Source organism: Phascolarctos cinereus, unplaced genomic scaffold (genome assembly GCF_003287225.1).
Source record: "Phascolarctos cinereus isolate Bilbo 61053 unplaced genomic scaffold, phaCin_HiC Scaffold_3;HRSCAF=262, whole genome shotgun sequence".
Taxonomy (NCBI): domain Eukaryota; kingdom Metazoa; phylum Chordata; class Mammalia; order Diprotodontia; family Phascolarctidae; genus Phascolarctos; species Phascolarctos cinereus.
Genome location: NW_027555736.1, coordinates 173,397,660 through 173,502,655, shown reverse-complemented (window position 1 = coordinate 173,502,655; position 104,996 = coordinate 173,397,660). Strand labels below are relative to the sequence as shown.

General features: G+C 43.4%; 3 protein-coding genes and 2 long non-coding RNA genes across 7 annotated transcripts; 3 read left to right on the top strand and 2 right to left on the bottom strand.

Moving 5' to 3' along the window:
• The first annotated feature begins 4,161 nt into the window (after positions 1 to 4,161).
• Positions 4,162 to 65,273, top strand: ARHGEF40 (Rho guanine nucleotide exchange factor 40). The gene is given in 27 exon segments (XM_078151300.1): positions 4,162 to 4,269; positions 4,887 to 5,012; positions 8,143 to 8,547; positions 43,062 to 43,259; positions 43,823 to 44,744; positions 44,747 to 45,070; positions 45,202 to 45,369; positions 45,552 to 45,672; positions 46,096 to 46,192; positions 46,279 to 46,330; positions 46,333 to 46,358; positions 46,481 to 46,597; positions 47,854 to 47,949; positions 48,111 to 48,226; positions 48,460 to 48,586; positions 54,481 to 54,603; positions 54,730 to 54,873; positions 58,102 to 58,712; positions 58,918 to 59,152; positions 59,591 to 59,677; positions 60,486 to 60,701; positions 61,617 to 61,787; positions 62,471 to 62,648; positions 62,796 to 62,900; positions 63,131 to 63,274; positions 63,811 to 63,941; positions 64,559 to 65,273. Coding segments are annotated over 26 exon segments (5,022 nt in total). The 5' UTR covers positions 4,162 to 4,269; positions 4,887 to 4,946; the 3' UTR covers positions 64,601 to 65,273.
• On the bottom strand, positions 13,481 to 40,038 carry LOC144456323 (uncharacterized). 2 transcript variants are annotated; one of them, XR_013485383.1, is made up of 3 exons: positions 39,469 to 40,038; positions 34,247 to 34,370; positions 13,481 to 13,583 (listed from the first exon to the last, which is right to left on the bottom strand). It is a non-coding gene; the product is annotated as an uncharacterized LOC144456323 (long non-coding RNA). The 2 variants fall into 2 exon arrangements; XR_013485382.1 differs by lacking the exon at positions 34,247 to 34,370 and adding an exon at positions 17,453 to 17,718.
• A 745-nt stretch (positions 65,274 to 66,018) lies between the features above and the next one.
• On the bottom strand, positions 66,019 to 74,461 carry ZNF219 (zinc finger protein 219). The gene is given in 7 exon segments (XM_078151301.1): positions 66,019 to 67,076; positions 67,421 to 67,552; positions 67,842 to 68,160; positions 68,162 to 68,806; positions 68,809 to 69,270; positions 69,572 to 69,657; positions 74,375 to 74,461. Coding segments are annotated over 6 exon segments (2,178 nt in total). The 5' UTR covers positions 69,578 to 69,657; positions 74,375 to 74,461; the 3' UTR covers positions 66,019 to 66,462.
• LOC110219305 (uncharacterized) lies at positions 68,684 to 71,822 on the top strand. Its single transcript, XR_002327578.2, has 2 exons — positions 68,684 to 68,790; positions 70,440 to 71,822. It is a non-coding gene; the product is annotated as an uncharacterized LOC110219305 (long non-coding RNA).
• A 2,477-nt stretch (positions 74,462 to 76,938) lies between the features above and the next one.
• On the top strand, positions 76,939 to 81,220 carry TMEM253 (transmembrane protein 253). 2 transcript variants are annotated; one of them, XM_078151302.1, is made up of 7 exons: positions 76,939 to 77,047; positions 77,496 to 77,606; positions 77,693 to 77,749; positions 77,992 to 78,102; positions 78,220 to 78,366; positions 78,657 to 78,684; positions 80,147 to 81,220. In XM_078151302.1, exons 1-7 carry the CDS (start codon positions 76,940 to 76,942, stop codon positions 80,209 to 80,211), a joined length of 627 nt encoding a protein of 208 aa, XP_078007428.1. In that variant the 5' UTR covers position 76,939; the 3' UTR covers positions 80,212 to 81,220. The 2 variants fall into 2 exon arrangements, with proteins under 2 accessions (XP_078007428.1, XP_020858111.1); XM_021002452.2 differs by lacking the exon at positions 80,147 to 81,220 and having other exon boundaries at positions 78,657 to 79,915.
• The last annotated feature ends 23,776 nt before the right edge of the window (positions 81,221 to 104,996 follow it).

Sequence of the window (104,996 nt, the reverse complement as noted above, 5' to 3'; positions counted from 1 at the left end):
ATTTTCTTCAGTAAGCTTTTGGACTTCCTTTTCCATCTGGCCAATTTTGCTTTTTAGGGCATTTTTCTCCTCATTGGCTTTTTGGACCTCTTTTGCCATTTGGGTTAGGCTATTTTTTAAGGTGTTATTTTCTTCAGTATTTTTTTGGGTCTCCTTTAGCATCACTCTCAGTTTTTCCTCTACTTCTCTAACTTGCTTCTCAAAATCGTTTTTGAGCTCTTCCATGGCCTGGGACCAATTCATATTTTTCTTGGAGGCTTTGGATGTAGGGGCTTTGACTTTGTTGTCTTCTTCTGGTTGTATATTTTGATCTTCTTTTTCACCAAAGTAAGATAATATAGTCTGACTCTTTTTGCCTGCTTGCTCATGATCCCGCCAATTACTTGAGTTTTAAACTCTTTGTTAAGGTACGAATCTGCTTCCAATGTGGAGAATGTACTGTCCCAAGCTTCGGGGGGTTTGTACAGCTGTTTTCAGAGATACTTGTAGGGACCTGTAAATTTTCAGTTCTTCCAAGGTGGTATGATAAGGGGCAAGGTGTTTACTCCTTTCCTGGCCTGCGACTACAAGTACTCCTTTCTGTCCTGTAACTGTGAGGAGGGGTTCCTCTCCACAGCCACTACAAGCTCCACCAAGCCAGCGTCCTCCTCACCCAGCACCGCGCCCAGAACTGTGCCCAGATCCAAACAGGGCAAAGCAAGAGATTCCTGCCTCAGCACTGGCAAAGAGATCCCTGCAATCCCTCTCTGATCAGCCACTGGATTCCCCCTCAGTCTGTGGGCTGGAAGCTCGGGAAGCAGCTGCCCCCCCACAGGGCCACGCTCTTGGGGAATGGAGCTGAAACCCCGCCTTCCTTTCTCAGGCACCAACAGAAACAGACTTTTCCCACCGACCTTCTAATTTGTCTTTGGCATTGGTGGATTGAGGAGTCTGGAAACCTCCACAGCTGCCCGAGATTCAGTCCTCTGAGGCCTGCTCCAGGTTTGCTGCAGCCTGCGCGCCCACGCTGCGCCTGTGCTGCACTGCTGCTGCGCTCCCAGCCCGGCGATACACCTTTCTGATCAATCATCCAGGTTGTCTTGGGCTGGAAATTTGTTCCACTCTGTCTTTTTGTGGGTTCTGCTGCTTCAGAATTTGTTTAGAGCCATTTTTATGAGTATTTGGAGGGGTTTGGGGGAGAGCTCAAGCAAGTCCCTGCTTTCACTCCGCCATCTTGGCTCCGCCTCCTAAGTGGTTCGATTTTCTGGCACGGTGCTGATAGGCTGTCAAGGTTCCACAGTCATACAACAACGAAGTCAACCCAATGCCTCGGAGGACTTTCAGTGCATGCAGCCTGATACCTGCAAAGAAGTATAAAAGCCTGACTCTGCCCTCAGGAACTCAGTCTATGGACAAGACCACAGGCAAATAGCTATGTACAAACATGCTACATACAAGATAAATAGGAAATAATCAACAGACAGAAGACTCTAGAATTAAGAGGGGTTGGGAAAGGTTTCCTGCGAAAGGTAGGATTTGAAGGGCATCCAGGGAGGCCAGGAGGTAGAGATGAGGAAGGAGAGCATTCCAGGTATGGAAGACAGCCAGGGAAAATGCTAGGAGCCCTATTTCTACACTTCTGTTCTCAAACATCCCTATCAACCTTAATGCCCAGTTCAATTAATCAAATACTTATGAAGCCCCTATTGTGCCCAGATCATTGTGCTCGTTACAAGGAAAGATTCAAAGAAAAGTAAGTCACTGTGTTTATCTTTATGAAGTCTAGTAGAAGAATAGTACACACACACACAGGCACACACACACACATATGTACATATACAAAATAAAACATGCCAAGTATATGAAAAAGGGGAAAGCAAAATGCTGGGTAAAGTATGTGAAAGATCCAGCCCTGAAACTTAGAACTGGATGATTACATTAACTTCCTACATCTCTCATCCTTCTTTGGAACCAGGATACCTTTGCTTTTGTCTTTAGGATTTTTATTTATCACTATTGTTTAAATTTTCATTAATCCCTAACCTCCAACTTAAGCAGTCTGGCCTCTTGATTCAAGCCAAATTGGCCCCCTGGCCTCTGAGAGCTGCCAAACTTTATTCCTAATTATCTTTATTCCTCTTCCTTTGCTGCTGCCATGTAACCAGGGTACCCAGATCTGGTATCCACCTCTTTCTTTTCCTATCACCTGTCCCCCACCCCCATATTCTATACCACAGGAATGAGTTTTCTAGGACTTATTTACAAAGGAAAAGAGAAGAGACATATAAGATGCAGATGTTTCTCCTTTCCACAGAAACCCCTGCTTTACACTGGCCCTAGGGAATGAAAGGGAAGTGGATGAGTAGGCAATGTCCATGCTGCCTCTCAGCCATTCTTTCAGTCGAGTTGTTGAAGTTTGAAATCTCAGGGGCAGCTAGGTGGTGCAGTGGATAGAGCACCAGCCCTGAAGTCAGGAGGACCTGAGTTCAAATGTGACCTCAGACCAAACACTTGACACTTACTAGCTGTGTGACCCTGGGCAAGTCACTTAACCCCAGATTGCCTCACCAAAAAAGCAAAAAAAAAAAATGAAGTTTGAATTCTCTTGGGGGTCTAGGGAGCCAGGAATACCCCTCATTCCAGAGAAGCATGTATAAGTAGCTAAACAGAGAGGTCTCTTGGTTTGGGCAGGCCACCCTGGTCTCTTGTTCCTCAGGAAAATTTAAGTTACTTATTAGGGAAAATATTTGAGGGGGAAAAAGTATCAGATATGGAAAGGTAGAGGCATTTCCAGGAAAGAATGGTCCTCCATCAGAGGCTCAAGTACTTTCTCCCTCCTCTGCTTTGCCAACGCTTAAAGAGCTGTGGCAACTTGTACTGAGAGGCAGTGAAAAACATTTAAGTCTGGGGACATATTTTCTTCTTTCTAGGGAAGTCTCACCCTGGCAAGGCCTCTGGATTTCAAAAGTACCCCCATCTTTACTCACAATACTTTCAACCTAGTCCTCCCACTAAAAATCCAGGATCTAGGCCTTGAGGAAACTGGTGGGAGCAAAAAGGGAAAGACAAGGTACCTAAAATAAGTATAAGATATGCCCAGAAAGACCCTCCATTAGGGACATGAGCAACATCTTCTACCACCTGTCTACCTGCCCACCCAAAGGCCCTCCTTTCCAAAGGCTGGTCATGGACGAAGAGAGGGGAAGCTCTGGTCCCCAGGAAGAAAGAAGTGTTGTGAGGTAGACCTTACACACTAAGGAGACAAAATTCTCTGGGTCAGAGCTGAGTCTCTTTTTCTACCTGCCAGTTCTTGGGGCCCATCAGCCAGCCTAAGCCCCATGAACTCAGTCTGCTTCCCCAGAGGACTTCTCCCACCTATACTCTCAGCATCTTGTTGCCAGTTCTACCAAGCCTCAGTTCCATATCCCCACTCCAATACCAGGCTCTGCCCATGATCCACTAACAGACCCTCCCCCTGCCTTTTTCCTTAGAAGAAGATGATCTCTGGTCACTTGTCAACTTGCCCTGGGGCGAATTTCCCTTCTCTGGACAATTGCTCATTCTGAAGCCAGGGTGGGGAGCCTGTGGCCTTGAGGGTGGGGAACAAACCCCCTATTTTACCTTGTCTTCTTTATATTCTCTCCTTTCCTCCTCTAAAAGAAAGAATTAGGTCTACTTACCAAAACCAATCTTTCCACTTATACCCTAGACTCTTGTTTCCTCATACATCCTCCAGAAAATAGTTCCATCAATCATCCCCTCTCTTGAATCCTTGGTCTCTTTTTCACTGTTTTTTGTCCTATTTACAAAAATTCTCAGGTCTCTCCTATTCTAAAAATATTCTCCCCTTGGTCTGTATACCATCAAGCTTTACTCCTCTCTCCTTCACTTCCCCAAAATTAGCTGCTTATCACAGTGCCTAGCACTTAATAAATGCTTGGTGTTTTCTTCCTCTCCTTCCCCCTCATAGGAGATGTCCAGTCTTAGAGGGAAGTAGCTGACAGGGTTAGCTATTGCTTTAAAATTTGTTTCTATGTTAATATAGCCAAGCCGATGCTTAAACTTTGAGCCAGTCCCAAAGTGTCGGGCTGGTGAATGTAGGGGGGCCCCTAGCCAAGGGAAATCCGTGCTTTCCGTTTACAGGATGATTCCAAATCACTCCACCCTTTTCATTGCCACTTCCTGCCTCTGCCTTGTCCTGCTCTGCAGTCAGATGTTAGTTCCTTAGAACATCTCAGCCTCAAGACCAGCTGGATCTGTTCCCTGCTAGAGCCAGGACTAGAGGACTAGGTAAGGCAAGACACTTCTGGGGCTGGGTCAGTACTGAGCCGAAGAGAGGGAAGGATTGGGAGAAGGACTGGATGGGAAAAATTAAGAGCTCAGGGGAATGAAGAACAGTAAAGGAATGGGGATGGAGAGAAACATTGAGGGGATGGCGTATTGGTACCTGGGCAAAACTGAGAGCCGGGCAAACCTGTGAAGGAGACATGACCCCTTTACTCCTTCAGGTTACTGACCTGCTGCAGTCTCCTTCTTCCTCCTTCCACCTCAGGATTAATTACCTTAGACTTCATTCTGTTTTCTAATTGCTTTCCCTTATACTATCTCTTCTCTCTCCCACTGCTCTGGACACTTCTCTTCTGCTGCCACTCAGACTTTCTACAGCCTTCTCTTTCCCTACCTATTCCAGGGTTTTTCCTTCAAGTGAGGGTCCAGGTCTCCTAGGTGACAGTATGATAATTTAATAAACGGATCTGCCCAAGTTGAGGTATTGATGAGTGTGAATCTAGTAATGCCCTAAGTGACAGATGCTGATGGTTGGGAGATGGGGAGGTGGGAGGAAGGGATGGAGGAGAGGGAGACAGTTTACAGCATGTCTCCTTCCATTTCCTTTTCTCCTTCTTCAGAAAGCCATTTCATAGAGATAATCGTTGCCTCTGAAGAGGGGTCAGGGAGTACTGTGGTTCATGATGGTGTTCCCTGGAAATGAGAGGTTATCACTTTGCTTTGGAGAAGATAACTTGGTGAATTGGGTGAGCATCTCTTTCATTTCTATGAAATTAACTTCTTTCATCTTTGTTTCTTCTCTCACAGAATGTGAAACTTTTGTCTAGAAACCTTTCTTTCCATTGGGTAGATGAGCTCCTCCCAATGGTTCTTGCACGTCCTCCTGAAACCTGAAACTTGGCCCCGTGGATCTACTGGGAGGATGGGAAGAAGATTCCTCATTCTAATCTAATACTCATCACCCTGTTATTCTCTGGGCCTCAATATCTGTATCTGTAAAAAAAAAAAAAGGGAGTTGTAATACATGATCCCTAAGTTTCCTTTCAGCTTACATTCTGTAGTTAGAGTTCTGCCTCTCACCTTGGCCTTGCAGCTGCTGGAGTCTCCCCTATGGGTCAAAGAGAATTGGGAATAGATGTAGAAGAGGGTCCATTCAGAGATGCTTCTACAGGCTAGGAGGTATCTCTAGTACTCCAAAGTACTGATATGGATTGACCTTGGAATTCCATCAACCCAATCATAGAAGTAGAAGATATCCTGGAAGGGTTCTTGGAGATCGCCTTGTCCAAATTAGTTATCTTATAGATGAGGAGAGAAAACACCAAAGAAGTGATTGGACCTGCCCAAATTCACACTGACAATAAATAGCAAGTCACCATTCATACCCAGGCTGTCTGACTCAAGAATGCTTTCCCTCCTATTATAGCTGCCTCACTTTACTTGCTTTTTATCATTTGCCATCATCATTTCTCCTTATGACTATGATTGCTTAGCCTGGCCACTGGTCATTCTGACCTCCAACATGTCCTGAGCAACTTTGGCCACCCTTATACCCTCATACAAAACCTCATAAACTCACACCTACGCTTTATGTCCCAATGGCTCTCATATACACAGATATGTATGCCCTCATCTCATAAACCCCAGAGCTATACTTTATGGCTCTCCATCTATCCCAAATATTGCTTCTCTTTCTTCTCCATCATGCCCCAGAAAGTTCATTATTGGGATAACCTCATCATCCTGTAACATCTCACCAGCCTTGGTACTTCACCTCATCATTATCCTCTGTCTGTAAGATCGCAAATTCCATTTAATCAAAGACATAAAAATAAATGACAAGATTCCTCTGTACATAGATTGGTAAAAGAGAGAGGAAATACATGCAGAGAATATGTAGCTGTCATCTTCCCTGCTTCCTTCGTGGGAACCTCCTCTAGAATCTCCCTTTTCATCTTTGCTCTGGGTAATTAAATCAGCACTTTCATTGCTACTAGAAAGAGTGTAATAGTAATTGTCATATGGCTCTACTCAGAACTCTTGTGACTCTCTAGCCCAAAACTCCCTTTTCTGGCCACAATTTTCCTGTATATGTTGTCTCCCTCTATTAAGGTCCCTGAAGTCAGCTATTGTTTCACTTCTGTATATGTGTATCTAGAACCTAGCACAGTACCTGCCACATAGGAGATATTTAACAATAAACAAAGGCACTAAAATAATTGTAATTCATTCAATATTCACATGTATAGGACTGTAGAATTATATATTTAGACTGAAAGGAAAGTTAGAAGCTATTTAATTCAACCTTATCATTTAACAGATGAGGAAACTATGTCTTAAAGAGCTTAAGTGATTGCCCCAAGGTCACTCAGGTAGAAAATGACAAAGACAGGATTTGGACCTAAGTCATTGAATCCATACCCAGCGTTCTTTTCCCTGGACCATTCTGCCTCTAGGGACCACATCACTAGGGTACATATAAGAATAGTCACACAGAGGAAATGTGTGGTCAGTACAACTCACCAGGCTGAGATGCAGATGCCCTTCGGTGATGTCATTGAGTGAGATGGGGTCCTTTGTGACTGTTCTCTCAGCTGAAGTTTTCTTTGTTGTTCTCTAGCAAATGTCACCACTGACATTCTCTGCTACTGTCTGCTGATCTTTAGTTACCATGAAAAGTCATCAGATACTCTGGTGCTATCGATTGGATTGCACATACCATAAAGTCTATCCCTTGGGGAGAGAGGATTTACTTCTTACAGGGATTGCATCTGAAATACTTTAGTCACATTCTACAAGGCAACCAGCAAAAGCCAGAAGTTCTCAAAACTTAGACAGCTTGTGCTTTGAACTACATTTCTCTGGCTACTGCTGATTTCTCAGAATAAATTCTTATCTGAGTTATGGTCTAAAATTCACTTTAAATTCTATCATATCCCTGAGTAACTAGCCTGTGTACCCTTCAAATCATCTAAGAGATTCCATTTAACAAAATTTTAAAGGAGCTAGGTGAGACTGTTGTAAGGAAATTTCTTCCTATCTCCTCCCTAATAATGCTTCTTGCTAACATGCAAAGAATGCAGGAGCAAAACTGAAAAGTCCCACGTGTGGCCTTCTAGGTCCTTGGATGCAGCCTTTTGATTGAGTCCAAGTTTTACAGGACAAATCTTTTTATTAAGGGGATTTGTTCTGTGAAGTTTGGATTCAGTCAAAGGGCTGCACTTAAGGACCTAGAAGGCCACGTGGTCTTGAGGCCGCAGACTCCTCACCCCTGGGATAGAGCAAGCAGCCTTTGCCCTACTTCCCATAATAACCAAAACTGCTGTGCTCCCTCTAGATTAGTGATTCTTAACCTTTTTTCTGTCATTTGTTGAAGCCTATGAACATACTCTAAGAAAAGTGTTTTTAAATGAATAAAATAAAATACATAGGATTACAAAAGAAACCAATTATATTGGAATATAGTTTTCTTTTTTCTTCTTTTTTTATTAATTTATTTTGGAATATAGTTTTTTAAAAACAATTAAGAACCTTTCCTATAGATAGATAGGTTTTCCCTTCCTCCCTCTTACTTTAGTCAAATCCTATCATTCCTCATTTCATCTCTTACTGAGACCAATCACCTCTATCAGCCCCTTTCTACTTCACAGAGTTAGTAAATACTACAACTCACTTTCCTGGTTCCTCTGTTTCTATAGTGAACTGACTGCCTTTTGAATTGTCATCAGTCTGTGGAGAGAGGTATGTATATATGTATAAATGTATGTATGTGTGTGTGTGTGTCCATATGGGCTATGCAGCAGCTATGTACTATTATGTGCTAGCAACTCATTGAATATGAATTCTCAGTTACCAGCATGTTATTCTTCCTCATAGCTATCAATGAGAGATTCCAGCCCATTGCTTGCTGCATCTTCAATGAGGGAGCAGAAGTTTTGGCAGGAGCACTACAATGAAAGGAGCAGTATTCAAGAGATCCAGAAACAAATGAGGCAGATCAACTTAGGCAAAAAGAAATGCAAACCCGTCAATACTGTCATTCACGGCCAAAAGGGCAAGATTGAGAATATCTGCACCAATCCCAACAGCAAAAATGTTCCTTGCAAAAATGGGTGAGACAATTGCTTTAAGGGCCCGAACCCATACTCTGCCACCATCTGTCATGAGACGGGAAACTCAAAACCCGGTAAATGCCGCTACCATTGTACCAAGAAAGAACCAGTCAAAGTCACCATGGCCTGTGAGAATGGGAAGCCTGTCCACTTTGACCGCATCCAAAAGGTCAGTCCAATGATAAACTGTGATTTTTCTGAAAAAGCTCTTATGAAAGATTATCTGTTCCTCCAGTGATAGAAGCAATATCTGTTAGGTAGGCTAGGCTCATTTATTTTCCTTAAAAGGCATTATTAAAACCCTCCTCAAAACTTAATCAGCCCTTGATTTAGCAACTCTGGTGGCTCAAGAACAAAAGGCAGGCCAGAAGGAGGCAGGAGTTGTCTTCCTCCCTCAAGCTATCCTGGAGTGCCAGCCCATGCTAGCAATCTAAGGTCCAGGAAGCTGTGCCCAACCAGATCAATGCTGTGTCCTTTCTGAGTATACTTTCTGTGCTATGGCTAAGTCAACCTTTTGTTAACTATTGGATAGTCTCCAAATGTCTCCTTTTGTTCCAATTCCCACCCTAGCACCAGACAGGCCTGAATCAGGCTGAACCTACACCACTTAAGAGGAAGCATAAATGAGTTGGAAGTACAGTGACTGGATAAAGATGCGGTATCTAACAAAGTACCAGGCTGCCTGTGAGTAACACAAATTTATAGAGATATCTAGAAGGCCCCCATTCCAAGTCTTGGGGTAATTACAGTTCCACCTTTGTAGGGATTAGGAAGATTGCCGGGTGATCACTCCCTCACTCTTCTATATAGCTTCAAGATAATATTGAGCTTGGACTTATATCTATCACATATCAGATATTTACAGACTAAGAGTTTAATTATTTTAGGGCAGTTCAGGACAAAAGACAAATTTCCTGGTTTATCTGGAGGGTGGGTATGAGCAGAAAAAGTAATTCTGCCCCAGACTTGGAAGGTAACAGTAACTTAATCTCAGTTTGGCTCCTTTCCCACCAAACATTACACAAAAGACAGTCACAAACAGCAAACAAATATATTTATCAAAGCAGGCCATAAAACAGTCATTGCAAAATCCATACAGATTAGATTAGGTGATAGAATATATGAGTAAAGAGGTTCTGTGACACAAGAGAGAAAGTGTTACCCAAGCAGTCCACACTTAGTTATCTCTAAGGTTGCAGGTGCTGGGAATCAAGGGACACATTGGAGTTCCGACTCTTCCCAACATGTTTCTGGCTATGGAGGGTGCTTACTCAAAGTCCATTCCTTGTCTCTCCTCTCCCCATTTCTCTTTCTGTCCCTTGCTTCTGCTTCTTTTCACCTAGGCTATCCTTCAGTGGAAATCTGCCAGGGGGTTGGTGTACAAATGTAGTCAATAATAGATCTGAGATTCAAAGCAAGGTCTTCTGGCCTTATATCCAATGTTCTTTCCATTACCCCTTGTTTTGAGACTGTGGTGAGAATTGGGTTTATGTAATATAATAGATTTGAGCAGAAAGGGAATGAACTAATTAGGGTTTGAGCACAGCAGATCTCTGGACCTGGTGTTGTGTGTGGTCCCTATACTAGCGAAGGACATGGGCCAAGTATGGCCTGGGGGACTTCAGGTAAAGGTTAAATTAGGAAGCAAAATGACCATTAAGTCTAGAATTGGATAATTTTCTCTTATTTGTATAACCCATATTTGAAACAGGTTTTTTCCAGGTTTCATTTGCACAATATTCCCATCCTCAGGGTGCCGAAGTGATAGAAAGTATGGGCTTATGTAGCCTCATGGTAGCCAGGTAAAGTTAGCAGTCAAAAAGAGTGTCCGATGTCCTGCTATGCGTGGATATTTTAAAAACAATCAACTGCTTTCTGGAAGGTGTTTGCAGCGAAGTACAGGGAGAATGAGCTTACGTTGTGGTACAAGATGGGGGTCACTCTGCTTGTTAAATAGGGGACTTCCTCTCCTTCCTCTGAGAAGTCCCTTAGTTGGAGGTCTGAACTTTCAAAATGCTCTGTCAGGTGTTTCTGCATGGTTACAAAATGAGTCAGAATATACTCAGAAATGCACATGAAGAGAACATGCTCAAGACCAAATATGGATGGTGAAATTTCACCACAATGAAATTGATCCAGTGAACTGGGTAATGGGAGAAGCACAGGATGATGTCAGAAACATTAAAGAAACACTGTGGTAAGCACCAAACTCCAGGTTCACCTAGTTTTCAGCTAGGAAGCAGCTGACACAATGACACAATGGGGGTTACCATCCATCATATGGTAGAATTGTTTCCCCTCTTTGTGATTTTGATATTGGGTGGATTTCTAATAGTTCTAAAAGCAGCCTCTAGGCATGCCTGTTTCCTCATCTAAAACCAGATTAAGAAGAAACAGCTACAACCAGTAATGAAAAGAGATTTTGGACTTTTATTGGAGTAGTTTAACACTAGTCAGGAGTTTCAACGATGTATATTGTATTGTTAATTGTCCATTAAAGAATGATAGAACAGTAGTAAATGACTATAGTAATCTACAGTTTAATAAACACCAAGACTCCAGCTTCTGGGATAAGAACTCACTATCTGACAAAACCTGCTAGGAAAACTGGAATATAGTATAGCAGAAACTAGGCATAGACCAATATCCCACACCCTATACCAAGATAAGGTCAAAATGGAATGGGTACATGATTTAGACATAAAGGGTGATACCATAAGCAAATTACCTGTCAGACCTATGGAGAAGGGAAGAGTTTATGACCAAACAAGAGGCAGAGAACATTATTAAATGCAAAATGGATAATTTTGATTACATCAAATTTTTAAAAATTTTGCATGAACAAAACCAATGTAACCAAAATTAGAAGGAAAACAGAAAGCTGGAAAATAATCTTTACAGCAAGTGTCTCTGATAAAGACCTCATTTCTCAAATATATGGAGAACTAAATCAAATTTATAAGAATACAAGTCATTTCCCAATTGATAAATGGTCAAAGAATATAAACAGACAGCTTTTAGATGATGAGATTAAAGTTATCTATTTTGAAAAAATAGATAATTTTAAAAATAACTTTTAAAAAATCTATTTTTAAAAAATGCTCTAAATCACTTTTAATTAGAGAAATACAAATTAAAACAACTCTGATGTCCCACTGCATACCCATTAGATTGGCTAATATGACAGAAAAGGAAAATGATAGATGTTGGAGAAGATGTGGGAAAATGAGAGGAGTAATGCATTGTTGGTGGAGTTGTGAACTGATCCAAACATTGTGGAAAGCAATTTGGAACTACACCCAAAGGGCTATAAAATTAGCACTTCTAGGGCTATCTCCCAAAGAGATCATAAAAAAGGGAAAAGTACCCACATGAACAAAAATATTTATAGCAGCCCTTTTCTGGAGGCAAAGAACTAGAAATTGTGGGGATGCCCATCATCTGGGGAATGGCTGAACAAGTTGTGGCAAAAGAATATAATAAAATATTATTGTTCTGTAAAAAATGATGAGCAGGCAGATTTCAGAAAAACCTGGAAAGACTGACATAAACTGATGCTGAGTAAGTAAGCAGAACCAGGATAACATTGTACACAGTAATAACAACATTGTGCGATGATCAACTATGATAGACTTAGCTCTTCTCGGCAATACAATGATTCAAGACAATTCCAAAAGACTCGTGATGGAAAACGCTGTTCACATCCAAAGAAAGAACTATGGAGTCTGAAAGCATACTAATTTTACTTTTTTTGTTTTTTTTTCCTTGTGGTTTTTGCTTTTTATTCTGATTCTTCTTTCACAACATGACTAATATGGAAATAAGTTTAACATGATTGTATATGTATAACCTATATCAGACTGCTTGCTGTCTTGGGGAGGATGGAGAGAAGGGAGAGAGGAAGAAAAATTTGGAGCTCAAAATCTTACAAAAATGAATGTTGAAATTTTACATGTAATTGAAAAAATAATATTAAGTACAAAAAAAATGATGGAGAAAGACCATTCCATTCCACATCATTCATGGAGAGAGAGGAATAGTGTCCTGGAACAGGTCACGGCTGGGATCCATGGAAAGGTTCAAGGAAAAATCATAGATGATTTGTAAACTTGAAGGGGGAAAAGTTATATTTTTTATTTTGACTATCCTCTAGCTGAAAATTAGCCTTTCCTTCAAGTATTTAAAAACATTTTGAGGAGTCTACAGGCTTCACTAGATTGTTAAAGGGGCCTGCAATACCAAACAAGGCTAAGGACTCCTGCCCTAAAGTCACAGAACCTACATGCAAATTCCATCTTTAATGTTTCCCACACCCCTGTGACCTTGAGGGGGAAAAAAGGCAACTTCTCAGGGCCTTAAGTTCCTCATCTGGAAAATGAATCTACTTGACTTAGGTGACCTCTGAGGTCCCTTCCAGGTCTGCATCTATGATCCCATGAGTAGAGAATAGGGAAAATAACTTTTATCAATGAACGTCAAGTAAAGTATTAATAATGCAGCTTCCTCCCACGCTGTTGTGCTATCACCAGTCAAAAATATGACCACTAGACCCAGAAGGACCTCAACTAGGAGAATGACTACTGGGTTAATGGGAAGAGAGGGATTCCAGGAATTTGGGAAATGAGCAAATGCTACAGAAGAAACAAGCAGAATGAGACCTGAAGCAGAAGGGTAAAGGAGTAGGAGGGGCAGAATCACCTTGGAGAGTGGAAGTAACATGTGGTGGGGGCCTAATCCAGATGCACAGGAAGCAGCAGATCCCTTTGGGGGTCATTAGGTTGGGGGGGACTACGGGCCACCACAAAACGTGCTTTGGTAACAGTGCCTCGGAAGCGGTAGCTGGCATTCTTCCAGGTGAGAATGCGTTTGGTCATGTCAATCGCTGTTGAGCTCTTATGACAGTTGCGATCTCTGCCATTCTTACAGGTAATAGCAGGGAGCTGGCAAACATTGATGATATTCTGGATCTCATCATGCAGAAAGTCATTTTTGTATTTGCAAAAGTCAAGGTGTTTATTGACACGTTCTGCCATCTCTTTATCACAATAGACATTGGGATTGGAGGAACTGTCCTTGGGGAACCACCAGTGCTGCATCCTGAACCACTGAAACCTAGCGAAACCAGGGGAATCATTTCAGTGGCTAGGATCATGGCTGCTGCCTACAGCACAGGAACAGCAGAACTGGAGCCATCTCTCTGATTAGCTGGAAAAGAAAAAGAGATGGAGAGCATGAGAACAGAGCAAACAGGAGAAATGCAGTCATTCTTCAAACAGCTTGATCCCCTCCTGTGACTCCCAAGTCACGCCATTACTTCCACTTACCTCAGCATCTGCAGTTAGTGAATAACACTCATTGAGCATTCACTACACAGAGAACCATACTAGGCACCACAAATGAGGTGAGGAGGAGGAATAGAAAAGAAATAGAAGATTGATCCTAGATTTAGAGCTGAAAAGGACCTTAGAGGCCATTGAATCCAAGGTTCTCGTTTTACAGATGAAAGGAAGGAGAAGGCAACAAGTGTTTTTTAAGTACCTACTACTGTACCAAGCATTTTCTACAGATATCTCATTTCATCCTTCCAACCACCTTGCCAGGCAAGTGCTATTATGACCCCCACTTTACAGTTGAAGAAACTGAGACAGACAAGTTAAGTGACACTACTAAGTGTCTGAGGTCATATTTGAACAGAGCCAGAATTCAAACATATATCCTCTCATTCCAAATCCACTTTCCTCCTTCCCTCCAGGGTTATAAAGAAATAATTCCGAAGAAGGAAGCCAACACTTGAAACCAGAGCCCAGACTCAGTAATGCTTGGGGACTTTTCTCTATTACTATGCAAGCTTGCATCCTGTTACTGCTAGGGTGGCAACTTCTCTCTGCCTTTTCATGATAGCAGCCTTTGACTGGCCTCCAAGGGAGTCTGAATCCATACCCCTTCCAGATTCTTCCTGCCTCAGCATAGCTATTCCCTGTCTTCATTTGAAGCAGATTGTTTCATTCTGTTTTGCTTTGCTTTGCCCAGTTTTTCCAAAAATAGACTTTGCTACTAGGAAGGGAATTATGGTTTTCATGTCAATCAATATGATATGTGTAACGAATATACTAATAACTTAGACTTGTCAGAATTGCCTCTTCTGGCTTGCGATGCAGCTCGAAACGCTCAATCAAACCTTGACAATGCTCTCACAATCATTGCATTCTTGTGCTTGTGTACCTTAAGTGAAATGAATCAAAGAACCTGTTGCAGTCACAAACCTCTGGTCCTGGGATCCACCAAGTAACAGCCCAAGGACCTGAAGCAATGTTGTTCCCACAGAACTTCAGGACCCCTACCTACCTCAGTGATTGCGGGACTTGTGGGCTTGTTGTGGGAAACGATTGCTTGTAACGTCCCTTCTTCCTTCCCTTCCCACACGTGATTTATGTATAAAACCTCTGTCTTCACTTCAGCAAGGTAGAAGGCCGATCAGGAAAATTCCTGATTTGCAAATCCATTCCTCATAATGAAACTAACTAATTAAACAGCTATCTGATTACTGGCACTTTATGTCTGGCCTGCAGTTTCGTCATTCTCAGGTTAGAGACTGGCTCAGTAAAATCCTGTTAACACTACCAACTAGGAAAAAAAAAGTATAAAACAGAATAAATTCACAGATTGCAAAGCTGAGGCATCCCAGCACCAAGAAACCTTAGCCAAAAGCCGTTCTATTCTGGTCCTAGGAGCTGACAGCTTCCAGACTAAGCAGCCTCTTTTCCTAACTAACTAGAATGCCACAGTGCTAGATGTCATGCTTCTTACAAGGAGGGAGGGTCAAGGCATGACTACCAGCAGGACATCCAACTCCTTCTTCCTTCCACCTCCAAAAACAGTGTCCCTTTTCACCTTTCTTGCAAAGTTTTGGTATCAGTGTGTTCCTGGGACCATCAGTCCTCTGCCTCCTCTGCTTAGAAGTAAGAATTATGTGCCTTTCCTTGCCCTCCTGGATTCCTTATTCTTTCCTAAAAACTTACCACTCAAACCCACCTTACAAATATATGGTATCACATAAATACAGTAGAAATACATGCTAAAGTAAGAACATATATTTTCCATTAAAGAGTAAAGGAAGCAGCATTTCATTCTTACCCTCAAGAATCTTATTTCTCTAGCTGACAAGACAGATTCTACACCCAAGACAGAGGTCAGAAGACTTATAAAGCATGCCCATCCATGGTTATAATCCAAATCAAATACCTAAGTGATAAGGGAGTGTACTGTAGAAGAGTAATCAGTGTGGGGAAGCAATCAAGGAAAAGTCTCCTGAAAAATGAGTTTTTGGCAGGATTCTATCACATAATTCTATCCTGCCTTATTCCCTTCTTAATCTCTAACCAGCATCTCCATTCAGAAATATTTCCCTTACTAACCTGGAAGGTTCCCTGCTCTCTCCCTTTTTTCTGCTATGGCCTTAACTCACTCTTCCTAGTGCCATTTTATCTACCTTAAGCTCAACTCTTAGTCCCCAACAAAGTCAAGCCTTGACTCCCCAGTGTGTGTTCTCACCCAGGCCTTGGACTGTGGCTCTGGTAGACAACAGCTCCAAATGATTCCTAAGGTTTAGAAGATGCTTGGGTCTTTTCTGACCCTGTGAATGTCTGTTTTATAGCTCAACTAAACCTGGAAGGGAGGCAGGCAGTTGGGAGTGGCCAGGGTTGGATAGGAACAAAATAATTTCCCAATCACATGGAGCAAAACAATGAATTGGATTTCAGATGCATGTGTTACCCTGTGGGTGATAGGAACAGGAGCCCCAGGGTCATATTTAGGACTGGGTGGCTGAGGAAATAAGTTAATACGCTGATAGGAACCCTCACTTTGACTTGGTAATGAAGAAAGATGAAAGAAAACCATTCCTCTCTCTCTTTTCTTGGCCAGGGCTATATTGAATGTTAGTAAGATGGGAATCAGAAAGAAGACATGACTTCAGTTCTGGGCATTTCTCTATTTAGCCTGCCGTATCTATGCCCTTTTCTGTGCTTCTGTCATGAGAGCTCCTTGCATCTCATCACACTTTTGTCTTAAGACTGTATCCCAGCAAGAGCCTTTTTGTCAGTCCAACTCTCTAGAGAAACTGAGTCTGAGTGGTGGTGTTTTGGTCCAACTTAACATTATTTATTCAATAAGTATATATTGAGTATTTACTATGTGTTCCAACATTGCCCTAAGTTCTATGGGAGAATACAGAGAAATATAAAGCAGGGACGTGAAAAGTTGAACAAAAAGCATTCTGCTTAAAGACAATGTGATTATAGGAAGAATGCTTTAGCAAGTCTGGCTTTATACCTTGAATTCATAACTACTTTTTTATAGATGTTAAATTTATGCTGTTGCTCATGTATCTAGTTTGCTCAGTTTTCATTGGTTCTCAGTATAGTCCCTGTGTGTCTTCTCATCTGCCATCTCCTATCAGTTATATTCAGTCCTTTGTACTGTCAGGGTAATCATATATTTAACCCCATGGCTGAAGAGCCAGTGCCAATGTTTTTCTAACCAAACCCAATGACTACAAATTCAAAGCAAAGGGATATGTTGAGTCAGAATAATAGACAGCACTATGGAATTAAATCAGGCATTACCATTCTAGACACACACAAATGACTTCCATCCATTTCTCCACCCAGGTCACCTGGGATGCACTTGTCTTACTCATGATTAACCTCTTGCTGGGTCCCCCAAAACAGTTGGGTACAGAGGGTAGAAAAGGGGAATATATCCAAGACTTGTAGCAGGTGCTAGGGAAATGTGTGCTGCCTATTAGTGTGGTGATTCTTCTCTGACCTCTTTCTCCCAGAGCAAGAGTAGCTACATATCCCCCCTTGGGTTCTGGAAGCATCCCTAAGGGATCAGCTTGAGTACCTGTTCCAATGATGTCCTTCCACTGCTAGGGCCAGTGATCAAGACCCCAGTTCCATTTAATCAATTACCATCAGTTGGCCTTTACAAAGGAATATTTACTTCCAAGGGCAAGAACAGAGGAACAAACATTTTCCCTTAATACCTCAGAGGCACACTCTCCTCTATACTACCTCAGTCTTTCGGAAAAGTGGGATCAGACAATACGGTTTCTGCAGAGCTCTGCTCACGAAGTTCATGTTCAAATGCAGCATCACTGCTGGATGAGTCTCTCTCTCAAACACTTGCGGGCTGAGTCTCCAAGGCCACTCTTTGAGGCGTCTGTTCTGGGCTGACTATGATCCACCTGGTGTGGATTTAACTCCCAGACTCTGAGTGGCTTGCTCTCCTGGCATCTCAGAGTTCCTGAGATCATAATCATCTCCAATTTCTCCTTCACCTACAATGAAAGAACAAATGCTGAGCCAGGGAACCAAGGCCCTTTATTCATTGGCTATATTCTGGCCTTGGATAGAGCGGCCTCTGCCCCCACCAAACTGCCTCTTTTCTCTCACTGGATGCCATAAGGCAAGAAGTCAATGGGAGGAGAAGGGGTAAGGTTGACTAGTGCTTTTGGAAGGCACCTCACCCCAATTCCAGCTACACAAACATAGCCAATCAAAGAGGCTCCTATTCATCACATTATCAAATCAGAAACAGCTACAGAATGTCTTTGCACGTTCCAAAGTCTCATCAAAGTACTTTCATTACATGTCATCATGACTCACCCAGAAGCAGGCTCCCCAGCCTCTTTGTCATAGAATTGTATCAGCATCACAATGTACATGCTCATTAGTACTGGGCTTATTGGCCAGTTCCCAGTTGTACTTTTTTTTTCTTTTTGAGGCAATTGAGGTTAAGTGACTTGCCCAGGATCACACAGCTAGCAAGTGTCAAGTGTTTGGTCTGAGGCCGAATTTGAACTCAGGTCCTCCTGACTCCAGGGCCAGCGTTCTATCCACTGCTCTTACTGGCTCTTCATGTTGGCTCAGTCCCTCATTCCACTAGCCTGCCCCACCAACTCCACCATCCTGGCTTCCTCTCAGCTGGCTTCTTATGTAGCAGCAGCACAGAGATTGTGGAGACTCATTCCAGCAAAAGCCAATAATAACAATAGCTAACATTTATATAGCACATACTGTACAACAGACACTGTGCTAAGTGTTTTACAATTGTTATCTCATTTGATCCTCACAACAATCCTGAGAGGTAGGTACTATGATTATCTCCATTTTAGAGATGAGATAACTGAGGCAAACATGGATTGTGACTTGCCCAGGGTCAGGACGACTTGACCAGCTAGAGAATTGATCTTTTAGCATAATCTCTTTCCTGTCTCTAACCATCCCCTCTGTAAGCAGCACTCTTCTCCACAAGATTTCTGTCATGTTTGAAAACGGAATGAATTGAAAACTGCTGGTCTTATACACAGGCTACTGCCACAAACTAGCTGTGTGTCTATGTGCAAGTTGTGAAGCCCAGGATTGCACCAGCTCTTTTTAGCAGTCACATTGGCTTATCCTGAGCTTATATGTAGCTTAGAAATGAATCTTCACTTCCCTTCCTGGCTTCTACAACTGGTACTCACATTATTCACATAATTATACTGGTTGTCTTTATTTATCCTTTCCAGATTCTTGACATAGGACTTATCATTGACTCGGGTGCCAAGTTTTGTCAATTCTACCTCCACAGTATCATTTGCATGTGTCCCCTTATCTTCACTTACAAACAAAAAGATAAAAACAAAAACAAAAAAACCAACAACAACTATAGTCCATATGCTCATCACAAGCCTCATAATGTCTCCCTTCCTTCAGCCTTTACCCTTTCTAATCCATCCTACAAAGGTGCCAAAGAGATTTTCCTAAAATCTACGTCTAACCATGTCACTCCACTACTCAAGAAACTTCAGTGATTGATTCACTATTGCCTTGAGGATAAAGTACAAACTCCTCTATTTGACATTTTAAAGTCTTTACCAACACAATCGCAACCTACCTTCTATGTATTATGTGACTAATACATAATTTCCCTTCATCTACTACTACCTTCTACCCAAAATGGCTTACTTGCTTATCTCCATACCTGTTGTCCCATCCCCTATCTCTGTATCTCTATACAAGCTGTCCCAAAGATTGGCCTCTATATTTTTGGAACCCCTCTTTTTATGATCCAGATAAAATGTCCCAAGAGGTCTTTCCTGAATCAGTTGTCAGTGCTTCCCCTGAATGTTTTCTATGTATTTTATTTCCATTTATCTGTGTGCCTGTTGCTTTTCTACAATAGAACAATAGGTTCCTGGAGGGCAGGAATTGCTTTTTGTTTTTTTGGGGGGGGTTTGCTTTTTATTTCCCTAGTTATCCAGCTAGGTGGATAGGGTGCTGGGCCTGAAGTCAGGAAGACTCATCTTGAGTTCAGATCTGACCTCAAACATTTTCTACCTGTGTGACCCTAGGCAAGTCACTTAACCCTGTTTGCCTCAGTTTCTCATCTGTAAAATGATCTAGAGAAGGAAATGGAAAATTACTCCAGCATCTCTGCCAAGAACACCACAAATAAGGTCATGAAGAGTTAGATGTGACTAAGCAACAAGCTACCCTAATTATGACATCCCAAGACAAATCTAATTTATGTTACTGCAACATTTTCCTGTGAGTCATCCCATTCTAGACACTAGAACACCAGTAACACTTACTAGTCATGTGATCTTAGATAAGTCATATAAGAGTTGAGCCTCAGTTTCCTAACCTATTCAATGGGTATATGCTTGAATTACCTACCTTACAGAGTTGTTGTGAGGATCAAGTAAAACAATATATGAAAAGTGCTTCATGAACCTTGAAGTGCTATATTAGCCAATCAATACATCAATCTATAACTATTTATTAAGCTCCTACTATATGCTGGGCACTGTGCTGGGTAGATACAAAAGGCAAAAGCTAAATAGTTCCTGCCTTCATTGAGCTTATAGTCAAGAAGACCACTTGTATATGTATATATAGTGTGTATGTATGTATGTGTACATACATAATGCACATATATATTAACTGTGGCCTTTAAAAAGTTCAAGAAACATAATTTCTGGGTATTTTAATCACTTTATTAATAATGCCACCATTTTAATAAAAAGATGTTCATTTGGCCATTTCTCTCTTAGACCAAAGACCATAATGGTGGCAGGCTCATAGCTTATAAACCCTTTGGAAGAGGAGTGTTGCCAAAGGTGGCAATCAATTCTGATTAGTTAATAATTAACGAAAGAGTGAATATTACAATGAGGGACTGAACCTATTCAAATGAACTTTGATTATATCATTGACTTCTAAGTTACCTCAAGTCTTGGTCAATCTATTCAAAGAATTTATCCCCCACCTAACCCTGGGCAGAAGGGAGCTTCACCTTAGATTAGAAGTCTGATCTAGTTGGGTAGCAATATCCAGAATAAAGAGAATGTTAAAAGAGAATGTTACTAGATCATTTTTTAAATTGCCTTTACTTTAGAAGTGCTCAAGTCTTTCAGAGATTCAGATATATATTTACATTGACATGTATCCAAACCATTTCCAGTAAGTCTGTTGATCTGATTTCCCTTTTTGTTTTCTTTGATTATCAGCCCCCTAACATTTTATCTGCCATGTTAGCACTTCTCTGCATCTATTCCTAGAACTGGGCAATAAATGACAGAGTTGTTCTGGAAAACCTAGTGAATCCACATCTAGACCAGCAGATTTCAGTTAGATGAAGCTACTCCCTCACCCAGAAATCCGTGGGAAATGATGAGTCTCACTCAACTCAACTTTTTCCCTATGGTCAGGAAGGGAAGACTGTGAGGCAGCAGGAGACCTGGAAAAAGGGCAGTCATATCCTGAAATTGATGGAGCAAAGTGGTCCAAAGTGGAAAGTCTTGGGTATTGCTAACTGTTCTAGTAAATGGGCACAAATATAGTGGACTAAGAGAAGGGAGCCTAAGGGAAGATCATCTCTGGGGTTATCTAAGGGGAACACACATTCTTCACCATCACCACCACCCATCTCCTAAAATGAAGACCACATTAACCTTTTCACTACTGAATTACATTTTATTTCTACAATGTTCACTCTTGTCTTCATCAAGGATTTTCAAAGTAAGTATGTAGCATGATGTAGTTTTATGCTTTATTCATAAGTGTTCCATACCTCGAGTAATATACATATCACCTTCCAGATATTTCTTTAAAAGATAATAGAGAGGGCGGAGCCAAGATGGCAAAGTAAAGGCAAGAACTTGCCTGAGCTCTCCCCCAATCCCCTCCAAATACCTTTTAAAAATTACTCTACACGAATTCTACAGCAGCAGAACCCACAAAAAGACAGAATAAAACACATTTCCAGCCCAAGACAACTTGAAAGATGGGCAGGAAAGGTCTGTTGCACCAGGGTGAGAGAGGAGCACAGTCCAGCTCAGGCCACACCAGCATAGTCACAGCCCCAGAACACTAGGAGCAGGCCTTGGGAATGACTGAATCAGCAGCGGCAGCAGCTGCTTCCAGAGCTCTCAGCCCGCAGATGGCAAAGGGTCGGACAACTGGTCAGAAGGAGATTGCAGGGGTCTCTTTGCTGGTACGGGGGCAGGACTCTGTTGCTTTGCCCATACTCGGATCCAGATCCTGGGTGGCAGTTCCAGGGTGAGGAGGAACACTAGCACACCAAAGCTCGCAGCCACAGTGGACAGGGCAGAAAAGAGTGCTTGTGGTCACTCACAAATCAGAGCACAGGTCAGGAGGGCAATAAACATCTCTCCTTAGATCGTACCACCTTGGAAGAACTGAAAACTTACAGGTCCCGAGAAGTATCTCTGAAAAATAGCTGCACAAAGCCCCTGAAGCTTGGGCCCCCCACCCCAGAAGCAGAACCCCACTTTACCAAGGAGTTAAAAGGCAAGTAAGAGGCTAGGAAAATGAGCAAAAAGCAGAAAAAAGCTCTGACCATAAAAAATTATTATGGTGACAAGGAAGATCAAAACACACACTCAGAAGACAACAAAGTCAAAACTCCTACACTCAAAGCCTTCAAGAAAAATACGAATTGGTCTCAGGTCATAGAAGAGCTCAAAAAGGATTTTGAAAATCAAGTAAGAGGGGGAGGGGACAAATTAGGAAGAGAAATGAGAATAATGCAAGAAAATCATGAAAAATGAGTCAACAGCTTGCTAAAGGAGACACAAAAAAATTCTGAAGAAAATAACACCTTAAAAAACAGAGTAGGCCGAGTGGTAAAAAGAGGTCCAAACAGCCAATGAAGAGAAGAATGCTTTAAGAAGCAGAATTGGCCAAATCAAAAAGGAGGTCCAAAAGCTCACTGAAGAAAATAACTCCTTAAAAATTAGAATGGAGTAAATGGAAGCTAATGACTTTATGAGAAATCAAGAAACAATAAAACAAAACTAAAAGAATGAAGACATAGAAGGTAATATGAAACATCTCACTGGAAAAACAACTGACCTAGAAAATAGATCCAGGAAAGATAATTTTAAAATTATTGGACTACCTGAAAGCCACGATCAAAAAAAGAGCCTAGACATCATCTTTGAAGAAATTATCAAGCAAAACTGCCCTGATATTCTGGAACCAGAAGGTAAAATAGAAATTGAAAGAATCCACAGATCACCTCCTGAAAGAGATCCCAAAATGAAAACTCCTAGCAATATTATAGCCAAATTCCAGAGTTCCCAAGGTCAAGGAGAAAATACTGCAAGAACCAGAAAGAAAAAATTCAAGTATGGTGGAGCCACAGTCAGGATAACACAAGATTTAGCAGCTTCTGCATTAAAGGACCAGAAGGCTTGGAATATGATATTCCAGAGGACAAAGGAGCTGGGATTACAACCAAGAATCACCTACCCAGTAAAAGTGAGTATAACCCTTCAAGGAAAAAATGGATATTAAATGAGATAGAAGACTTTCAAGCATTCTTGATGAAAAGACCAGAATCAAATAGAAAATTTGAATTTCAAATACAAGACTCAAGAGAAACATAAAAAGGTAAACAGGAAAGAGAAATCATAAGGAATTTAATAAGTTCAAACTGTTTACATTCCTATATGGGAAGATGATATTTGTAACTCATAAGATCTTTCTCATTATTAAGGTAGTTAGAAGGAGTATATACAGACAGAAAGCACAGGTGTGAGTTGAGTGTGAAGGGATGATATTTAATGAATAAAATCAAGGAGTGAGAGAGGAATGTACTAGAAGAAAGAGTAAATTATTGCACATAAAAAGAGGCAAGAAAAAACTTTTATAGTTGAGAGGAAGAGGGGGGAGGTGAGAGGGAGGGAGAGTGAACCTTACTCTCATCAGAATTAGCTCAAAGAGGGAATAACATACACATGCAACTGAGTCTAGAAATCTCTTATTCTACAGGAAAGTAGGAGGGGAAGGGGATAAGAGAATGGGGGGTGACAGAAGGGAGGGCAGATTGGTAGAGGCAATACTCAGAAGCAAAACACTTTTGAGGAGGGACAGGGTGAAAGGAGAGAGAGAATAAAATAAACAGGGGGAGTAGGATGGAGGGAAATATAATTAGCAATAGTAACTGTGAAAAAACATTTGAAGCAAGTTTCTCTGATAAAGTCCTCATTTCTCAAGTAAATAGAGAACTAAGTCAAATTTATAAAAATAAGAGCTATTCCCCAATTGATAAATGATCAAAAGATAAGATAAGTTTTCAGATGAAGTAATCAAAGCTATCTAGAGTCATATGAAAAAATACTCTAACTCACTATTAATTGGAGAAATGCAAATTAAAACAATTCTGAAGTACTACCTCATAACTATTAGACTGGCTAATAGGACAGAAAAGGTAAATGACAAATGTTGGAGGGGATGTGGGAAAAATGAGACATTAATGCACTGTTGGTGGAGCTATGAATTAATTCAACCATTTTGTAGAGCAATTTGGATCTATGCCCAAATGGCTACAAAACCATGCATACCCTTTGACCTAGGAATACCACTACTAAGTTTGTATCTCCAAAAGGAAAGGGACCTATATGTACAAAAATATTTGTAGCAGCTCTTTTGGGGGGCAAAAAATTAGAAATTGAGGGGATGTCCATCAATTGGGGAATGGCTGAACAAGTTGTGACATATGATTATAATGGAATACTATTGTACTATAACAAATGATGAGCAGGTGGACTTCAGAAAAACCTGGAAAGATTTGTATGGACTGATGCTGAGTGAAGTGAGCAGAACTAGGAGAACATTGTATACAGTAACAGTCACATTGTGTGATGACTAACACTGACAGATGTAGCCCTTCTCAGCAATGCGAGGATCTAAGACATCTCCAAAGGTCTTATGATGGAAAATGCTATCCACATCCAGAAAAAGAACAATGGAGTTTGAATGCAGATCAAAGCATACTATTTGCTCTTTTTTTTTTTCAACTTTTGTTTTGCTTCTTCTATCTTATGGTTCCTCCTATTGGTTCTAATTCTTTACAACATGACTAATATGAAAAATTTTGACAATTGTCTTTTCACATAACTGGGGAAAAATAAAATATTAAATAAAAGCTAAAAAAAATGTAATAGAGAAAAAATAAGGTATAGTGAATAGAAGGCCAATTGGGAAGAAGGATCCAAATTCTGTCTCTGACATGCTTTAGCTATTTGTCCATAAGCAAACCCCCTAACTTCTAAGTGTCCCAGGCAGCTCTCGATGATGATCATTTAGAGACAAGTTAGATCCAAGGAAGGGAAGGAAATTCCCATACTGATAAAGTTCTAGAACTGCATATACTTATATGTGTGTATGCACAGAAACATACACCTACACAGACACACACAACAAAAACAACAACAAGAAGAGGAGGAGGAGGAAGAGGACCTGGGTAATTATGACCCAATAATTTTTTTTAATATAGTTGGCAAATTGTTTTATAAATTATCCTGGACAAACCAGAAGACAGGGAAATGTGTGAACATTATCCATCTTGAACAAGCTGATTTCAGAAGGAGACAATGAACAGATAGATCATTGTATAACTCTCCATTTCTTAGCACAACAAATATCTCTATGCCTTTATTTTGGGGGGGGCAGAGGTGCTCCAACAGCACCTTTTGACTTGATCAATAAAAAGGGGAGCTGGTCGGGATGAGTTGGCATTATGATTATGATTATTTTAAGAGCGGGCACATAGTAGGTGCTATATAAGTACTAGCTATTAAATTGTTATTAATATTTATATTGTAATTACAGTCAACAAAAAGAGACTCACAAATATTACAAGACATCAATTCTTCCTGCTTCAGAATCTGGCAGAAGAGTAGAAAGGGCAGAAGGTATTTAATACAGTAGTAAGCTATTACAACAAAAGTTAGAATATGATAGGTACAAAGGAATCTTCTATTAGAGTTTAATATGAAGGAAGGAGAGATAGTTTCTAATTGTGGTGGCTATGGGGAATGGAATTAGGGAAGACTTTATGAATAAGGCAGATTTCCAGCTGAGTCTTGAAAGAAGAGAAGTGTTGCAACAGGTAGAGTTAAGGAGAGAAGGAGTCCATTCTAGGCATGGGAGATGGCTTTCAAAAATAGAGGGAGGTGGAGTGGAACCAAAATGGTGGAGTAGCAGAAGTATAACAAACTCTCCACCTCAAGGAAAAACAGACTTCAAACAGATCTAGAAAATGCATCAGAATGAATCATGATTAGGAAATGCAAGAAAAAAAAAAGTGTGTCATTTTTCCAGCTCAGGTCAGCATAGGTAGACAGACAGATAGACACTAGGAAAGGTGCCTAGCCAGGAGCACACCGTGGGAATACTCCAGTGCAAGAGAGGCTATATACCAGGTGAAGTGAAGGTCTCAGATCCTACACAGAGGGACTTAAACTCATGCACAGTGCAGGAACAAATGTCGTGCTGCTCATGACCCAGTTCTAAGTCACAGAGCTGACTTAGGAGGCAACCTGTCCCAAGCAGTCATTTCAACAAGAGGAATAGTTGCAGACCCTACGTTGTGCACCAAGAGGAGAAAGTTCAGGAGCAAGCAGCTACTATATAACTTGGACCCCAAAAGTAGAAGAATCTCAGTTCCAACCTCCAGCCCAATCTGAAGCCTACAGAGAAATAACCAGGACAGGAATTCCAAACCAAAGGGAAGCCTAAAGTTCTATCATTATGAATCAGCAGAGTTTTCCAGCTGGCTAACAGTGGCAGAGTCCCGCAGCAGTCTACTAGAACTCTAAACGGGGTATGTCCACAGGCCTATTGCTCAGACTCAAGTCAGGAATTTGCAGAACTCAAACCAGGGGATCATCAACTAGATTTTGCCCTAGACAAAACCACGTTGGGAGCTTTGAAAACCTGCAGGACTCCAGCCTGAGCTATCCTTGAGATCCTGCAACAACACAACACTCAACACCCCCCAAGAAAGCAATAGCAATACCAGCCAGACATTCCCTCCTGAAGTATGCAGAACCTAGCCCTTATGTAAAGTCCAAAGTCAGAAAGTAGGCAGGAAGAATGAGCAAACAAAAAAGAATCACACTATAAAAAGCTATTACAGTGACAAGGACCCTCAAGACACAAACCTAGATGAGAATGACTCCAAAACCTCTCTAAGCAAGTTGTGTATTTAACTAGAATTCCTAGAAACTAGGAGACAAGAATTTTGAAAAAAAGAGTTTAAAATTTTTTTATCAATGAAGTGAGAGTAGTGGAAGAAAAAAAGTTAAAAAAAAGAAATGTCAGCTAAGGAAGAAAAAAATTAGAAAAAGAATAAGCATCTTGGCACAAGAGTTACAGATAACAAACTTGTTCAAATAACAAACTATCTAATGAAACAAATAGAAATTAATGACTCTATAAGAAAATAAATATTAAAACAATGTAAAAGACTGAAAAAAATAGAGGAAAATATGAGGTATCTCATAGCAAAAACAATTGACCTGGCAAACAGATCAAGAAAACAAAAAGTAAGAATAATTGGACTACCTGAAAGCAATGATCAAAATAAAAAGTCTTGACATCATATTTCAAGAAACCATAAAAAAAAAACTGCCCAGATCTCTTAGAACCAGCAAAAATCCACTTAGGACTTAGAAACAGAAAGAATCCATTTGGTTACTTCCTACAGAAACCCCACTAAAACTCCCAGGAACATTATAGTCAAAATCCAGAGCTTCCACATCACAGAAAAAATATTGCAATCAGTCAGAAAGAAAGAATTCAAATACTGAGGAGCTACAGTCAAGATAACGTACAATTTAACGGCCACCACCACAAAATAGCAGAAAGTTTAGAACATTATATTCCAGAAGGCAAAAGATGATTAAGAATATGATTAATTTGATTAAGAATAATTTACCCTCCAAAAAACTAAGTATAATCATATAAGGGAATGAAATATAGTACATTCAAGCATTCTATAAAAAGGCCAGCGCTGCATTCACAAGTACAGAGTAGTAAAGAGAAACATAAAAAAGTAAACATAAACAAACAATCATAAGAGAATAGACAAGGATAAACTGCTTACATTCTACACAGATGATATCTGTGTTCCCTCTGAACTCTACTATCATCAGAGGTCACGGGTCACAGAGGTATTCTAATTAGATGGAAGGACCGTGACTGGTTCTATTATGTCCTGATGATCTTAAAAGAAGAGAGGAGAAAAGGAATACGCTAGGGAAAAAAAGGGAGAGAAAGATTAGGGAAAAATATCTCACATAATCATATACAAGTAGACATCTATACAAACAAGAAGGAAGGAGTGGAAGCAGCTGGTCAAAGGAAGGAAGAGTATACATATACATACATATTTAAGTACCAAAACACATTTCACTCCCCAAGAAAATAAGAAAGAAAGGGAAAAGGGAGGAGGAAGAATTAGAAAGAGGGTAGATTAAGGGAGGAATTAGTCCTAGGCAGAGTTTTGCTGATTGAAAAAAACTAAAAAAGATTTTTTTTAAATAAAGGGAGATGGAGCTTCCTGCCCAGAAGGCCGCCTCAGCAGAAGGCAGGCTAACCAACTCCCATCTATATAGGTCAGCAAAATCCTGAAGTTCACACTAAACCACATAATGATCAAGAAATACAATGAGAACTTACAGTAAGTTGCAACTTATACCCCATAACTGTACAAGAATTCATCCAAAAGCCTACAGGCCATAGTATATGGGAACCTTCCAGCAAAGCGTGTCAACATGATCAGAAACAGGACACATATGGCCTACAAGATATGTCTAGAGACAAAAAAATATGGAGGGTTCCCCTGAGGAAGCCTCAAGGTGGTCAGAAAGCTCCAGAGTAATCAAAAAGCAGGGCAGCTAGGTGACATAGTAGATAGAGCACTGGCCCTGGAGTCAGGAGGACCTGAGTTCAAATCCAGCCTCAGACACATGATACTCACTAGCTGTGTGACCCTGGGCAAGTCACTTAACCCCAATTGCCTCACCAAAAAAGCAAAAAACAAAAAAAGAGTAATCAAAAAGTTCCAGGGTGGAGAACTTAGAAAGCCTGAGGGACAGTAGTAACTGACAAACACCATGGGTGCCATTCAAATCAAGACAGCCTAGACCTGGGGGTCTGAGGTCCTTAACACTCTGGAGATCTCTGAGGATCTAACATAGAGGCCTAACCACGAGAGACAGAGGTCACCACAAGAACTCAGGTAACCCTGGAATAAAATCAAGCTACCTAAAACCAACCCACCCAAAAGTGTAGCAAAGGGTGGAAACTGACCCTGGCATAAAGCCTCAATCCAACCACCACAGCATAATTGGCCAGGCCAGAAGCCCAGTTTATCTTGACTTTCTTCTACTGAAGAGAGGCAGCCCCAGATAGGTAAAAAGAAGAGGAAATTAGGCCTTTATTAAACCAATTGGCAGGAGTGAGAGACCCCATTCAAGGTGCCAGAAGGCAAATAGTTGCACCCAAAGCCTACCAATGAAAGCCCTCTGTTCAATTCAACAAGCATTTATTAAGCACTCACTGTGTGCAAGGCACTATACTAGAGGCTGCAAGTACAAAGGGAAAAACACAATAGACTTGGCCTTCAAATAGCTCACAGTCTGGCAGAGAGTCTGTTTAATAGGACAACATTTGCCCAGCTAAGTAAATACAAAAGCAATAAAAGTAATTTCAAAAGAAAGAGAGTGCAAATAGCTAAGGATATTAGGAAAGGCCATGCTTAGGTGGCAGCACCTGAGCTGTGCTTTGAAGGGAGCTAGGGATTCTGTAGCAGAGCTGAAGAGGGATAGCAGAGCTTATGCTAAAGCCAGGTAGTGTTAAATTTTCAGGATGAACATTCATCACTTTGGAAGCTGGTGAATGCTTCATTTATTATAGCAACATTTAACAAGATTTATTGGCCTTGTTTATTGTCTAGACTTAAGAAAGTGATGGGAAAAAAATGTTAATAGTGCAGATTAAATTTAGAAGTGAATGAAAAGTTGAATGCACCTTTTTTTAAGGGCTTATTGTTAAGCATTTACCAGCACACCCATGAAGATGGCAGACCACTTGTGCATATAGAATGTCATAGCTGTAGAATGTGAAGATGGAGGGTACTTAAGTCAAGGGAAGATTCTAGCTCTGGTGAGGAATAGATTCCACTGGGCCCAAATGGTTACTGAGGTATAGTGGGAGAATTGTTCCAGGAGTGTTCAAAGGAATAACCCTCTTGAACAACTTGCCTGGAGAGCTTCCATGTTTAGAAATGTTGGATGTTGGTATGCTTAAACCTCAAATCTTTTTCAAGGACATCAGAGGAACATGAGTAACAGTCTAGGAGTGACTCACCACTTTACCCAATATGCCACAGACCTAGCCAATATGGAATGAGAAACTTTATGGTACCTAAAGTCTTGTGGGAGAAATATTTCTCAGTCTCTGGCTTCCCTGCCAGGATCCAGTATGATCAATGTTGAGACTTTGAAAGAAAATGACTTGGTGAAGTATTCAATCTGGTAGGAATTACAAAATATAAAACTACACCGAACCACCTCCAAGAAGATCTCAAATATGACATTTCTATTACATGCCAGGTAAGAATTCTGCTACATTTTGGCTTATTCTCTCTAGGATGGAGGAGATTTAGAGATTTAGAATTAATTTGTCACATAATTAAAAAGAATTGTAGAGAAATCTACCACCCAGCTATGAATTCAAAAGGAAAGAAAGCTGAGAGGAACAAAGAGCAATATGATGTTTGAGTTTACAGTCAGGAATTCTAGCTAGGAGATAAGAGTCCTGCTATACTCTTGATGTCACTGGAAACACAAGAAAGCTGATCAATGGAGAGTCACACCTTATGAAGGAATTGAGAGAACAAGAACTCCACCCAACCATAAAATAACTTTGGGAAATAAGCTAGAGTTATAATTCTGATGAAGGTGAGGCTGAATCTATGTACAGCATTAGGGAATGTCAAATGCCTTGACCTACAGGAAACAACTACACTCTCAAGGAAACAGAGGCTACATGGCACTTCCCCACCTAAGGGCATCAGATAGCCTTCTGTTCTCCTTGGACCCAGATCTTAGGCTACGGGCTAGTAGGTAACTTGTCTCCCATAAATAATAAAAAGACAAAACATTCACAACTGGCCATCAGTTACAACATAAACTCCCAGACTATATGAATGAGAAGTTAGGTAAGGTAAGGTATGGCACACCAAGGAAAATGAGTAAGGATGTCATCCATATAGTCTACAGGTACCTCTGGCACAACCCATCATCCTGAAGTCTAGGAAGGATAGCAAGCAAATGAAGGAGTGTATGTGAAGTATACTTTATCTGAATGTATTATTCATGAACATTACATATTGTATATAATTGTATATAATGGCCTAGATGCAAGTATGTCCAAGGAAAACAAATAGTTTGTATGAATGTTGTAGAGAATCTGGAATAATTTACAGACAATGGGATCAGGAGGTTATCTGTCCTCTTTTCGCATCAGAGGGATGGCAGGATTGGACAGAGCATTCACAGAGCTGACATTTCTGCTTCTGACTACACATGCCTAACTGAGGGAACACGGCCCTTTGAGATGAGATGAAGTGAGTGTCCTTATTGGCTACAGAACAGGAAGAGCTGATGACTTAGTGGATATTTTAAAATGAGTAATCATGCCCTCAGTGCACTTTTCTGTTCTTTATATAAATCACATTGGGATTGCCTTAAGTTATATCCTGTAAGGAGTGGAGAATAAGGCAAAGTTTCCTATCTTGTACTCCACTCAGGAAATAATTTGTCTTATGCCCTGTCCTGACCATCACGTGACCATGAACACATGGCCACTAAAGTACAAGCCCCTTGCTAGGCAAGTCTATGCCTAAGTCTTGCACTGTTTCTCTTATGTTTGTTCTTTCCCAGTCTTAAGTGAAAGATTCTTTTTCCTCAAACAGACATATCCAAGCTTAGAGGTAGGTAACCTTGTAAGTTGGAGAGGTCTGGAGATACTGAGTCCTTTCTATCACAGCTAATTAGAGTCAAGAACAAGAGTCCTCAGCAATTACTCTAGTGCTCTTGAAGAAGATGACCACGGGGGGCAGCTAGGTGGCACGGTGGATAGAGCTCTGGCCCCAGAGTCAGAAGGACCTGAGTTCAAATTCGATCTCAGACCAGACATTTGACACTTACTAGCTGTGTAACCCTGGGCAAGTCACTTAACCCCAAATGCCTTGCCAAAAAAATTTAACTTAATTTAAAAAAAAAGATGACCACCAACAAGAAGATAGGGCCAAGACTTGCCCATTTAATCAGAAGACATGGACCAAGAGTTGTTTGAACAGTGCAGAACTGAGATAAAATGTAATAAATGCCTATTCAACAATTCTGAAACTGCTTTATGCCCTGATGAGGTTGAAATATCAGCTTCTCAGGAGAGTGTCACTATAGTTATGAGTTACTAAATCATGTTTTAAGTCTTTCTTTCAATGCTCATATGTCCTTTTGTGTCTCACCACAGTCCTTTGTGAACCCTGTATAGTATTTCTTTTGTATGTCAAGAGTAAATAACTGTTCTACACCTGATTCATACAGGCATTATACATTGAGAACTTTTTTACTTACTGTTTTGGGGAAGCCTACACATGATCCCAAATCTAAGTTTTAAATAAATCTTGCCCAGATCAACAGGATGGGGGAATATAATAAACCAAGAGTATGTGATAGGGAGGTCAGACCCTTCTCATTAGGCCAGCTTCCCCCAAGAATCCATATCATTATCATATCCATATCATTTGCAAGATTCAAGAGCACAGAGGAACCTCTTAATGGAGAAGGAAAGGGGCAAAGTGCTAAAAACCCTGGGGCCCAAAAGTGGTTCTTATTGTTAGAGAAAAATTGAAAGACTCTATGAAGAACTGCTGACTTACATAATGATGATAGGGTGAATATGTCACTGACGCATGAGAAATGAGAGAAAAAGGAGGGGGGGTAGAAGAAGACACATTCCACACCATCCCACTCCTAGAATTTAAGAACTCCCCACATGTAATATAGGGTATCATTGTATGGCTTGAAGGGAGGCAGAACAGACATCTCTAGCCTCTTCTCCCTCAATCTTTCTTGAAGGAAGACTTTAATTCCTGCCAGGAGGAGAAGCAGAAGACTGGGGTCTGGTCTCCTCAGAGGGACAGGGTAGCAGGCTAGAATTATATCTGTTTACTCTCTTACATATTATTAGTCTAGGGAATATGGTTTTCAGGTTCAAGATAAACTTCTGATCACTGCATATTAATAGAGGTAAGACCCCAGCTTTATGTCCAAGGTTCAACTTCCTTCCTACCAAATACTAATTCCACAATGAACATACATAGCTAATAGCAAAGAAACTCATTTATCCAAGTTAATGGCAAAACAGAAATCAGAAAAAGTATATATATGAGAATTTATGCCAGACAATACGGAGTGGAGGAGCTCTTCCATTGGTAGCAAGGTAACTCAGCTCAACCAAGAAAGAGTCCCTACTATGCCCAAAGGGCTATAAAAATGTGTATACCCTTTGACCCAGCAATAGCACTTCTAGGGCTGTATCCCAAAAAGATCATAGAAATGAGTAAAGGACCCGCATGTACAAAAATATTTATAGCAGCTCTTTCTGTGGTGGCAAAGAATTGGAAATTGAGGGGATGCCCATCAGTCGGGGAATGGCTGAACAAGTTGTGGTATATGAATGTAATGGAATACTATTGTGCTATAAGAAATGATGAGCAGGGAGACTTCAGAAAAACCTGGAAAGACTCATATGGACCGATGCTGAGTGAAGTGAGCAGAACCAGGAGAATGTTGTACACAGTAATAGCCACATTGTGCAATGACTAACATTAGCAGATGTAGCCCTTCTCAGCAATGCAAGGATCCAAGACATCTCTAAAGGTCTCATGATGGAAAATGCTATCCACATCCAAAGAAAGAACTATGGAGCTAGAATTCAGATCAAAGCATACTATTCGCTATTTTTTTTCTTCTGTTGTGTTTTGTTTCTTCTTTCTGGTGGTTCCTCCTATTGGTTCTAATTCTTACAACATGACTAACGTGAAAATATGTTTAATAAGAATGTATATGTATAGCCTATATCAAGATTGCAAGCCATCTTGGGAAGGGATGGGGGAGGGCGGGCGAGAAAAATTTTAAACTCAGAAGCTCATGGAAGTGATTGTTGATAAATCAAAATAAATTTTAAATAAGAAAGAGTCCCAGACCTTACCCAAAGGGGAAATTCCCCCAAAGTCTCTAGCATATGGGTGGGTAACCTGCGGCCTTGAGGCCACATATGGCCTTCTAGGTCCTCGAGTGCAGCCCTTTGACTGAATCTAAAACTTCACAGAACAAATCCTCCTTTGTTCTGTAAAACTTGGACTCAGTCAAAAGGCCACACCCAAGGATCTAGAAGGCTATATGTGACCTCCAGGCTACAGCTTTCCCATACCTGCTAGTGTAACAAACTGAGGATAAGGATATGATGGAGACTGCTAGCTCTTCTCATGTTGGCTTCTTCCCAGAATCTTTTCCTTCAGCAATCTCAAGTGGGGTTCATATCTTCTCTCTTGAAGCTGGAAGCCAGAAGAACCTGAAGTGAATGTACAGCTTGAAGAGTCTGGTGTTCTCTTCTCTCCTGACCAACTCTGCCCTGCCCCTCATGCTGGCATGGAGCATTGATCTCCACCAATGAGAGAGAATCTTTGGGACCTGAGTCAGAACATATTTGTCCTTATTCAATAGAAAAATGAGAAAAATGAGTCATGATAGGACCTGAAGGGAAGACCACTCACCAGAGAATTCACCAGCACTAAGTAAACGATTAAAGATTAACATACATTTTGAGAATTAATGACTATTCATTATAGGACTTCTTTTTTCCTCCATACTGTGAATTGTGGACTTACCAGTTGGAAGTTGGCCTCAGTACCTTCCTGGGTGGGGTCTATGAGCCCAGAGGATAGGAAAATTCTCCAAAGTGTACCTGGGTCTTCAAGTCATGAGAATCTTTGACACGCGACTTTTGCAGCTAGGTTGCTGACCACAGGATTCCTACCCATTCCCTGCCACTGTTCCTAGCTTTATCTGGAAGCATCTCTGAACCTCAAGGGTACTTGGCATGGTGGGAATAGTGGAAGAATGATAGGAGTCGGAAAGGCTAATGGAAAGGGGTGTGAGTATTTTTCCCTAGCTTCAAAAGACTCAATGGGAAGTGTTGACAGTATAGGAGCAAAATCCCTGAGCCCAGATGGTGAAGAGGTAAATGGAAGTCATTCTAATTCAGATAACAGTGAAAGCCAGTAGCTCTAGTTGAGAAAAAAATGAGTCAGGGGGTCTTCTTAGCCACATAAGGGGCCCTTTTGTTGGCAAAGTGTAGCCGTGGGCCCAACAAGGTTTATAGATGCAAAAAGAGCAGTGGCAAAGCAGTCCTGGGGCACGCTGCCTTACATGTTTTCCCTTTACTTCGAATCGGCCTTTGAGACAATTCATTCCTCACCATGTGAAGAAATGGAGGGACTTAGCTACTGAGCACTGAAGGGCAAGGGCAGCTGACTGCCAGGAAGATTAATACCAACCAACTGTGGAGAATCAGATCTGCCGGTAGTGCCACTGAGAGAGATTTCCTAGCAGCTCTTCAGGCATAGGACCAGAGACAGCTGCAGCCATCAAGCGGGATTTCCCAGACCACAGAGACAGGGTTGCTGGACCCCAGTAGCAACCAGAGCAGCCCAGCAGGAAGCAGTATAGTCTAGACTGGCTAGTGAGCCAGGAATCCTCACTCCTCGGTGGCATTTATATTCACCAGCCCTGAGAAAGGGGTCCCTTCCTCAATCCCTTCCATGACCCGTGGAAGCAGAGGGGACAAAACTGTTACCCCAGATGACCCAAAGACATGGGACGGTGTTTAGGGAAAAGTTTTAGAGGAGACTGAGCAAAGCACTTACAAGTGCTTTGCTTGACACTTTAGGATTTGGGGGGAGGTGTTAAAGGTGAAGGAGGGGTTTTAGTTTTTAGTTTTTTGGTTTTTTATAAATTCAGAGACATTTTAAAAATTAAAATAATTTTTAAAATTAATTTTATTTTACTATGTTTAACAATCCTTGTTGCCACAGAAAAGTTCATTGCCTGAACTTGAGCATTACTGAGGGACAGAATTAGTTTTTAAAAAATAATAATAAATTCAGGGTTAATTGTAAAAATTAACAAGGAAGTGTCTTTTGTGAATGTGTCATGGTTGTGAGCAAGACTGAGCCAAAGGATGGGCTAGCACGCCACCTGGTGAGAAAAATTATGAATTACTCTCTCCTTCTACTTAATGGTAAAGGAACACCTTACCTTTCTGAACAAAGTGGGATAACAGAGGGGTATGGAATGCATTCATTATTGCCGCACCTCACGTGTCACCTAGGATAGCCACCAAAAGGACACAAAGCCTGCACCAATTTCATGCTATCACATGGCTTATATTGATGCCTTCTGTTTCATTTCCATGAGGTCCTTAACCTCCCTTGTAATAACTTAGTTTTTTAGGTACAGCAAAAACAAAATAGCATATTGACAGTGTCTAACAACATATGCCTCATTTCCTACTCCAATGAAAGAAGGAAGGCATATTTTCTCTCTCGTCTTTGGGGCCGAGCTTAGCCATTATAATCATATGGTTTTCCATTTTGTTTTATTTTGCTTTCCATTTCCCCTGTTAAAATCATTGTGCGTAGTTTTCTTGGTTCTACTTATTTCATTTTATATGTTAGTCTGCTTATTGAGTTTTTTGAAGTTCTTCATATTTGTAATTTCTTATGCTTCAGTAACATTCCATTCCATTTATTTATGTACCACAGTCTGTCCATTTTCTAGTCAATGGGCACCTATTTTGTTTCTAGTTCTTTGCTACCACACAGAGTGCCATATGGAATATTTTGGATGGGACTTCTTTTTGTCTTTGACTTGTTTGGGTTATACACCTAGCAGTGAAATACTGGGTCAAAGGGCATGGATATTTTAGTCGCATTTTTTAGCATAATTACGAATTGTTTTGCAAAGTTGTTGGAACACCAACAGTTTGATCAGAGTTCATAAAGTCTTTCAAGGTCATTTTTCTTCAGTGTTATTATCGTATAAATTGTTCTCCTGGTTCTGTCCACTTCACTCTGCATCACTTCATACAAGTCTTCCCAGATCTTTTCTCTAAACATCCCTTTCATCTTTTACCATAAATTGTTCAACTTTTCCTTAACTGATGGGTAAACCCTTTGTTTCTAGGTCTTTGCAATAATGAAAAAAGATGCTATAAATATTTTTGTAAGTATGGGTCCTTTTCCTCATCCTTTGATCTCTTTGGAGGTAAAGGCCTGATAATGATTTCATTGGGCCAACGGGTATGTATATACACTTTAATAGCTTTGGGGCATGGCTCCAAATTGCTTTCCAGAATAGCTGGGCCTATCTATACCTTTAACAATGTATATCTGTTGTTTGTCAACCTTCCCAGCTATTGTCATTTTCCTTTTTTTTCCCCCATTTCTTACAGTCTGTTGAGTGTGAAGGAGAAATTTTGAGCTACTTTAATTTGCATTTTTTCTAATTATTAATAACTTGGAGGATTTTTCATATGGTTGTTGATAGCTTGGGTTTCTTCCCTTGAAAACTTCCTATTCATATTCTTTGACCAACTACATATTGGGGAGCAGTTGTTGTTCTTAGGCATTTTAACCAGTTTTTATGTATCTTGGAAATGAAATATTTAAGAGATAAACTTGCATCAAAGATTTTTTTTTCCTCCAGGTAATGATTTCCTTACTAATTTTAACTGCTTTTATTTTATTTATTCAAAATATTTTTATTTTATGTAGTTGAAATTGTCTATTTTATCTTCTCTATTCCTTGTTTGTTAATTAAATTATCCCCTATCCATAGCTGTGAAAGATATTTTCTTCCTTGCTCTTCTAATTAGTTTATGACATAACCTTTATATCTCAGTCATGTATTTATTTCAAGCTTTTCTTGGTATATAATTTCAATATTTGATTTCTCCTGTGATAGAATACAAGATAGAAACCCTTCAGGGCAGGATCTGTTTCATTTCCGATTTTGTACTCTCTACTTTGGCACAGAGTATAGCACTGAGAAGGTACTTAATACAATTTATTGAGTTGGGCATTGCAGGAAACTTAAAGGAACTAGGTGGGAGAGGAGTCTATCTCAGAGTACAGACACTTACAGAGGCAGGCAAGCTAATAGGTGGTGAAGTATAGTCTATTTTAAAGATACATGAAGGAAATTAATATGAGATAAGGCTAGATTTAGATTAGAAATAAGTAAGATTTCTCAAAGCATTGTGGTAAGACAGTGGCATTACTAAAATGGCCACCAGGGGGCAGCAAGATATTTCTTTCCTGCGCACTCTTGGCAGTCTGTGGGATGTGTTGGAGGCCTTTGCATCTCCTGGCATTAGAGGATGGCTGACCATCAGAAGATCCAAAGATTATTGGAAAGGAATCTAAATCCTATCAGGAGTCAGTTATTGTAGGGGAACCTAAGGATTCTGCCTCTACATTCATCCTACAGAGTACAAAGGAAAAAGCTATTTTTTTCCTCTAAGATAAAATAACTGTCCCTATGACTACTTCTCCTATGGGAAATAGGGACCAGGATCTCTGAAACCTAGCATTTGAGGTACCTAGGTTCTATATGTGCTTGTTCTATACAGTGAAAAGGAAAAGGGTAGATACTTCTGCCCCTTTATCCACAGCCGGAGGGAGAAGTCCAGGGAGTAAACCAAGGGAGGGGATGAGGGAATTCCCCTACCTCTAGTAACTACAGGAATCTGGAACTGGTTTATTAGGTCAGAGAGCAGCATAACTTCCAGCCCTGGGCCTCAGCCCCAGGGAAGCCTCTATGTCTCTCTCCCTCTCCCATGCCCCTCCTCTTTAAAACTTGGAACCCAGCAGAAGAACCATTCACAGAGATCTGCCTTCTTCCTGAACAGATGAGAGGATGATATGGTCAATGCTTCCCTAAGTGTGTCCATCAGGCAACATACACTGGGTCGTCCTAACAGTGGCTTTCTCATCCCACCCCCACCCCCAGTCCCTCACCTTATAAAGAGAGCAGCTGGATGAAAGGATGAGGATGATGTGCCACAGATGGGTTGATGACAAAACATGCTTTAGCTTTTTCCTTCTTCTCCCCCCCCAACCCCAAACCACATCTGGACTGCCCTTGTAGATATCAGATATCTGCTAAATCCCCAATTTCCCTCCCCTCCACCATCATAAAACATTTAGTCTGGAAGAGGCCCTTCAGCCCAAGACTGGAAATCAGAAAGACATCCAAAGGAGGGGAAAATTTGGCCCAGGGTAGAATTTCAAGATAGAATGTTTCCTACTTCCTGCCTCCTCTTGAAATAAGCAAGGAGTATGCAAAGCCCTAAGAATTCTCTACCAGCTCCTTCCTCTCTGAGCTTCATTGAGCCCTGACTGATGGCCCCTCTGGGCAAAGAACCAAAATGAGGTGGAGGAAAGTAAGGTGAATAATGAATAGAGTCAGCTTTAGAAGAATTAGAAGTGACTACAGAAGAAACCTTGAACTAGAGTCCCCAGCCCCCCTTAACCACAGTCCCCTATCCCAGCCCTTTAGCCCTCCCTTCTCCCCTGATCCACACCCACGCACCTCGTCATTCTCGGACACAGGAACCTTATTGTCCAAGCTGTGCTGCCAGAGGCCTGAGCATGGTGGGCGAGAGAGAAGGGGGATGGGGGAGCTGGAATTGTCCGGACAGTGGCTGTCGAGTCTCCTAATTTCCCTCTGCCCATCTCCACGAGATATTCAGTTGATGAGAAGAGAGGGAGGCCCTTTAAGCCCAAGTTTGGACATTAGAAATCGAGATCCAAATGAGGGAGGAACATGGCCCAGGGTAGAGTTTCGAGATAGGCAGTCTCCAGCCCCGAGCCTGCCCGGAGAAGAGGGATCGGGAAAGATTCACCCCAAGTCCCAGAAAGATTCATTTGAGGGCCAGATCCCAGACAGATCTCGAGGGACGAAGACCAGTCAGCAGGCAAAGAGGGGATTCCCTGGGAGAGTCTGGCTGTCCGATGGGTCAAGGTCCTGAGTAAATTATTTGGGGTCTGGGATGGATAAGGATCTAGGGTACGTGAGTGGATGTTCTGGGTGGATGGGTGGGGTGAGGGTGGAGTGTCCCAAGGAGTTGTACAACTCCCGTTAGACTAAGTCGCGGAGAAGAAGTCTGGGGAGCTGGGGGGAGGTGGGGGGTGTGCGCTTAGGGGCGGGGCGGCCGTCTCGGTCCCCCCTGGTGGAGCCCCGCGGCCTGGGAGCCAGAGCCCGGGCTTAGCTTCTGCTACTGCCGCCGGGGCCGGAGCTGTCCCCCAGCCAGACGAAGTGAGAGCCGCCGGAGGGAGGGAAGCGGTGCGCCCCAGCCCCGCCTGGACGCAGCCGCGTACTGGGGCCCTGGCGCCCCTGAGCCATGGTGAGTCCTACACCTCAGCCTAAACCCTTTCCCTCTTCCAGCTCTTTGCCTCTGGCCCCCACCCCCTCCTCTGGGCCTCTGGATCTCCAGCCCCAGCCCCACCGCCTCCTCTGACTACCCTTGATGTCGCTTCTACTTTGACTCTAGTTCCCCATCTCGGAAAAGAACGGTCTTTCCTTCCCTCTCCTTTCTGTCTCTCTCTCTGTCTCTGGGTCTGGAGTTGCTTGGCTCTCCCTGTGGGTTCCCTTCCCTCCATTTAGCCCCCTCACTCCTCTTATTCTTTATCCCTTTATCTGGACTTTGCCACCCCACCCCCATCCTCCTTTCTTCAACGCTCAAATTTGTGCTTTCCGTATGCCTTGCCTTCTCTTCCTTTCCTTTCTTACTCTGTTCTCCTTGCCTCTGACTTACCCTACTTGCGCAGCGCCCCTTCCCTTCCCTTCCCAATTACCCCGCTTATCCCACCCAGGGCCCCTGGGAGCAGGTCCTGGCAATGGCCCTGGAAGGGGTCGGCCAGGCCATGAGAACGGACCTGCCTGCAATCACCATTTTCCATCTCAGTCCCCGGTCCTGTGAGGGGAGGCCCACCCATCCGGTCCCAAGAGGACCAGTCACAGCTGTAGCTGGGGCAGGGGCATGGAAGAGTAAACAGAGTAGAAGAGATGCAGAGGAACTAAGACTGCAGGGAGTACTAATCCAGGTGGCATACCTGAGAGAGGAAGGAAGCATCACCTGGGGAAGCTCACACAGCCCTTTGTTCCACACCTCTAATTGCTCTTATCATTTAAGATTGTATATTATAGTTCTGTGTCCTTAGGTCAATTCTCTCTCCAAAAGTGAAAGCTCCAAGAGGAGAGATTGTATCTGATTTAAACTTTGTATTTATCCTAATATGTTGTATGGGGCTGTGCACACTGTAGGGGATTGATACCGTTGGTGAGTTGAACGGCATAGGGAGAAAGGGACACTGCCAGGGGAGTTCCTACTGCAGTGGCAAGGGTGACACTGCCTTGAGGGAAACTCACTCCCAGAGTTCACACTGCAGGGAAGATGAAGGCATTTGGAGAAGTGAGGCAGGTAAACACTACAGGGGAGAAGAAGTGCTCAATGGTCACTGCCCCTTGGAGAACTCACCGAAGGAATACTTTCAGAAGGAGACCTCAGTGCTGAGAGAAACAAGGCACTACCAGGGGGAGCTCCTACTGCAGGAATGGGGGAAGGGTATTGCCAGAAGGAGAGTGAACTTCAGGGAAGAAGGGGGGTACTGCCATTGGGGTAGCTCCCACTCCACAAAGGAAGGGCATAAACTGTCCAGGAGGGAAGAAGGAAGCCATGCCAGGGGTTATTGACTCAGTCACTCTAGTCTCCTCTCTTGTCCCAGCCCTGTCGCTTCCCTCTCAAACCCTCCCAAACTCTCCACTCCCAGTCCCCTCTCTTCAGACTGCTCCTCCCCCCTCTCTCTGCTGCTGCTTCCTGTGGCTGGGACTCTCACACAGCCATGAGCTCACCGCCCCTAATGGGTTGCAGCTGCCTCCCTGCCTGGGCTTCTGCTCCCCCCTCCCCTCCTGGCCTCTGAGCCTATGGCCCACTTGGCCCCACCCCCACCCCGCTCCCAACTACTACCCCCCCTTCCCTTACACACACCTATTCATTCTGCTAGGCACTGGGGTTTAGTTCTTCCACATGCCTGCCTCAATAGGTGCCTCTCTTTGTCAGGTCTAGGTATCCTTCCTCTGTTCCTAAGCCATCTGTTAGTATGTAAATGCCAAAAATCTGTGATGCCTCTTTCCTCTGGACTAGGGTTATTTGGGGATTGGAGGAGCATTTCAATCACACTGAAAACTCTTGCTCCATTTCACACACACACACACACACACACACACACACACACACACACACACACACTTTTTTTAAACATTAAATCAGATTACTTAGAACTTCAGGAAAGGAAAATGTGTGTGAGAAGAGCTGCTAAGGGTACCTGGAATCAGAGTTGTCCATGATGTCACAGGTGTGTGGAGAAGATTGAGGGGCATAGGTCAAGAAGGAGGGATGGTTTAGGGAAGGGGCTATGGCTAGGAGAAGAAAGGGATTCAGTCAGCTGATGCTTAAAGGTCATCAGGCTCAACTCATGAGCATCCTATACACACTCATACAAGGTAAAGCCCTTTCCTGATTTCCTTTCCCTCATACCCCTTTTGTGACCTCTTTCTCCCTACAAAATGACCCCTAAATGTTCATTTTAACCTGATTTCACCTGCCTAAAATGTGTTTCATTTGTTTTTGGCTAGGCAATGGGGCTAAGTGACTTGCCCAGGGTCACTCAGCTGGTAAGCATCAAGTGTCTGAGGTCACATTTGAACTCAGGTCCTCCTAATTCCAGGGCCAGTGTTCTATCTACTACGCCACCTATCTGCCCCAATGTGTTTCATTTGTGGAGGAGGTGGGGGACTGGTACAAAGCATAATTTGTCCTGGTTTACACCCCTTCACTGATAGGCACTGAAGTACTTACTTAAGCTATTTCTGCCACATCATTCTCTCCCCTGACCAGCCACTGCCTAGCTCTTAGAGCTATTGTTCTGATTTCCTTGTATTCTAGCAAAAAAGTCTGACCAGACAAATCTGCTCCTTCAATGTGAAGAACCAACAGAGAGGCCTGTGAATAGATCATCCACCTCCCCCAGGCATCTTTACCTTCCCCCAGTTCTACCTAGTGTCCTCTGATCTCTAGCTCTGTCCCCCTGCCATCTCCTCTGATTTCCCCTTTCTTCTTCCAGGAACCAGAGCCAGTAGAAGATTGTGTGCAGAGCACCCTGGCTGCACTGTATCCACCTTTTGAAGCAACTGCACCCACACTGCTGGGCCAGGTATTCCAGGTAGTAGAGCGTACCTACCGAGAAGATGCACTGCGCTATGCCCTGGATTTCTTGGTGCCCGCTAAACACCTTCTTGCCCGGGTCCAACAGGAGGCCTGTGTGAGTTACTAGCCTGCCTGCATGCATGCATGCCTACTCTCTGGGCCCTAAACTGACTGCCTCATTGCCTCATCCCAGGGAGCAGCCCCTACAGAATGAACTCCTAGACACCCCCCAGAAAAACTGATCTCCCCTTCAGAGACATCAACCCCTTCAGAGTCTGACTCCCCAAAGAGAGCAACTAGCTGTCTTTCTTCATCTATATAGTGAGGAGGTTGGACTATGTGGTCTCAGAGTTTCTCTCCAAGGCTAACATTCTGTGATTGTTATACTAGCCATCTCTATGAACCCTCACTATTGACCTTGCCCCCATGCATAAAGTAACTACTTAACATGACTGTCCTGAATACTGAACAAACAGTACTCTCACTGGCTACCTTGCCATAGCGAATTCCCCATCTAAGGCTCGGTGTACATTTTGAGTAATGGCCAACCAAGGGACATGGACTGCCCTTCTCCTGACTGTCCTTACCCTGTCTGTCCCTGTTCTCATGCACTCTGCCTCCACAGCCTGCTGACCAGGCTTGGGGCCCCTTGACCTCCAGCTCCCCCTCTCTCTCCAGGCCCAGTACAGCGGCTTCCTCTTTCTTCACGAGGGCTGGCCACTCTGTCTGCACGAGCAGGTAGTAGTACAACTGGCTGCACTGCCCTGGCAGCTGCTTCGCCCTGGAGACTTCTACCTACAAGTAGTGCCCTCGGTGGCCCGAGCCCCTCACCTGGCACTCAAGTGCCTAGCCCCAGGGGGTGGACGGGTGCAGGAGCTTCCAGTAGCCACAGAAGCCTGTGCCTACCTTTTCACTCCTGAGTGGCTGCAGGGCATCAACAAAGACCGTCCAGCAGGGCGCCTCACTACATGCCTCCTGGCATCACCCACAGGTGTCCAGCGGTTGCCTTGGGCTGAACTCATCTGCCCACGCTTTGTGCACAAAGGCAGTCTCATGGTAGGACAGCGCCCAGTTTCTCTGCCCCCAGAGCTTCCCCCAGGAGCCCCTGGGCTCTCTAGCCCCCCACTGCCTGAGGAGGCCCTGGGCACTCGAAGCCCTGGGGATGGGCACAATGCCCCTGCAGAAGCCCCCGAGGGCGAGTATGTGGAGCTGTTAGAGGTGACTCTACCAGTCCGAGGGTGTCCAGGGGATGCAGCCAGCTCCCCTGGCCTCTCCAGGACTCAAACTGTACCTGCCAGGAAAAGTGCAGGAGGGAAGGGCCGACACAGAAGACACCGGGCATGGCTGCACCAGAAGGGAACGGTGCCCCGGGGTCAAGATGGGACTCGGCCCCCTGGAGAGGGGAGCAGCACTGGAATGAATACTGGCTCTCCCCCACGTGCCGAATCCCCTCAAGAAGAAGGAATACTTGATACTCCTGAGCTCCCAGCTGAGGCACTGGGAGGGGAGGCTGGTCTTTTCCCTCTAAGACCAAATGAAGGTGGGGATGGGCCAGGCCAGGGGGATGAGGGACTGGCTGGGACACCTCGGAAATTAGGCAAAGGAACAGAAGGAAGAAGCGTGGGGGAGGCAGAGGAACCACTGGGCAGGGAGCAGAAAGTGTACCATCAAGCCCCAGGAGCAAAGAAGAGACCAGTTACCCCGAGGCTCTCACTAGTCAGGCCCACCCAAATAAGAAAGAGTCCTCAGGAGTCAACCTGGTACAAGATGAAGAACCTGAATGTACAGGAAAGACTGAGTCAGAGCTGGACACGGAGCCAGAGCAAGTCAAGGAAAGGGAGCCCATTCCCTCTTCTGCCTATGAGTCCGCAGAGGAGGGAACAGGAAAAGCAGAGCCAAAAGGGCAGAGCATGGCTGCTGCAGAAGGTAAGAGTACCTGGAGGCCAGTGGGGAGCAAAGGTGGGAGGGATCTCAGCAGTAGAGAAAGGAATATGGTAGTGGTCTCAATCTGGGGAGCAGCCTCTAATCCAGACCTCAGTCCAACCTGTCCTCATTAGTATCCACAGACCCAGAGGACCTCCCATCTAGCCCCCTAATACTACCATCTGAAGCTGGAAAGAAGGACAAGGAAGGCAGTAGCCCTGAAGGGTGTGCCCCAACTTTGGTTGATGATGATTCCAATATGACTTGGGATTTGATGGCATCTGGATTTTTCATGCTGACTGGTGAGTGTTTGGAGTGGAGGAATAGGAAAGGATAACAAACAGAAAGTGGGAGGAGGGAAAAGAGTGAGGGAAAAGGAGGCCACGTTGCTGGGGAGAGCCAAGGGATGTAAAGACTGATCACACCTTCTCCGAAATCAGGCTATCATCCCTGACCCCTTTTCATAGTCACCTCATGTCCATAGGTGGGGTGGACCAGAGTGGCCGGGCCTTGTTGACCATCACTCCACCATACCCTTCTATTGAGCCTCCACCCACACAAGCAGAGATGAGCACCGTTCTTTGTTACCTTCATTCACTGCTCAGGTAAATGTGGGCCAACTGCTGACCTCCTTGAGTCCTTAAGATGATGACCTCATGACTTCTGGGACAATGACATATTCCCACCCCACATCCTCAACCCACTAACTTTTAGCTCGATGACCCTTCTGAATTCTGAGGACTCTGACATTATATATAGGACACTGATTAAATTTTCCTATACTTTGGCTTCTTCACCATAGGGACTATGAACACTGACCTCCCCAGAGTCTCAAGAAACTTGACTCCATGATCTTCAAGACACTTTCTCCTAGAGACAAATTTTCCACCTCAGATACTAGTTATTTACATTCTGTCTCCCTTACCTACAAGGAATTGACTGTTTCCCGTGGACTAAAATCAGAGCCTCAGACTCCACTGTGCTCTAACCTCAAGATGGGACTTTATTAACCTTCCCTTCCCACACAGGTCTGACCTGAAGATGTTGGGGTTGTCTGTCCTTCTAGACCTCCGGTGTACTCCCTTTCTTCCCCCAGGACTAATTCCTGTTCTAAATGACCTTCAGGTACCCATTCTAGACCTACAATTCCACTGTGCCCTTCCTATACTCCCTGACACCCAGAGTTTGACCTGATCCACCTCTCCCCTTAGGATTCCAAAGAACACCCTGTGATACAGCGACTGATGATTTTAACTGAGAATGAGCCCACATTGAGCTCAGTGATCTTCAGGTATGGTCTATTAAAGCCCTATCCATGGGTCAAAGAGAAGAGAGAGGGCTAAGTCCCACACTGGCTTACTTGGTTGGCTATGAATCTGGCCAGAACTCCACCTGATCCCAACATTTCCACAGGGTGCTGAGTTGCTATCAGAGAGTGACCTAAAAACTGTGGCCAAGCCCGAAGAGCTACAGAAAGACCTAGGAGGTCACAGGGACCTTTCTCCACGGCGCTGGACAGAAACTCATCAGGTGAGGTTGCCTTTCCCCCCTACCTCAGCCAAAGAAAGGCACTATAATCATAAGCCCGTGGCCAGGAAATCCACATTGGGTGCAGCCTGAAGTAGAGGGCCAGATCCAAGCCTGGCCACAAGACTGTAAAAGATGGTACTTTCAATTCAATTCAATTCAACAGTATTTATTGACCACTTACCTAAGGTGTTTCAAGGGAATCTAAAGCTCCTGAAACAATCAAGTATGTTATAGTAGAAGGAGAATTGGAGTTGGAGTCAGATAACCCAGATTCAGGTCCTGGCTCTGACACTACCAAGCTACAGAACCCTAAGCAAGTTACTTGATCTCTCTAAATATCAGTTTCTTCAACCGTAAAATGAGGATAACATTTGCATGACCTGCTTTACAAAGTTGTTATGATAAAAGTGCTTTGTGAACCCTTAACAGCTATATCAGTATGAGCTGTTATCATTCAAAAAGGTTACAGTATTGGGGAGGATGAAATATATGTACCTAAAAACAATTAGAGAATGATACAAAATAGTACAAAAAAGTCCTCTGTTAAATAACAAGTTCCAAAAAGTATGAAGGGAAGGAGGCAGTATGGGAAAGTGAAAGGAGATAGAGTGGTTTCTACTCTAGGCTCTGTCACTGCCTAGGTAGGTGAGTCACTTCTCCTGTCTGGATGCCAGTTTCCTGGTGAGCGGGAACTACTAATCTACTATCTCTTAGACCCCTCCCATTATCCAATATTTCTATATTTCTATGACTCTTAGTGATGCAAATGGTTAAGCAATGATCTACACTAACAGTTAAAAAATGGAGTGTACCCTACAATTATTAGGGAGGACCCCCCCCTTAGCAGTTGTAAGATTTGATCTGGGCCTTGAAAGATGGGTAGGATTTGAGTGGCTAGAAAGGAAGAGTATTCTAGGTGAAAGGACTACATGAGCAAAGTCCTAGACTGAGGAAGCTTGTATTTGATATCTTGCTCTACCATTGACTAGCTATGTGACCTTGGACAAATTATTTCACCTCTTTGGGCCTCAGTTTCCTCATATATAAAAACAAATCTGGCTAAGACTCTATAAGCTTTCCTCTAGTTTTGATATTCTGATGTTCAGATCCCCCCTGTGGGAGTTAGGAGAGGGTGTCTCTTGGGGTTGGGCTACCCTATGTTAGCATTTGGGTTCTTCATCACAAATGCCTTCTGTCTGCAATGTCTCTATACCTTCTGTGCTCTGTGTGTGTGTGTGTGTGTGTGTATTTTCTAGGAAGTAGCAAGACTGTCCCAGTTGTGCCATGATGTTCTATGCTCTGTACGGGAAGCCATTGAGGAGCTCGAAGGGGCTGTGGAGCTTGAGGGAGAGGTACAGACTGGGTGAAAAGAGGAAGGGAGACAGGCAAGAAATCCCAAGGCAGAAGAATGGATGGGACCCCTTAGCACAGGGGAGAAGGGAAGCTTGTGGGACTGGGGTGGAAAAGAATGGGGGTTGGGCTGGTATTCTTTCAGGGGTCCCACTCTCTGCAGGTGGAGGTGGGAACTCCAGAGCCCCTGCGGAAGGTGCTAGCAGATCCCCGGCTGGCAGAACTGCAGAGGGATGGAGGAGCCATTCTCATGAGGCTTCGTATAGCCCACAGCAGCAGGTGAGAGAAAAGACCTAAGCAGACTAGAGAACTGAGGAAAGGAATGGAATTGATTGAGGATTACAAAAGGTAGAAGATAAATTGGCAGAAGGGCTGCCAGAGGTGGCAGTTATAGCCCTATGAAGTGGACCCCATGGGGTCCTAAATGAATGGGGCTAAGGAAGTATGTATGGGTCAAAGCTAGAGTCTGGCCAAGGGTAGTCTATTCCTCACATTCCCACCTTTACTCTCAGGTTGGAGGGCCCAGGCCCTGCCATTCTGTACCAGGAAGTGGATGAAGCAATTCACCAACTTGTTCGCCTGTCCAACCTCTACCTACAGCGACAGGACAATCATCGACGTCAACACAAGCTCCTCCAGGTGAGCTAGAGTCCTCATATCTCCAACCACCCCTAGCTCTTGACACTGATATGAAACCTCCAGTTAATCGAGACTTTGCCTTTGGCCCCCAGGACTTTTCACTTTTCCTCACTTTTGAAATCCCCTTGATAATTGAAACTCAGCTCAAGGCCCTGAGCCTCCTGGGCCTTGAGTGCACTTGGTTTCCTAAGTCCTGAGATCTGCCTGGCCAAAGCTTGTTCCCCTTCTTCTGCTGCTGACCCTTTTTGGAGACTCCTGATTCTATCAATCAATTCGCAAGGATCATTAAGAACCTATTATGGGCCAAGCACCAGGCTATCTTCTAGGGTTATAAAAACAAAAATGAAACCATCCCTGCCTTCAAGGAGTTTACATTCTGTAGGAAGCAACATGTATAAAAATGAACTAGACTAGATGGCAGCTAAAGAGCCCTTCCAGTTCTAAGTATATATAAAACATATATGAAATAAAGACAAGGTAAACACAAAGAAATTTCAAAGAGGAGGTACTAATAACCCGGAGAATCAGCAAAGGCCAAATTATTTAAGAGCTTTGAACAAGTTAGGTTTGCTCAGAGCTGAAGAGGAGGAGGAGGGAGTGCATGAAAGGCATAGGTGATTGTCTATGAAAAGGCAAGTGGACAGGGAACATGATATTTTGTTGTGAGGGTCAGCAAATAGGTCAATTTGACTGGACTACAGAGTGCACAAAGAGGAGTCGTGTGTAATGAGTCTAGAAAGGTAGCTTGAGATCATATTGTGAAAGGCTTTAAATGCTGAACAGAAGAGTTTCTAGTTGAACCTAGAGAAGGGGTTCTTAACCTGGGGTCCACTGACCTCCCCCAACGAAGGGATCTAATGGATAGATGGATGTCTGTGAACTTGGATGGGGAAAAAAATATATTTACAGTTACTCCTTCCACATTGAGGGGGTTAGGGGCACAGCACCCCCCCACACACCCCATAATCTGGAAAATCAACATAAAATTTTTTGGCCCTCCCTTCATACCAGAGAAGAAGTCTGAATTTTTTTCTTTTTCTTTTATTCAGTGTTTACAGTACCTTATTGTAAAATTTGGGTCGATATTATACAACACTATACATATATTTTATGTATTTCTGAATTTCTAAACTTTTTCTGTGTGATCTGTTGGCCTTTACATGTTGTCTGGAGCTTCCACAAAACTCCCAAAAAATTCCTATTTAATTTCTTATGCCAACCCAAGATATATCGAAACCACTACTGGGGAAAGACATAATGTGGAAGGGATAACTATATAATTTCACTATCCTCTGAATGAAATTTATTATTTCCTTCAATTATGAACATTGGCAACAAAGCATAATAATGTCGGGCTTCATTAAATTGCTAAAGGGGTCCATGACCAAAAAGAAGTTTAAGAAACTCTGTCCTAGAGGCAATGGAGAGTTTCTGAGGAGTGACATGGTCAGACATGTGCTTTAAGAATATCCTAGGACGCGTTTCCCTCTTATTCAATACCTCTAGTCGAGATATACTTCAGACAAGAGTAGTTCACTTTTTAGGGTTTATTTCCAAGACAAAAGAGAATGTGTGTGTATGTGTGTATGTATATATTGTATATATGTATGTATATGTACATGTGTATATGTGTGTGCATGTGCATATGCGCCCATATATATAGATACATATATGTATATAGAAATATATATATATCCAAATCTAATACAACGCGTTATAGAATTATACATAAAAGAAATCTATACATTCCCAGACTGGGATACACTTAAGTTTTCTATGCTAAGTCTTGTCCAAAATTTCCCAGGCTGAGAATGAGCCATGTTCCTCTTTGGTTGGGAGACTCATGACACGGCAGCCAGACCCTTCATGATTCTATGTGAGAATGTCATGTTCTATCCCAGAACACCCCCATTCTGACTTTGGGATGTGCCACCTGGACCTCATGGTCCAGCATTTCTCACCAATTTCTGAGTAAACCTGTTTGAACTTGATTAAATGTCAGGTTCTTCATGGGACAGCTACGCAGTACAGTGGTGGACTGGGAGTCAGGAAGACCTAAATTCAAATCTGGCTTCAGATGTTTACTAGATGTGTGGCCCTGGGCAAGTTACTTAACCTCAGTCTCATCTATAAAGGGAGGATAAAAATAGCCCCCACCTCCCAGGACTGTTGTGAGGATAAAATGAGACAATATTTATAGTGCCTGGTACATAGTAGGTATTACATAAATTTAGCTATTTTTATGTTCTGCCTTTACTGCTTTGTAATCATAGCGTCCTAGATTTCAAGCTGGAAAAGGCCTTAGAGGTCATTTCAGATGACCTCAAATGAAGAAACTGAGGCCCAGAAAGGTCAAGTGATTTGTCTTAGGTTACACAAGTTGTAATCACCTAGCCAGTAAATTTCCCTTCCCTTTACCCAAAGTAAGGAGGGAAACAGAATTACCACAGACTTTTCTGATCACATCACAAATTAGAATGAGTCAGCCCAGGGTGTGCCAGAGCCAGCTCAAATAAGCCTGAGAGAACTGATTGTTAAATTTTCAATGTGAGCATTTATACCTCAGAAATCAGTAAATGCTACAAAACAGAGTTTGACTTGTTTTGTTAATTGTTTAGACTTGAGAGAGTAATGTAGAAAATGTTAACAATGCAGATTAAATTTTAAAATGTGTCCTGTGAATATTTTTTTTCCCAGAGATCCAGTTGTTAAACACTTACCAGCACACCACTGGAATTATTCTAATACACAAAACATTCTCAAAATTTACAAAAGACAGAAGAAGCAACCTAGTATAGTGGAGAGAGTGTCTGACTTGGAGATAGGAAAACATAGGTTCAGATTCAGCCACAAACATTTCCTAGTTATATAACCCTTGGCTAATCACTTATTCTTTCCAAGCATCAGTTTCTTCCTCTTTAAAATAAAGGAGCTGGACTCAATGACCTCTGAGGTCCTTTCCAACTTGAAATCTATGTTGTCATTTTCCTTATAAGCAAACCTGAGGCATCTCTCCTGGAGTTCCCATGGTGTTCCCCTCCTACACCCTACCCAAATTGTCTCTAAACTGCTCCCCAAGGCTAGCCTCTTGTTTCTGTATTCCAGAAGCCAACCCACAAGTCTAATCCTCCCCTTCCATAGGGGGAAAGCTTCTTCCCCTCTGATATTGGCAGATTTTCTTCCACCTTGACTTGTCTTCCAATCCCAAGGGGCTATTTCAAAAACTCCCTCCTCCTCCTCTCTATATGCTTCCTGGCATCCAGCTTTCTTTGATGAACCAAGTCCTCTCTGATGTTGGATGGGAACATCAGTCCCACTACTAATCTAAAATCTTGAAAGATCCTGATGATAATAATGCTATTATTTATTATATTATGCTATTATTATATTAATTATCAGCTCATATTTATATAGTTCTTTCTGATTTACAAAATGCTTTTCTCACAACTCTGTAAGGTAGGTAGTACAATTTTCATTATCTACATATTATTCAAGAAATAGACACGTGGAGATTAGACTATTTGTTCACAGTTCCACAGCTAGAAGAAATGAAGAGCCAGGAATCCAATATGTCTTATGACTCAAATCTAGTTCCAGTGAATTTTCCACTTTACCAAACTGTCTCCTGTGGTCTGAAAGTCAGATATCCTAGTAGATCCTGGTAGATCTGAGAGAGCCCGTGTACCCAGTGGAAGCCCTGCTGATGCCTGAAAACTTCCCAGCTACTATCTTCTTCTACCCAATGTCAACTCCAAACCTAGAAGTCATAAAAAATTGTAGCACCTCAAACCCCAAAGGAAGAAGGCATGAAGATCCCAGAGGGCAAAGAGTCTTGAAAAATACTAATCTTCTTTTTAAGACAACTCCTCAGAAATGTTTTTGTCCTTCCCTGAACATTAACCTTCTGGGGCCAAGAGCCCTGCAGAGGACTCCAGCTGTATTACTGAAGGGAGGTGCAATGAGCTTGGACCCTTAGACTTGGTTTTTGTTCCATAGTCCCGGGCCCAATGGCTGAATAGCCACCTAGACCTAGCATGGAAGTAACTCTTTCCACCCAGATACGGTCAGGATGCTGAGCAACTTTTAATGGCTGATACCAAAAAAGTGACCCTGGGCTCCCTATGTGCCAAAGTTGAAATCTAAGCATCACTGACTAACTTGGTGACATTGAGCAAGTCACCTCCCATTTCCTTATTTGAAAATAAGAAGAATAATCCTTGTACTACCTATTTCCCAGAGTTGTCTGCATCAGATGAGATAATTTATGAAAGGCATTTTTAACCATGAAGTGTTATATGAATGTCAGATAAAATAATGATAATAACAATAATAATACTATATTTATATAGCACTTTAATGTTTGCAACCCTCTGAATCCCAAAGTCAGGATGGAGGTATTCTGGGATAGGTGACATTCTCACTTAGAATCATGAAGGATCTGGCTGCCGTGTTATGAGTCTCCCAACCAAAGAGGAACATGGCTCATTCTTGGCCTGGGAAATTTTCGACAAGAATCAGGATAGAAAACTTGGGCGTATCCCAGTCTGGGAATGTATAGATTTCTTTTATGTATAATTCTGTAATGTGTTGTATTATTCTTGAATAAATGTAGTTCTCTTTAATGCAACAACCCTGCGAGATAAGAAACCTGTTTTACAGATGAGGTTAAGTACCTTGCCCAGGGTCTCATAGTTATTAAGTGATAGAGCAGGATCTTAAATCTTAGTTCTCTGTCTCCAAGTCCAGAACTTATTCCATTACACTGTACTGGCATTATTCTAATTTTTATTATTATTAGGGTATCTGTTTATTGTCCTCCTACCACAGAGTCCATGTATACTAGGATCCAGAGCCTGATGAGTGTTCCTACACACACACACACACACACACACACACACACTATTCTTTTCTAGGCAAAAACAAAAACAAAAAATTCCATTAGTCTTTCTTTATAAGATAGGGCTATAGTACCTTTCATTGGGGCAGCTAGGTAATGCAATGGATTGAGTACTGGGTTGGGAGTCAGGAAGACCTGAGTTCAAGTCTGGCTTTAGACCCCTACTAGCTGTGTGACCCTGGGCAAGTCACTTAACCTATTTGCCTCAGTTTCCTTATCCACGAAATGAGGATAACAATAGCACCTACCTCCAAGGGTTGTTTTGAGGATTAAATAAGATAACAATTATAAAACACTTTGCTCAGTGCTTCATATATAGTAAGCACTAGATGCATGTAAGCTATCATTTACCTTTTTGGTCAACCTCAGCTTCTCTGTATTTTTAGAATAACAATACTCAAACCACATAGGCACACATGTGCATGCTATCACCACAGTGCTACCTCCCACCCTCCCTCTACCTCCCCTCATGCTTTCTTCAGTTACTGGGGAGTCAGCCAATTCAAGTCAAGCCCCCAACACCACCTTTTATGTTGCTTTCTCCTGGACGAGGGTTCTCTAAAGAGCTTCCTTCTGGTTTCCTCTTATCCTCCTCCATGCCAACAACCCTTAGCTCAACCTGCCTCCAGGACCTATCAGGCTTCCCTTCTCACTTTCCCCTTGTCTCTCCTTGATCAATGTCAAGTTCTTCTTAGCTCCAGTTATATATCCTGCCTACCCCAGGTCTTCTTAATAACCCTGGGATTTTGCATAATACTTTTCAAAATATTTTCATGTCCATTAACTCATCTGATTTACAACCCTTTAATTATGATTATTATTATCCCCATTTTGCAGATGAGGAAACTGAGCTTTACAGAGATATCCAAGTTCTCCCGGCCAGCTAGTGGCAGGGAGCAGAACCTACCCCTCCTTACTTCTGGCTTCAGTGTTCTTACCATGATGCCAAGCTGTTTCTTTGACTGATGCCTCCTCTCTCCAATCTGTTTGCCTTCAGGTGTTGCAGTGGCTTTCTGGCCCAGGGGAAGAGCAGCTGATGAACTTTACTGAGCTTGGAGACTCCCTGCCTGCCCTGCAGGAGACGGAGATGCGTTTCCAAACCTTCAGTACAGAAGCCCAGGTAAGGCAAGGGGGACCAGTCGAGATGCCTATAAATAAGGGACAGCAGAGAATGGAAGATCTGGTGGAGGAGGCAAGAGGAAAAGCTCTCGAAAGGCCAAGGCAGAGACTCTCCAACCTTCTTCAGGAGCAGCTGGCCCAGGCTCGGGAGGCCCTGACCCTGGAGGAGGACCCCACCATGCAGCAGTCCCTGGATGACTTTGAGCAGCGACTGGAGCAAGTAGAGAGCAGCCTCCATCGGGCCCTCCGGCTACACCGTTTCTTTCAGAAGGTACCCTTGTTCCTTCCCCTTCTTTTCCTTCCTTCCTCCTCTCCCCTCCCTCATTGTCTTTCTTCTCTTCCTATATCCCTTTCTGGAGGAAAGCAGGCTGGATTGGGGGTTCAGGAAACCTAGGTTCATATTAAGTGTCTACTACGTGCCAGGCTATACTCTGCTAAGCAGTGGTAAATATACAACAGTTCCTGCCCCTAGGGAGCTTATGTTCTATCTAGTGAAAACAATGTCACATACACAGATAAGTCAATACCACATGTACACAAAGGAAATACAAAGTTAATTGCAGGATGGGGCTTCAGAAAGGCACTAAGATAACTGAGTTATCACAAAAGGACCCTTACAGGAGGTGGCGCTTGAGCTGAGTCTGAACAGAACCAGAGAACCCAAGAACCCAGTACGAGGAGGATATGCATTATAAGCTAGAAGACAGTTTATACAAAGTCACAGAAACAAGAAAAGGAATGTCACTCAAAATGAAAAATAGGCCAACTTGACTGGAATGTAGGGTCAGTCAGCTAGCAAGAATTTATTAAGCACCTACTATGTGCCAGGCACTATGAATTGGAGAGGGGAAAGACCGGAAACTAGAAGACCAATTAGAGGGTTATTACAATAGTTAAGAAAAGAAGTAACAAGAGCCAGAACTAGGGTAATGGTCATGTGAGAGGAGAAATGAAGACAGGGAGAAATGTTTTGGAAATATAATCAAGACAACTTGATGATTGATTAGGTATGGGGGGCGAGATTGAGTGAAGAATCTAGCATGATTCCAATGTTATGAGCCTGGATGACTGGAAGGATAGTGGTGTTCTCAGAAGAAAAGAGGGAAGTTCAGAAAATGGGTAGCCTTGGGCAGAAAGATAATGTGTTCCATTTTGAGCATATCGAGTTTAAAAAAATCTATGGGACATCCACTCAGAGATGTTCAGTAGGCATTTCACAATGCTGCACTGAAGCCTAGCAGAGAGATGAGGCCTAGATATACAGATATGGGAATCATTTGCACAGAGATTGCAATTGAAGTCATGAGAGCTGATAAAATCACTGAGAGAGTATGTAGAGAAAGAAAAGAAGGTCCAGGACAAAGTATTGGTATGCACTGACATTTAGAGGAGTGATATCCAGAAAAGGATCCTGAGGTATGGTCAGACTGGTAGAAGGAGAATGAAAAGAGAGCAGTTTCACCCAAATTCAAGGAAGATAAAAAAATCAGGAAGATATGATAGTCAACCATACCAAACAATGTCAAGAAGAATGACACCTAACCACATCACAGCTATCAGATTGGCTAACATGACAAAACAGGAAAATGATAAATGTTGGAGAAGATGTGGGAAAATTGGAACACAAATGTACTATCGGTGGAGTTGCATACTGATCCAACCATTCTGGAGAGCAATTTGGAACTATGTCCAAAGGCCTTAGAACTGTGCATACCCTTTGACCCAGCAATACCACTTCTAGGTCTGTATCCCAAAGAGATCATAAAAAGTGGGACGGACCCACATGTACAAAAATACTTATAGCACCTCTTTTTTGTGGTGGCCAAGAATTGGAAACTGAGGGGATGCCCATTACCTGGGGAATGGCTGAACAGGTTGTGGTATATGAATGTAATGATGAGCAAGCCGACTTCAGAAAAACCTGGAAAGACTTATGTGAACTGATGCTGAGTGAGGTGAGCAGAACTAGGAGAACATTGTACACGATCACCTCAATGACAAGCTTTGATGGACTTAGATCTTCTCAGAAATGCAAGGATTTAAGACAACTCCAAAACATTCATGATGGAGAACGCTATCTACATTCAGAGAAAGAACTATAGAGTCTGAATGCAGATTGAAGCATACTATTTGTTCTCTTTTTTTGTTTTGTTTTGTTTCTTCTTTCTCGTGGTTCTTCCCATTGCTTTTAATTCTTCTTTACAATATGACTAATGTGAAAATATGTCTAATATGAATGTATATGTAAAGCCTGTATCAGATTGCACGCTGTCTTGGGGAGGGGAGGGAAGGGGCGAAAATTAGGAACTCAAAATCTTCTGGAAGTGAATGTTAAAAACTAAAAGTTAATTAATTAATTTAAAAAAGAAGAATGACACCTAAGAAAATATCTTTGGGATTTAGTAATTAAGAGATCTTTATCAACCTTGAAGAGAGTAGTTTCAGTTGAGTAATGAGGTCATAAGGGAGATTGAAAGAGGCTAAGAGGGCTAGTTAGAGCACAGACCCTCAAGTCAGGAAGATCTGAATTCAAATCTATCCTTTAGACACTTACTAGCTGTGTGACCCTGGGCAAGTCACTTAACTCTGATTGCCTTTAAATAATAATAAAAAAAAAAAGAGGCTGAGAAAAGAGTGAGAGGGAAAGTGAAGTATTTCTATGAGTCTGGCTATAAAGAAACGCTGTAGGATGGTAACTTGAGGAGATAGTAGAATCCAATTTAAGCATGGAGAAGACCTGGGTCTGTTTATAGGCAGAGAAGGATCCAGTAGATAAGGAACAATTGAAGAATAGAGAGAGGACATATCCTGCCTCTGACACTTACAAGCTGTCTGACTGTGGAGGAGTCATTCCACTGCTGAGTGTCACCTCATTTGAGGAGAGATAGAGATAATAATTCTTGCAACCCTGCCTTATAGAATTGGCTGGATCAAACAGGAGAATTTTAACTCCTACTTTTATGGAGTGTTCAGGTTTGCAAAGTGCTTTTCTCAAAGCTGCTCTATGTGGCCATTAGTGTTTCCCTCTTTTTTTTTTTTCAGACAAGGGGCACAAAGAAAGTAAGAGACTTTCCACTGATCAGTCAGATAGTAAGTGGCAGAACAGAGATTTGAGCTCAGGTCTCCTAACGCCAAGACCAGTAGTCTTCCCACTATTCCCTACTGTGTCTCAGAGATAATGTATCCAAATCAGACAATGTATGTAAAACATTTTGTAAACCCCAAAATTCTGTGTAAGTGTGAACTATTAATTACTTTTCTTTATATCTCTGGGGGCCCTTACCCTGGAGACATGAAAGATCACTGGTCCTGGGACTCTGGGGTAGAGTGTTTCCAGGGCATGCTTTAACTTGGGCTACACTCTTGCAAGAGCTCTGGGGTAGAGGTGAAGGGGCATTAAGCAGAGAAGAAATAAGTTGTTGTTAGCCTAACCTCTCATCCCCTTTTCTCTGTCTTTTATTGGTCCCCTCTTTTCCATTCTCTTCCATTGTCCTTACAGGCACACGAGTGGGTGGATGAAGGAACAGCAAAGTTAGCAGAAGCAGCGCCAGGTCAGGAGGCTGTACTAGCAGCCCTGGCCCCAGTGCCTAGTGCAGGCACTTTCCAAGAAATGCGGGCTCTGGCCCTGGAACTGGGCAGCCCAGCAGCTCTCCGAGAGTGGGGCCGCTGTCATGCCCGATGCCTAGAGCTAGAAAGAAGGGTTCAGGAGTTTCTGGGGGATGAAACGAGTCCACAAGGCCGGTGCCGGCGTCGGGCAGACAGTGCCAGCAGTGGAAGAGTCAAACAGGACCCGCTCAGCCCTTCTCGAAGTCTCAGCTTATTACTGCTCTCCAATAGCCCTGGACCCCGACCAGCACCTTCCCACTGTTCCCTGGCACCTTGCGGAGAAGACAGTGAGGAAGAAACACAAGAACTTGCTCCCGAGGCCCAGGGGAAGCCACGGCCTGGGACCACACGCGCGGTATTGATCCGTGGCCTAGAGGTCAGCAGCACTGAGGTGGTAGATAGGACCTGCAGCCCCAGGGAACATGTACTGCTAGGCCGAGCTGGAGTCCCTGATGGGCCCTGGGGGGTTGGCACCCCTCGGATGGAGCGCAAGAGAAGCATCAGGTAAGTGCTGAAATCACCCTTAGATATTAATAAACCCAACCCTATCCATCAATACTCTTCCCCTCCCCTTCCAGCCCCAGTGAAGTTAGTGCATACCAGGTTAAGGAGAGAAGAGAGGGAGGGGTTCCCTATCACACCCACTCAAGACCCCTGCTCTTCCCATGCTCTGGAGTGACATCCCCTGCCCCCTGTCCTGTGTTTACAGTGCCCAGCAGCGGCTGGTGTCAGAGTTGATCTCCTGTGAGCAAGAGTATGTAACAGTATTGGGTGAACCTGTGCCACCACCAGGGCCCGAGCTGACAGCAGAGCTTCGAGCAGACTGGGCTGCAGTCCTGGCTGCTCGTGAGCGACTCCGAAACTTCCACCGGGTGCATTTCCTTCGGGAGCTGCAAGGCTGTGCTACACACCCTCTGCGAGTGGGGGCTTGTTTCCTGAGGCATGTAAGTAACCAACGAGGGCCTTTTCTTTCCCTGAGCCCCTTCCCCACTGGCTTGTTGCTATAAGTCTCATTTCCCCTAACTTTGTTTTCTCCCAAGCCCTATGCTCCTAAATCATTTTGCACAGTGCCCTATCCTCTAAAGCTCTCTATCCCCAAGTGCCTCTAATGATATCTCTCACATCTCCTTCAAGTTATTTCTTCATCCTTTTCTGGAGTGTTATGTAAATAATAACATCTCCGGTGAGACATTGTATTTGTATTTTGTGGGGAGTCTCTCCATAAAGTCGGTCCCTTTCTTTTGACCAATATCTCCTATCTTCCCCACTCTCCTTTGGGGGCAGTGAAGAGTAGAGAACATCTCATCCTGGTTCTTCAAGGGCTACTTCCTCCTGATGCAGGGAAGCCAGTTCGATCATTACTCATTTTCTTCCTGATATAGGGGGACCAGTTCAATCTGTACGCTCAGTATTTGAAACACCGGCACAAACTGGAAGCTGGCCTGGCTACACTCAACCCCCCTAACAAAGTAAGAGGACCCCTTTTAGATACATGACAGAGAATGAGATAGAGAGATGCAGAACACACCACTTCCACACTCTATCCCTATGTCCCAGGTGATGTGGGCTGGGGAATGGAGTCTTTCTAGTGGCATACAGATGTGTAGGGTGTCTGTAACTTGTCTTAGTTACAAGGCGTAGTGGAAAGGGTTCTGGAAGTGGGCACCCAGCAGCATTCCAAGAGTAGGGCTGCTGCCATGTCCAATGCCTAGAGTTAGAGTAAGGGCTAGAGTGTTTCTTGGGGCGAAACAAGTCCATAAGGCTAATGCTGGCATGGGGCAGACAGAAGTAGGGAAATCTGTGTTCTAGCCCCAGGTCTTCTACTGAATAATTAGTTGGCTAAGTGAATATAAATAAGCTACTTCTCTTATTCTGTTTCCTCATCTCAGTAAATAGGGAGAATTCCTACACTGTGTATTTCATAGGGCTATAGCCAGGATCAAATAAGATCACAGACATGGAATCACCTTTAAAAAGTACAAATGGTACAGAAATATAGTAGGTGATCATCATAATTCACTCCATTCCTCATCCTTTTCTCCTCAGATTAGGGAGGGCAAAATAATCTTCTAAATAGCCTCTCTCCCTAACTTTTCTCCAGGATATTACATGGAGAAGCCCAATCCCTGGACAGGAGGGGGAGTCCTCTGGTTCCATCTACACATGTTGTCCTTGGGTGGCACCCCTCAGTTCTGCAGAGTACAACTGCCCCACACTCATTGAATGAATGCCTCAAACCCTCACCATGAACCCCTTTTGTCTCCTCCCCCACCCAAGGGTTCCACAGAAGGTGGCCCCTACCTGCCCCGCTTCCTACAACAACCTCTGGAACAGTTAGCTCGATACGGGAAACTCTTGGAGGAGCTGCTGAAAGAGACAGGGACTGAGCTGAGTTCTGAACGCCAGGCTCTGGCAGCTGCCCTGCAGCTGCTGAGGGACCAAGAGGACAGAGGCCGGGATCTGCTGGCTGTGGAAGCTGTACGTGGCTGTGAGGTAAGAGCAACCCATGCCATCCACTTGGCACCACAACCTCCAAGAGAGATTTTGGGTTCTAGTCTCAGTCCTACTGTTTGACCTTAGCCAAGTCACCTCCTTAATTCTCAGTTTATTCAGCTATAAGATGAAATAGACTTAATAATTTCTAAGACCTCTTCTAGCTCAAAATCGTATGACCCCATGACTCCTTTCCTGTCCCTTCTACTTGACTTTCCAATTCCATGCTTTTTCCCCCATCTACTTTACTAGCTTTACCTTAGGTCAATTCCAAATGCCCATTCAATTTTCCTCTTCCTTTTTTTCTTTTCTCTACCCTGAGATCCAGTTCCACCACAATTTCAACCCTGCCCTCTCCTTTGGGGAACAGCTCCTACTAATTCTTTGCCACCTTTCTTACGTTTAGAGTGCTAGAGTTCTCAGAACACAATGGCATCCCTCCGAGGCTACAAACTGCAGCTGGCAGTGTGCCATGCCTTCGTCCTCCCAAGGCTGGGATGGAGCACTGTCTGTAGAAATACATAATCTATGATTTTTCAAAGCAGCCCTGAACCCAAGTTTGGGGATTCTAAGCCAAAAGCTTCACTGCTTCCTAGGCTCCATCTGAAGGATCCAACACAATGCCCCCCAAAATAAAGTCTCCCTGAGCTTCCAATTCATCCTGCTGCTGTGTCCTGTGCTTCCGCCTGCAAGGCCAATCAACCTTCATCTCCAGGTAGAGAAAAAGAAATAAGGAAGAGGCAAATAGAATGGTCATTCAGGATGGAACTAAGTAAGGTAGGACCAGTAAGGCAGATGGAAAAAAGGCACTGAATTGAAAAATCAAGTAGAAGGAATAGGAAAGGAGTCATGAGGTCATAAGATTTTGAGGTAGAACCAAGGACAGGCCAACCTTTCCCCTTTGTCTTTCAACAGGTGGATCTGAAAGAGCAAGGGCAGCTACTACACCGAGATCCTTTCACTGTCTTCTGCGGGAGGAGGAAATGCCTGCGTCATGTCTTCCTCTTTGAACATCTCCTCCTCTTCAGCAAACTCAAGAGCCCAGAGGGTGGACCTGAGGTTTTTGTTTACAAGCAGGCCTTTAAGGTACAACCCTTTAAGGTGGCATCCCTCCTTCCTTGGATATTCAGAGTACTCTGAACAGGCTTTAGCCTGGAGTCAACCAGTGGATCAAAATCTCAATTTCTCACCATGAACCAAGCTCGGGAGATTTCCTTTTCTGTAGTGCAGTAGCCACAACCAGACAATCCCAGGATAAAATGGGAATGGTAGCATGTGATCTAGAACTTTGGGATCAAACTCAAATAAAAAGATATCTCTGCAAGCCATATATTGATTTAGAAAACCACAAATTAACATTACCTATGTTGTATTGTATTTTTATTTATTTTCTTAAACATTTCCCAATTACATTTTAATCTGGTTTGGCTGCACTCATGAGTTTCGCCAGTGGTGAGTTTGACACCTCTGATCTAGAATACACAGGCATTGCAAATAATACTTCTGGATCAGAATGAATAACCAAAGAGAATGACCCAAAAGACTTGCCCATTTGAAGATACCTTGGTACCAGGTGCCACAGGATTCCTATTTTCCACAGCCAATAGTTTTGCTCCAAGACCTGGATCAGTAGATCTAGAATCATTTTCTATGACTCCAGTATTTATTCTTAGGCTATATTCTGGATCTTGGGGATCTAATTGGGATGAGATGCACCACCTGCTCATTTATTCACTCTCTACCCTTCTCCCTTTTTAACCCCCCCCCAGACTGCTGACATGGGGCTGACAGAGAACATTGGGGACAGCGGACTCTGCTTTGAGCTGTGGTTCCGAAGACGGCGTTCCCGGGAAGCATACACACTTCAGGCCACCTCATCTGAGGTTAAACACAAGTGGACAAGCTCCATTGCCCAGCTGCTTTGGAGACAGGCAGCTCACAACAAGGGTACAGGAAGACAACTTGGGAGTTTGAGCAGACTGAAGGAGGGCTGGTGATGGAGAAGGAACAAAAGGGTGGACAACAAGATAGCATTCGAGCAGGAGCAGAGGTGGGAAGGAAGAGGGGGAAGTGACAGTGTTTCTGTTTCCCCAGAGCTTCGAGTACAACAAATGGTATCCATGGGCATTGGAAACAAACCCTTTTTGGACATCAAGGCCCTTGGGGAGAGGACCCTGAGTGCCCTGCTCACAGGGAGAGGTGAGGGTTATGGTGTGGAAAATTTTCCCCAAGAGGTGCTCAGAACCTTAAAGATGAGGGCACAGTTCGAGAATGGGGGTTGGTGGGTAAGTAAAGAGGAGTGGCAAACTCTTTCTAGGAATTGTGGGACTAAGGGACATTCCATGGGACCAAGAAACATTATGGGGAGGTAGAAGAGCTTTCCCATGACAACATCCACCCCTCCCTCCCACACACCCCACTTTCTACAGCTGCCCGAACCCGGGCCTCCGTGGCTGTCTCTTCTTTTGAGCATGTCGGCCCCTCCCTACCCTGTCTCTCCCCGGGAGCCTGCTCCCTGCCCGCCCGCGTCGAGGAAGAGGCCTGGGACCTGGACATCAAGCAGATCTCCCTGGGTGAGGCACCATGAGTGGCAGTGGCCCTGCACCCTGGTGATGCCCCTAACTGGATGCTCCTAACAGCTAGCTCACCATGGCAATGCTTAGGATTACCAGTAACTGGGAAATTTTTCCTGCCTTAGCCAAGCAGCCTTGTTGCCATAATTTTGTACACCTTTCCAATACTGAAGCACCTTCTACCCCATTGCTAGGGTGATGCTTCCAGCAGACTGTTTTTAAGGAGCGTTTCCTCTGTGCCCCTCTCTCTAGCTCTCCCTTGGTCGCTATGGAAACTGCCTCAGCTTCCTGTTGTGCCCTCCTGGTTCACCATGGCAATACTTACAGCTTCCTGTTGCTTCTTCCCTGGTTGTTCTAATGATGCTGCTGACAATTTCCTGCCTCTTACTTGGGGGGGTTCCCCTGCAACTGGGTTGCTATGGTGACTCACAGCTTCCTGTTGCTAGGGAGTTTTTCCTCTATGCTCCTGCAGCCTGGTTGCTTAAGGTAATCTGGAGGGGTTCTATACACTGCTCTCATGCCAGCTTCCCCTCCAGCACCTGAATCACCTGACTCTTCTGGAGAAGTGTCCCCAGGAACAAGGAGCAGCCCCAGCCTACAGCCCCCCAACCTTGGGAGCAACACCCCTATCCTGCCTAGTGGAGGGATCTTGGGGTATGCCCGTCCGGTAAGTTCCTGTAATGGGGCCAGGTCTGGGAAAGATCTCTTTTGACTATTTTATATGTGACTTCTCCCACTCCTAGCGTTCATTAATTAGGAATGCTGTCCTTCCAATTTAAGCCAGGGATCAAAATATCCCTAGGGTAGGAGAGAGCATTTAATAAGCAGTGGAATATTAGGGTGGAAGAAAAGAGGGGATGACAAATAGGCTAGGGCTTAAACTAAACTGAAAAAAATCCAGAAATATTAGGGAGACAGCTTTGGTGTAGTATATATAATAAGTACCAGACTTGTAGTTAGAAGACCTATGCTGAAGTCCAGACTAGCTCTCAGCAGTGGTGTGGATTGCCATTTACTAGCTTTTTAACCTTGGGCAACACTTAATCCTCCCTAAGCATCAGTTTCCTCACTTATAAAATGGGGGATGGTAACATCTAACTACTTCATAGAGATATTGTGGATCAATTGAGATCATATATAGGAAGGGTTCTATAGCTATAAAGAACTACTATCTTAAATGTCAGCTAATATTATTGTTATTAAAGAGGTACAGGGTTGATGGGGGAACAAGTAAAAAGAGGTAGTTATTATCTTTCTAGTTCACTGTAGTTTCTCTTTCCTCAGAGCCATACTCGAGCCCCAAGTGACCCTACCACCCCTCTGTGACCCTGAAGTACTGGGGTGAGTCACAGTATCCTTTCTTTCCCACTCAACGTTTCCCTCCACTTAGATGTTCCCAACTCCCTCCCCCCAGCTCCCAGGAGTCAATTCTTCCTCTACTCAACTCCTTTCACTCTTCTCTGTTACAGAGTAGGTCCAGAACTCAACAGGAACACCACCTTTGAAGCACATGATGGGTTGGGGTAGAGGCATAACATAGGCATGAGAGAATGTCATGCTTCTTCCTTTCATTTTCTGGGAAAGAGGGGTTGAGGGACCAGTGCATTATTATACTGCCTCCCCACACCCTGCTCTCCCTAGCTTGGTGCCTTTGCCTGCAGGACCTAAGGTGACCGCATCTGCTCACCACTGAAACCCTGCAATGGGAGAAATTCTCCCTCTTCCCTTTCTTCCCCAATCCTAACCCATCATCCCCTAGGAAATACATCACTGCACATGCTCAGTACTCCTCTCCCCACAACTTTCATTTCTCTTCCACCCCTTACTCCTCCCTAAAGGAACTCATCTCTGCCGAGCAGACTGGAGTATTCTGGGAACTGGACCATCACAGATGGAACTATGCAAATTGTTGTGGGAGGGAGGGGTTGGGAAACATGAAGATGTCTTCTATGTAATTACTATTATAATTACTATTGCCATATTAAATGTATTTACTGGAGTCATCTCCTGGAAACAGGAGGCCTAAATTCTTAGTCCCTTGGAGTGACTGAGACAACAATTTAATTTGGACACTTCCCCAGAACTAGTTTCATGGCGAGAATGGATAAAAAACTGAATTTTAAGTTAAAAGGCCTCTTATGTGACCTTGGACTTCATTCTTCTGATCTGGAATAGTAAGGGTTTGAACTACAGGACCTCTATAGTCTAAATCCATGACCAAAGCTTTGTTCCTATGACTAACTGCATGTCTAAATGAGGCTAACTTAATTTAGGGAGGCTCATTACAAGAAGATGGACTACCGGGTAATGTTTTTTTGGGGGAGGGTCAGGTCACTGCAATTCATGAAGTACCTACTTACTAAAGCACGAAAATGATTACAGTCTCCCTTTGAAGGTACTACCCACAAGGAAAAAAAATCACAACTCTTTTGAATTATTTAAGTAAGCCAGGTGCCATCCATACTCCACCACAAGTCTAAAGCTGTTGGTGCAAGAAACCTGATTCTGCAGGTGCCTTCCATTCTGCCTCCCCTCTGAAACTTATTATAGACTGGCAGTGAGGCTACCAAGGGTGAGATGCTACAGCCTGTGTCCCCTTCTACCCACCCACCTCTGTTGGGAGTCCTGGCTGCTTCCAGGGAGCTCTGGGTCCAATGGACAGCATCTGAGGAAACTGGCTGCCTTATGGTGTTGACTGACAAAGAACAGCAGGACATAGGCCGACAGAAGGACACAGTGCCCAGTGCCTTAAGACACCTGTTTATTGGGGTAAACCGGGTCTGTGGGGATCGTACCAAAAATAGCGACGTCTACAGGACCCCTGCTAGGGACAGGAGGAGGGTGGGACGGTCCCCCTCGTACAAAAATAAACTCTCACAGCTATGGACCAGCAAGGACTGGTGGGGTGGCCCCCTCTACCGGACTCCCTTTCCCGCCCTAGGACTCTGCTCTCTGACCCCACCTCCGCCACTCTAAGGCACTGTGACTCTCCCCAGGACAGGGTGGACACCGCCCTCCAACCCACACATCCCAGGCTGACTTCTCCCGGCTCTGCCCAGATCTGCCTGAGGACTGGATGTGGGCTCCGAGCTGCCCCCTGCTGGCTGCCCTACCCAACTACCTCTAGTGATTTCCCGCTCCCTCAAGGCGAGCGCTCTCTCTATGCTACCTGCCCCTAAATGGGCTCCCTACCGTTCCTGCCCTCCCACCCCAGCCCTTGCCGCCTCTCCCGGTCGGGACAACCCAGGGCTCCCATCCCTATCCTGCGGAGGGCTGGGGGTCAACTCCCCTGACAGGACGCAAGCGGAGGAGGGAGGGGAGGGAGCGGACTGGGGTGGCCTGCGACCCCGAGCCCGACGGCTGTGATGCACTTGCAGATGCAAAGCCATGAGCTCGGGAGCTCCGGTGGCAAAAGGGCAGAAGAGGCAGCGGTGCAGGGAGCCCCCGGCTCCGGCCTCACCTCCGGTCCCCGCCCGCAGGGACAGGTCCAGAGGCTCGGCTTCGCCACCTCGCCCATTGCGCAGGGTCCTCCCAGGGCTCACAGGTTTACGACGGGAGGGGGCAATAGCGCTGGAAGGGAGGCGGGAGCCCATGGCACCCTCGGCCCAGGTTGGGGGCGCAGGATTGGGTTTGGCCCCTTGGGATGGAGCTGAGCCCCGTTGAGGTGGGGGCGGAGGCTCCGGGGGCGGCCCCGGTCCCGCTCCACTCCTTTGCTCTCGATGGTGACGCTGCAGGTGATATTTGAGGGAGCCAGACTGGGTACCAGCGTAATCACAGTGGGGACACTTGTAGGGGCGCTCACCTGCAGAGAGCAGAGAACTCAGTTGGGGAGAAGGGCAGTGCCTACTGGAGTCCCTTACCCCTTCCCTAACTCCCTCTTTCATAAATTTGCAGGCCAGAAAATGACACCCTCCTCTGAGTTCTAAGGCTTAAAAATTCAGGACTGCCCCCAAACCAGTGACCCCCACCCATTCACAGGTCCCTCCAGACCTGTGAACCCCTCATAAAATGTCCGCCACACACCTCCCCAGTTCTGAGCAAGAGAGGCCCCTCATCCTCCCAAACCCATGTGCTTTCCTCTTCTCAAAAACCTGTATCATTTCCAACCCCTTGCAGCCCTCTTGAGACACCTCCCCACCATCTCACCTGTATGCACCCGCAGATGCACTTTGAGGTGGTGTGCAGAACGGAAGGATTTCCCACAGAAGGGGCAGTCCTTGCCCGAGGCTCCCCGGCCCCCTTCAGGCCGTGTTCCCCCTACTAACAGCCCGTTCTCTTCTGCAACACATGTTAAAGACTTGAGTTAAGAGGCTAAGATCCTAGCTGTGTCCTCCCTACTCTCCCTCCAAACTGCAAACTTGGGCTCTACAAGACCAGAGTGGAAAAGGAGCGAGTGGTAGAGAATGTGGGCAAGCAGTGGGGAATCAATGCTGTCCATGTGGTAGGAAAATAAATGGGCATGTGGGAAATAGAGGAAGGGACAAATGAAGGATGAAGAACCGCGGTCGCCGAAAGCTGCGGCTAAGAGGAGGTGTTGTTACACAGGCTCCTTGTTGCATATACATACCCTGGGAGGCTGCAGGCCGGGGCTGGCCCCCTGCAGTAGGGGCCGGATGACCCGCGCCCTCCCCTGGCCGTCTATGAAGTGAAGCCAGAGCTCCGAGGGCCCTGCTCCGAGTCCAGCTGTCCTCCTCTGCTTCCACCACCACCTCCTCCTCTTCTTCATCTTGCTCTTCCAGGCGGGGACGACGCTCCCGAACCGGGAGCGGGCGGAACCCCCCGAAGCCTCGGCCAGCCCCGGGCTCAGTGCCCTCCCCGTTGGGCCTGGCTTTCCCAGCTCTCAAGCTCAAGTAGCCCAGCAGGCCCGGGGGCTCGCCTCGATCCCCCCTGTGGCGGCCCAGGGGCCAACAGTAGCGCGGGGCCCAGGGGCTCGTAAGCCAGCAAGCCCAGGTCAGGAGGAGGAGGGGCCCGAGGGGGGCCCGAGCCTGGCCCGGGCGCACGCAGGGCCCCCAGCTTGCTGGCGTGCACCTTCATGTGGTTTTTGAGGAACCAGGGCTCCTTGAAGCAGCGGCCGCAGACGGGGCAGGCGTGGTCGAAGGAGGCCTTATGCTTGCGCATGTGGCCTTTGAGGAACCAGGACTGAGTGAAACTCTGGCCGCAGACTTGACAACGGAACTCTGGGGGTGCTGGAGGCTCCTCGGGGGCGGTGGCTGGAGCTGGGATAGGCTCCGGCTCCGGCTCAGGTTCGAGCTCCGGGGCCGACTCGGATTCTGGCTGGGGTAGGGGCAGGGGCAGGGGCAGGGGCAGGGGCAGGGGCTGAGTGCCAGCCGAGGTGGCCGCCAGGGGGCGCTCGGGAGCTCCATGAGCTGTCAGGCTGTGGCGCAGCAGCTCCTCCTCCTGGCTGGACCCGAAGCTGCACAGGTTGCATTTCCAAGGCCGGTGGAGGATGTGCAGGTGGCGTTCACGCTCCGCGGCCGTGCGGAACTTGCCTTTGCAGAAGGGACAACGGAAGGCAGGTAGAGCTGGGGCCGGGGCCGGGGCCGGAGCCGGAGAGGGGGGTGCTCTGTGGAGGGCGTAGATTGCAGGAGCGCCCCAGGCGCACTGCCCAGCCGGGCCTCCCGCAACAGGGCGCGCTCTTCTAGCTCCAACAGCAAGCGCGCGGCGGGGCTGCGCGGGCGCTCCGGCTGGTGGGTGCGCAAATGCAAGCGCAGCAAGGCCCTTTGAGCCGTGCGGTGGCCGCAGTGCGGGCACTGGAAGGGCTGGGCGCCCGGGTGGGCCCGCAGATGCAGCGCCAGTATCGAATTGAAGCGAAAGCGCTTCCCGCATACTGGGCACGGGAAGCGCCGCCCGCTCCCTCGGCTCTCAGGCCAGCCAGCTGCTCCCATTCCCGCCGGCCCCCCGCTTACGCCCGGCCCGTTGGAGTAACGCTGCAGGTCCAGCTCGCCGTCAAAGGCTGGCAGGGCAAGGGGGCCGCCCGGGGAGCGAGGACGTGAGCCCTGCCAAGACAGGAGCGGAGGAGTCGGGTCAAGAGAGGATACAAGGAAGAGGGAAGTGGGGAACCGGAAGATAAGAACTATGGGGGCGGGAAAAGGGAGGATCAAGGGACAGCAGAGCCCCAAGGGGAGAAGAGGGTGGTAGGAAATTAGAGAAGCAAAGTAACATACCTTCTCCACCCAAACCAACCAACCACCGTCTCCACACACACCCCCAACCCCACAACTCTGCTTCCTGTCTCAGGCAAGCAATGGGGGCAAAGGATGGTGGAATGCTCTGGGAGGGGGCAACAGCATCACTCACCTCCATGAACTCACTTCACATTCTTTGGTGCCAGGGATTGTAGGGAGGAGGGAAAGCCTCTGGTGGAAGCGTCTGGGGTAAGGGGGCTAGAGAGAGAAAGCCAGATTCCCAATGTGAGATCATAGGTTTCCAGGTGGAAGAGATGAACCTTGATCACCCACAATGATCTCCCACTCCAAAACTCAATATAGATGTCCTTTGTTTTCTCCTAAACTGTGGGGGCAGAGAGGGGAGGAAAGGGGAAAGAAGGGGGGCCGAAGAGATTTTCTTTAATTCCTCAGAAACTGAAACCCTTGATTCCCCAGCCCCATCAAGCAATAAGTGAGAATTTCCAAACTCAGGACCCTTCCCTTGCTGACTTTTGCCAGTTATCCTGGAGTCTGTCCCATGAACCAATTCTTCTATTATGGATGGGGAGGGAGTGGATCTCATGATTCCCCTAAAGCTTCCAAGTTGGGCCAGGCATTTCCCTCTCTCAGTCAAGTGAAATTACCTAGCTTCCTGGCTATCCATTCCCTCACTTTAGCCATTGCCTATCATGCTGGCCAAGTCTACCCTTCCTTTTGCCTGAACCCTGTCTTTCTGCCTTTCCCCCTCATTCCCCCTCCCTCTGCCTGGATTCCTGCTCCATTCATTTCCATTCATTACAGAGACTCATTCATGCATGGGAGAGAAACACCTCCCAGCAGCAGTAGCAGCAACTCTGGAGACAGACAGAGGGGGAGGGGCATGAGGGGGGAAAGACAGAAACAGAGAAGGGATGGGAAAACAGTTGGGGAAGAATGAGAGCAAAGGGGTTCTTCTGGCCTGGGAAAAGGAATCAAAAGTGGGAAATCCTGATTGATAAAAACTGTTCCCTTGCTTTTAGCACCCTGGAGACTGAGACCTGATGGTACTTCACAGCCCCTTTGTCCAGAGCTGCTCCAAGCCAGGCTTTCCTTATCTCTGCAGGGGAGAGGTTCCCCCACACAAGAGGAGGATTACACTGGCTCTGAGCTACACAGCCTGGAGTGTGGGGCACAGAGGCGGGGCTAGAGCCATCTGCACAGACAAGAGGCCCAGCACATGGTCTGGAAAGGAAAGGGTTAAAGTTTTCCAGGATAAGACTTCAAGGCCTGGTCATCCTGGCTGCAGTGTTCAGGGAAGGTCTTTGCACAGAAAGGAAAAGTCGAAGGCACTCTAGCCTACAAAGGAGGTCAGCGTTGGGGATCAGAGATTGAATACAGAATCTCCAAGCTGATGGGGAACCTAAAGATCACCTAGTCCAATCTCCTTATTTTAAAAATAGGGAAACTGAGTCTCAGAGAGGTGAAGAGATTTGTCTAAGGTCACAAAATTAATCTTTACAGCCCAGGTTTATATTCCTAGGCCAAATCTCTCTCTGCTATATCATGCTGACTGACCACACCAAAATACAGAATTACCCAAACAGGTAGAAGAGATAACCTAAGATTACCCGTTGTCTTCCTGCCTTCACACAGAACTATACTTAACCTAGGACACATTATTAAAAAAATCTTCCTTATAGTGAGGGTTGTGGATCTGAAATGTGTTACTAATGAAGATTAATCCATGTTCTTCCCTTTGACTTTTAATAACAGGAAAGACTATCTGAACCAGGGGAAGATCATTCTTGTGTTGAGGTGGAGATATAATGACCTCTGGAGGACCCTGAATGTCCAAAAATTCTATATGGAATGTGCTAAGCCTCCATCTGTTATCTGGGATCTATGACCCTTTAGGCTGAGAGAGCTTTATTATTAGTGTAATGTGGGACAAAGGAGTCCCCTGTGTGTGGGTCACTGAGCCCACAGACAAATGTGTCTCACTCCTAACACTAACATCTCTTCCCTCACCCAATTCTGGAACCACTGGGGGTGGAGGGACATGTTTTCTTGGGACCAAGAACCTGAAAGAACCTAAAGAGAGTTATGTTTAGTATCTTTTGGGTTTGGGAGAACAAGCAGAATAAGTGATTGCAAGATTCAGTACCATGGAGAGTACAATGGACTACCAGAGGGGTACCTTTGGCCACCTCAGCACCACTGAAAAGAAAATGGTATACATCAGAGTGGCCATGTTTGTCCTCTCAACACCAAGAGAGGGCACTGGGACCCAGAAAGAGGACAATTTCTCATCTATATACCAAAGAAAAAGTGAGACAGTAGAGGGGCTCTTTTGTACTTCTAAATGTCACTGAAAATTTTTTTAAATGTCATGGAAATAAATGGAACTGGATTAATTTACTAGATATGAGGAGTAATGTCCTGTCAATTACAGTTTGTACATCCTGGAATCAGTAACTGAAGAATCTGTTTCTTAAAGCTGTCATATTCTGGAGCTCCTTGGGGATTCCAGAACATCCTGGTATACAACCAATCTTGTATATTCAGAGAAACCAGATGGTTAGGGTTGGTGATCCTCAATGTCCAGAACCTATTAACTACTAAACGTTTTATGGATTTCCTTCCCATGCCTCCTAGGCCCTGAAAAGGTTCTAAAGTTCTTGTCAAGGTCCAGGAAAAGCAGAACTACAGCTCAACAGGCCTGGAAGAAATTCACTTTTAAGAAGCAGAAAGTATCACAGAAGGTAGTCTTCAAGGTGGTGGGGGGAATATAATCTCCAAGTATAATAATATTTCAAAAGCCCTTAGACATGTGAACGGGCCCTAAATAAACACCTAAATGATCTAAAATTAGAATTCACTAAGGATTTTCCTAAGTAGATCATATTCTCCTAGAAAATAATGACCTGGAATGAACCTCAGAAGCCAACTTAGTTCCACTTTGATACCATGAGTTATCACTATACTCTGGTCCTCTGGATTTATCCCAATCTAAAACTATATTAGAGGAGTCCTAGATTCTATGAAATAGAGCCTGAAGCCCCACAGAAGGCTCATGGATGTATCCCATAGGTATAACAAAGTAGTGTATTTCCCATAAAGTCTGGACTAATTCAAGGCTTAAAGGTCATGACTGATACAATGCTGATCTAGAAAAGCAACTTTCCATTCCCACTCCCCACCCCTTTCCCCATATACACATATACTTTTTCTGTCCCTGACAACCCATAAATGTTTTTTTCCACTCATAACTCTAAAGAGGTCATATGACTTAAGAGAGGAATCAATAAATTTAAATTGTGTGCCATACTAGTGGCCCCCAAGTCTAGTATAGTGAGAGAATTGGAGATTTAGAAGGACAGAGACCTCCAACTATAGGTGGGTAGAGAGGGGCAGATATAGCAGGTAGACAGAGGCAATGACCAACTGGAATGCCTCTCAAGATTGGCTCTCATAGCATAGTGTATTTGGGCTACAGATTGCTAACCAGTGACCTAGGATCAAAGTGCACTCTAAGTGAATACTTTTAGGGTCTAGTAACATATATACTTCAAACTCTTCATGTTATAAACTTGAACTCTCTGTAGAGAGTGCAGACCCCAAATCTGCCTGGGAGGCATTGCTGAGGCAATGTTTGGGCAGTTTAACTGCCCACAATAGGGCTTATAAGGAAGGAGGGGTGGAGGAAGTATCTCAGTCCAGGGCATTACTGACTACCCCAATCCACCAAAAGCTCAGATACCATGGGTCCTCCTCAAGACCATCGAAACAAGCATGGCTAAAGAAACCCAATGAAGCAAGGTTTTGGCACCCTTCATGATAGGGGTACTCAGCTTCAGTATCTCTAAGCATAGAGTAAAGCTACTCTTTCCAGATTCACTGCTCTGGGGTGGGTCCTCTTTCTGGGACCTAAACAGTACTGGAGGGAGTAAGGTATACTTACTTGCCCAACCAATTTCAGGCTACAATCAGTGAAACTGTCCCAGAGTCTTGGCCTTCACCCAAACCCCAACCTGACCCTCTTCTAAGGTGGTTTCACAATGCCTCCTGATTGAGCAGGGAATGAGACTAGTGAAACCCCCAAGTTCCTACAGCCAAAGCTGACTATATCCAGGTTGGAGTCCCTTCACTAGATGGGAGCCCCCTGCCCCTGGATGGGAGTCTGAACAGCCTTTGGGGGTGAAGAACCCCTTGCTGTCCTGCCAGTACTTGGACTGGCAAATTAGTCTGGACTCACATAGTGTTCTCCCCACCCCACCCCAAACAGATACGGATGAGAAGAGGTGGGCAAAATGATTGGGAACAGAGTCCTGGAGGAAGCAGCTAGGGGCTCGACTACCCCATCTCAGGAGAACAAAAGCGGAGCTTCAGCCGCTGCCTCGGCTGCCGGCGGGCCGAGCTCTTTGTGACACTTTGTTTGGGACTCAGAGAGAAACAGTCCTTCCCCACCCCCATCTCTTCCCTCCCACCCCCACACCCTGGAGCGGAGAGGTCGGATCCTCACCCCCTCCCTAACCCCAGGCCCTACCTACCTGCGCCCCGGATCGCCCACCAACCCCCGGCTCCCCAACCTCGCCAGCCCCGCGCCCCCGGCTCTTCTCCACTCCTCTTCCCTCCCCGCCCCTCCGGGCCCCTACAAAGACGCTCGCTCCCCCTCGCCTGGCCCTTCCTCCTGGGTCCCCGCTCCCCGCGCCGCCCGGACCTGGACCCCACCTCTCTCTGGGCCCCCAGCTTCCCGGGCCTCCCCGGCCAGCCCCCGCTCTGGGAGCTCTGGGCGAAGTTTGCTCGGGGCCGAGCCGGCGCCCCTCCCCCGCCCCCGCCCCCTGCACCTGCTCCGAGCTGGGCGCGGGGAGCGCCCCCCCCCGGGGCTGGGGGGTAAGGAGGGGGCCTGGGGCGGGAGCCGGGATGGCGGATGGGGGGGGGGAGTGAGAACGGGAAGGGGGGAGAGGCTACTCACGAGCCCGGGGCGGCGGCAGAGCGGGCGGGCGGGCGGCGGGCCGGCGGCGCGGGCGTCAGCGTTACGTGGGGCCGGGGGAGATGCGCTGGGCCCCGGCCCCCCGCCCCCGGCCGGGCCCGGCCCCCGCCCCCTCCCCCTCCTTCGGTCCCCCCGCCCCCGCCCCTGGCCCGCATTGTGTGGGGCAGGAGGCGGCCCCGGCCATTAGCATGCGGGGGGCGGCGCGGCCGAGCTGGGAGCGGAGCGGGAATAAGAGCGGGGTCCCAGGGACTGGGGAGACAGGGCTAGGCACCTCGGTGCTGGGCAAAGAGAGCCAGAAGCAAACGAGATGGAGTGAGGTTGGAAGATGGGGGCGCCTTTCTGGGGACAGACCAGGTGATAAGGCTCAGAGGATGAGGTTTTTTTAAAAGGTCATCAGCCGCTTCCCCCCACACACACACACCCCGTCCCTTCCCCTCCCCCCCGCCCTATATCTCGGCATGACTGCCCCTTACCAGGCATTTAGTTTCTCATCATTTATCTGCATAGTGTATAAGTGTGTGTGTGCGCGCGCGCGTGTCTAATCTAGTCCCTCTTGAACTACGTTTTAGTTGTTGTATTTTGTACCCGTCACCCACCTCCAACCTACACCTTAGTATCATCTTCAAAGTTAAAAAATATAATAGCTAGTTTATGGTTATATTTATAAAGCTATTATTAAATGCTGTAATAATGGCAGTTGTCCCAGCATTGGCCCTAATGTGATTCCCCCTTTATACCACAATCCTAGGCCATCAAACACAGCCATCAAACCTTACATACGACCCTGCAGGCAATTGTGCATCCTTTCTCCACCTCCCTCCCACCCCCCAACATCCCTATACATAGCCCCACAAGCAGGTGCCTGCTCCCAATCATAATCTTTCCAGCATGTTGGACTACAAGGGAAACATCACACTGAACTACAGAAAGCAAAGGAGAGCCTGAGAATAAGATGTGGTGTAAGGAGGTGGTTGTCCCAATACTAAGGAGTGGGAGAACGAGGAAAAAAGAAAGAAGGTAAGAGGAGGAGAGAGGAGAAGAGAAAGGACCTGATGGAAAGAACTCATGAGAAAGGACAAATATAGGCCATAATACGGATACTGCCTTTGGCCTCTGTTTTCACAGCTTGGAAAGGGTAAGATTCAACAGATGAAAACAGAAGCTATGAGAATAAGAACTAGAAGTAAAGCACTGGAGATAAACAAAGAAAGGTTATATTGAGGCGAGATGGTAAAGGAGAGAAAAGACAATAGAAGCAGCAGGTTGTTGTGGAAATAAATAGTATCAGACTGGAAGCCAGGAGTTCTAGGTTCTAGTTTTTCCTCTGTTATTTCCTTTCTATGTGGCCTTGGGAAAGTGAATTAACTTTTCTGCCCCTCAGATTTTTTTCTCTGCAGAATTAGAAGGGTTGGGTAGGCAGTGGAATTAGATGATCTTTAAGGTCTATTCTAGCTCTAACATTTTATTGTAATAGGATTTTGGAGCTGGGAGGAGCCTGGGATTCTTTCTAGTCAAATCCTCTCATTTTGCAGATGAGCAAGCTGGTAGCTTGAAAGGTCAAGGAATTTTATTCAGGGTCATACAGGTCATAAATGGTAGAGTGATAATCTGAACCAATATCTTCTTGACTCCAAATCTCGTACTCATTCCATTCCACTATGCAGAGAGATGAGGTTACCAAATGAAGAATCATTTCCTCTCATTTCAGCTCAGACTATTAAGTACTAGAAAAGGCAGGAACAGTGAGTGCCCAAATACAAAATCTGGGTTTCAGCAGACTGGCCTGGAACCAATATGGGACACCTACTAAAGTCATGTTCCTGAAAATCTGGAGTGTGAAGAAAACTACTTCCTTTCCCACTTATTTCAGTGAAGTAGATAGAAAGCCAGGAAATAGTGGGAAAGAAGGAAAGAACAAGTATATTAGTTGTGAGATGGAATTCTAGTCTGGTTCATGGAGAGGGGATTTGGTGGAGATAAGTGGTCATACATCTGGAGGTCTAGGAAAATGGGGACTGAGGAAATGGAGATGAAAAGAGACTGTGATTAGGGAAGTAAATATATAGAAAATAAAAATGGAAGCATATTGGACCTCCAGTGCCAGGGAAGTCTGTTGGAATGCTGGTGACTTCTGATCCCTGGTTATCTCCCTTCAACCCACCAAGTCACAAGGACTTTTGCCCTGGCCCCACCCTACCCTTGATGACACTCTCTTGAAGGGACAAGACTGTCCTTCAAGCTTTTCATTCCCTGGGGTCTACATTACCAGGAGAGCCAGCTGTTTCCTGCCCGTCTGAAGTCACCAGAGATTTGGTATGTTTGAGTCAGAGAACTTAAGCTCCTGGTAGGGAGCATAGGCTGGGGGTAAGTAGATGGGTGACTGGGGCAGTAGGCTAAGGGTAGAGACAGCAGAGCATTTCTTTTTCAAAGCTAAGCCTAGAAAAAGGGTAACTTCTCTGGTCTAGGTGACCCAGGGCTCCCTAGAGTGGGAGAGTGTCACGTCCCTGAGGTTAATGCTGTGAGGTCCCTCTAGGTTCCAGCAAAGTCATGCAGGAGAGAAAGATCCAGCCTGTAGAAGCAAGGCAGGCAGTCTGGGAAGAGAAGCTGAGGCATTGGGCCCAACACAGACAAAGTGGGCGTCTCCTGGTCTTAGTGGTGAGATTGGACTTCCCCAACCCTTAGAACCCCTCCATTACATCCAGCATAGGGTCCCTGCCCCCAGAGAATCTCTCCACCCCTCCTTTCCCTTTCTCACTATTACCTTCCCCACCATACCCTTCCCCCTTTTCCACCTGCACCTCAGAAATGAGAGGAGGGGCTGGACTTGGTACAGTGGAAAGAAAGCCCAGTGGAAAGAGATGTGGGTTCAAAGCCTGGCTCCAACACAGCTGTGTGACACTGAGTAGGTCACTTCCCCTCCGAGAGCTTCAGCTCCCTCATCTATAAAACAGAGATAAAAATATTTGAACTACCTATTTCACAGGAATATTCTAAGTAAAGTGCTTGGCAAACCTCAACTACTATATAAATGTGAGCTGTTATTATGAAGAGCTTGAAGAAGACCACCCTATCTGTTCTACCTCTTCTCACCCTCCCAAATCAGGTGAGCCAGCTCTGGATGGCAGTGGCTTCTGTACCCTTTGCTGTTACCATTTCTTGCCTGGAATCAAACTGCCACATGAATATAGCACTGCCCCTCTGGCCAGGAGCTTCGGTGAGACCCAGGGTGTATGAGGTTCAGGGAGTCATCCCTCCCACCCACCAGGCATCAACCTAACAATAACCCTGCTTCACCTTCAGGGTCTGCTTACTGGGATCTTGACACTAGAACTTCGAAGAACACCCCGCCTCTGGAAGGTGAGTAGGGGTCCTGAACCCAGAATTCCCAGACACCACTGGGCTGATGACTAAGCTGATGAGATCCATGGAATCAGTGTTTCCACTTCTTGGTAGAGATGACTAAGAGGGATAAATGGGACAGATTGCTGGGGTGACGGCTTAAGGTTAAAGATGGGGAGAAATTGGTGGGACACACAGTCTGGGCCGAGTGGTCTGCTCTTTGTCTTGGACAGGATGAGATCAAACTCACTCTCTGGCAGGTGACAGCCATGATGATATTCAACTTATTTGGGATGATCCTGGGAGTTGTTGTTGTGGTGGTGCAGGGAATGAAGCTGGCCTTGGGTACAGTACAATCAACCTCCTACCAGGTACCATTAAAGGGGAAAGGGAATGAGGAAGAGTGATTAGAAGACAGGCTGGGAGAAGTAGGGGGCCGGGAGAGTCATTCAGTGAAAAGTCCCATCCCAGGTTCCATTTGCCTGCAGTGGGTTGGCTTGCTGGTCCTGGAATTAAGGGCAGAGGCCTTCACCCTAGGTGGAGCTCTGGCCTCTGCCTTTGCCCTCCTCCTGCTGAGCCAAAGAAAGCGAGGATGCTGTGGTGCTTGGAGACTACGCTACCAGGAGCTACAGGAGGTACTACAATGGGGGAAGATGATGTGGCAACTGAATGCTTTTCCTACTCAGTGACACTTCAAGGGAGAGGATAGGCTCCTTGACACAGCCTTGATGAAGGATAACAAAGCCTGGGGCAGAGAAAGTCTAGCCCCCCCCCAGTCCTAATTCATCACTTTTTGGCCATCTAGTTCCAGCTATGATGTATCTAACTTGGGAGAGGGTTGGAAACGGCCAAGATTTCTGAATCCATCCTTTTCCCCACAGTAGCTGCTTTATCCTGACCGTTCACAATTGTGTCTGCCTTTCAGGGCCTCTCAGAAATGGAAGAAATTCAAGATACTGAAAATATTCCCTCCGAGACTTTTGAAGCAAATGAATGAGCCAGGAAAAGGAAACAGAGGAATACTCCTAGAATGCTTTTTGAGGATGGACCCAATGGTTCCTGCATCACCCTGTGCAGACACTTATGCCCAGGAGAAAGAAGCAGGAATGTTTCCTCTAATCCACACAGCTGAGATACTTGCTCCCTGCATTCTCCTCCAGCAACCTCTATTGCCTGGGAGGTTGGAATCCAACCAGATATACAGGAATGCCAACTAGGGAGGTGATCACTTCTTCAATTTGGCTCAGCCACGGACATGGGATTTTCCCTTTCCCCTGCCCAAGCAGATTTGTGCTTGGGACTGAGTCCTTGTCCCTCAGGGGGATGCTAACTGCCCCAATTCATAATCCTGTGAAAGCTCCCCTACTGCATCCTGAATTCCCCTGACACCTGTTGCTATTCCATTTTGTTATCTATCCCTCCCCCAGCCATAGTGTGATTCACTCAGCTTTCAAAATCCATTCCTCTCCCTCCATCCATTCCCTTCTATCCTCATCCATTCTTCTACTAAATTCCTCCCATCCGGCTCCATTATCCCATCCATCACATTCCAATCCTCCACAATTTAACACCTTCCCCCATCTGCCGTAACTTGCCCAACCCTTTGCTAAGGAAGAAGGAGGCAAAGAACTACAAATCCCAGCAGGCGCCCTTACCGTTTTGCATGCTGGGAAACAAAGGTCCTTCTCAGAGCAGCTGGGGGCGATATGGATACCTTGAGTGACGCGCAGCGCTAGAGATCTGCCCATCGCGGTCCATCGACATGGTTCGCGCAGACTTCGCTCGGGTCCAGGCAACCAATAGGCCGGAAGAAGCTGGGCGAGGCGGGGGGAGGGGGGTAAGAGGTGTGGGACGAGGAGGAGCTGACGTGGATCCGACCTGCATCTGGGCAGAGAAGTGGCTGCATCCTAGAGGGGCGCTGCAGCGAGAGGCGGCTCGGCCGCCAAGGCGCGGGGAGCACGTCTGCCCGCGAAGCGGCGGGAGGAGGGGCGTTTTCGTCGCTGCCACGGAACTGGGGTTTCCCTGCGGATTCGCCCCTACCCCACCCGTCCCCTCTTCCACTTACAAGGCATACAGCCCCCTGAGATGCGCAAGGAAAAGGGGTTGAAGATGGCCCAAGCAGCGTACCTGGCTCAAAATGGGGCTGTCTTGGAGCGAGGAGAAGGAGATGGACGGGGCGAGGAGGAGGAGGAGGGGATGGACGGGGTGAGAAAAGGGGAGCGACCCCATAACCCCACATATCAGATAGTAATAACGCTTATGTAGAGCTTTCTTCACAACCTTGTGCTGCAGGTAGTGCAAATATTTTTAACCTTCATTTTTACAGATGAGGAAACTGAGAAAGGTTTCCTGCTAAGGTCCTTACGCACCCTTATCTAAAGCTTAACACCACCCCCATCCACTTCTCTTTCCAGCCTTTTCCCCTCCCCCCGTCCTCCTGCAGGAACGAAATTACGCCTGGCTCTGGTTGGCCGCCTTAATCGACCTTTGATCCAGACGTTCCAAGCGCCAGGCTTTTGAATCCCCTGTGCCTATCACAGTCAAAGTACACTCCATCTCCCGCCTCCCCGCATTCAGGAAGGCCGTCATCCCGTCCTCTGGAATGCACTCCCTCATCTCTGCTTTTCAGATTCGTTATCTTCTAGGTTCAGCTCAGATGCCACCCTCTTATCTTGCTTTCCCTGACACGCCGCGCTCCGCCCACCCCCCAGCTTTGAGTAGTTCTCTCCCTGATCGAATGCTCTTTAAACACTGATTTCTACTCCCTTCTACCCTCATCCCTACCTTGTCTTATATTTTTACCTCTGTACACTTATGTCCTAGAGAAGGAAATGGCAAACCACTACAATATCTTTGCCACGAAAACCCCAAATGGGGTCAAGAAGGGTCGGAGGCGATCGAAACTCCTGAACAAAAACATACATCTCCCCCTGCACTGCCCCACCCATAAAAGGTAAATCTGACAGGTACAGCTTAGGACCCTGAACCCAAAGGCCCTGGGAATAGTGACATTAAATAATAACATTAAAGAGGCATTACTATCTGCTTCACCTCTGCATCCTAAGGGTCAAATTTTCGATTTGACTTGCCGCTGGAACTTCCTGTATGTATTGTTTCCCATATTAGAATGTGAGCTCTTTGAGAACGGAGACTAATTTTTCTATTGGTACCCGCTGCATTTAACAGTGTTTTGCACATAATAAGGGCATAATGAGTGTCTTATTTGTTCGTTCATTCATTCATTCTTGAGATCAGTTATCATTTCTGTTTTTTGCATTTAGACCCAGGATCCAGTGTTCTGCCTTGCATGTGGTAGGCACTGAATGAATGTCGAATTTAGAACAGGATGTTATAAAGATCTAACAAGCTGACAGGCAAATAATCGGGGAGCAAAGATGAATTTTGAAAAATACAAAGTTCACAATGTGATTAAAATCTAAAGAAAACAGCACTTGAATAATAGTTCATATAATACTTTATTTTCATAATAAACGCATTACAAAAGTTATCTCATTTTTGTCCTTGCAAGTTTCAGCCAAGTCCAATCATCAACCCAGGTAACATTATGGGTAGTGTGGCAATCAGTACTGGAACTACTGGGGGAGAGTCATATCAGCTAGAAAGGAAACACTCCAAATTTACACAGTGCTCAGGCAATCACAGAGTTACCCTCACTCTGTCTCATTTATTATTGAAAGAGTCAGAACAGAATTCTCTGAGTACTGTCTCCTTACCAAGAAAATAGCTAAAGCCCAGCCATATGTCTTACCTGCCAGAGTTCCAGTGATACAAAGTTGAGACTCCCTTTTCATGGCACCTCCTTAGTAGCAGTGCTCTCCTGGCCAATATTGTAATCATCTTCATTTAGTTCCATTACACAGCAAACAATGGAGCACTTTCTATTTGCAAGGCACTTAGCTAGACTGCTGGGGCACAAAGACAAAAACAAAACCATTTCTGTCCCCAAGGAGCTTACATTCTGCTGAGTAGGACACACGCATGTACATATTCCTTTTACAGGAAGAATGATGAATAAGAAAAGCTGGGGAGGGGGGTGGGGAGCAGAGGGCAAGCCCTTAAGGCCAAGCTTGGATATAGAGAAAATAGTGTTTGTTTTCTGAGATCTCTGGCCCTGGAAATCTAGAGAGGTCCTGTCTGTGTGGGGCTATATCATCAGCACAAAAAAAAAAAAGAGAGAGAGAGCTGGAAAAGATAATTTCTTCGATGTTAAATGGTAGCCCAGAAAACCAAGAATGATAGTGCAGAAAATTCTCTTAAACTAGAGCTACAGCTCTTGATTAGATAAAAAATTAGTAAAGCTCAGGCTCAAGCCAGAAAAATATGCAATGACCATTACAATACTGGGATGAAGTGATTCCAAATGTACTTCAGGGAAAACAAAGAGTTAATCACTTGCTGTGAGCAGATGAGCAATTGGAGCTCATTCATTCATATAGTTATACTCCCATCTGCTTCTACTGTGGTTTAGTTGTGGTTTAGTCACACGAACCACTGAATTAAATTTTAGAAAGAAACTTTGCCCATACCTATTAAAAGAACACTGATCTGGGAGTCACTTAGACATAGGTCCTCTGTTGGACATTCAAAGCCCTTCACAGTCTGGCTGCAGCTCATCTTTCTTGGCTTATATTACACATTGCTCCTTTTCACAAATTACATTCCAGCTAGACCAGACTGCTTGCTGTTCCTCATATACAGCATTCAGCCTCCCATCTTATGCCTTTGTACAAATCCCTCATTCCTGGGGTAAACTCACTCTTTACCCTGCCTATTAGAATCTCAACCTACCTTCAAAGCTCAGTTTAACTATCACATCTCACGTGAAGCCTTTCCTCATCCCCACAGCTGTTTGTGCCCTTCCCCCCAGCCCCAGGGAAAAATTACTTTAGATTCATTCTGTGTAGTATATTATTTCCTTCAAAGCAGGAACTTATTTTTGACTTTTCATACCCATCACTGCACAAAGTGCTTGGCTCATAGAATATACTTAATGAACGCCTGTTGATTGTTTGCTTAACTGACAGAGGGACCAGTTCTAGTTAAGATTTCATCACTATCAGGTCACATGCTTGATCTTGGTTTCCTCATATGGCAAATGGTGTCAGTCAACAAGCATTTATTAAGAATAGACTTTGTATAGACACTGTGCTAAACACTTTACAATTATCTCATTTGATCCTCATAACTCTAGGAGGTAGGTGCTATTACTATGCACCATTTTACAGATGAGGAAACTGAGACAAACATTGTTAAGTGACTTGCCCAGGATCACACATCCAGTGAGTATCTGAGGCCAGATTTGAACCCAGGTTTTCTTAAGTGCAGGCCTAGCATTTTATCCTGTGCACCACTTAGCTGAAAGGCAAAAAATAAAATAAAATAAAATACATAAAAAAGTCTCTGCTCCTGAGGAGCTCACAGTCTAATGTAGGAGACAATCTGAAAACAACCATATACCAACAAGATATGCACAAGACAAATTGGAGATAGTGAACAGCAGGAAGAGCTATGGGGAAAGGCTTTTTGTAAAAGATGGGATTTTAACTGAGACTTGAACAAAGGCAGAGAGGTCAGGAGATACTGATGAGAAGGGAGAGTTCCAGGTATGGGGACAGCCACTGAAAATGCCTATAGTTAAGAGACTGAGTATCTTGTGGAAGGAACAACAAAGAGGTCATTGTTACTGAATGGTGGAAAACTTGGGGGAAGTAAGGCATAGGACTGCTAAGGGAAGATGGCTAGGTTAGGAAGGGCTTTGGATCACAGAGGATTTCATATTTTATCCTAGAGGTAATAGGGAACCACTGGAGTGGATTGAATAGCTGAGTAACATGGTCAGAACTAGGGCAGCTAGGTGTCAAAGTAGATAGACTCCCTGGGCTTAGAGTTTGGAAGAACTGAGTTCAAATGTGGCCTCAGACACTCACTAGCTGTATGACCCCCTGGGCAAGTCACTTAACCCTGTTTGCCTCAGTTTCCTCATCTGTAAAATGAGCTAGAGAAAGAAATGGCAAACAACTCCAGTATTTTTGTCAAGAAAATTCCAAATGGGGTCAGACATGACTGAACAATAACGAAATGGTCAGAATTGCAACTTTAGGGAGATCACTTAGACAGTGGAGTGAAAGATGGATTAGAGTGAAGAGAGACTTAAGGTGGGTAGAACAACCAGAAGGTTATTGTAACAGTCCAGGCATAGGGTAATGAGAGCATGTACCAGGGCAGTGGCAGTATCAGAGAAGAGAAGGGGGCATAAACAAGAGACGTTGGAAAGGTAGGACCAACAGGACTTACCAAAGCATTGGATTTGGGGTGGGGGTGACAAGAAAGAAAGGCAGGAATCAAGAATGACATCTAGGCTGTGATGCTGGGTAATTGGGAGGATGGTGGTACCCTCAATAATAATAGGAAAGTTGAAAAGAAGGAAGGACTTTGGGGAAAAGATACTCGATTTGGTTTTAGACATGCTGAGTTATGGTGCTAATCATACTTTCTCTTTCAACCACAGTGGGGTTCTGTGAAGATGAAATGAGAAAATATATGTGAAAGGACTTCAAAAATTTAAGTGCTATACAATTGCACTGTGGGCACTGGAAACTACAAGGAATATGAAAAACTGGGTACTTTTGCCTTGATAGCTTCATGCTAGCTGCAGGACTTTGTAAGTTCATTTCAGCCTCTCTGCTACCTTCTGAACAGTTCACTTGCATCCATTTCTTTGCTCCCATATACCACATTGCTCCCTTTCTTCCCTAGAAAACCCTGGCCTTTAAAAAACTCCTTGGTGTCTTCTTTTTCATAGTCCTCTACTATCTTATGTTCCTTCCCATCATCCATTGCAACAACCTTCTTAATACAGTAGGCTCTGTGGAGATCACTGATATTTGTTCTATTTGCTGACCAACTGGGATCTCACCGGAAGGAATGACTATGAATGAAAGCCCCAGTGATGTCAGATATTTATCTTCACTAACTTCTTTCTCTTGCTCCAACCACTGGGAAGATTTCCAAGAAATGACATATGATCAAGAGCTTATACAAGTCCAGATTTGATCTGAATTCAGTCACAGTGTGCTGTAATAGAAAGAACTCTAGAATCAGGAGACTGAGGATCTAGTCCCACTGTCAATAACTACCTGTGCAAATCTGGACAAGCCACTTAAATCCTCTGGGCCTTAGTTTTCTCACTTGTAAAATAAGAGGCTGGACTAGAGAACTTTTAAGTTCCCCTAAAGGTCCTACATTTTTAGGAATTATCCCACTGATTAATATTATTCATTTACTATGAGTTCATTGACCTTTCCTGATTGTAATGAACACTTCTGAACTATGGAAAATTAGCTCTCAAAGCTTGCTTCATAGACTAAAGGCGGTCCTATTGCCTTCTGGGGAAGGATTTTACTAGAAACAGCTTACTCACTTCAGAAAAGTGTGGTTCACAATTTCATTGCCTCCGGTCTCCAGGCTGTGTCCTTTGCTGCCATCTTGTGGCCCCTGGGCTGTCCAGACCCAGGTGTATCCAGGGGGTCTTCAGTCCAGGTATAGGTCCAAGTATAGCTCACTGTTTTACCTTCTTCTATCCATCAATAGGAAGTGCTATTTCCCACACTGTGAGACAGTCTGGCAATATGTTTGTGACATGGTTATAATGTGGCCAGAAGCCTGATACCCAAGTGGAATTGTTGCGGGCTGAGAGGTTGAGAGGTTGTAACCCCTCAAAGACTGAAGTACATGGGTCATCTGGAATGAATTCACAGACACAAGCATTCTTTAAGCCAAGGTGGCAAAGTTTATTGTTACGCTTTTCAACAGGCAAGGATTCTTAAAGGATCCTGCAACCTTAGAGAGGTACAGTTAAAGTTTATATAGGATAAAATACAATAAAACATGTGCCAAATATGCTAAGTAGGGGATTCAGGGTGGGATTAGGGAGTGGTTAAGGAGTGGTCGGTCCTTAAAAGAACATGCACTTCTTGTACCTACTGCACAGGCATTTTACCCAGAGTTCATTAGGAAAAGCCCACAAGGGGGGGCCACATGGAGGTGTGGTTTTAGGCCTGCTGCGTCACTAAGTCAACTAGAGTTCAGGGTAACTGAGAGTTGTCCAGTCTGCCACCAATCAATGTCTTGTTAGACAAGATAGATGTGGGGAGTATGCATATGTCTTAAGTCTAGAATACAGTTAATGAGGAGGCCAGGATGTAGATAATAAGGTAGGGCGGTAGGATAGTATAGTAGTGGGTAAGAATGTCTTTATGACCCAGTGCAAAACCAGTTTAAACTAATAAATCCTTCAGGTGCTGTTTGGAACTGCACCAGGGAGAGAGACAAGGGTCTTGCTGGAAACCACTCATGAGTAATTACTAAGCACAGAGTCCTTGGGCTGGGGAGAAACTGTCAGGGGCAGTGTTTCTGAGGCTAGGGAGAAATTGGGGTCCAAGTACAAGCACCCAAACACAAGCACCCAAGCACCCCATCAGAGTTTACACTAGGTTCTATTTTCTATTTCCCAAAGTCTTCCTTCTGTCTAGGCAGTCATTTATTGGCTATGTTTACATCTTAATACTTTAATGCTCCAAGGACCCAGGATTCTTTGGTATGAGTGATCCCTCCTCTCATGTAGATCATATATCCTATATACCTCAGTACATGGTCTTCATTAATTGCTCTCCCTGACCTTCAATTATCTCCTGGTGGTCAATTTGGTAATGAATCTGTGCTCAGCTAGGCTGGTCCTTAGATAATAGAAAAATGGTCCATCTTCAGGCCTATGCTTGAAATTGTTACACTTTGGAAGGCCCTGCCAAAGTTTGTGTTGAACTGACATAGCCTTCAAGAACCAAGGGTCATCTTAATGCTGCAAGCAATGAAGTATTGTAATAGGTTGCCCAGTACAGCATAAGCATTTCTCACCTCCTGTGCTGCAGGGTGGCTGATGCTTTCTGGTGATATCATTGCACCGCTCCATCTGGGCCTGCTCCCAATTGATTTCTCATGGCATGCAATCTCTACAAAGTGTGTTGTCTCTGCTGGCGTGTGGGCATGGCACAAAGTCTCTGCCAAGCATGGCTTTTTGCTGGTCTTGAAAGGGTGATCTCTGAAAAGTGCAACACTAATGCCAGGGTCACTCCTGGCACTGACTCTCCCATAGTCTTCACCAGAAACATAGTCTCTTTCGAACATTTGTCTTGGCCAAAGTTATAATTCTCCCAATGTAGAGAGTCTTGAGACCAGACCCTATTCCCCTCTGGCCCCACGCTGCTGTTGCTCAGCAGAGCTGACTACTGCCAGATTATGGAACCTCACTATTTTCTGCTTCAGGTTTCTTAACTAGGCTGTTCTTAACTAGGATGCCATTTCTTCCTCATAGGAAGAGTAGGCTCTACATGCTTTTTCCATTTAAATCTGGGTGATTTCTTTTTGGTATAGTTCATTCAAAGAAAAAGGTAGCAACCTTAACATAATCATCTCCTGGAGGAAAAAAAAATACTTCCTAGGGAAAAAAATCAAGGAATGCATTTTTTCCCCAAGGAGTGATGTATCTGTTTCTTCCATAGCCTGGGCTAAAAAAAGCTTCTCGTCTCCACAAGGAGATTCTTTGCCCTAGGTGCCAAGCTCCTTAGAATACAGAGTAAAGCCATTGCCTAGCTAGCTGGTGCTGGCAAGCTTAATTCTGTCTCTGAACTTTATTTCTTTTTTTAAATAGTATTTCATTTTTTCTAATTACATATGAAGATAATTTTAGCATTCATTTAAAACAATTTTGGTTCCAAATTTTCTCCCTCCCCTAAGGTAGTAAGCAATTTAATATAGGTTATATATGTGCAATCATGTAAAACATATTTCCATATTAGTCATGTTGTGAAAGAAGAAACATACCAAAAGAGAAAAAAAAAACACAAAAAAAGTGAAAATTGTATGTATCAATCTGTATTCAGATTTCATCAGTTCTTTCTCTGAATGTGGATAGTATTTTCCATCATGAGTCCTTTGGGACTGGCTTAGATCATTGTATTGTTGAGAAGAGCTAAGTTATTCATAGCTGATCTTTACACAACGTTGCTGTTAATTGTGTACAGCGGTCTCCTGATTCTTTTCACTTCACTTTGTATTAGTTCATGTAAGTCTTTCCAGGTTTTTTCAAATCATCCTGCTTGTCATTTCTTTCTTCTTCTTCTTCTTCTTCTTCTTCTTCTTCTTCTTCTTCTTCTTCTTCTTCTTCTTCTTCTTCTTCTTCTTCTTCTTCTTCTTCTTCTTCTTCTTTTTCTTCTTCTTCTTTTCTTCTTCTTCTTCTTCTTCTTCTTCTTCTTCTTCTTCTTCTTCTTCTTCTTCTTCTTCTTCTTCTTCTTCTTCTTTATTTTGTGAGGCGAATGGGGTTAAGTGACTTGCCCAGAGTCACACAGCTAGGAAATATTATGTATCTGAGGCCAGATTTGAACTCAGGTTCTTCTGACTCCAGAGCTAGTGCTCTATCCATTGTGCCACCTAGCTGCCCCCTGTCATTTTTTATAATACAATAATATTCCACTACATTCATATACCACAACTTGTTCAGCCATTCCCCAATTGATAGGCATCCCTTCAATTTCCAATTCTTTACCACCACAAAAAAAAGCTGCTATAAATATTTTTGTACATATAGGTCCTTTTCCCTCTTTTATGATCTCTTTGGGATACAGACCTAGTAGTGGTATTGCTGGATCAAAGGGTACGCATAGTTTTATAGCGCTTTGGGAGTAGTTCCAAATTACTCTCCAGAATGGCTGGATCATTCACAACTCCAGCAACGGTGCATTAGTGTATCCATTTTCCCACATCCTCTCCAACATTTATTATTTTCCTTTTCTGTTCTATTAGCCAATCTGATAGGTGTGAGGTGGTACCTCAGAGTTGTTTTAATTTGCATTTCTCTAACCAATAGTGATTTAGAGCATTTTTTTTTGCATGACTATAGATAACTTTGATTTCTTCATTTGAAAATTGCCTGTTCATATCCTTTGACCATTTATCAGTTGGGGAATTATTTGTATTCTTATAAATTTGACTCAGTTCTCTATATACTTGAGACATGAGGCCTTTATCAGAGACACTTGCTATAAAAATTGTTTCCCAGTTTTCTGCTTTCCTTCTAATTTTGGTTGCATTGGTTTTGTTTTGCAAATGCTTTTTAATTTAATGTAATCAAAATTATCTGTTTTACATCCCTCAATGCTCTCTGTCTCTTGTTTGGTCATAAATTCTTCCCTTTTCCGTAGATCTGACAGGTAAACTATTCCTTGCTCTCTTAATTTGCTTATGGTATCACTCTTTATGTCTAAGTCATATACCCATTTGGTTTTATCTGAGTATATAGTGTAAGATGTTGGTTTATACCTAGTTTCTCCCATATATACATTCTAGTTTTCCCAACAGTTTTCGTCAAATAGTGAGTTCTCATCCCAGAAGCTGGACTCTTTGGATTTATCAAACACTAGATTACTATGATCATTTACTACTGTGTCTTGTGTACCTAACCTATTCCACTGATCCACCACTCTATTTCTTAGTCAGTACCAGATAATTTTGATGACTTTATCATATACTTTGAGATATGGTACAGCTAGGCCACATTCCTTTGCATTTTTTTTTCATTAATTCCCTTAACATCCTTGACCTTTTGTTTTTCCAGATGAACTTTATTATTTTTTCTAGTTCTATAAAATGATTTTTTGGTAGTTCAATTGGTTTGGCATCTAATAAATTAATTTAAGTAGAATTGTCATTTTTATTATTTTGGGTTGGCCTACCCATGAGCTATTGATAGTTTTCCAGTTGTTTAGATCTAACTTTTTTGTGTGTGAAAAGTATTTTGTAATTGTATTCATATAGTTCCTGGGTTTGTCTTGGAAAGTAGATTCCCAAGTATTTTATATTGTCTAAAAAACCTTTTCATGTTGGAAGGCCACATTAATATTTAGCTGTAATCAAATAAGGCTGCATTCAAGAAATTTCAATTAGACATACTTAAATGTATACTATTTTGTAAAAATCTAACTACTATGTACTTGATAATTTCAGAAAATGAAAACTATTTGTTAATTTTAAAGTTAACTAACCTTTTAATGACTGTTGTGTCTGCTCTTTTTTGGAAAGCATCTGAATATGAAGGTCTGCAGTTTCAGTTGATCCTCTAGATGGGTATCAGTCATTTGTGACCTTAAGGGCATCTTGATTTGGGTTAGGCAGGAGAATGTAGATTCACAGCAGTAAGTGGTTGAAAAGCAAGAAAGCATTTTTTGGGCATGTTGCCGAAGGCATGGGTATTCTATTACATTTTTCCATATTTCAATTGGATATTTCTTAGCATGAAGCAGTGACTTTAAAATGTCATCTACTGAGAGCTCAATCAATTCTATCTGTACTTCTTTTTTTCCAATTGATTTATTTTTAGTTTTCAACATTCACTTCTATAAGATTTTGAGTTCCTAATTTTCTCCCCATCTCTCCCCTTCCCCATCCCATGATGGCATGCATTCTAATTAACCCTTCCTCCAATCTGCCCTCCCTTCTATTACACCCCTCCTTCTCTTATCCCCATCCCCTTATATTTTCTTGTAGGGTAAATAAATTTCTATTCCCCATTGCCTGTGTATCTTATTTCCCAGTTGCATGCAAAAACAATTTCCAACATTCATTTTCAAAACTTTGAATTCCAAATTCTTTCCCTTCCTCCCTCCCGACCCATCCTCATTGAGGGGGCAAGCAATTTGATACAGGTTGTACATGTCTAGTCATGCAAAACACTTTCATAAAAGTCATGTTATGAAAGACTAACTATATATCCCTCCATCCTATCTGCCCCCCCATCTTTTTTCTATTCTCTTCTTTGACCCTGTGTCTCCTCAAGTGTTTACTTCTGATTAACCCCTCCCCGAATCTGCCCTCCCTTCTGTTGCCCCTCTTCTTATCCCCTTCCCCCTTACCTTACTGTAGGGTAAAATAGATTTCCATAACTGATGCTGAATAAAGTGAGCAGAACTAGGAGAACATTGTACACAGTAACAGCCACATTGTGCAATGACTAACTTTGATAGACTTAGCTCTTCTCAGCAATGCAAAGATATAAGACGTCTCCAAAAGTCTCATGATGGAAAATGCTATCCATATCCAGAGAAAGAACTATGGAGTCTGAATGTAGATCAAAGAATACTATTTGCTCTTTTTTTTCTTCTGTTTTGTTTTGTTTCTTCTTTCTTGTGGTTCCTTTCTTATTGATTCTAATTCTTCTTTACAACATGACTAATGTGAAAATATGATTACTAGGAATGTATATGTAGAGCCTATATCAGATTGCATGACATCTTGGGGAGAGAGGAGGGTGGGAGGGGGAGAAAATTTAAAATTCAAAAGCTTATGGAAGTGAATGTTGTAAACTAAAAATAAATTAATTTAAAAAATAAAATAAAATTTAAAAAAAGATAGATTTCCATACCCAATTGAGTGTGTATATTATTCTCTCCTTAAGCCAAATCTGATGAGAGTAAGATTCATTCATTCATTCCCTCTCACCTTCCCCCTCTTCCCCTCCACTGTAAAAGCTTTCTCTTCCCTCTTTTATGTGAGATAATTTACCCCATTCTACCTCTCCCTTTCTCCTTCTCCCAGTATAATCGTCTCTCACCCCTTAATTTTATTTTTTAGATGTCACCCCTTCATCTTCAACTCACCCTGTGCCCCCTATCTATCTATCTCTATCTCTATATGTAGCGATATAGATATATAGATATATTTATACACACACACACACACATATTTTTTCCCTCCAACTACCCTAATACTGACAAAGGCCTCATGAGTTCCAAATATCATCTTTCCATGTAGGAATATAAACAGTTCAACTTTAATAAGTCCCTTATGACTTCTCTTTCCTGTTTCCCTTTTCATGCTTTGCTTGAATCTTATATTTGAAAGTCAAATTTTCTATTCAGCTCTGGTCTTGTCATCAGGAATGCTTGAAAGTTTTTTATTTCACTGAATCTCCATTTTTTTCCCTTGAAGGATTATACTCAGTTTTGCTGGGTAGGTGATTCTTGGTTGTAATCCTGTCTCTTTTGCCCTCTGGAATATCATATTCCAAGCCCTACAGTCCCTTAATGTAGAAGCTGCTAAATCTTGTGTTTTTCTGATTGTGTTTCCATAATACTTGAATTGTTCTTTCTAGCTGCTTGTAATATTTTCTCCTTGACCTGGGAACTCTGGAATTTAGCCATAATATTCCTAGGGTTTTTCCTTTGGGGATCTCTTTCAGGTGGTGATTGGTGGATTCTTTCAATTTCTATTTTGCCCTCTGGTTCTAGAATATCAGGGCAGTTTTCCTTGATAATTTCTTGAAAGATGATGTCTAGGCTCTTTTTTTTCTCTTTTTTTAAACTTTTTTCTTTTTTTTTTTTAAGGCTCTTCTCTTGATCATGGCTATCAGGTAGTCCAATAATTTTAAAATTATTTCTCCTGGATTTATTTTCCAGGTTAGTTGTTTTTGCAATGAGATATTTAATATATACTTCTATTTTTTCATTCTTTTGGTTTTGTTTTATAATTTCTTGATTTCTCATACAGTCATTAGCTTCCACTTGCTTCATTTAAGGAATTATTTTCTTCAATGAGCTTTTGGACCTCCTTTTCCATACGGCCAATTCTGCCTCTTTTTTTTTTTTTTTTTTGGTGAGGCAATTGGGGTTAAGTGACTTTCCCAATGTCACACAGCTAGGGAGTATTATGTGTCTGAGGCCAGATTTGAACTTGGGTCCTCCTGACTTCAGGGCCAGTGCTCTATCCAGTGCGCTACCTAGCTGCTCCTCCCCCCCCCCCGCCCAATTCTGCTTTTTAAGGCATTCTTCTCCTTATTGGATTTTTGGAACTCTTTTGCCATTTGGCCTAGTCTATTTTTTAAGGTATTATTTTCTTCAGGATTTTTTGGGTCTCCTTTAGCAAGCTGTTGACTCATATTTCATGATTTTCTTGCATCACTCTCATTTTTCTTCCTGATTTTTCCTACGTTTCTCTTATTTGATTTTCAAAATCCTTTTTGAATTCTTTCATGGCCTGAGACCAATTCATATTTTTCTTTCAGGCTTTGGATGTAGGAGTTTTGACTTTGTTGTCTCCTTCTGATTGTATGTTTTGGTCTTCCTTGTCACCAAAGTAAGATTCTATAGTCTGAGTTTTTCTGTTGTTTGCTCACTTTCCCAGACAATTACTTGACTTTTTAACTCTTTGTTAAGGTAGGGCTCTGCTTCCAGTGTGTAGGGCATACTGTCCCAAGCTTCAGTAGTTTTGTGCAGTTGTTTTCAGAGATACTTCTAGGGACCCATAAGTTTTCAGTTCTTCCATGGTGGTATCATCTAAGGAGAGGTGTTTACTCTTCTCCTGGCCCATGCTCTGGTCAGTGAGTGGCCACAAGCACTCTTTTCTGCCATGGAACTGTAAGGAAGGTTCCCTCTCCACTGTTGCCACAAACTCTGCTATGTCAGTGCTCCTCCTCACCCCAGGAATGCCACCCAAGGCTGTGTCCCAGATCCAAGTATGGGCAAAGCAACAGAATCCTGTCTTAGTGCCAGCAAAGAGATCCCTATAATCTCCTTCTGATCAGTTCTTTGATCCCCTTACCATGCTAGGGCTGAGAGCTCTGGAAGCAGCCACTGCCACTGCTGCCACCACTGTTGCTGCTACCACTGCCACCCGGCTCGGGGCTGGACTGTGCTCCTCTCCCACCCAGGTCTGACAGACCTTTCCCACTGACCTTCTAAGTTTTCTTTGATGTTTGTGCATTAAGAAGTCTGGAAACTGCCACAGCTAGCAGCGATTCAGTCACCTGAGGACCGCTCAGTTTGCTGGGGCCTGGTCTGTGCCAGCATGGTCCACACTGAACTGTACTCCTCTTCCAGCCTGGCAAAATAGACCTTTCCCGTTGACCGTCCAGGTTGTCTTGGGCTAGAAATTTGTTTCGCTCTGTCTTTTTGCGGATTCTGATGCTCTAGAATTTGTTTAGAGTCATTTTTACAGGTATTTGGAAGGGTTATGACCCGAATGAAGTATAAAACCTGTGCCGAGTCAGTAGTATCAGTTGATTCATCCAAAGTGATTAAATAATACATATTTTCCTTTTGAAGTATTATATAAGTTGTTCTGTTAAGCTGAAGGCTAATTCATGCTGCTGATCAGTTATGGTTCTTCTTGAAAGAGGCAGTTGTTTGCACTTTGAAATGTTATCATGGTCTAAGAATCCTATGATCTCAACAATGTATTCTTTCACAATTTCTACATCACTAAATGGCTTCCCCTTTTTCCCTAGTATATAAGCTACCTAAGTTGCTTCAGTGGCATTAATTCCAGGTCTTATTGCTGCTTGAAAGAATTATCTTTGCTTTTGGTTTTTATCTTTTAATTTCTTCAATACAACCTTTTGTGCCTCTACCTCTAAATTAAAATATTTGTGGTCCTTATGAGTGTTATAATGCTGATGAGCACTGAATTTCTTTAATGATGATATTGCAGTATCACAAAGGAAGCAAATCATCTTATCTTTAGCAGAAACAAGATAATTTTACAATTCCCAATCCTTATTTGAAAAAAAAATCTGTTTTCTTCCTTCAGCATTTTCTTGGTCTTCTTTGACATGATGGGTTGTTAAACAGAATTTTAAAATACTGTCAAGCTATGCAACTATTCACTAATTCCACTTCAAACAGGAACACAGTGCACTGTTGTCAAAAGCTGATAACAGGCTGGTGTACTTGACCCCCATGAATTCTTGCCAACTAGCTTTGTGTGGTAGTGGCACCCATCTGGTGGGCAAGCCATCAATTTAACCCCTCTGCCTCACTAATGTTCTAATTGTGCTGGTCAATCTGGGAGGCTTATTTCATTGAAATTTATTTTATTCTTTGGTATTTTAAATATGTTCATTTTAAAAATAAAATAAAAATATAAAAGACAAACAAAAATGTACTAATAAAAATAAAAGGATTTGTTCTGTAAAATTTGGATTCAGTCAAAAGGACCTAGAAGGCCACATGTGGCCTTAAGGCAGCAGGTTCCCCACCCCTGGTCTAAATTATTTTAAATGGAATTTCTCTTCCTATCTCTTCCTGATAGTCTTTGTTAGTAATATATAGAAATGCTGATGATTTATGTGGGTTTATTTTGTATCCTGCAACTTTGCTAAAGTTGTTAATTACTTCAACTAGTTTTTTAGTTGATTCTGTAGGACTCTTTAAGTATACCATCAGATCATCTGCGAAGAGTAATAGTTTTGTTTCCTCATTGCCTATTCTAATTCCTTCAATTTCTTTTTCTTCTCTTATTGCCTTTGCTAGCATTTCTAATACAATATTGAATAATAGTGATGATAATGGGCATCCTTGCTTTACTCCTGATCTTATTGGGAAGGCTTCTAGTTTATCTCTATTACAGATAATGCTTGCTAATGGTCTTAAATACTACTTATCATTTTAAAGAAAGATCCATTTATTCCTAAGCTCTCTAGTGTTTTTAATAGAAATGGGGGCTGTATTTTGTCAAAAAGTTTTTCTGCATCTGTTGAGATAATCATATGATTTTTTATCAGTATTGTTATTTATGTGGTCAATTATGTTGATAGTTTTCCTAATAGTGAACTAGCCCTGTAATCCTGGTATAAATCTCACCTTATCATAGTGTATGATCCTTGTGATATGTTGCTGTAATCTCCTTGCTAGCATTTTATTTAAAATTTTTGCAGCAATATTAGGGAAATTGGTCTATAGTTTCCTTTCTGTGTTTTCTGCCTTCCTGATTTAGATATCAGCACCATATTTTTCTCATAGAAGTATTTTGGTAGGACTCCATCTGTTTTCCCAAATAGTTTACACATTATTGGAATTAAATGTTCTTTAAACGTTTGGTAGAATTCACATCTAGCACTGGGGATTTTTTCTTAGGGAGTTCATTGTTGGCTTGTTCGATTTCTTTTTCTAAAACAGAATTATTTCAATATTCTATTTCCTCTTCTGTTAATCTGGGCAATTTGTATTTTTGTAAATATTCATCCATTTCACTTAGATTGTCACATTTGTTGGCATATAATTGGGCAAAATAGTTTAATTTCCTCTTCATTGGTGGTGAATTCCCCTTTTTCATTTTTGATACTGGTAATTTACAATTTTTTACAAAATCAAATTAACCAGTGGTTTGTCTATTTTATTGTTTGCTTGTTTATTTTCATAAAACTAGCTCTTGCTTTTATTTATTTCTGAACTATATTTCTGGATCACCAATGTTGTGTCTTGGTCAGAGATGTTACTCTAGCTTAGAGTAGAAATTCTTTGTAGGTTCCCTTTTAATTTCAGATGGCCAGACTATAGCTAGTAGAGACTTCCCTGCCAACAAACTACCAAAGGCTTTCAGAATTTAAGGTCCCAGATTTCTCAACTCTGAAACTCTTCTGTCTCCCATGGAGATGAGTATGAGGTAAAAAAAGCACAAAATAAAATTAAGCCCCAGAGTCAAGGTCATCATCTCCTACCAAGCTATGTTCCTGGTCTTTCCTATGCAAATGAAGCAGCAAAACCTTTAGAGATTTTTGAGGCCATATTTAACTAAGCTATCTGGGTTTCTAAAGGAAAAAGTTCCCAGTGTGGACATGTTTCTGCATCTCTTACTTTATCCACTAACTCCCAGGGTGGTGTCTAAGTTATGTATCTATCCGTGTGTTCCTTCCTGGGTATCTGTTGTTTTGCACCAGGCCTAAATACTGCCTCTGTGTAGGGTTCTAGTAAGGGTATAGTTTATGATGAGAAAGGGTCTCATGTTCACTGTTTGTTCTGAAACTCTGCCTTATCAATCTACATATGTGTTCTGACTGCCCAGAACTAACAACAATAAACTTTTAGAATGAATAAATGTTGTAAAAGAACATCCTCCAGCATGAGAACACCTTTCTTAATTAAACCTCAAAGCTAATTTCCCCCTTCTTCTTCTTTATCTCTCTTTTGCTGCCATCTGAAAGGTCAGGGCCTATTTATGTATCTGTATTGTTGGGTACTGGAGAGAATTAGACCCTAGCTCTAGAACGCTTGGGGCACTTAGGTGGCATAGTAGAGAGAGCACCAGGTCTGGAATCAGGAAGACCTGAATTCAAATCCGACTTCAGACAGTAGTTGTGTGACCTTGAACAAATCACTTAACCCTGTTTGCCCCAGTTTTCTCATCTGTAAAATGAGTTGAAGAAGGAAATGATACCCCAAGAAAACCCTGAATGGGATGGTGAAGAGTCAGACACAACTGAAAATGACTAAACAACAAAAAACTACAATAGTCAGGCCACAAGTAGAGTGGTGGCCAGAAACAAAATTTTGGCTTACATGAAAGTCATTCCCAAGATCCCAATGATACCACATTCTCAGGCCCTACTCCCAGTCACTTGTTCAGTCACGTCCAGTTGTGCTGCCATGCACCATACCATCCACAGGGTTTTCTTGGCAAAGATATTGGAGTGGTTTGACATTTCCTTCTCCAGTGAATTAAGGCAAACAGGTTAAGTGGCTTGCTCAAGGTTACACAGCTAGTAAATGTCTGAGGCTGGATTTGAACTCAGGCTTTCCTGACTGTAGGCCCAGCACTCTAATCACTGAGCTACCTAGCTGCCTCACTCTCAGGTACTAGTTGTGGGAAAAGCTCCAGAAAAGGCATCAAAAAATCACTGGCATCACGTCATTAGATTACCATCAGGGAAGCATGTGTCTTGGACTGGAGAGGTAGTGTTCCATACAGAGCTAAGCTCATAATCAGAAAGATTTGTATTCAAGTCCTGTCTCACACGGACTATGTGACCCTAGGCAAGTCACTTACTTTGGATTTTCTCAGATCTGTAAGCTATAAGTGTACAAGAGGTACTACTTTACATTGGTGGAGGGAGTTTCTTCATCTGCAGTTCCCTATACCAATTAAATCATGGGTAGGGTTAAAAATAAATTCTTTGGATAGGTTTCTGGATAGTGTCATTGGGTTACATAAAATCATTCCCAGTGTCCCCTGGTGAGTTGATCCCAGGCAAAATTAGGAAATTTGTCTTCCAATTCTTCCAACTCTCCTCTCAGTAACCTTTCTCTCTTCTCACTTCCCCTACATCCAGATGCTCTATACTTTTTTGCTTTCCAAGGTCTCTCCTTTTAGAGGAAGCAAAAATATTATTTAACACTAATGGAGCGTTTGTAAGAAAACAGATTTAGAACTGGAAGGGTAGAGTTAAACTTTTCCATTCTACAGATAAAGAAAGTGAGGCCTAGAATTGATAGAAGTTGCACATGCAAATCCCTTGTTCATCAGTACTAATAATCAGTAGGTGATATGAGTCATTCATTAAAGTGAAAAAAAAAAGACTTAAAAGGAAAATTTGGATTGGTGAGGTGAAATTAGAAATGTGTTTAAAAAGGAGAAAAAATTGAGACCATTTCACAACTAAATATGGTAAAAGCTAATTTTCTTTGTGAATAACAACAAATGATCATTAGATAAAATGGTGTGAACATCACCCCAGGTTTAGAACTATGACTGATCTGAAATAATATAAAATTTTGATTTCAGAGGGTGCAGAGGAAATAGGACAATGGACAAATTTATAGTGTTCCTTATCTTTACATAATTGGACCTTAATTACATATGTAAGTAAAATGGTTTTCATATCCCTCCCCCAAGTTGTTTATGATAGCCTATATTGTATTAAAATAGCAAAGAAGTGTTACTTTTATATTATGTCCATTAAAAAAAAGAAACATTGCATATTTATACTGTTTGCTGGAGTATTTTAATATTTTAGGTGAAGGGCCATCAGCTGTATGGAGAAGACAAAACAATCACTATTTATTCAGTATTACTGCTGTATGTTTTCAGAATGAAGCTTTCAATGTTAATACAGTGATTACTTGAAAGCTGCCGTATGCAGCTGTTTCAATGCATTTTATATATTTTTAGAAACTAAAATAAATGCAGATAACTAGTTAGCATGGTATGTTAAACCAGCAGAGATATAATGAAAATAAAATTTATATATGTTTTAAATCTATCTATCCATATGTGTATGTGTGTGTGTGTGTGTGTGTGTGTGTGTGTGTGTGTGTGTGTGTGTGTGTGTGTGTGTAGAGGAAGGGGAAAGATTTTAAAAAAGGTTTATAACCACACATGGTATCCACACGAAATATAATTTCTCATATTCCTCTTTTTTTTATTGTAAGGCATTTGATTAGAAGATTTCAGCTGCTGCTGCTTTACAGAGAAAATGCCATGCTCACTAATTGCAAATACAGGAAAACAGGATTTTCATGCTGCGTTACTTAAATACAAAGCACAGTTCTGTAATCTGTACTATATATAATTATTCTTTTCTTTTGACTGTCACTTCAAAAGTGTATATTTTCTGATTATTATCATGAATTGTTAATGCTATAAAACAAAGACTAAATATCTGATATTCTCCTATATAATAAATTCCCATGACTAAAAAAAAATTAATTAAAATAAAATAAAGAAACTGAGGCCCACAAAAAGGAAGGTACTTTTCTTCCTTCATACAGGGTGTAAATGGAAGAGCTGGGATATAAACCCAGGGCCTTTGACTCCAAATCCATTGCTGTTGCCACTATACTTCCATGCACTTTAACTAATTACTGGGTATATGCCCCGCCAAAGATCAAAGTCAGGAAAAAATGTCTAACATATATCAAAATAGTCTTGGCCAAACTCTTGGTCATGCTATGAACTTATTATTATTATTGTTACTGCAGGTAAAGGAATTATATGATGACAGGTAATATACAGCTATAATTTTTATTCCATAATAAATGACTAATGGATGAGGTAGAACATATTAAGCAGATGAAGCTATCATATAAGAAAATATTTTTCAAAAAGGGAAAGATCTAGTTAGGAAGGAAGGAGGGACGAGTGGTATTTCTTCCAGCAAAAGGTGGCAATCAAGTCTGTTGGGGCCCAAGCCACTCAAATAGGGATTCAGACTATGATTAGTCTGAATTAGGAAACAATGACAACAACCAGTCAAAAACTGAGTGCTAAAGCTTGTTGTGCCATTGTTATAGGTTGAAGACTTTATTTTACTCTTTGTTACTTTAAAAGATGAACTAGTTTTTGGTATTTCTTTCTCCTATGCAAATTGAAACTTTCTATACAATTTATTAGTTGCCTCAGATGAAAAATCCGTTACCGATTTTGTAGTAGGTAGTCTGATCTCAAGTTAGTTAATCCATCATCAATAAACATTGGTTAAATAAAGTGAAGTGTGATAAAATGAGGAATGCCTGTACATCACGCGTTGAATGCTAACCTTTCTATTAATGAAATGTGATTTTGTAGTCTAGCTTTGTTATATGTTATGAATATCCAAGCAAAAGGAGGGGGAGAGGTAGAAAATCTTCAGGTCTATGAATTACAATTGTTTCGCGTTTAAGGTGTACTGGCACCTTTTGTTTTGTACCAGTCATTATTGTGATGGACTGAACCCTCCCTTATAACAACAATAATAATGATGATAAAAATAGCTAGCATTTATATAACTCTTATTAACATTTCTATAGCTCTACATAGTATACAAAACACTATACAATATACATATGTATGTGTGTGTGTATGTATACATATCATATAGAAAGAATTTCATGAAATAATGAAGAGTGAAATGAATAGAACCACAAGAACATTATATATGATAACAGAAATATTGTTTTAAATTTTCTTTACATGGAAAATAAAATAAAATACTATTAAAATGCCTTATCACTAAAAATGCTAACCATTATATGAGCCTTCAATGAGTCATAATCTTTTTGCTGGTAGAGGGTCTTTACCATCACGTTGATGACTGATCAGGGTGTTGGTTGCTGAAAGTTGGGGTGGCTATGGTAATTGCTTAAAATAAGGTGACAATGCAATTTACAGCATTGATTAACTCTTACTTTTACTAGAACACTTAGAGGCCATTATAGGATTATTAACTGGCCTAATTTTAATATTGTTGTGTCTCAGGAAAGAGGGAGGCCTGAGGAGAAGGAGGCAGGGAATGCTAATTGATGGAGCAGTCAGGACACACATAACATTTATTGATTAAATTCACCACCTTATATGGGTGTGGTTCGTGGTGCCCCAAAACAATTACAATTGTAACATAAAAGATCATTGCTCGCAGACAACCATAACTGATATAATAATAATAATGAAAAAGCCTGAAATATTGTGAGAATTACTAAAATGTGACAGAGACACAATGTGACTACATGCTATTGGGAAAATGGTGCTAATAGACTTGCTCAATGCAGAGTTGCCACAAATCTTCAATTTGTAAAAAACACAGTATAAGCTGATTTGTTTAATATATGTTATGATATTGTAGAGCTGGATACTCATAGGATTTACTGCTTTTAGGAGTGGAACCAGAAAAATAAAAATAAAGGTATTATAAGAATATCGAAAAGATAGGTCAAAGAATTGGAAAATGGCAAGGTAATCCATAGTAAGATTGGTCTAGGGCTGGAGTGGAGAACCTGCAGCCTCAAGGCCTCATGTGGCCGTCTAGGTCCTCAAGTGTGGCCCTTTGATTGAATCCAAACTTCACAGAACAAAGCCCCTTAATAAAAGGATTTGTTCTGTCGAACTTGGACTCACTCAAAAAGACACACTTGAGGATCTAAAGGGCCACATATGGCCACAAGTTCCCCATCCCTGGTGGGGAGATGACTTACTATTCTGTGAATTACTTGATTTGTTGAATCATGCAAAAATGCTGCATACATTGATACAGTTTCACCATTCAGTTTTCTCAGGACAATATTTTCTTTATGTTTCTTCACAAAGTAAAAGTTAAAAAAGTTTTCTCAGGAAAGTTCTCTTCATCCTCTTTTCTCCCCCCATATTTCTCTCAATATCTCTTTACCTATGATAGTTCAAAATTTCTCTAGAATAACAGTACTACCAGACCCTCAAGACACTATTGCCTTGTGGGCCAGCTACGTAGTACAGTGGATAGAGCATCGGCCCTAGAATCAGGAGGACCTGAGTTCAAATCCAGCCTTAAACACAGAACACTTACTAGCTGTGTGACTTTGGTCAAGTTGCTTAACCCCAATTGCCTCACCAACTGAAAAAAACTCTATTGCCTATTTAAACACACACTATCTACCTATAATCTCTGTGAGAACAGCCATTGAAGCTGTTGTTACACAAGCTATTTTAGGACTTTAGGTAAGAAATCCTTGGGTTGCTATAAAACAGATTACCAAGGCTCTCATGCCTCACCTGCTTAAATAATAATAGTACTATAAAGTTTAAAAAGCCATTTTCTTACAACCTGTGAGGCCCGTAATGCAAGTAATATCATGCTCACCTTACAGGTGAAGGAACTGAAGCTAAGAGAGGTTACGTAATTTCCCCATGGTCACAAGGTCACAGTAAGCATCAGAGGCAAGATTTGAATTCAGGTCTTTGGGTTTCATGTCCAACCCTCTTTCCACGTACACTACATAGATGGAATCATTAGGAAAGGATGGCATTTTCAAGAATTAAACACTAACATTTCTTAGGAGAATGCTATTGCTAGAGTTTCTGACAGGGAACTCAAAACCTTGACATCACTTTTTCCTCCCCAAGCTTTTCTGAGTTGAAACCATAATTAGCTGGTGGGCTTCCTTCAGCTGATTTTTCAGTTGACAGATGTACTGATTGTGAGTGCTTCCAGATTCTCTGTCTTCCAAGATTTTGAAGCACAAATCAAAAGATAAATATGGCTTTCATTCAAATATCAGTATTATAGGATGAAGCCTATGGCATGGTTCTTAGATACCATGGTATGATTGATTGCACTTGAAATGACATATGGTGACTGAGGCTTCTAGGTCCCCAGAATGCTCAGTAGTTCAGTTGATTTCCACCCTGGTGGTAAGTTGTCTAGGTATTATTTTACAGACTTGGAAACTGAGGCACAGCATATCAAATTGACTAGCACATGTAGCTAATAAATGGCATAGTCAAATTTTGGATCCAGGTCTGCTAAATCCAAAAATCCAAATTCACTGTTGTTTCCCCTACTTCACAGTAAGAAGTTCTCATTACCACACTTTGAGAAGGCCTTTATGGAAATGTAAAGAGAGGTATCTCAGTACATTGCTTATACTTCCACATATACAGCTTTGTTCATCCTCCCCAGTATCTGGGATACATAAACTCTGAATATCTAAATACACGGTGGCAGTGTTTTCTAAATAAAAACTAGGAAGAAGACAAGAACAAAGAAAGCTTAATGTTTCTTGCTGGCAACCTCTCCTCTGACTATGGCTTTGCTAACCTTGAAAGGGAGCTTTACATCTTTCTCCTCTCCTCAAAGTTTCTACAGGAGCAGCAGTATTTGATTCCTTATTTCTCAGCATTACCTGTATCTGATGCTTAACATTACCATGCTTTTCCTAATCTAACGATATTGTTTTGCTTTTGGTTACAATCAATGAGGGCAATTAGGTGGTGCAGTGGGTAGAGTACAGCCCCTGGAGTCAGGAGGACCTGAGTTTAAATCCAGCCTCAGACACTTACTATCGGTGTGACCCTGGGCAAGTCACTTAACCCTTTTTGCTTCTGTTTCCTCACCTGTAAAATGAGCTGGAGAAGGAAATGGCAAACCACTCTACTATCTTTGCCAAGAAACCCCCAAATGGGGTCATAAAGAGTTGAACATGACTGAAATGACATAACAATCAATGACCAAGCATTGATTAGGTGCCTGCTAGATGTCAGGCTCTATGCTAAATTCTGGGGATACAAAGACAAAACCAGGACTCGAAGCATTTATACTCTAATGCGGGAGATGACATGGACAAATTCATTACAGAATGTATGTATGTATGTATGTAGTATGTATGTATGTATGTATATGTAGCTGTAATATGGCTTTGGCATGCCTAGATCATCTAAGATGAAAGCAACCATATGGTAAATATTTGAGACCTATTCCTGGGATATAGGACTGGCTTGCCTTACCGCACTATTAGGAAAAGCCTCTTTCTATCAGTTTATTTCAGTTTTAGGTCAAGGGAATGAAGTCCTGGACTCAGGAGCTTAAGCAAAAATGACCCTGGAGCTCAGGATTCCATACTAGATGTCGCCACCAGTCCAGTTAGGGAACTCTTGAGAAGCCAGCGTTCCAGGACAAAAGCCCAGGGTGGCTTTGGACTTGGAATTTGGTAGGACTAACGCTATGTACAAACTGAACTAAGCTGTAAATTTAATCATTCTCACATCTCCAGAGACTGAGGTCTTACAGGGAGGATTATGACCCCTAGGTATTGGAAGGAGATGCTTATATGTTTGGTCTTGTTATGCTTTTGAAGCAAATATTCTTTTGTGAAAACTAATTTGGCTTTTAAGTGGTTAAATAGAACTGGGACATTTGGACTCGTAAAACTAGCGGGAACACCATCAGTGGGGGTTTTTGCTAACAGGGGAAATGAGAGATCCTCAACTCCTTTAAGAGCGCCAGATAACCCTGGGGGAGGGGAGAAACATGACACACGTAGTTCTCAGCTATGGGGTTTTGGAGGTGCTGGCAGGGTTAGTTACTGTTACATAAAAAATAAATGCAAGATACTTCTGGGAGAGTAAGGACATTATAAGCTGGGAAAGTCAGGAAAGGTTTCATTCAGAAGGTAAAACGAGTTAAATTTTGAAGGAAATGGGATTCCAAGAGGAAGAAGAGGTGAGGAAGGAAAGCATGGGGAACAGCCAGTGTGGACGATGCCAATAAGTGGAATGTTATGTCTGAATAACAGAATGTAGGCGAGCTAATGGTATAATGTCTAAATGATCTTATTCCAGATGAATACAAGAGAAAGGAGTTGTCAATGGATGGGATTGAAAAGAATAACTTTAACCCAGTCCCTAAATCGTGTTTCAGAAGTTACAGGAAGGTAGTGCTGGGGAGAATATGGTCTCCAAGACATTTCATTTCATATACCTATTGTAGAGAAAAGGACGAATAAAATGATTAGGTCAATGGGCACACAGAAAGAGATGGCAGTCATTTATGAATACAGACGTAAATGGTTAGTATTCAAAACTAGGAAGGTGTTGGAGGATTCTTCTGTCATTCCTTAGAAGTTGGAAAGGAGATTATTGGGAAGGTACTACTCTGTTAATACTATTCTGTTAATGATTACATTGTGATATAAACACTCAA

Bases quoted from the DNA above. Each gene is read 5' to 3' on its own strand.
- TMEM253 (XM_078151302.1), top strand. From the start codon at position 76,940: ATGCAGGAGAGAAAGATCCAGCCTGTAGAAGCAAGGCAGGCAGTCTGG. The intron at 77,607-77,692 runs GTGAGACCCAGG...CTTCACCTTCAG, and splicing joins CCCTCTGGCCAGGAGCTTCG to GGTCTGCTTACTGGGATCTT. The intron at 77,750-77,991 runs GTGAGTAGGGGT...ACTCTCTGGCAG, and splicing joins GAACACCCCGCCTCTGGAAG to GTGACAGCCATGATGATATT.